This window comes from Amphiprion ocellaris, chromosome 1 (assembly GCF_022539595.1).
Source record: "Amphiprion ocellaris isolate individual 3 ecotype Okinawa chromosome 1, ASM2253959v1, whole genome shotgun sequence".
Classification (NCBI taxonomy): Eukaryota; Metazoa; Chordata; class Actinopteri; family Pomacentridae; genus Amphiprion; species Amphiprion ocellaris.
In genome coordinates, this window is record NC_072766.1 from 21,221,308 (window position 1) to 21,365,486 (window position 144,179).

The following is a 144,179-nucleotide window of genomic DNA, read 5'->3' on the forward strand; positions in this document are numbered from 1 at the left end:
ATAGGTCATGACTCCACGTGTCAAGACTATGGCCCTGTCGGGCCTAACAACTGTAGTACTAACTGTGGTACTTCTAACATCGATTATATGGCTGTCTATGATTAAAGAAATTCACAGAGGTAAAAGAAGTTATGAACTTGATGATGATCTCCATGATAATGTTTGGTTCCGGATGGCAAACCTGACAGCTAAAAGTTTTAATGTGTCTGACTGCTATGTGTGCTCATTCATACCTCGACATTCACGGACCAATCCATGCTTAACACCCGTACCAGTTTGATTATATGATGCCATGTGTGTTTTAGCCATGTACACAGCACTGACTACAACCCCAGACACTAACTTTACGAAATTCACTCAGTATTTGCCAAACTGCACCACTGTCACTGATTATAACTTAATCCACTGGAGAACACCTCATAATTTTGGTATAGAGACTAACGAGACTAATCTACAGGGAATCAAAATGGCACTCTATCCAAACACACCATCACTATGTTCCAGGAGAGACTGTGCTGGGGGAGATGTGGACCTAGGCGTGGCAAACTGCATGAGTTACTTTCCTGTGGAAGGTACTTCGAGCCATCCCCTGTGCAGCGGTTCCCAGTGTAAGAATAATTGGGTAAGACCGATTAACTTTACCGCAGTTGGAGTCCGTAGCAATGTGAAGGGATGGGTATCTGAACCTGTTATGAATACAATGGTTCCACACGTGGGGGGATTCTCCTGCCCGACTGACCACGTTTGGGTTTGCGGTCATAAGGTCTATCTGTACCTCCCCCAGGGATGGCATGGGGTGTGCTATTTAGTGAAATTACACACTGCAGCTCTTGTGATTCCCAAGTCAAATGTAAGAGGTATCTTTATGACACTTTTTCCCATGTACGGAACAGCATATTTAGGAAATGTGATGAATGACATCAGTGTCTGGTAGTTGGTCTAACATTCTACTCAAGATTTCCACACCGATTGTCATAATAATGCTATTATTTTTTCATGTTTATTTGTTGCATCATCCCATGCTTTAAAACACTCATGAATAAAGTGATAAGTGGGACTGTGTCCAAGGTAATGTTGAGTGATGAATTCAGAGCATTCATGGCAGAAAATCCTTTTGAAGAAGATGATAAAGTGTAAATAACTGTTGATTTGAAAACAGCCTCTGAGTGTAAGTTGATGAAGTTGTTATAAACATGAACATGTTACAGAAAAAAGTAAAAAGAAAAAGTGGTAATGATGTGATTATGAGAAGTTGACATTTGTCAATGATAAACAGGAGGGAAATGTGGGAAGAATTATACTCAGGTTCATTGTGGTTATCATTGAATGACTGTAAAGGTATCTCTATGCATATGTAAGCACTTCTTGTTGAGAAGTACATGTACATTTTAACTGTAATCTGTATGTACTCACAGTAGAGAACAGGGTTAACGTGTTCCATATAATAAGATAATGCATGTGACACTTTCTCTGACACTATTCTCTGTTAAACATATCTTATGCTGACGTATGATGCTGCCCCATGTTACATGACTGTTTGAAACTAAATAAAAGACGCAGAGGAGATACAGGCTCTTCGGAGAAGGAAGGCTGCAGCAGCGGTGCATGCAGTCTCTGTCTCCCCTTGCTGCAAGTAAAAGATCTGAGCTCGAGTACTGTCTTTCCTTCCTGTGCTGAGCGTGTGTATTTTCAGGTTTAAACCCAACAGTTTTGCATGTGTACATTATAATAATAATAAATTTTATTTATAAAGCGCTTTTCCATTATGTACGTGACTTAAATATTTAGCGTACGGCGGGAATTGATGGGACTCGGAAACATCCCCACAATTTTTATCAATTGTTCCTTGTATCATTTTTGATGGATAAGTCCTGATAAGTCCCCAGCGGTCAATTTGTAGTAGGATTGCATGTGATGGTCAGCAGGCAGCTGACGTAGTGTTCACTTGTTGCCATAGTTACAGTAACGCCGCGCCACCATCTCGCAGTGATACAGAAATCTTTAACAAATCCGTGGATCCAAACTATAAACCGTATCACTGCCGAAATCTAATCACTTGCTCCTTGTGTCATTTCTGACCTTCCCTGAAAATGTCATCGAAATCCATTTGTTCATTTTTGAGTAATGTTTTTAACAGACAAAAAGACAAACAGACGGACAAACGTACGCCGATCATCACATAACTCTGATATTCCTTGGCAGAGTAATGAGGACCAAGCTTATTTTCATACAAAGTCTTGTCGGTAAGTCAGTCAGTAAGAATGTAATGAATGAATGAATGTAATGTGGTGCTCTGTTGCTTTAAATGTAAAAACACAATGAAAATATTTAGTTCCAAAAATAAATAATCATGAGACATAACTGTAATTCTCAATGTTGACCTAAATATTGTGTTTATCACTTTAGTGAGAATTGTGCAACTATGGTAACACATAGCTAAACATCTTTCGCAGATGACAAACACCTTTTCATGTCAGCATTATTCCCTGATGGCAGATGTCTCTTCCCTGATGCTTCCTGCCACACAGCAGAAGTTGCTCAGCTCAGCAATGGTTAACGAAATATAACAGAGTTCAAAGTGTTGACCTGGGCTCCAAATTCCACAGATCTCAATCTGCTCAAACATCTGTGGGATATGCTGGAAAAACACGTCTGGATCCAAGGAGGCCACACTTCTCCACTCCCAGGATTTGCTGCTAATATCTTGAAGTCTGATCATACAGGAACCGCTCAGAGGTCTTGTGAATTCTCTGCCACAAAGGATCTAAGTGTTTGGACAGCATGAAGGAGGCATACACATTACTAGATCGGTTGTTTTAATTTTGTGGGTGATCAGTGTAGAAGCTGATTTTGAGGCAGGTTTTGCAGACAAAATGTGGTAGTGTTGGAAAAACAAATGTTGGAATTAACATCATATGCCAATAAAGATCTGTGGGAGACTACAGGTGATAAAAAATAAAAGGAATTCCTTGTTAAGGATGAACAAATTCTTGTTTTTGCTGATTCACGGTTGTTTCACTTGAATTTTATTCCTAGTCTGTCTACACCCAGTGCGTAAATTTCTTCTTGAATTTCCTTTGGTATTATTACAATGTTATCTTGTCTTATACAGCACATTTCTGGTTGCACCCAAGCTGAGGTGAGGTAAAACTGAAGACGATGATGCCTACTGTGCATTTTTTTGGTAAAATTATGTGTTTTTTTTGGTAATGACTTATGAAAAATTGCTCCTACAAATGGTCACTTTGAATGGATGAATGAATTCATGCACAGGCTATGATTTTTCAATCATTCAGTGTTCCTTCATTTCTCTTTTAATACAATCTGTAGTGAACTTGGTCCATTTGGACCATATATTCTCAGAATGTGAGAACGTGGTTCATGAGTTTATAATCCACTACCAACAGATAATAAGTGCCATAAACTGCTCAGCTCAGGCAGCGATTCACATCAGGAGGTGGGTTCACTTCAGTTCATGGCAATACCTACATGACAGAGCATTCTGAGTCAGCACAAAAGACACATATGATAACATCAACAAGTAATCAACAACTAAATCATTTGGCAACCAGTTTGGTCATCTTGTTTAATTATTCCTTACGTTCTTAATTTGAAATGGATTGTTAAGAGTGATAATAATGATTTGACCAAGATAAATGATCATAGCTTTTCTTGGTAGACTTCATTTTAGTAGATCCATCATTAATCACGGTGTTATTAATTTCCCATTAACTAAAATAGATTCTCACTAAAAATATCTATAATTTTATTCATCAATTCATCATACTGTATGTAGTGGTGGCAGGCTAAGCACGGTAGAGTTTTTGTCAGCTTATCCTCAAGGTCTGCTTGGTGGATCCCACGGTGTTTTGCAGACCAGATGTGAAGCGTAATCCATCCTCCTCATTACAACGCAAAAATTGGCAACCAGCACCTCATCGACTGATTCACATGCTCCCTCAACTCCGTCTGACAGTAAGGAGTCCAACAATATCAGAGCTCTGAGTGTCTCGCAGTGAGTCCTATTCACTCTTCATGCAATGTTACTGTGGAGTAGTGCTTTGGCACTACCCTTACAAGGTAAATGGGTAATGCTCCCAGAAGTCCTAACAAGACTTGTTTCACACAGGAAATATATGGTCATATTTAAGAGTTCCTTGAAGATGTCCTTTATCTGCCCTACAATATTCTCAGTGAACAAACATCTGTTGGCAAGAAGTTCTCCCCCTTACTGAGTCTCCAGGCATGTTTCATCAAGGTTTCTACAGCCAGTAGAAAGCCCCAATGAGCATAAAATCTTCAAAAGGCTTTGTTTTCAGCTTGATAACTCCCTTCACTCCTGGTTTCCACCAGCAGCAGCCAAAAACTATTGAGTTAATACCCAAGCTCTACTATCATCCATTCCTTTTCGATTCTTGCTCAAATCTGTCAAGATGTGGGAAAAACTAATCCCTGCAAGCCATACTTATTGTGATGTCTTTTCTTCTTATAGAGTGTTTTCAATGGAAATTTGAAAACAGTTTATTCAAAGATGTCAGTATGTGTAAGATTTTGCTCAGTTTTATAAGAATGCTGTTGTTGTCCTGCAATGCAAAGCACAACAACAATGGAGCAAGTACTCACTACTGCAAAATTTCAAAAATAAGCAGTGATTAGTTGTTACACGGCTCCAACAACCACAACTGACTGAATCTGTGTGAAAAATATTTTGTTGACTACTTGTTTTCTACATTTCATCGTTTTTCTTTATTTCAAAACATAGATAACAGTAGATTTTGATGTCGAACATTTGCAGCTCAATCAGTTAAGACACAAAGAATGGACACTGAAGACCCACATGTCAGTGGTACAGTGAGCTACCAAAAGGAGAGGCAGAGGAAAGGCCCAGTCAGTTTGGTGTGAGAATTTCTCAGTCAGCAGCTGAACAAAATGTAGTCAGTTTCTGTTGCTGCAGATAAAGACGAACCATTGCCTGAAAGTCCTTCTAGCTAAACTGAATTCGAACACAAAGTACATGGTCTTCAAGTGTGTGTAGAACAAATTCTTTATTATCATAGTGTGAATACTTCAGACTTCTTCATAGATAGTTGTCACTCACGTTCAACAGGACATCGGTATTGTACACAGTATTTCTGTAAACATAGTCCAGGAAAGCCAGGGTGCATTTGTTCACATTCATATGTGACAAAGTAGCCCAGGGTTACACTGAAGAACTTTTTTTTTTCCTAAATAGTTCATCTTAGCTATACATCAAACACTATGTTATGACTATGGACAGTTACGTTTAAAATACTTTACATTCACGTTTTGCTATAAACAATTTGATAAATACAAGATTAGATATAACAAAAGAATATATTTATATATTTTTTATATCTTCTTATATATTCCACATATATTTGTTTTTTTCTTTGTGGCTTTATTCCTTTCAGTAAGGGTGTTCTGTTATGATTCAAGGTTAAAAGTCAACTTCAACTTCATTCCAATAAATAAAAAAAGAGAAACAGAAAAAGATAATCATATCACTTCTAAAGGAACTTATTGGCACTTCTATGGTGATGAAAAAGAGGTACACCATAAGTTATATTTCAAAGGAAAATATAAGAGTTGTTGTCATGCAGTTTATGTAATAGTTAATATACAGTACAGTGAAAGAGGCATTTGGCAGTTGTCAGTTTTCCATGTACTGTACACTAACAGCATATTGTATGATTGGCAACACAATCTCAATATAAACATTCACACAGACACACTCTCCTTTCTCTCATTGTTTCTTTTGGAGGAAAAGCCACAGATATTCCTCAAAAGCACTGAACAGACAAACATTTTGAAAAAAAAGTCACACAACAGTAATACAAAACTATCTGTAACAGTTACGCCATTTGTTTTGGTGATTCTTCCCCCCCACCTGCACCTTAAGTGAGCAGCCAGGCACTAGCCAGGTTCTACATTTATCTTCCTTTGAGATTGAGGCTTGTTTGTGAGTCCCACTTTTCAAATCATAGTTCAATGAAGCCTGCCACAGTTCTTTAAAGCTCTGGAGAGATGCGTACATTATTCCCTTTTTATGTAGTGCAGTGAGACATAAAATTAACATTATATCTGGCCTGTTTTTTCTTTGCTAAGGAGCTTGACCTGGATGCGCAGTGGAACTCCAGCTCTTTGACTTTGATGTCAAAGGAACTGGGTCAAAACCATCGTCAAACTGGTTTGATTTTAGTGGGTTCCTGAGTCAACACAATTTATTTTAGTTCTTTGTGTGCGGACTGTAAGAAACATGAAGTGTCTAGCTTGATAAGGCACTGACACAGATAAGCCACTGTGCCAACAAAATGGCAAAAACAGAGACTTTCTTCAAACGATAACTCGATAATAAATAATCGCAAACCTTAAAAAAAGTTTAAAACTGTAAATATTTTAGTCTCCTGTATAGTACACACAGGGAAATGGGATTGTTTGGGTTTTAATTTCAGTTTCTATCACTTAGAAGAGGTAATAGTTACATCACAATCTATAAAAAATCACAACAGAAGTTATGAACAATTCAAATATTATGTAAGAACCATACTGATGTCCATGGGGAAAGACCTGTAAATTCTTCCCATGGGGTGTCCCTCCCTTATGAGCTGAAGCTGTAGAATGATTTGTGAATGGTAGCAGGCATAACTCAAGATAGTTGAAGCCACTGTTGACAACAAAGGCCTTGAGTGGTAAATGCACAGGGAGAAGAGGGAGGCTGCTGAAAGAGGTCGGAGCCTGTTGCTCTTGTTGTCAGTCCGACCACTGATAGCACACAGGAACTCCAAACACCGGATGCGAGGATGGATGATGAAATTCTGTGCATCTGGGACTAGATGGCCAACCAGTGCTTGAGCTGGAGGACAAAAGACAGTTGTATTGGTTTTGTGACCTAAGGTCATATATATATTTCCATTTGAACCGCCTCGGTTGTATTTTTTCCTGCTTACTTACGCTGAAAATGTCATTTATTTTAATTGGTTATATATTCATCTGTTCCTTGTATAAGCCGATCTTTAAAAATGTCACACATATTATTTATTTATTTTTATATATATATATATATATATATATATATATATATATATATATATATATATATATATATATATAAAAATAAAATCAGTAGTCATTGTACAAGTCAATTCATAGTCATCACAGTTTACTTTATCACTGTCAGAAAAGAACAAAATGTTGCTCTTACTGTGAACTGCCGTACATTTCCTTGAGCCACCAAATGATGTTCATGTTCTGGAGTGATGCAGTAGGCTATCCTCTGCAAAACAAGTCATTCCAACACATCATTTGCATAACTTCTCACACAAGCAGAAAAGCACACACTGCATTTCTGTACACCTTAAAATGTGTAATTTCATATTCCCTTATTGAACGATTTCCTTATAAATGCCTGCCTTCTATCGTGACTTTCACATCTGCGTATCCTTACTGAAGTTGAAGAAAGAACCTGAAAGAGACCCTGAGCATCAGGAGGTAATGCCAATGGAATGTGAGATTTGTTACAGTAGAGTGAAGCTGAAGCTGGTAGTCAACCAGTATCAGCTTCATCCCTCAGCAGTCAACTGAGGGATGAAAAATACAATCCCGTGTTTTGATGACTATGATCATAAACTCCTTCTGCATCAGATGATTGTTTTTAAGTTTTCTTTGATACCCATTATTCACAATTCACTATGATTGCAACTGCAATTACGCTACTGTTATGCAGCATGCATTTGCACTTTGTGTGACATGCAATTTTACTTATATCAAATACTGTTTTTCACCATGTTTCATATTTAATACAGATATATTTTATATAATTTATGTATTTGTATAATTCGTATCATTTAATATATGCCATATTTACCAATGACTTTGCATATTTAACTTCAATTTGCACCCTGAGATGTCTATCTTGTTTCATTCTAGATTTTTTTTCTTGAGTACAATACTTTTTTTTATTTTTTATACATCTATCCCCTCGTCTTCACTGATCATCCTGCCAAAAATAAATTCACAATTCAGATTTTGATCAAATAGATGTTTTTTTTTTCTTTTGAAAGATTTATGGTTAAAAAAAGATTTACAAAACAGCTTCAAATCCCGTTTCCACCCTGTGTGACAAACATGTTTTGATACAAACCTCTTTGAATGTTCCTGGTAGACTGAAGAATTTATACATGGCATAAAAGGGAACAAACAGCATGGAGGACATGGCCACACCCCAGCCGACTAGGTTGGACCAGTTGGGGAAGACATACTCATCGTACTTCAGGCCTGATGATGTCAGAGTACTGGCTATTACCACAAACTGTGAAAGAGAGAAGAAAAAGAGGGTAAAAAGAGAAACGTCAGAGAGGTTAGGTCTATTTGTAGTGTTAAAGCTTGCAATATTTACAGACTTTCAAATGAAAGGGGCTGACAGAGTATGTGAAAGACAGACAGCAAAAGAGGGATTATAAAGAAAAGAGTGAAACAAAGCAACAGAGCTCAATCAACAAAACATGTTCATAACAACATGTGGCATATGATAAAGTCCCTCTATTAGTGTCATGAAACAGACTTTAGTCTGTTTACACTGCAATTCAATTCAACATTTTTTATATAGCACAGATTCATAACATATGTCATCTCAAAGCGCTTAGCATAGTAAGGTACAGACCTTACGGATTAGAAGGGAAAACCTAACAATCCAAAGATGCCTTTGGATTCCCTATGAGCTATGGTGGGCAGAAACAAAAAAAAATCTGATAGAACCAAGCTCAGGCAAGGCAGCCAGCTGCCTCAACTGGTTGGGTGACAGTGGGGTTAAGGGCATAGCAGGATAATCAATAAAGCAATAAATAATCAATAAACTCGTCTTTCATTTACACTTACATTTCACGCACAGACCACTATAGCTTTCTTTTTTGTCTTACTACCATCTTGAGTTTTTATAGCTCTTTAGATGGTGCTATATCGGCTGTTGGTACAGGCTGTGCTGTGCAAAAGTTTACAATGCTTTAAGAAGACTACCATGCTTAAATTCTGTTATGCATTAACATAAGGGAGGAAGGTCTGGAGCTCAGATGTCCTGATGACCTCTGTGATGGAGTTTGATTTAGATGGCTATAATAAGCAGCAGGTCTTGTTGGGGCCACATCACTGAACAGTCATAATGTCTTATTTTTACCTGCAGTTGATTGCAACCTCCAAGATCTAGCACCACTTCATGTGCACATAGACACTTAGGGCATACGCACACTAGGTGTTTCATCAATGTGATGCTATGTGAAAATATTGGATGAGCTGAAAAATAATTGGAAGGGTGTGGTGTTGCCTGTTATGCTCTCAGTCACATTACTCATCTCCTGTGTGTTACTTGCATAATGGCGCCTGAGAAAAAAAAATACTCACGCAACAGAAAGGACACATGCTCCCCATTAAGTTTTCAATTTTTGACAAGGATATGTATTTTTTTGGAATACAAAAGCTTTTCCTTTCAATACCTAAAATACCAACATATACAGGTAAACAATGGCCATTTATTTTTGCATTTGTTCCATTTTTCTTACAATGTGCAAATTCTCATTATTACCGCAAACTTACACGGTTGTCCATGGGAGGGTGTAGACAGCCGTTTGTATTAAAGGAAGCACATTGGCTGCGTCTACTGTTATCCAGGGGAGGGTGTAGACAACCATGTGCTTCCTCTGATACATGTGGAGTTGCACACTACTAAGTTCACCTGCCAGAGAGGAACTTGTCCCTTATCCCATCGGGCCTCTGGGTACAAGCCAGTAGCATGACTGCTGATGATTGGATGTTGCGGTGGTGGTGGTGGTGGGTGAGTGCTTTACTCTGTGTACCAGTCAACTTATTTAATTTACTTATGCCATGCATGCCGATAGCACTGCAACTTAAAGTCTGATTCTGTGTTAATTTCTACAACTGTAGAAATTAACATGTGCCGCATGCTGGAATGAGCAATACCTCTATACAGCTTGCAAACATTTAGGATATCAGTTACTGGAATACGTCAACCATTAAAGCAGGTCAGATGTCAGTTCTCAAAATATTTGTGGTCTTATCTGCATAGTTTGTGTTTTGGTCCTGGGTGAGATATTATCTCTGTCCAGGAATGCAGGCCCTAAATGTAACAGCTTGATTTTATTTATTTTTCTCACCAGCAGAAACGCTGGGCTGACAAATTTCCAGCACAGCCTCCAGTAGAGTCCTGGCTTAAAGCCCATCATTCGCTCAATATCTTCACTGAAACGATCCACACCTGCAGGGAGCATGAAAAGTTAAACAGCAAAGGTTACCTTGGAGAGTAAAGTTGCATGCATTCGATGTCCGGTCAGAGTAGCTACAACAAATTCTGTGTGCCAAGTATGCAGTGTCACTGGGCAGCGGGAGGGGATGCAACACATGGTTTGACTTGAGCTGACCTCTGGTTGCACAATCTGCCTGGCATGAAAGCCGTCTCCCTACAAACCCCTATAGGTTTCTTCACTTCTTTTTCTTACTTTTAATCCTGTGATTTCACCTTTCTGAGGGTCTACAGATGGTCTGATATGTTAGCCAACCCTGATGTCATTCAGTATGCAACCTTGTGACTCGTGACTTGTTTCAGTTCCCTCTCTTTCGCTCTTTCTTTCTGCATCAGTTTATGTAGTTAATCTTCCTCAGCCCTGCTAATGTGGAATTACAGAGATAAAATCATCTGGCTATAATGCTGACCACATTTGTTGTTTGTTTGCCAAGTGACTCCAGTCACTAAACCTAATATTCTGCCTTTCCATGCTAAAAAACAGTCTTCTATTATTATTACCCACTGTCTCCTTTTTTTCCCCCGTTCTGCGAAATCACATCAAAACGGATTGAGAATAGATGTGTAGTTAAGAGGCTTTTTCTTGCAAAATGACCAGTGCTGACAATATCTAGTGAGATATAATGTCTATAATGTAAATATAAAATAAGCAATACAGAATTACTTACCATAAAACCATGACACTCCAATGGCCTCGATCAACACACCAAATAATATAGAAGTCCCTGCTGCATACTTATCTAACAGTGTCAGCACATAGATTCCACCCTGCAGAGGGGGAAAGAAACAGAAAATTTAGTGTGTGTGCAGCATGTAATATCAACTGTAAGTAGACTCCTGTGTACAGTCACTCAGCAAGGGTCTGTCAAACCTAACATGATACACTGTGTGTGCTCATTTTGCACTTTGAGGTGATCTAAAGTCCAGTGTGAGTCTCAACACAAACAATCTGTGTGCAGACAAAGAGGACAGTCTGGGTGCATTTGAGATTTTCTACAGTAAATATTTGATTTGCACCCTGAGTGGTAGATTTTGTGCCAGGGAGCTAGCATGCGAAAGGTATCATTCACTTTCACAGTAATTTTATTACTGATTTGATTAAATGATGAAACATGTGAATCATGAACATAATGACTTTCTGTCTCTGACGTCTATAATCAGTATATATCTATAATCAGTAAGCGATACCATGTGAATGAATAGGGCCTCCTGAAGCATTTAATCATTAGCTGCCTTGTTACAGCTTTAGTTAAATCTTAATTTGTTATCAGAATGTGATACAATAGCCCTTTTTTTCTGAGATGCCATAACATCATGAGACGAAGAGTCACGTGCAGTTTTCTTTGCCATTGCAGAACTTGAAGTTTATCACTAAAGTGACATATTAAAATGATGTTTCCTCCAACAAATAAATATAATAAAGTAAATGACAAAGGAAATGAAATAAACATGCACAAATTGTGAAACTTGATACTGACATTGGTGATGCAGAGCAGGGCAACCAGGAAAGTTCCAAAAGCCGTGGCAAAGGTGAAGAGCTTTCTGTTTCTCTTGAGAATCTTAAAGTCATCCGTCAAGCCTGTGATCACTGCCTCCATGCCACCCATCTAAAGGGCACAAACAGAGAGAGAGAGGTGAAATTCAGAAATTGTCTCATCAGGCTATTTTTGTCAGTTTGAAGATTTCAATAAGTACAGTGGTTTATCTGTAAAAGAGATCCCTTCAGATTCCTTCGGAGCTTCAGAGGAATATTAGACAATATGCTGTTGGTAACAGTTATAAGTTCAAATGTATCTTTGAAAGACAAATTTAAAACCTCATATCATAAAACATTGTGTATACACCAAGACATATAGGGTGAAGAATACTATTGTGTCTTTACCTCAGATTGGCAGTGGTAAATGTAGCTTTTTTAACATTGTATTTGTAGCAATATCCAACCAAATTTGAATTCTTTTAGATTTTTTTGCAATGAAAATCATATATGTCTGTTAATATGGGTTACTGGGTATTGTTGCCAATTTGATGAACCGAACACTGAAGAACTGAAAACCCAATTTGGCCTTACCTTAGTTTAGCAGTAAAGCAAAGACATAAACAAGGACACAATGAAATAAAATATTATGTTTACCAATTTGGTTCCAGTCTATACAGTAATACTTGTACAATACATCATAATCTAAACAACCCAATACATGACCGGAAGAATATGCTAATTACCCAGGAACATTTTCTGATATGTAGGGGATGTTTATACTAGAATTATTTCACATAGTCTCATAAATTGTGGGAATATCATACATCAAATTGTTACTTTGAGTGGAACTATGCATCATCACAGAGATGAACTGGCAAAGTTGGACATGCAATGAGGGTTCTTTTTAAAAAAAAAAAGTCAAGTTTGACAGAGAACCCAGCCAACAAAGTATTCTGATGTCACTCATGGATGACTCATCTCTATCTCCAAGTGGTCTCATGATATGCTGCCCATGCTTGCACCTGTATGTAAAGGTGGTACTACTTTTCTAAGCTTTAGGTCGAAATGAGGTAACCCATGTATGGAAAACCACGCCTCATGTAAGGTTAACTTTTTTCCACAGACATTTTACCAATGTCTCCTCCTCAAAATACATAATTGCTTTTATCTGTAATTATGGAAGTTTCTATTATTTTTGTATTATCATTATTAGCATCTAAGCTGTTAGGATAGGGTGAATAAACAGTTTGGCAGACTATTTCTTGCATCCAAATAATATACATAAATTCTGCGCTTCTAAGAGGCCTTTGGTTTGGTCTACTCCTGCAATAGGATAAACAAAATCTGCAAATGTGGCAGTTGCACTGATGATTATACTATGAACAAACTTTTAAGCAATCATGTAGCTCAAAATATAATACACTTAACTTAGGCTACATATAAAGGCACAAAACAAGACAAAGGTTCTTGTGAATGCAGCATGCAGTGTTTCAGACTGATTTAATATTTTATCTAACATGGCTAGCAGCATACTTCACTGAGAAACAGCCACATTATTTTTTTGTATTGGGCAATATAACACAGTTTTAATGTACTTGTCAGAGACAATTGTTATGAAATAATAACCTTCAAAATACAGTTACTCCTGTTCAACCACCAGGCCTTGGAAAATTATGAAAACAATGCCATAAAACCTCACCGAAATCACGGCATATTGAAAGAAATTGCTAACTACCAAGAGCTTACGTATGCTTAAAATATGCTGAGATTTCAGCTCTGACTTTCTTGAATGCATATAGCATAAATCATACTTTACTATTGATTCTCATGTTAGCCATAGATGTAGGGCTTTATTTTGTTGATTTAGTTTTTGTATACACATATCAATGGATATATCAAATGGGTAAGGAGCCCCAGATGAAACAGAGATGTCCATTGCACCACCAAAAGATTTCTACTTTTAGTCACAAGGATACTATTGTATTCTTGAGGGTGGTTGAAGTGATTGTTGGTACTCACCGAGCTGTCAATGCCCAGAGTCAGCAACATAATGAAGAACACAATTGCCCAAAACGTTGAGCCAGGCAGGGTGGAAATTGCCTCTGGGTAGATGATAAACACCAAACCTGCCCCTGTACATACAACAAGCATCTTGTCTTTCATAAACAATGTATGTTTACAAAGTGCACATTTGTGTGTATGAATAGATATCATATCACGACATACAATCATAGAAAGTGGAAACAAGATACTGAATGAATTACAGCAGCATACACCAATCAATCACAACCTTAAAACCGCTGACAGGTGACAGTGTACCCTGTCACACCACAAAAAACAGCTCAGGAACACCTTGAAGAACACGACTGAGAGCCCAAGGTGTTGACTTGGCTTTCCAGATTGACAGGGTGCTAGAACAAGCCCAATGCATGGAGGCCCCAACCTGCAATCCACAGGATCCAAAGGATCCCCTGTTAATGTCCCAGTGTCAGACACCACCAGACATCACCAAATGATCCGTGTCAATGCTTCAATGAATCAGTGCTGTTTTTGCAGCATGAGGTAAATTAGGCATATTGTTTTGATATTGTGGCTGATTGGTGTACAGTTTTAAGCAAGTCGGTGATGGTGTTGTGTAACAGTGTTACTAGTGTATTAGTGTTTGTATGTGGAATACCAGGACTTACCCTCTGTTGCCACATCCTCGATTCTCACCCCATGTTTGTAAGCCATGTATCCAAGTACAGAGAAGATGGCAAACCCTGAGAAGAAACTGGTAACGCAGTTCACAGTGCTGGTCAAGAGAGCATCCCTACATTAAGAAAACACACAACAACAGAAATTAGAGGTGAAAAAGAAGGCCGAATGTTAAACATACTTATGTTTTACATTTCCAAAGATGGATTGTCAGTGGACTGCTCCCTCCGGGTTGGGGGGGAGTTGCTTCCCCAAGAGAAGGAGTTCAAGTATCTCGAGATCTTGTTCACGAGTGATAGGAAAATGGAGTGAGAGATGGACAGGTGGCTTGGTGCGGAATCAGCAGTAATGCAGACATTGTACCGAACCGTCGTGGTAAAGAGGGAGCTGAGCTGCAAGGTGAAGCTCTCAATTTACCAGTCAATCTACATTCCAGCCCTCACCACGGTCATGAGCTCTGGGTGGTGACCGAACGAATGAGATCGTGGGTACAAGTGGCCAAAATGAGCTTCCTCCGCAGCCTGGCTGGGCTCAGCCTTAGAGATAGGCTGAGAAGCTGGAGGGAGCTCGAAGTAGACCCGCTGCTCCTTTGCGTCGAAAGGAGTCAGTTGAGGTGGTTTGGACATCTAAGTTCAGATGCCTATGGAGAGACTTCCTTTGGAGGTTTTCCAAGCGTGTCCGCCTGGAAGGAGACCCCGGGGTAGACCCAGAACCTTCTGGACTGACTATGTATCTCGTCTGGCCTGGGAACGCCTTGGGATCCCCCAGGAAGAGCTGGAAAGCGTTGCCGGGGGGAGGGATGTCTGGAATGACTTGCTTTGTCCGCTGCCTCCACAACCCAACCCCAGATAAGCAGAAGAAAATGGATGGCTTTCCAAAGATCACAACTGTCCAACCAACAGGCTGTAGTATGGCTTAGATTTCATTTAATAGGCCTAAAGGAACACTTGTTTTCAGTGACAATGACAAAGATGTCATCTTTTAACACCATGTGTGTACCCAGTATTGTTGAATCACTGCTAAAATTAGTGCTTTTATCCTCATCTGTCTGATAGTTGAAGCTGATTTTCCATCAGGTAAGTGAAATTAAAAAGAACCCATGTGTTACTTGACATCTTTCAGGTGTTTTATGGGTAAATCTTAAGGCAAACATTACAATTTAGAAGTTGAAATTCAGATTGAGAGTCTTTTGTTCTCTGCTCCAGCTTGATGATTGATCATTTGTGCACTGTTCTGTTGTCAATAACCTGCTTCTGTCTGATAAAACAAACAAGTTCAACTTGCCGCTGGCCACCTTCTGGGTTTTGAAAATCTGTCAAATAAGAACTTTCCTCTGTCTGACTATCCCTCTTACTATTCCTTTTGTACTGTGTGTAGGCGGGGAACATTTTTTGTTGTTGTTTTTATTCAGTCGTGCTTCTCTGCCTGGTTTTTCATATACTCACACATTTGCTGCTACTCATCAAAAGAGCCTGTGCCTCATCATTTATGACAAACTAGCACATTTACTACAGACAATGCTTCATTCTATTTTAGATAGTGTTTCCCAATTATTTTAGCTTGTAGTTTTGATTTATTTGCCGTTTCTAAGATTTTATCTCATTTTGGAGAAATATAAGAATGAGATGGAAACAAAAAAAATGATGATTGCTTTTTTCCACTGTAAATTTATGATTATTTCAGTTTGGCATTAATATATTTTAATGTCAGCATAACAAAAAAAAAAAGTTAACCTTTTTTTTGTTATTTTATCTTACATTTTTGTTAACCTTTTGATTTGTCTGGCACTTAGTTGGTGGGTTTTACGTTTTTCTTAGTTGTGTGAGTTGACACGTTGATTCATTGCTCTACATATTGTGCAGATTTCCTCCATCTGGGTCGGTATTCAAAAGTCTGGTTTTAGTACTTGTCTTTCCAATTTCACCGACTCTTCCAGGCTGCTGCCTTTCCCCCTGTTCAAGTTTACTCATTTGCTAAACAGGGCATAATGCAAATGTCACCTGCCACCAGTCCACACACTTTTTCTAAACGGGACATTAGAAAAGCGGATGGCACAAGAGGTCCAGTTTGGGGTTAAAAAAGGTGGAGGGAATCCAACAGAAGTGCTGGAGTTCATAATGTTTACAGCACATAGTATAACACCTATGTGATAACACTTTTCATTTTGTGATACCTATTGGTTGATCATTTAGGGAATAGAAACCCTTGTATCTTTCACTTGGAATAACTGTTGAATAACTGTGATTTTGTGTAGCTCCAGGAAGATCTGTTTTGGGTGGAACATGTTTACAATTATGATAAGGCAAACTGCTGCTTTGCCAACAGCATCTACCTCCAACAGCACCACTGCAAGATATTAACGTGCGCAAAGATTAGCCAAACTCACAACCTCATGTCTGCTTCTTTTCTGACGGAGAGCAGCACTATTACAAACCGGTCAACATTCAGCCTTTGGCTATTATCTGGCAAGCCTCCCTAGCCTGTACTTTATCTATCCTGCTAACACCTGGCCAATGGAGTAAGCTGGACAGATTAGTATCGCCTCCTCTGTGTGATCCAGTTACAGGATGGGAAAGGCAGACGGCTTAAAAACAGCAGGATGACATGTTGCTGTGGGCTTGTTCCAGACTATCTAAAATACAGTGTTAAAAAACCTTACCTGTAGCAGTTGTTGTCAAATTTGTTATAACTGGCAAATGCAATGAGCACACCAAATCCTGCACCCAGTGAGTAGAATATCTGGGTGGCAGCATCAATCCACACCTATGGCAAAAATAACAGAGAAACGAGAAAACTTTTGAGCTCCTGTACAGAGATTTCAGGTTAAAATATCACACAGGAAGAGGCTGACTTGAATGCAAATAAGAATTTACTTCATCTAATTCATTTTTTTTTTAAATAACTCCGTTATTTCACAGACGCTGCGCGACTTTCTAGGAAAACATAACCTCCTTCTTCTTTATTTTTTTTCGTGTACATGTTTTATGAGCTTGGAACGCCCGGCTCTGGTTTACAAAACATGTCAGTTAGATTCATACAGGAAAAAATCCCTAAAATGTTTTGCAAAACATGAACTTTTCTCAACTCTTGCACATATACATGAGCTCAGCTAATGAAAGATTGTATCTAAAGTATGTCTGTATGGAGTACATTGACATATATATATATATATATATACTGTACATATATTCAGTGTGGGAGGCACCATTGGAATCTAGCCTTTAACCTTCAGAGATAACCCACCCAGGGAATTAAAGTCACACAGAAAGGGGCTGTATAAACTACTTAGAACCTGTCATAGATGTTATTTGTAGCATGTAAGATACATTAATGCCTCCGGGAGTCCCATAGGTCAGCAAATACCATGAAACTGAAGGTGTGTTCAGTAACGAAACTTGAAATTTCCTACTCAAAATAACATAAAAAAAACATAAATTAAATCTCCAGTACTGATGGATGGATTGTGGCTCACAAGCACTGTCTCTAACCTCTAGATTGTTGAGTCGCTTGAAGTCAATGTGGAGGTAGGCTTTAATTCCTTCCATAGACCCTGGTAGAGTTATGCCTCGGATCAGCAGCACAAAAAGGACCACATAGGGCATAGTAGCTGTAATGTACACCACCTGAATACACACACAGAACAGTGCAACATCAATATGCCATGTAATATACATATGCAGCGCAATATGTAACAGCAATCAGAGTGATAACTTAAACACTGAGACAACAACCTTGAAATGATAGCATTTGTGACAGCAAATGGCCATGGGTCAGACTCAAACCCATAACCACTGCGTTGGGGAACATAGCCCCGTTTAAGGGTAGCCCACTCAACCAGTTGGGCTATAGGGGCAAACCTCCCTCTCCATCTTAACTAGACTTTTTTGACCAACAGGTTACACAGAGCTACTGTACAAGATGTCTATGAAGCATCTCTGTGGCAGAATCATCAGCTACAAATTCTTTCACAGATATGACAGTTGGCATAAAACGATTCAGGTTTGAGGAAAGCTGTTGCTGAGTGGTCCAAGACTGTACCTTTCCCGAAGACTTGACACCTTTCCACAGGCTGAAGTAGAGGATGAAGACCACCACAACCAGGCACAGGGTCAACTCCCAGCGAGGCAAGCCCAGGTCCTGGATACCTTTACTTTGATGGAGATGCAGCACTCCTCGTCTACATCAGGACAGACAGGTCAGCACACATAAAGTGACTTAAGGGCATGTCATTTTTTGTTACATCTAAACAGTTAGACATACAACAGTCAGGCCCACTCAGGTTCTAGAACTGCACACATATGCATGTCTGAGATGATAATAAGAGAAGAAATGCAGAAAAGAGGCTCTCTGACAACTGGACTGATAGCACTGAACCCAAAACCAACTTCCACATTGTTACTGTCATGTCATATCAGTTTTTCACTGAAACATATATTCAGGTAAACAGCGTGCAGCACAAACAGTTGAAGACTATTCACCACAATCTAAAGTAACGGTATGAGACTGGGTAAAAGCTGTGTGAATTTGGATGGAACAGCCATCTATGAATTACCTGCTTTTGTTTCCACCCAACTTCATAGAAATGCTTTGAAACTGACAGTAATCACCTCTGGTGTCTTTTCACTATTACCTGCAAATCTCTTCAAGCCCAAGCCAAACACTTAGATGAAGGTTCAAAGAATTGTTAAAGTGTTTTATTATGACATACTGAAAGAAGGGAATACAAATGGTGTCTCTCCCTTGCCCATCTAAATATTGTTTCCAGCTCAGAAAACTCATTCTTTGACTGTCTGCCCAACAGTAGTGGTAATAAAGTGCATAACTTCAGTTTACAATTGTGGATAGGAACAAAGTTCATGAGATATATTGAATAAACCTAATGTGGTCACTTTGGTCAGAAAATTCTGTAAATATTTTGTCCTGTCATCTGAGACAGCAGAAGGCCAAATGAGAGCTTTATCAGCCTTTAAACTGACAGGCTCCATCTTACTTTGAAAATAATGTGTCCATGTTATGTAAAGAAGACCATGACAGAGAATGGGAATCCGTGATATTGCAGCACTCAGCATTCTTGTTTCACAGCAGGAAAGCTCTGGGATTAAACCTGCTGGTTGGTTAGTGTCTTTATGTTAACTTCGTTCAAGCAGGTCTTGATTCCATCTTCATACACAATATAGAGGTGTGAGATTGAGCCTCTTTCTGTCTTGATCAAACAGATCCATTCACTATGAATGGAACTGAAGAACTAAACAGCACCATCAATGGGTCGAAGTTAAAAGTGCATTCATACAGGTAACTTTTTGGACATTCATGTTTCCACTTCACGTAAAGAACCATTAAAATTAGGCATATCACAGCAATAAAAGTCAAAAGCTTTGTTTGAGAGGTAATCTTTAGAGTAGGACATCCCAGGAACAAAAGCTGAAGCAGCACTCCTGCAGTGTGATGAAAAAAAATTCCCACAAAAGTTTGTTCCCAGAAAACTCTCTGTGGTTAAAGTGTCACATGATGCTTCTTCATTCACAAGTGTTTTCGTATAGTTGTTAAACTCATACAATGCCTATAAAAAGTATTCATTCCCCTCATAAGTTTTCCCCTTTAATTGCTTATTAACATTTAATCATGGTCACATTAACTTTGCTTTTTGAACAAGGATTTACAAGAAACTGTAGAACTACCCACTGAAGACAAAAGAACACTCCAAGCAACTCTGTGAATTGATTATTGAAAAGCATAAATCAGGGAATGGATACAAGAAGGCTGTTTCTAAAAAACTGAATGACCATGCAAGAAAGAGAGTAGTGAGAGAGGCCATCCAGACACGTATGAGTCCTATGAAGGACTTAAGAGCTAAAGAATGTGCATACAACAACTGTTGCCTGGTACTTCAGCAGACAAACCTTTATGGAAAAGTGACAAAGAGACACTCTGAAGTGAACTGGAAGAAGGTTTTTAAGCCTGATTAGATCAAAGCTGAGCGTATTGGCCATCAGACAAGACGCTATGTTTGGCAAACAGTAAACACTCTCATCACAAACACACCATCTCCACCATGAAGCACAGTGGTGGCATCATGACAATGTGGAGCTGCTTCTTACCAGCAGGCCCTGGAAGTCTTGTCAAGGCAGAGTGTAAAATAAATACAGCAAAGTATAGGGAAATCCTGTAGGATAACTTGATGTAGCCTGCAGAGAACTGTGACTTGGGAGAAGATTTGTTATCCAGCAAGACAATGGCCTGAAGCATACGGCCAAAGATAGACAGAAATGGTTTAAAGATAACAGGGGGAATGTTCTGGAGCAGCTTTGTCAAGGCCCAGACCTCAACCCAATTGAGAATTTGTGGCTGGACTTAAAAAGGGATGTTTATTCACGATCCCTGTGTATCCTGACAAAGATGGAGCAGCTTACAAAAAAAGAATGGGGTAAAATTGCAGATAATGTGTACGACTGTTCCAAAGAATAAAAAATTCTTTGTGAAGCTGCATTGTAAAACTCTATATTCATTAAACCGCAGTGATGGACAAACTTGAAAAAAAAAAAAACAACAAAGACAAACTAGCTGGCCTTTGAAACTGTAAGATGTTCATGAAGAGCTGAGAAATACTGGGAGCTTTTAGGATTTTATTTGGATATCCATAACCTTGCAGTAGATCATTTAATAGCACTTTTTGTTTACTTCGCATTCATCCAAAGACTTTCCTCAAGAAAGATTCAATTTGGTTGGCATGTGATTTTATGGGCTGAAAAACAGTGCAGCTAAATTTGGATCTGATACTAAAGTTGGTTACACAACAGGAACAAGCAAACTGAAGTATGTTCACTCTGAAGGGACCGAAGGATCTGTGAAGCTCCTCTTCTGCATTTACTTATCTTTGGCTGATAATAAATTCAAAGCTATATGGTCTTTAGGGAGGCAGATAGTGTTGTGACGTCAGTTTATTTGGGGAGAAAAATTTGAGTCTGGGCTCCGACCTGTAGGCCCGCTGTTAGTGTTGTGCTATGTTGAATGCCCTAAGGCCTCCTTGCTCTTCTGATGGCATTGATAATGCAATTCCAGTAAATGCTCAGTATAACATCTATCCAGGTCCCTTTGGCACAGTTACTCAAAACACATTTAGTCTTATCACTCAGCAAGCTGGTTGTACTGATGTCCTAACACCCACTGCTATTAGCTGGTCTCTGTATATCTGAGGTTGGTACACAATTGCATTCAACCTAGTCGCAATGTTGGTTACGAAATGAGAAACAGGGCATGGAAAAATAAATAAATAAAGCAGACTGAAGTGACACAGCTGGGGGGTTCTATCTAATTTCAGCCTGATTTATTTAGTTAATTCCATGATTTTGTACTTTTTTTTAAATCTTAAAAATACTCAAATGTGTGTGTGATTAAAGTGAGTGCAATCTTCCCATGTCTATGTCATTAGATTGTTTTGTTTAAATGAGGCCTATTTATCAAGTCTAGTTATCCTTGACATGAAATCAGATGTGGTTGCTTTAGGCCGAATCCAAAGAGAATGGATGTGATAAGTTAACAAACTCATCCACTACACAAATAAAGCACTTTTACATTGGCAAAAATCACGTCATCACTGTTACATTCACTGGAAAAGACTTGGTATTAAATTAGGATTTTCTCTTTTCGATTGGCATGCATTATTTTTTTCAAACATGGCCAAATTTTACAATCCAGTGTGAACTAAAGGCATTGCGAAACATTGTTCTTAGTGAATGAACATGGAGACCACTGAAGTAAGCATTTACAGTTTCATTTCTAGGCTGATACACAGTAGAAGACTGGGCTATTGTAGGGAGATGGTAACAAGCACAAGGACGAGGAAAAAGAAGGACAAATTTTGTTTCAATATGCTTTCAAAGCTAGACCAGTTACAATATAAACACATTAAGTTTGGATTGTTGATCCGTTTTATTGATTGCATATGTGGCCACAAATTGACAATATGTAACACCAGAGGACTCAATAATAATAATCAACCTGCAGACCATTATTCTTTGCAGCTTTGCCTTGATTTTGCAGTACTCTGAAGCAAGTTTGAACATAATTTTAAGCTGTTGGACCTACAGATTTAAGGTTTCGTCCACTTTCCACAGTTAGCATATAGCTGAGGAATATCATCAAAGATTTTGTAACAAAAGTGCCAAATATGTACCTCAGCATTGGTGGAGACCAGAACAGGATAAAAGAGAATCAGTCAACCTTGCATTTCATCACAGCCAAGAGGTCAAACAAGATCAAATTACTATGTTATTGCAAGATTAAGGATCAGACAACTGTACAGTATTTTATCAGATCACGTTCCATGACGTGTTTATAATCTAATCTTACAATAAAGTAATATAATAAGTTGGTGTAATTCTTGCAAATTTCCTCTCTCAAAGACGGTCAGAAGCAGGTTGAGAGGCACTTCTGTGAAAGCCCATAACTTGATGATTTGTAGGCTTTTGAGCAGTAAAAATACAGTTTTTTCTGCAAGGTTAATAGACACGATTGAGTGATTTGGGACTTGAACGCTGGGGAAGTTTTGCTGATCTCTTCACCATCAAATGAATCACAGAGAGATGCCCAGCAGACCCCTTGTTTCCAAGTCAAATGTGTTTTACAAAGATCGTGTTTTTAGCTGTTCTCACATGGCCCCTTCCAGTTGACGTATTCCAACGAAGCCTTGTCACATGATTTATAGTTCAATTCTAGCTTGTTCCTTTCAGCCACAGTGATTATAACTGTATTCATTTTTCAGTTGTAGATAGAGCAGCATGATGTAAACTTGAACTTATATGAGGCAACATTTTTCATCAGCTGGGTTGATAGTCCATTAAAATCCATATTAATTATGGTAAATTGTTGTACTCTGTTTGCTGGTCATCAAGATGATGAACATAGTGAATACCCCCACCATGCTTGGTGATATGGTGGTGATAAATTTAATGTTTGTACAGTCTTACATTACTGTTTAGCTAATTACTCATGTTCTAGGTGATTAATTACCAAATACTGCCTATGATGAAATATAATGACATAAGTTTAGGTATCTAGGGTTTACGAAAGAACAACAACAATGCTTTTACTAGACTTTTTCTAAGACTTAGAGACTTTGCATTGTCTTGTTTTATAGTATCCTCAGGCACTATATTCTCAAAACAATTATTTATATATATGTATATATCTATATATATCTATATATATATATATCTATATCTATATATATCTATATATATATATATATATATATATATATATATATATATATATATATATATATATATATAAAGCATGAGAATAGAACATGCAAAAACACTTTCGTGATCTTGATAATGTACTAGATACTTTAAGTTAAGTTGATCTTTCTGCACCAACTAACTGTACTGTAATACACTGCAATGATGTATACTGCATTAAATACCTCGGTTGGTCATCCTAACCTCCGCCAAGTAGTAAAGCACACCAGCACAAATATGAAGAAATGTACCATTTTACTTCTGAATCCGCTACACACTGCGCTCATGTTATAAGCTAAGTCCTAAAGGGTTTCTGGATGAAGAAGGCCATAAGAGGTGAAGTAAGAGAACTGTTGACTCATTTGGCCTCCCTCATGCTGGGCCTTGGCATTGCTCGTGTGCTCAAAGCTAGCTGTAAGCAGGAGGATTTATTGTCTCCTACCGTGTCTAACCTCCATGTAAGATCTGTCTTCAAGTATCCTATTGTTGTCAGTCTGTCTCTGCTCATCTACTGTGTTTTTCCCCTTGTGAATCAAGAATGATAATCCACCTGGAATATATATTTGAAGTTTTGGTTTAATGGGCCATGTCTCCTTTTTGAATGATGTTGCATCATGTATTTTGAAGGCTATAGCTTTCATGTGAATACTGATCTCTGAATGTTAAATAAAAGTGTTTACTTATAATATACCAAGTCTGAGAGTTCCTAGACGTTTGAAGATAGCGGGGGACAGTGTTGAAGACAGTTCTGCTCATCAAAATGCAACTTTAGCAAGATCAGTTACTAGCCATGACACACGCTTAATATATTCTGTGCGTCACGCTTAGCATGTGTCCCATGTATTGTCCAAGTCATTTCACAGACTTCCTCTGGGCTGCACAGCCAGTATTGACAGAAGCTGGGGAAGAACTGGCTGTCTTTGAAGAATAAACAGATGGAGCGTTTTCATGCACTTCAAAGAGAGCATTTGAACTTTTTATGTATACACCTTTTATAGTGCAAACATTTGTGGCCGGACAATTTTAGAGTCGTCTACTCATATTTCAGTGACTGTTCACCTTCCTCACATGGACAATGGTTCCCTTGTTTATTGGAGGTATATCATTCATGCAAAAAAAAAAGCATCACCTCCATGTGACACTGTTAATGGGTGGTTCAGACACTGACTCAGCCAAACTGTCAATGAACAAAGCATACAAACACTGTCTGATATACACAGTAGCTTCACTTGTAAGCAGGCCAAAGTTTTGCATTCATGATCATACTGTGATCAAAATATTGAAACAGTATCATCTATCCATGACACAGTGAGTTTTTTTTTTTTTTTTAATACTGTGATTTCAGCATAGAAGTAACAGGCCCATTACTTCTTGTGTTTTAGTTGGTTGATTCTGAGTCTGACAATTGGATTACTTGTTGGTTAAGTTGAATATTAGGACAAATTCATCTTCTTAAAACCTGAAAAAAATTACATCTTCTAAAAGTTTTCATCAAAGTTACAATCTCAATCAATTGGTCCAAATTTCATTGTGCCACAGATGGTGATATCACACATTTCCTGCCGCTCCCCTAAAAAGTCAATCATCTGCTTTATAACAGCCTAAATGGAAAAGATTGAGTCAGTCACGTTTTACTAACGCAAGCAAAGTGCTTTGAAACTGTGTGCATGTGTGGTGAATATAACCTGCACTAGGAAAGGCCTTGTTTTGGTGTGAAGTCACCAAACATTTGAGCAGTTTTTACCAGATTTGACTGGGTTTAATTGTCCCAGAAATGAACTTCTCAGAATTTCAAAAATTACTTACTCGTAGTACTCTGCTGCCGGGGTGATCTTGTACTTGGCATAAGACGTGCCATTGCCGAGGACGGATCCATTGATGGTTTTGGGGTCAGTGCAGTTCGGACTGTTCCAGCTGTTGCCACATCTGAGCCACGGCAGCTCACTGGTCATGGAGGAGAACAGGTAGTAGAGGGACCAGGCGATGATGACATTGTAGTAGAAGCCAACATACAGGGCTATGATAATCACAGTGTAGCCCACACCTGAGGGACACAAGGTTATTAGTGAGAAAGCAGAAATACATAGTTTACACTCAAACTGTGCTATTATATTCAGGTTTTTGCATTTCATATGGGTATGGTAAATCATTCAAACTAGTACAATGCTATTTTTTCATGTGGTAGAACAACACAGCGCAAGTTTATTTAATATACACTCTCTTTAGTGACGCACATTTGTTACTCTCAGTACATTTCTGTACCATACTGTGATTTTTTTCTGAGTAATATGTGCAGATTTCCTCAACAATAAGAAAGCAGGTGTATTTCAACCATTTTTCAAGAAACCGCAGCACAATCAATAAATCATTGACAGCATGTATAGGATCAACAAATATCACAAGCAGTAGTATATTTGTTCCTATTGTCCCTTCCTATCTGAGGCCATGTGTACCTTGTGACATGTTTCTTATTCCCTTCATTATCTTATCATAACCATGACATACACTTATTTTTCCATCAGCGTTGCCGTGAAGGGGACATGTGTAAAACTGCCATCTAACCAACTTTTCAAAAGTTGAAATAGTGTTCCTACGCAAACACCCACATGGCATTAATGGCTACTTTCCATCATTCCATCATTCATCATCACCTTTTTTTTGGTAAATTCTGGCATGTGTTCTTTTGTCTTTACTGGAATGTGATGTCCTCACATGAAACAGTGAATCCCTAAAACTCATCACCCACTCATTCTGTGCAGGAAAAAAAAACAGACCCACCTTAACACTGAAGCCAACAAAAGCAGTGGCTGCTGTTGTTTCAGTAGTGCAGGCAGAGGTACTTATTGGTGTTTGAAAGTGTGTGCTGTTAGAGCTCCTTTTCTTGTTAGCCAAGTGAGAGGAGTTAAACGGCATTTTGCTTGTTTAGGTTTGGAGTTAATGTGATATTACACCAGAAAATTACTGTGAATGCTCAGTTGCTTGAGTTAACTCAATAAAAATGTTAGTTTAGGATTTACTCAATGTAATTATGTGATGATTAGTTTGTTTTTGAATGGGCTCATGATGTTTCTCTGTAGTTTAGTCTATAATTAATTGTGTTTGATATGAGATTTTGCAGAGTGTTTGTGACTGATTTCATTGTTTGACTTGGAATTACAGCAAACATGAAATTGACCTTTGCACAAACACAGTGAGGGCCAGAAGGTTGTGAGTACAATCGGAGAGGGAGATTAAAAAGAAAACACTGAGAGATGAAAGAGCCACTGTGACAGATGTTAGTTACAAGATACACTTATGAACCTCTGAGGGGGAAAGGACAAGACCAAGGGGGTGAAATTAAAGGGCAAAACACTGGAGAGAACCCAAAAGTCCAGGTCTGAGCTGTAAGCAGCACAGTTTAAGAGGTTAGAGAAAGGCTGAAGTAAATGGACATGCACGGTCTTGTGCGTGCAGTTGTGTATTTAAATGTAGTGTGTGTGTGTGTGTGTGTGTGTGTGAGTGTGTGTGTGTGTGTGTGTGTGTGTGTGTGTGTGTGTGTGTGTGTGTGTGTGTGTGTGTGTGTGTGTGTGTGTGTGTGTGTGTGTGTGTGTGTGTGTGTGTTTGGGTGTGTTACAGTTCACCTTTAAAGACAGGGCAGATTTTCCAAACTGTAGCTGCCCCTTCCCTGTTGTACTGGCCCAAGGCAAGTTCCATGTAGAACAATGGCATCCCCGCAATGACCAAGAAAAGAATATAGGGGATCAAAAAGGCACCTAGAAAAAGAGAAATATTCACACTTATTTGTCTTTCCGCTAATTTCATTCTAGTTTAGCTTTTTGCCTTTCATGTGTAAATGTTAGGTGGGTGGTTGATATTGAAATAAGTGCCTGACAAAACAAAATACCAAAGAAAGAAAAGACATATAAGGAGCGGTAGAGGGGTTTGATATTCTTGGATTGACAACACACCATAACATACAAGTGTGAAGGCTCACAGCTATTTTCACACTTTGCCTCAATAACACATTCACCAACAAGGAAATGACCTCTCATAATTGTTCTTGACATTGTCCATCACAAATGACGCATTATCCACAGTAATGAATACATTTTGCTGAAGGCCAGTATGATTGACAGGCCAGTGTTGGAGGTGACCACCGAGAACACTGAGCAAAACATGTTGATTTTGGCAATGTGAATGGATTCGCAGACAAACAGAGGACAGGGCACACCTTCTAGTGAGCACTCTGTTGTCATGAGGGTCGAAGGTAACACAACACAGTGTTTAAAACAGTCCTTTGTTGGTTCAGCCACACACACTATATATATATATATATATATATATATATATATATATATATATATATATATATATATATATATATATATATATATATATATTATTGTCACAGTGCAGCTTTAGCGTTCAACAGTTTTAAAAAAAAAAACAAAACAAGTAATTCTGAGCTCAGACACTTGTTTTCAATTATCCTTAAAGCATATTTTTAAAGCACATATTAGAAACAGCTTTTAACATAACAATTTATGGTAATTTCCAAGTAGATGCCAAACTTTTCATGAGCCAATATGAAACATTTTGGGTAAGATTTAAAGCTACACTCACTTCATATATAACTGTGTGACTGTAAGGATTGTCTTCATCATGTCAACTAAACACTTTCTCATTAAATACAGCAACTTTATGTGGCACAGCATGGAACTCACTTCCAATAAATAAATAAATTGTTCATTTAGACTGTATTTAACATAATTTTGGCACACACTGAAGGTAAAACATTGGTTTCCTATAGTTTCAACAATATTTATCCTGAGTAAAAACAAGCCCGCACACTTGCATGTTTATATTTTCAAACACAGATTATTGGAGCTTTATGTTCAACTGCTTCTAATAAAGCTGCCCATCAGTCTTCTATGAGTTCTTGTCACTCTTCATGAATTATCTGACATCCTCCAATTATACAGCTCAGTTGTGCATACTTTGCTAAAATGAGATATTTCCTTCATCATGAAATCCACTTCCCATTGGTGCACCTGGGACTATCAAGGATATTAAAGCATCTGGGAGTAGAACAATAGCAGTGAATATAATCAAATCTAAAGAGAATCTACAATAGCAGTGCTGTAGTATTTACTTTCTTAAACAGTTTCATAGATTCTTGAATCATTTGAAAGGAAAAAATGAAACATTGACCACAAAATGAAAAATACTTACAACATAAAAACATTTACATTAATTTGCAGCGTGTCTGTGCAGCTCATTTATTCTTCGTGTTTCCATTACTATGTTATTGTGAGCATTTAATAGCAGAACGTGGCGCATCACTAAGTTTGGCAACGTTTATTAGATTTTTAAGCATCTGCATTAGTATATTAAGAAACACGTAGTTTACTCACCTCCTCCATTTTTGTAGCACAAGTAAGGAAATCTCCAAACATTGGCCAGGTCCACCGCGAAGCCAATGACCGACAGGAGAAAGTCTATTTTCTTTCCCCAAGTTTCTCGCTCGTCCTCGGATCCGGGCGGACCTGCGCGGTGACCAGGGGTGGGAATGATGGTGGAACTGGTGTACTGGACGCCATTCTGGTCCTTCACGAGTATCAGTTCTACCTCTTTTTTCTCCACATTGCACTGTTTCAGCGGGGCCACCGACGAGAGCTTGTGTTCTGGCAGAACCTGGATATTCATTTTCTCTGCGGTTAGTACGAAGCCCACGCCGGCGCGGTGCTCTCACGGCCCCCTGCGGGTTCTGACGGTGCTGGTGGTCTGAGTCGGTGCGCTTGGATAAGGACCGCTATCCCGCTGACAAAAACCGGATAAGTGAGTGTTTTCCGCCGGCACTACAGGTGACACCTCCGCGTACATCGGCTGGAGAGGAGGGAAGAGAAACTGAGAGTTTGGAGAGGTTTGGTGTTCGTGCGTAAAGTTTCAGTACAGTTACGCACAGCAGAAAACTGGCAAGGACTGCGAGGGGGGAATATGTGACTTTATTATTCCCATAAGAGACACATCTGAAGTCTGTGTGCTACTAGTACAAGTACAGCATTAAGATAAAACATCGTAAGTGTAGTCTGATGCACAGCAATAGCAGGTGGCAAGTGAAAGATAGTTCAGAGTAAATTCCTCCCTACGTCACCAAGTGAGCTGAGCGCATTGTGCGCTGAACAAACCGCTCATAAAACAATTAGCTTAAACATTACTCATAAGGATAATGAGAGAGATGAATGGTTATTCGAATATGTCACCGACGCTAAAGCAATTTAAAGCCGTGCAAAATGAAAAGGCTTTCCTCCATACGTGGTAAAGCTAGGGACACCTCTCCATGATCCGATGCTGCTGTTGTCCAGATGCATCTGAGGGAAGACTGCCCATTCTGAAGGAACTTAAGACTCGCCTTCTCCAGCAGGCACGATATCAAATGCGTGCTTTAAATCGGGGTTCTCTCTCTCCTCCACGTGATATTTTATAATTGAACACTTTCTCTCCAGTTTGATGTCGACTTGGCATGTCCGCTTTTTTTCTCAGCCCAAGTTCCCATAAACTTTATCTACTCCTGACTGCACAGTGGCGTTAAAATGAATCCACGTGGAGTGGAATCCAAAATGACAACTCATGTTTCCTAAAAATCAAATGTGTTGCTCAGAGATAACAATAATAATAACAAAACACGCAGTCTAAACTTGCCTAATCGTGTTTATTTATTTGACCAAGTAGTTTTCCGAGTCGAGAAGAGGATAAAAAGATTTAGCATTGCACAAGAGATATAAGATCACTTTCCGCTCAGGTTCCTACAGTACTTGAACCTCACATACAACAAAACTTTTTTTAATGTTTTAATTTGAACTTTATCTGTTTCTTCTCTGTACTAAACAGATTGAATTACAGTTTTCTAAGAAGCCGTAAAAGCATTGTGTTCCATGTGTAATTCAATTCTACAGCAGCTTTTGCCGGGGGCAATGATTTCTATTAGATATGGTTGATCAGTTCATCCCATTAAAGTCAATGAATGTCCTCTTTGCTCTCCAGTGCTTGTTTTATAAAACCCTAATAAGGTTGATTTTGGATGTTTTGTTTGTAAGGATTGAATAACTGCAGTGATGGTAAAGCAAAGGACCAGGTAACAAGGGAGGATACAGTGTTATTACTGTTGTTTTCTCCTGAATGAGTTTAATTTTTGCAATTCATTATGCATTGTCAGGTACATTTGAATATACTATTTCTAGCCCAGACTCACCACTGATTTGTGTTGTGTTAACATCTTGACTGTGTACATTGGGGAGAGCATGACTGTTGTTATGCTGTACATTCAACAAGTGGGTTTCCTCAAATTTTAGGGCATAAGTAAGGAACAGCAGCATATGCAGTTTAATGGAAGCTGTCCTCACAATCCAGGTGCTTATTGCAGAGAATGGACAGTAACAAGTGGGCACTGCACTCATAACCTTGAGCAAGCCGTGTCCACGGAGGAGTACAGGACTGCTCAAGGCAAAATGATATCACCTTTCACCTCGATCATCTCACATCCCTTTTTCTGGCTGTGAACAACTCTTGAGACCTCCCTTCTCTCTCTCTCTCTCTCAAGGTTCGGCCTCCCCCCTGTGGACCTTAGAATGAGAAGCTAATAAAAGAAGACGCAGCCTCTCAGCAGCCACAATATGACCCTCTGGATTTAACCTGAGCATGTGGTTGGGGTCAAAGCAAAGATTTTTTCCTACCTGTCCTTTTCCCTCTGAATATCCCTGTAACGGTGCACAAACACGCACTGCTGCTATTTTGTAAATGCGCTCCATCATGACAATGACCTGCAGTTTCTGTCTGAGTAATAGCTACATCATAAAAAGCTCCTTAACTTCACAGGGCGCATATAAGAATGATTTATGGCGCAGGTTAAAGGAGATTTTTCCAGTTTGTTCTATGTGTAAGCCAGGATTTTACATTTGCAATGTGCTCATTGATACTTCATTAAAAGAATGACAATCTGACATTAAAGACTGTTCTACTGACAGATGAAAAAAAAAAAAGTTATTTGTCATTCCTCAGACTTAAGATCATTACAACATGGTAGTTAGGTCATGGTATTAGCACTTAGTGGGGTTTGTTTTGTTCAGCACGCATTTGCAGCTCTCTGGTTTAAATCTTTAAGTGTCATTAAGCTTCTCCCTCTGGGATTTACTAGTATCTGCAAAGATTTAAGTACCTCAGCAATGTTAAGTCTTTTTCCTTACATGTTGTTATACATTCAGTGAGAAAAAAAGTAGTGTGAGTCAGATGTCCAGTGACGGAGAGCCACTTCTCGTAGCAGCACATGGCACATCTGGGATATGTGGCTCATGTTACCAGAAGTTGCAGGCTAGTAAAGTATATTTCTTTTTTGTTTGTTTTGTTGTTTTGTTGGTTTTTTTTTTGTTGTTGTTTCACTTCAGCCAACACCTACACTCTGTGAGAATGTGGTGCTGCTGTCCTGAAAATGTTTAAAATATTAACCAGGGTCTTTTAGCTGTCTCCTTCATCTATATATCAAAAAGCTTTATCCCATCCTTTCAACCCCCAAGCAACTGGTGAATGAAGAACACAATAGGGGGCACATACAAGCTGACTTTGAATGGTGGGTAGTAATTAGGGGGCACAAAAAGGGAGGCCTGACAGCATGAGGATTGACAGGATTGCTGTTTGAACTGTGAAAGCACCTGAAAAGAGAGAGAGAGAGAGAGAAAAAGGCTGTAGTTGATCAACATGTCTCACGGGAAAAAAATCTGATTAAAGATTGGAATCAGAATTAACTTATCTCCTTTAAGAGACAAATTTCCATATCCTCACTTCTACTTTTCTATTATGTAAGTGTTGCATAAGACATAGTGTTGAGCAGTCATAAACACTGTACTACATCATAGTTTCCTTGACTGGCTTCCTAGAAATGAAAAGAGAAACATTAGTTACAGTGATTGACTGCTTTTTCCTCCTCTTGTGGGGCCAATAGGGATGAATTTAAGTTTGTTTGGAAATCATAAACACTTCCACAAGTTATTTGGTGACTCTCACTCACAACTAAAATGCAAATATCCACAATAACGTTCTGACCCATCTTTGTATATTTAACAGGAAAAGTTGTTGCCCGTCATTCAAAAAGTATCTGGAAAAGAATCAAACGCAAAGATGTGAAACACCCAAAACGGTGTGCAAAAAAACAAACCCAGGCTGCAGATACTGGTGCTGGATGCCTGATGTTTCATACCGTTCCTCAAACTTTGCCCTGATCAGGACCTTCACTGTTCCTATAAACCACCACATGGGAAATAAGGAACAATCACTTTCCTGAGAGTATAATAGGAGAGAGAAAATCAACAAAGTGTCATCTGGTGCGATAAGGAAACGTAACAATGAGGTTTGGAGGAACTCCCTGCAGAGTTGAAGGCGACCGGCTGCCAGGCTCAAACCCCACAGGAGTCAAGAGTGGTGCAAGATGTGTGCGTTGCGTGGGTGTGTGCTTGTGGGAGCAGGACTCACAATGAAAATGTCTAAATATCCACACCATGCCAGTGTCTGTAAAAGTAAACATCCCTCTAGAGCAGCTGGACAAAAGCCATATCTGCTCCAAGAGCGGATGAAGCAGTGGGTTCATCTTTACAGCTACGTCATGCTACCGACCATTGTTGAAATTTTTATTTGTAAATTTTGCTGCACAATCCCCAAGTTTGTCAAAAACTTGTTATGACATGCTGAATCAGTGAGAACTGTGTACGATGCAGTTTACAAGACATTTCCAATGTTGCCTCTGCATTACTGATACAACCATAAAGAACAATATTTACATAGCAACAAATTATATTACTTTTTCAAAACATTATTCCAGGCATGAGTGAGGTGTAGAAGTGAATATCTTTCTCTACACTTGCTTGTCATATCTAACATTTGCAATACTTTTGCTTCTAGCCAGCAAATTCTGTTATTTCTCTAAGTTGTAAGCTAATGTTGTTGCACATGGTGCTGCCTTTTTAAAACCCTACGTCCATGTTCGTCACACAGGACAAAGGAGAGTTCACCAAAGTGTATATACACACCAAGGTATCCTGTTGTTATAGGCAGGAAAGTCTTTTCTATAGGAACATAAAAATACCTTTGATTTCTTCCTCTTATGTAACATCCCTAAAACATCCTTGTACTAACAAAGCTTAATTACTTTTCACTTTAATTATCTGTTGAACCATTGTTGTACTTTTGTAGTCACACGGGTACAACTGGGATGTGGGTACACTGCATTTACAAAGATGTAAAAGGATGTCGAAAATTATGTATCAAAATAGCATTTACCTAGATGCTGAAAGTTAAACTTTCCAGCACAATACTAAATTTTCCTCAGACTTTGTGAAATAAATGGCTGACTGAACCTTAGTGTACGGAGTGGAACTCAGCCAGGTCTCACTCTGATTTTGCTCGAGTGAACCGACCCACCTGCTTAAAGTGAGGCACATAGTTGAGTCACATCAATTTAAGGCTGAGGCCTGTCGGTTCTGACCTTTCCTTCCAGCCTGGCACAGTGAGTCCCTCGACCGTATGAGGCCTGTGTCCAGCTTGCATCCACAAACAGAGGCTGCTCACTCACTCAGGTCCTGAGGAGACCAAATCAGATTACCAACACATATCTCCCACAATCTACTGCGACAGGATCACCCCCCAGGCAGGGCTGAAATGGATACAGCAATATACAACAGCCATCCAGAGGAGAGCAGGGAGAATGGAGGGGTGTGGGGCCGAAGAGGAGAGCGGGATCCGTGGGTAGGGAAGGAGACGCACTGTTGTAAGAGCGGCAACATTGTGATTTAATTGATTCCATGCCATCTCATTAATTTTGATTAAAATGAAATGAGCCTCTGCACGTTTGAAAAGGTTAAAACAAATTGAAGGTGGAAATCACAGCTGGTAATCACAGTTTGTCTAACAGCGGGCTTTTAATGAACAGAGCCGCTCTCCATCATTCATTTCAGCCTCCTCTGTGCAGAGCGACACTGCATTTTTTGTGTTTCTGCGTGTGTGAGCACAGTCATCCCAACTGTATTAGAACTGTGTATAGTAGCATGAATATTAGGATCATGGCTTCTGAACAGGAATCAAGCAGTTGAATTAAAATCTACTCATGGTCTCAGCAAAAGTACATTTAAAACCAGTAAGCAGATACATAAACCATTCAGTACAAAAGGAAGTGGCTATGAGATGAAAATGTTTTTGTTTTTTGTTGAGATTTACTCAGACTCGCAGTTTGAAAAATTACACATACATTAGATTTAAAAAATTCTATCTACATGGTTTTGGGAACAGATACAATATGAAATTTCACAAAACTTTAATTGCCTATTTGGTCCTTCACTGATAAATTATTCCTTTAGCATGAAAGTGCAGCATTTGTTCATGATACAGTTTTATTCCCATCTCACAGTAAAACAGGTGGGGTCATGGAGAGGCCAAATGAAAAACCTAGACCAGTCCTAATGCAGACAAATGGGTTTAAACACAATACATAAATCACAAAAATGTGATTATTTTCTTAGACATTGCCAAGAGATTCTGTGCTTTAAAAAAAATGATGGATTTCTTGTTTATGTTCAAGATAAAAGTTTCTCTTGATTTTCTGCTGAGCATAAAGTCGATAACATAAATCCTTCATATCACCCTTTACCTCATTCATTTTTGTGAGTTTACTAATGGTTAAATGTAAAATTTACTGTAATATGTATGTTTTCTTTGCACAATTATTAGTTCAGTGCGAAATATGCTAATTGTACATAAGATGCTTAGTCAGAAAACGGCAACTTCACAGAATATTTAGCTAATATAGGCGCTGGTAGCTTTTTAAAACATTACTTATTGCTCAACATTTGGTTACTTACTACACACATGAATACATTATCTTGCTTTTACAAATACTGAGTCTCATCGAGGTAAAGCACAGGCTAAAATGACAAAAGGTATTAAAACTCACAGCCAGCAGACGCAGAACAAACGCACTCAGAACAGAAGTGTAACAGGTAACTGCTGGCACCTTGTGGTGGTTTCAGAGAACCAGCAGTAGAGCCGAAGCCCATTCATTGCACTTACGCCTCATTATAAACAAAGTCTGTAAAAGTCAGTACAAGTTTCGTCAGAGATGAATATAAAAACACAAACCAGATTACAGAATCATATTCTTGTTTTATTTTAAAAAGCAAACTTTGCAGTGTTAACAAAAAAAGGAGGGAAAAAAATCACATAATTGTAATACACCCTGCTAAATAAATAACAATGCCTCTAGTTAATCTGAAAGCATACCCCACTGGAATATGCTGTTGTGAAGAAGCACTGTTGCCTTTTTGCTCACAAATTGCCCTATTTTCAGTGGTTGATTTGCTTTAGTAAACTTAAAGCTGCACAGACACGCTGCTGTCTCAGCAACAACGATCTTCAGTAGAAATGCAAATGGATACACATGCAAAGCAAACCTCTGGCTAATTATACAGCCGTCTTACAAGGTCTGTGTCCCTGAGCGCTGGAAAAAAGTGTAATGCACAGCATCTATGCTTGCTGTAGACGTAGCTTTAATACAGAACATCTCTGGGTTGCCAGACTGGAACGATCTTAATAAAGCTTACTGTACACTAATTATATTGTAACACAGAAGCACAAGGACTCTTTGTTTATATTTAAAAATGTGTTGGTTTGGCAATTTCCTCACTCATTTACAGAAAACAATACAAAGACAAAGGATAAGGTACACCCGGCTGTGTTCATCTCAGTTCAAGAGAAGGTAAGGTCAGGCTACACAAAAACAGTCCAAAAAATAGCGATTAAGTATATCATAACACATCGTCTCTAAGATCAGAACTCTAAAGTTTGGTTCAGACAGTTAATCAAATCACAAACACTCGATGTTTTTTTGACATTTTTTCATCCTTTTGTTTTTTTTTTCTCTTGATGGACACATAACCAAAAGCACGCACACAACTTTACGGATGTAAAAAGTCACAAAACATGTTCCTTGTGCAACGACTTGGGGAAATAGTTTTTTAAAATATCTATAAGGCACTAAAATTGAAAACACAAGCACTCTAAAACCGTCTATAAAACTGCAAGCGTTTGACTGAATATGGCTGTGCTGTGGCGATAACTTGAATGTACTATTTATACTTCAACAAGATGACAGTCTTGCATTTTTTCTCTCAGTGCAGTCAAGTAAATTTCCCGGTCATTTTCAGTCTCAGTCGTCTTTTTTATCAGAGGTGCTGTCTTCTTGTTTTTCCTCTGAACTGGTCTGACCGGCCAACTCCAGTTCTCCCGGCCTTGCCTCCTGGATCGCTTGGTATCTCTGAAGCTCCAGGTAGGTGGTGAAGAGCTTTGCATACTCCGGGTGGGTTGTTGCAAAGGCTTGAAATTCACCTGAGGAATAACAGTTGCAGAGAAACACATGAATATATAGTGTGGTTTGATTTAGTGAAGTAAAAGTAATATATAATATATAACAGGAGATTAAAAGTCTAAAATGTAGCTTTTGTCTTAGTGCAGAATCTACTTACTGAAGGTGATGAAACCAGAACCATCAGCATCAATTTCCTTGAAGAGTTTGGCCATGTTCAGATCTGACACACCCAGAGCAGAGCGCAGCAGAGCAGTGAACTCTTCTCGGGTGATTTTCTCATCCTCATCTGTGTCAAACAGCTACATGGGAAAGCACATTAGCAAATGTCTATGTGCTTTTTAAATGTTTGCATGTTCAGGAAATGTTTGAAAAGTATGAAAATGAGTAGGCAGGTGAGAAAATCTCACACAAAAATTACCTTAGATAAATTAGCTGGACAAAAATAAGCTTTCAGCAGCATTACATAAATACCAGAACAGCTGGTCCAAAACTGCATCTGACCTTACGGCCGGCGAAATGACTCCGTGTTTTGCAGCAACAGATACACATTGTTAACTTGACATTATCCAAGTCTCTGAATGCCGCCTCTGTTCCTCCTACAGTACTGCTGCTGCTTTCCCGAGCGGTTGTACGTCAGTGTCATAATATTTCTGTCCTACCTGGAAAGCCATTCGTAGTACATCTTCCGTGTTAGCTGGCCGACACAGGATGGTCACACCGATGACATACTCTCTGAAGTCAATGGTGCCGTCTCCGTTCTAGTCAGGGTCAATGGGGCAGCAATGAAAAAAAAAATCTTTATTAAATGCACATCCTCTCGATTACAGGTACATGTTGAGAGTTATGAATTTAAAGGTAAGTAGAATAATGTAAGCTGCATTATACTACAACTATTATCAATGTTATGCTCCTCAATGCTTTTTTCCCCCCTAAACTGGTGTATCGTTGTGACACAGTCTTCTTTTATGCATCCAACTTTTAAAAATGAGAGGAGCTAACCAACCAATGTCTTGTTAGTGTTAATATGGCCATACATTTATAGGGAAAATTGCAATTTCATTAGCCATCAAACTGTCTTTGCACTTGTAGGTGTTTTGGTAGTGATGTTTTTGTATTCAATTTGTGGATATGTCATTTCATGATTTTATTGATTAGTTGTAATGTTGCAGAATGTCTTTTAACATTCTGGGGCGATGTATCCCCTGAAATCCAAAAATGATCAAATCTCCTCCTATAAATTGCTCACATTTCTCTGGTATTTAGTATAAACAGCTTTGACTGGCAATTATGGGCAATATGTTATAAAAGACTAAGGCATAAACGATTTCTGCCAAAGTCAACAGTCTATTGATGGAAGAATTATAAGGTGTATACTTTTTGAAGAAAAGGGATTCATTTTTGCTCACTGAACTGGATGTTGGAGGTTGTTTTTATTGTTTTAATCCTTTCTTTACACTCAAATCTCCAGTGGACATAGCAGGGAAGGATTCCAAACTGCTTTGATCATAATTTCCTGTTTCAGGTTGTATAAATCCTGGACTCACACTGTGATAGCCCGGTCAGTTGTATTTTCATTGGTGTGTCTGATATACAGTGATATAATGTGTGATATTCTGTAAACTGAATTACAGTTTTAAGCCTTTATACTGTACAGAGACTTATTAAAACAGCATGGGCTGTGTGCCAACAAAAGGAACTTCAGTAATCTATTGGTCATTAGCAAAAATATTCTTTAGTGTTCTAAGTCACTCTAATTATGTAGAATTAGGTGACCAAGTATTTGCTAAACAGGCATCTCACCCTGTCGAATAATGCAAACAGCTCCTCGAGGACTGGGTTGACAGGTAGCTTCAGGAATCTGGCAAACTCCTCGATGGTTATGCGTCCTCCCTTACAGGAGCTGGCCATGGATGCGAAACCCTCCAGTTCCTTCCTTACATTGTCCCATTTCAGACTAGGTTAGCAGGGCACAGAGAACATTGTTTAGGCCACAACTGACAAAAAAAAAAAAGACTTGAAGGCATACACATCAGTGTTAACTTCCCTGCCCGGTAATGTCTTAAGTGTACGTCTTACTTGAGTTTTCGGCTGATTTTGGTGAACTCAACCAGGCCAGCTTCCATGGGAAGTGTTAGCTCACCAGCTGAGATCATTAGGCGGCAATCTTCATATGTGTGGTCTGTCACTGGAACTCCCAAAGCCCTGAAATCAGAGGGTTTGCATATGTAGCGGTCAGCTGAAATGCTCTTGAAGGCCGTGATGATATGCAAAGATCACAGAGATCTCAGCTGTGCAAGAGATCTCTGCATTAATGTAGATCGTGGGACAGTAATAAATGCACAACTGGTTTGCATCATATTAAAATGCGAACTCTCCACACTTATTTTTCTAATCACATTATGCACCTCCTATGTGTTTTTCATTGCTTTTATTTCCTGCATAAACATACATATTTTTGCTTTTCTATTGCACTTTGCTCTTCTGTGTACTTGGACAACACACAGTGGAATGTGCACTTTATGGCAAGGACAGTGAAGTTGTACAGCACTTTTTAATATCAACACAACACAAAGTGCACGACATAAGAAATAACAGGGATAAGACAAATGCGTACTTACTGAGCCATGGTTTCTCGCACTCGGCTGGCAAACAGAGGGGGGCTTTTCTTCTCCTCATCTGTGGGGATATGCGGCGGCAGGAACTGGAAAACAGAGCAAACAGAAAAAAAAAGTGTCACAGGGAAGGTCAAACAGAAAGTAAACTCATAAACTTCTGTGTGAAAGCCCAATCCCGTCCTGCAGAAAACACTTCTCAGACATAGTTCCTCTGAGCACAGTACAAGTCAGCATTAGTGAATGGCATACTACCACTAAAACTGCACACATTACTTCACATCAAAGGTTTTCAAATCTGTGTAATCATTTGTAATATGTAAAATAACTAGAGCTTTTTACACTCATTTACTACATCATAATAGGACGCACACTCTAAGTGAAAGCAGGAAGCCTGTTACCTCTATCTCGACTGTGGTGTACAGCTGGCTCAGTGTTAGAAGCAGAAGCGTCCTCCTGCACATAACACAAGCAGGACGGTGTATTATTCATCCAATAGTGCCAAAAGGTGTTGCACTACAAGCCGATGATGTTATTGTCATTGTGTTATAGTTGAATTTACTGTCTGCAAAAAAGTAGCAGCAGACACTGCTTCCATAAAACACGCATGCTACAGGAATCAGGAATGTGATGCATACTCACGAGCTGAAACCCTGCCAAGTCCAAGTCACTGTATCCTAAAGAAAATAAAAGCAATGCATGATGATTACTAAAACACAGGGATGGGAATGGTATCCACGTTAAGTAACACTTCTAGCTTGTGGTGGTGCTGCCAGTCTGTCTTTGTGACAGCTTAAGTCAAGACCTGGAACATGATAGTTTTTTAGAAATATACATGGAAGATAACTTCTATCGAAAAAATGTTCCGCTGGAATGCACTGCTAACAGTCCACGTAGTTTTCTTGGATGGAAGTCAACTGTGGCAGGGTGTATCGTTCATCTTCAGCTCTGCCTCTGCATATTTATCTCCTGCGTGAACTAGTGAGTGCCGTACAAAGTGCGCTCTGTCTGCTACATGGCTCTCAAAGTGTGAAGTTAAACATAACAAAGCTGCATTACAATAACAGACACTCACCAGTGTGTTGGGGTACCTCATAAGCACAGGCTGCACTGGGACGCCTGGGATAAAGGCACCTATGGGTGGGGAATATAAACCACGAAAATCAAAAACATACAGTATTTACAAAGGGATGCAAACTGGATATCTGTAAGACTGCATTAATTTACCATCCTAACATCCCCTTTCTCACACCTGACCAGCTTTGTCAGGTTTTGTGGGTATCAGTCAATGCACAAACCACATCACCTAATGAACAATGGGAGCAGTGTACGATCAAGTGTTGCCTATGCTCAGTAGATTAAAGTGCGTTAAGTAAATAGCTGTTGTTTGGAATTTTTCTTTTATCTGTTGTCTTTTTTCTTTTTTAATTAGCAGACTATGTTAAAAAAAAAGACCCGCTTACATTCACATTACATGAAATTTCTATTTTATATCTTACCTTGTTTGAAAGTAATGAGACATGAGCGATTTGTACATGTCCCCTCTGGAAATATCAGAACCTGAGGAGCGAAGAGTCATTGCCAAATGTTAACATCACATATTTGTATAGTTTTATCAAGTCTGCAATTTTTTTGCTGATTGGTAAAACATGCAAAGAGGGCTTTTGAAATAATTTGAGTCAGCATTGTATGAACTTTTGCTTGTTCTCGGAACCCCTATATAAGAACCATAATTACACAGTGTGACCCTCCAAAAATTGACAAAAAAAAAACTGTGAAGCCAAACCAACATCCTGAGTTACGACTCTTGAGGTTTCTTAGCTTTTTTCTCTGTGGCTATATTTCATGCTGATACCAGATTAACACTCAATTCATTTTTGCTTGACAGTCTTTGTTTGTGCTGTGACAGACCTGTGGCCAGTGGCCTCCAGATTTGGCTCTCTTCTCTATCTCTTGGATAGTATTTTTCCTGGAGTCTGGGTCCTTTCTGGACACCAGCACTGGCTGGAGACAGCGCACAAACCCTGCAGAGAGGCACAACATCAACATCAACGCACACACATGGAAGAGGAAAAAATAATTTTTTTCTTTCTTTTGTCTGATGTTTCACCAGTTATTTCCTGTACAAGCTAACCGTGGTTAACTGCATTGTTTTGTTAGGGTTAAACAGGGCAGGGCCATTTCAACAGACAGATCTTACCGATTTCCATAATTATTTTGGTACATTTCTTGAAACCTTAGCATTTGCAAAGCAGTGAATGCAGATCTCAAAACAGTTCTTAGAAAAAAAACACACAATAGATCATCTGCAAAAGTCTGAAACTTGTTCGAAATCTTAAGTGTATCTTTCAAAAGTAAACATTTATTTCAATGAACATGTCAAGGCCATCAGAATGACAAGTCCTCATGTAACTGTTTTCTGACAGGATAGTCAAAGCGTTTCACCATGTTGTCTATATGCACTAATAGAGAACTCTGAAATATTTTGGAATGTGAACTATAGTTTAGGCTTTGATAGCAATAACTGGAAATACACAAAGCTCCACTTTTTTTGTCTGACATTTTCAACAGGACAAAGTCACAAATGACTGTATGTAGGAAACTGATTGGACAGGATTCAAACTTACGCCTTTACTTTCTGTGTTGTAATTTGTTGACAGACCATGTTGTTGCAATAGAGGAAAAAGACACTACTGTTTTACAGCACTGCATAGCACAAAGAGGGAAAAAAAACTTACAGCAGACGCCTGCAGAGGCTGGATAAAACATTACAAAAGATTCCGTCCACTCTGAATTAGATAGGGAAGATTGTGGATGAGAATCTGTGGCCCGACAGACAGAAACGTCAGGAGGAAGGCTACACTGTAATTCTCCTTACAGAGCTGCATGTACAGGTCTGCCTCGGCCATGTTGCCAATGATTACATTTTTTTTTCCTTTGTGCTGTGCAGAGCTGTAAACATTCTTGTCTTTTCAGGTCATGTCAGGACACATTTACAAAAAAGTCTAACAGAAAAATATAAAAAATATACCACACAAATTACGAAAGCTGTTTCAGTCATTATGCATGGAGTGACTTGTACAGACAATTAATGCCTAGATGTTTTGGGGTTAAGCTTTTTTTTTCAACCATAAATCAGCATTATACATTTTGGTTAACATAACATAAACGATGATGGTGGAAACAGCTGTAGGTAAGAATTTGCATGAATGTGAGAAAACATTCCAAACAATTTTTAAAAAGGTGTTTATGAAGTGCACTACTATTGAAAGACTAATGGAAAATATGTATTTATCACGTCCATAGCTCACGTTTACATCACAAAGGACATGTAAATGATAGTTAAGACAATAAAAGTCTGCCATTAACATTTCCAGAGCATTGAATTGCCTGATATCCTTAAGTAAAGGCAGCATAAGATAACTACTTTCTATTTATTACCTTACAAGACCCTCAGTTATTCAGCGCACTTTCATAGAAGGTGTGAAATTGTACAGTCATATGCAGACAGACGGAAATACACTATATGACAAATGTGTTTGATACTTGTGCGTATTTTCACAAGTTCTCACTAACACACACACACACACCCATGCACAGAGTGGAAGTTTTTAGAACAAGAAACGTTTCCTCAAGCACAAACGCCCCTAATTTCCTGTACTGACGCAATAAAGCAAAAGAAAAGTGTCTCACTGCCAAAGATGGGTGTAGCCAAGTTCTCGACCCGGGAGACGGTGGAGGGCAGGCCGGCTACAACGCACACAATCCCATCAAAAAAGGTGGAGTGGGGGGCCACAGCCAGGATGGGGGCCTCACTGCTGGTGACCTGCTTCCCCTTGACCACCACTCTGAAGCCCATGCAGAAGTAATAAGCCCTTCCCAAGGCAGCCATCACCCTTCGGCACAGAAATCTGCACATGACAAGAATGCTTTGGATTACTGAGGTGTTCTGAGGGGAAATTATGAGAAATGGGGAGAAAAATATGTGCATGTTTATCTTGTGTCCTCTTACAGCAGTTCCAAGATATAAATCAAGACAGAAATTTCAAAAATTGTTTCCAAATAAAGAAATTTGGCTGATAAACTATTTTAGATAAGCATGTTTTCTTGGGTCTTCTTTGGTAACCATATCATTTTTTTCTAAACTAATGGATGAAGTGAACGTGTTTTAGTAACAGGAAGAGTTGCACCATTTTGTGCTTTTCTGTAAACCCTACAGTTGCAAACAATGTTACCATCACCACTTACTTCCTCACAAACTAGAGAAAGGGTAGGATGTCATAATACGGACTGAAACCCTGTGACATGACGAATGACAACGTTTCAAATTTGAGAATACAAAGCTATGAATATTTATAGCTGCATCAATCCTTCTGTCAAGTTGGGCAGGAAGCTTAATGCGAAGAGTAAGAAGGTTTAATTATCCGTCAGGTTAATGTGGCTAAGATACAGTCTCCTGGCAACATGAGTTAAGACCATATACACGTCTTTAGGACTCAGTTTGACCTATCAAATAATATTTTATTTGCGTTTGTGCCAATTGCATCAGGTGTATGAGCTGAGAGTGGCTTCATTCACTTTTTAATTTTTTTTTTTTTTTTTTTTTACAGTTACTGCAAATAAAAAACAAACATGCATTGATCTGCATGGTTGGGTGTTGATTCTCAGTGGAATCTGCAACACAAGTCACATTATCTCATGGTAAAATCTCAGCTTTTAAAGAACTAAAGCCACCCTGAGAGTATCTGAGCCTATAAACTGCCAAGCAATAAACAGATTGACCCAACAAGAAAAGCCTTTCTCTTGCTTCTGTTACTCACCTACCATGTTTGGTCATAATGATAAAGCTGTGCTCTAAGTTCACAAGAACTGAGTACACGATAGCAGTGAAGCAATTACATGCAGAGCTGAACTGTTTTCAGATGTTGCAGACAGTTGAGGTAAAATACAACACTGCAAGCACAACACTTCTCACATTTAGTAATATATGAATTATTCTACATACCCTAAACTGCATGTACATACAGTATTTACACTGTACAGATATGCATACACTGTCTAATGCTCCAACTGGAGGATACAATCAAATATTTACATAGCATGTTATTAATAAACATACTGTCTAGTATTACTATTGGGATTAAATGTTGAAAAATTGGCTCTAAATATACACAGATCACTTTTTCAGTTCCTCTCAAACCCTAGGTAATACCATCATTTCCTTTCTGAGAACAGTGGGGAACTGAGATGAAGTAATGCTGTGTAGGCAGATATGATCTAGAGAAGCATGATTCGGCAGAGCAGCAAGCAGCTGCACATTCTTCAAGTCATATCAGGCATTATTATTTTGAAAATGTGCTGCCTTAAGCCTTGTTTTCTTGTCTAATTTAGAAGCCAGAAAGCACGCTTATTCTCCTACTTTATAGCTTTAGCAAAATTCACAATGTTAATAGTGAAACACAATGGATCTGTTTGGGAAATCTCTATATATTTCTTTCATCAGTAGCTATGTTGAGATGCACAAAATAGGTTGGCAGCCAACTCCCTTGTCAGTTAATAGATAAGATGATACAACGATGGCCACAGTATTCGCAAATGCTTTGCAAACAAAATGTTTGCATGGACCTGGCGTGACAGTACAGTCAGTGGGAAAGTGGGCTTGCGGTCATCTGGTTAATTAAACAGTAGGCCAAATTCACCAAGTTAAAACATTAACTTAATGTGGATGTAAACAAAACTGATGTCCAGCAAGGTGAGCAGGATACTCTGTTTACACTTGGTAATTATTCAGTTTTTCTCAGTGCCAAAGTGAGTGTGACATCCAGAAGGCCATGGCCTCTGCCGGCAGTCTGTGCTGATGCCCATGATGCTTGGGCACCTCTGTGGGACGCTGTGTTGCTGTGGGATGGTGTTAGTATCCATAGTTACCGTCTCCAGCCCGTCATTGGCTCCACGGCTCCTTTCAGAGGATACCTGAAGGTTATAATGACAGACACTGGCCATGTCACCATCAGAACCAGGGACGCGAGGATGGCGCGAATAGGGACCAGGAAGATTCCCAGCAGGACGCACTGCGTGGAGGGGAGGATACGCACACATCAGAGGTTACAGGCCACAGACCAACATCTGACGTTCCAAAGACCAGAAATATGCACAATTCTAAAAATCCACATCAGCTCTCTAGAAAACACACAACGGCTCTCATTGTTTGTGCTGCATATAACGAGGCTTTACAAGCCGATTGTCACAGCCTCAGCGAGCAGATTATAGGCCCTGCTTGGTTACACAGAAGCCTGTGTGTGTGTGTGTGTGTGTGTGTGTGTGTAATCTCACACTGTGCGCGCCGCGTTTGCCAAAAGCGATGACTATTCTTCAAAAGCCTGCCTTTTTACCACTCAACTGAAACACCATACTCACTTTAATTAAAGCAGCTTTGGGCAGTTTGGTGTCTTGAACAAACGGGTTGATGACCGCAGGCAGGAGCAGAGACTGCTGCCTCGGCAGGGCGAACACTCGCTGCGGCGGCATGGCAGTCCGGTCAGCGCAGGAAAGCAGGCGAATGTTGTGGTCGAGGCGCCTTTAGGTTATCATTTCACTTCCTGACAAAAAGGCCCAGCTGTCGTCTCTCCCCTCCGTAGAGGACGACGTTGACACGGCGAGCGCAGACGCACAGACCTGGGAGAGCTGATCCGGACCGGCGTCAGGCTCCACCTCCAGCGTGCCGCAGCGGTGGTCGTGTCCGATCAGTGGGGGCTTTAAACACTGTGCATCGATTTATACCATCTGTGAGCCCTTAATATTAACATATAAATGATCAACACCCCATATACTTGCCTCGAGAAAATGCTAAAAATAAATCACATAAATCAGGTGGGAGAAAAACATAAAATTGTATGTGATTTGCGTAAAATACCATTGGTTAGGAAACGTGGATTAAAACTGAGAGCAAAGTTTCAAGGATAATAGTAGTAAGGCGCAATTAGTGATAAAAATTGATTTACATAGAATAATATCAGGTATAAATTTATATATTAGAATTTCTCATAAATGTCCACTAGATGGCGCAGCTTCACAACAAATTTGATTCTCTCCTGTCCTAAAAACAAAATTCTCCAGAGATAATATTTCGCAGGCATGAGAAGTGCATATTCTTTTCAAGCAGGGTTTAAGTTTCAGGTGATAGTTCTTGAAGCGTTTTCCTTTTATACTGCCTCATACTGCTGCTTTATTCCATTTTAGGGAGAAATACATTTGAACTCAGCCACATTTATCATAAGCCAGGAGTTACTTTGCAGATTCAGATTTTCCAGAGGAAGCCGCCGTTGGAAAGTGGACTACTCATAAATATGTTGTGTAAATTTGCGCTTACACGGCAAGTTACATTTTTAAAAAATCAATTTTAAAGATGTGTCAGTCTACATATTGAAATATGTGTATTAATATAAGTAATACATTAAAAATGATCAGTTTCAAAGTTTTGGAAAACATTGTGAAGCACTGTTATTTAGTTGATTAATTTACAGGCTTGAAGGTGAATGCTCATAACTGTCAATCATTCACATCCGCTTTTGCAAAGTACATGGACTTCATTATATTGACCATCTTTATTGATGACAGTAACAAAGTGCACAAGCATTAAAAACAACACAAGACACAATGACTATATTGTTAAAAACCCAAGAAAGAAAAATTAATACATAAAAAAAAGATATTTAAACAATACTACTGCGGTACTCTTGTCATGATTCCATCATGCAGCAAACCTATACAGCCTCTGGAGGCAACCTGTGCCATTATTCTTTCTGTACCATTAGTGAAGGGAAATGCAACATGGAGTTGCCATGGAAATAATTTGGTCTCCATATTGTGCAGGTCCCTCTTATAGTCCTATACAAAGTGCTAATCAAATGAAGAATAATGTGTGCCTGCAAATACTACTTTCTGAAATCTCGAGGATACAAAGTAGTCCCATCAGACATAGTTACACAGAATATAAAAAATACATATATAGGACTATATGCAAAAAAGCAATCTCTAAAAGCACCATTTTCGGTCACATTGTGCAAATTCATTTTTTCAAATGTATTGCACAACAATGAGAAAATTCATTAAAATTGTTACATTTATAAAACTGCACTTAGTACAATGGATATAGAAGTAATTCTAAGCCAACATGAATTCCTCATATGGTATAAAACAGTCTTTAAGAATCAAATTTGCATAAAACGGCAATATCTCACAGCACAGTATAGCACTGAGTTCAATGCAGTGTGGACATACCTGATGTCTGACTTTTTTTTTTAAAAAAATTAACAAAAAAAAAACAAAAAACAATAAAACAGGGGCTACATATTGTAATAAATTTGCATCAGCATAACAAATAAAAAGTCAAAATCACACAGAAATATAGCAAATACCCAGATGCGTATGTTCAGCCTGCGTAGAAGGTCCTACAAAGCTGGAGACTGGTTATACAGGCTGGAGGGACGTGTGTCCCATAAAAGCGTGCAGAGTTGCCAGGATAAAAGCTTTCAACAGTGTGCACTGTGGCGACCTCAAGTTGTGTGCGATACTATGACGATGTCCTCACAGGGCGAGGCCATGGTTACAGGAATTAGCCAGTTGCGAGACATTCTGGAAATGCTCAACAACCGAGCCAGTCCTTTGTGATTTCACCCAACTTGACAATCTTCAAGCTGCTGTCTTCTAGTTTGAAATAGTGGTTGCCTTTGAAGAAGTAACTGTAATCTGTTGAAGACAAACACAATATACAGTGGGTTTAAAATAGTTACTGAGCTTATCGCTTTAAATTGCTTATATTAAACAGAGGAAACCACCAAGTAACAACAATAAAGTAATCAAACTTCTATAAAATCCTGTAAAGAGTATAATCAGTTTTAATCAAGACAACAAGGATTAAAATGTCCAATCAGGCTCTACTGGAGCCAAAGTCGAGCCTTTCTCTCTGAATTATGCTAATCTGGAATCATACAGAGGCCACTCTGTAGAGGGTCACAGACTTTCTTTGTATAAATATGTTTATTCACCATGTGGTGAAGGAGCTATGTGATGCTTACAGTGCAGTGTGTATGTTCAAGAGCAGTAATGGAAAACTCCCTGGTTGCTTGCCATAAGCAAAAACCTGCAAAACCACCTCCAACCTCAAGGATACACGGCGGACGTAACATTCTCAGGAGAAGCTTGCTAGTGGTATCATGCTGAAAATTCACATTCATTTATTTCTCGTACAGTGTTGCTGCAAAGCCCTTCCCCCAGCAGGAAAAACGAACATCAACTATTATGTGCTATTCACTCACAGCAAATGAAATCGATTAAGCAACACAAAACATATGCCCTCCCACCGACGACTGTGTTCTATCATCACCAGACCGCAGATCACTCCCTGACTTCAGAACTACTCCTTTCACTGTGTTTTACTTGCTTGCATTCTTTGTGCAGTCAGTTCCCCCTAAACAGTTCAGTTTTTGGCTTGATAGTGTTAGTGTTTGCTGGGTTCTGGTATATGAGGAGTTTTACTGACAGAGGCACAGTGCCAGATTCACTGATAGAGCTTTTCCTGCAATCTTACTGAAAGGAATGTTCATCTGCAGACAGTAAAGGAGCACACATAAAACAGCAGTGTTATAATGGAAGCACAACAACCACCACAAAAACTCTTTCTAACAGCTCATGTTTAAGACTCAAGCACAGGGTTAGGCCCAGGATGCCTTTTGTTCTTTTGTCTCCATTTTCAGAGATCACTGTTGGTTTACTTCTGCAAAATGTTTCCAGCCATCTCAGAATGACTTCAATGAATGTTGTAGCATTTATTTTATGTTCTTAAGGGCTAGTTTATATTGATATTATCCATAAGCTCACATGTGGTCAGTGGTAAATGTTTAGCCACACTGGAGATATAACATTAGAGATGGTGGTGTCAATCAGTTCACAATTTGATCCAATTCTTGGATGGATTTCTGTGACATCTGATACAGATGATAATGGTACCTAATAACTTTTGCGATCACATGGCTTCTCCTCTCCTGCCTGCATCAGGTTGATATTTGTGATTTTTAGAGCAATATCCTTGCATTTCTAAGAAATTAGGTAGATGTGGACATTGATGCCCTTCTCAGCCCTAGGTGTATTTCATGTTTAATACTAATGAGCAACTCATAGCTTTCTTTGAGCATGCAGATGTATTGTATTAGGCTCAAACACTGCTGTGCCGAACTGAGTCACTGGTGTGGCTGCAGACTCTTAGCCTTGTTATGTTGTCACGACCTGGCTTGAAGCCAATGCTGCTTGGAGGATATTGAGGAAAATACAGTTGAACCATGTGACACTGTTTGGAAAATGGTCCCCAAGAATGACAAGTAAATATAATTTGCTGCAAAAGACCATGCTATAGAAACTTCAATTTGGTACTTTAATCTTGTAATGTGTTTAATTCATGAATTCATAACTATTCCCAGCCTCTGACCAAATTTCCTTCTTTAAATCCCACAGAGCCTGTTAATACACAATTTATGAAAGAAGAACTTTTTTTTTTTACCAATGCCATTAAGACTAAAGGCAGAGTTGATGTCATCTGGGATACCGTTCCAGGAGTCTGCAATAAGTTTAGGGAAGCCAGGGTCCATCTTCTTCTTATCTTCATCATATCTGTTCAGGAATAATGAAAGTGCATTTTTTAAGGAGTGCTTCTGAGTTCTCTCACATACACAAAAGCACACACTCATTATTTTTCCTGGAGATGAAACAGTGAGTCACCAGGACTATGAATTCCCATGGTTTGCAAGGATTAACAGGGTTGTTGTGCTTTACAGTTTAGGTCACACCAAACCTCTAACTCAGTCCAGATGTAGCACAATACTGCAGTAAGCAGCGATGACATCAACAGCATAAGCTGGGGTGGGTTTTAATGGGTTTTTTTTGGTTAACAAATAGTTACATAAGCTTTGGACTTCCTCACCTCCAGAATTTGTCTCCAGCAAACAAGTAAGTCTTCCTGTTCTTCCTAAAGTTGAAGGCAGCATCGATTTGCTGCAGGTCAGTGGGGAGGTCAAGGCTGGAGAGCCTCTTGGGATAGCCTTTCTCCAACTCATCAGCTTTGTACATCCACACCTCATTGCCTGAGAGAGAAAAGTAGGTTAAAAAAAGTAGAACCGTGGCCTACAATAACATTGGAGACATGTTATACTAATGGAAGCTAACTAATCTAGCACAGGACTTTCAATTCAAGGGTTTTCCTTTATTCACATGAATCTATAAACCAAATACAGTGAGATCATCCCCAAACCACCTTAATGTCTTTTAAGCAGACAAACATATTATGTAAATCTCATCAGTATTCAGGAAAGTTCTCATATTAGTAAAATTCTGAGAATGTATCATAAACCACTAATAACTATGTGGAATATCTCAAGTGTCTCAAGAGTGTACACCACACACAAGAGTGTTCAGCCAACATTCCTGCTTCTCCTAATGTTTCAGGTCAGAGAAACAGCTGACCATTAGGGGAAAGGCATCCAAGTGGTAAAATAGTGAGGACACTTCTTTATTACTAATGGAAGTGGATCTTTGTGTTTGTCTGATCACCACAGAAGCACTGCGAGGATATTCAGAGAGATCTTAATGGGCCGTTTATTCACAGTTTCTCATTTTCTTTAGAATACCTGCAAAGAAGACTGTTTTTTCCTCCACCGGGTTTTCATAGGCAGCATCTATCTTGGCAGGAAGGTCGGGCCAGTAGGTGGCCACGAGCATGGGGCCGTTGGGCTTGCTCCTGAAGTTGACTGACCTGAACAGGAATCTGGCAGAGAAAGAATAAGGGGTGAGCGATCGCGAGGTAGATGAGCTGGGGATGAAATGAGTGAGAGCAAAAGAGGATCAGAGGGGGTTGATGAGGAGGTGGGAGTAGAGAGAGAGAGAGAGAGAGAGAGAGAGAGAGTGTGTGTTTGTGTGTGTGTGTGTGTGTGTGTGTGTGTGTGTGTGTGTGTGTGTGTGTGTGTGTGTGTGTGTGTGTGTGTGTGTGTGAGATGGGGGTTTAGTGCAAGTGCTTCACTGGCCGAGGCAGCCACAATGGCCTGATTCATGAGCATCTGGTTCTCGTTACGACTAAGGCTGCAGACGCCAGCGGAACAAGACCCATCTTGCCCGGATTTCCAATACACAGCTGCACAACAACAGCAGCTTCCCAAACTCTTTTCCACTGACCTATTTTTTAAAACGAAAAAGATCTGCCAATAGCAAAGATGCGGTGTCATAGTGATAAAGTGAAGATGAGAATAAAACCTGACAAACAGAAACGTAGATTGCACATACATAACACATGGGCAAAGTTACAGTTGTCAGGATGAAAGATGAGACATATTCCAGTTTGAACTAATGATATAGGATTTTTGTTATTTAAGAAGTGTTCTTATGATGCACTAACAATATCCAGAGGGTTTTCAGTATCTGTCAGAGCTTTAATTTGATTGTTTCCTGTCTGTCTTCTCTTCCTGTATATATTCAATAAAATGGCACAAACATTATCTGCCTCAGGGCTGGTAAATTGAACAGACTTACAGGACATAGCAAGAGAGTTTTCCAAGGCCTGATAATGTTGATTTGTAGATGCTTTTTCATTTTATTTGTCTTTCCTTTCTTTTTTATAAAGTATGAATTTATGATTATTGAGATTCCAAACTTTTAACTAGGTAATCCATGTATATTCATTTGTTTCTATAAAAAAAGTGATATAACTGCGTCGTTATGCAGGTTGATGGTTATGCATTATGATGCAATTACAATGCAGCTCTGAAAGAAATAAAGGCTTCCATTACGTCTGCTTGAATGGATTTTATATTTCACACAAATTTTATGTTTGGAAAAGGTCTGAGTAATGTTAGGTATGTCATTTCCCAGAAATGGACTAAATTATGCAAACATGCTGTGTTGATTCAAAGCTCCCATGATAAAAATCCTATATGTACAAATCAGTCCCTTGCTACTGAGTGGAAACCTGTTTGGGTGGCAGGTTTAGTGGAGTAGCTAGCAGGCCTGTTCTCCGTACTTCACTGTATGTCTAGCCTGCTTTAAAGTAATAATCCCTTTATAAACCCAGACCTCAATTTTCCAGACTTTGATCAACATTCCTTCTGTAATAGCCATTCAAGCATCTTCACATTCAGTAATTACCACTTTATCTCGTCATATTCATTGGTAGTGGGGGGTTCTGCTAGTTCTTAGCTGGATTCAGATTACCGTCCTCATAACTGAAAACTGATTCATACCTGTGATCCAGCACATTTTAAAGTCACTGATAACAGCCCCAATGTTTGTCACTGTGTTGACACTATCAGAGCCATCAGTGTTTAGCTGTGTTTAGCTTCAAATCAGATTGTAGATGCAGTTATTTTTCACTTCTTCATGACACTATTTTGAATTGTGCTAAAAACAGACACACTTTCTGCTCCTCTGTTGTTTGTCTTGGAAAATAGACTGAAATCTTAAGGATTACAACCTAAAGAAAATGCTGTATTTTATATAAAATCTGTTGCTATGTGCTTTGATGCAAGCACGTGAGCATATGTTACTTGCAACTGACCTAATCAGCAGGTTGGCCAAACTGTTCCTATAAGACAGACTTTATAATTGCCTTCTCTTTAAGCCTCCAGACAGACAGACACACTTTTATGCTGAGCTCAGGGAGTGCTACGAGCATTACTCACTGCATCATGTCAAGATTTGTCCGACCCCATAAATATGCTGAGCCAGGAGAAAGAGAGATTCCTCTTTTACAATGAGTAGAGTCAAGTGAGCTTTAGCCCCAGAGCCCAGAGGGCACTGCTCTTTGTGTGAAGCTATGTACCAGAGCTCTGCGGCATACTAACCTGACATGGCCTTCAGGCAACTCATGAAGTCAGATCAACAGGCCCATACTGAAACTTTACTAATCTCAGACTTTGGTGGGAGACACTGAACTGTACATTCACTTCAGTGTCTTGAGAGAACTTTGTCCTCATTTTTCTGCACTCATCTTTGGATCAGTTCTCAGTCTTTTGATGCCTGGTCAGACTTTCACATATCAACTTAAAATTCATGGCATGTTATGGCCTTGTGTGAAAAGACCACACAAAGGACCCAACAAAGCTGATGAACGTGGCTGAACATATTTACCATATATAGATGACTTTGACTGGGATTTTTACATATTCTAACCACTGTACACGGATGACCAATGTGCCTTTCCCCACTGCCTGAATAGCATTGCTCTGGATCCTAATAGCTTTAACATCTGTACAAATAGACCCAGCTGCAAATAATCAAAAAAGGGCACAGTCCCGTCATTCCAATAAGTAATATAATGATTATTGAGACTCCACAAGAATTCAAATGGCGTATTTTCTTCTGTATGTCACAGTTAATGATCACAGGACAGCAAAAGTGATGATGATGCATATGTTCATCTTTCTGTTTCCATTTGAATCTTTAGCCCACTAAAGCTTCGAGGAGAATTAAGTTTCAGCTCAGCTTGATTTTCAACAACAGGTCCAAAGTGTCATGGTTCGCAGAGCACTCTAGGAGCTTCTGTGCTGCACTGTCAATTGCTGCAAATGTGTGGATGAGAGCCACAGCAAGGTGAAAAGTAGTTCTGCATTAAAGCAGGATCTGGGAGCAAGACTGTGGCTTGTTTCTCCCCGGTTTCTAATTCAAGGTTCTGAGTGAGGAAAACCTAGCAAATTGAAAGACTAGACTCTTTTCTTCTGGTCTGCTGGCTTGTTACTTTTGGACCCGTTTGCCGAAATGGCCGATGACAGATATACAGCTCTGTTAACCTTGAAATGAGAAAGACTCAATGCATGAGCACAGCACGAACATTTCCTTTTCTACCATATTATTGTGTGAGTTTGTCTCTAACAAATCTCAGCTGCTGATGAAGCCTTCGTCCGGGAACATACAGTGACTCACAAAGACTGTTGACCGAACCACAGTATGAAACTCCTCTCCTACACAGGGTCAGCCAGTAGACACACACTAAGCTTACAAGACATTGGATTGACTGGCGCCGGTGGAGAAGTGGCCTGTACACTGTGTTTATAAGTGATGACTGTTTTGGTTGTCACTGCATGAGTGGAGAAATAGTTTGTTTTCCCGTCTTACTAATTGTCACATCATGACAACAAGCATTTAAACCTCCATTTTTAGTGGCACAAGACTGACATATGAGAAACAATAATTAGCAAGAAACCTCATGTCATATTGCTCATTGTTTGTGGTGAAATGATTATGAAACCCAACTGGTGCTGGCTGCTTTATTTCAGTTACACAAGATGATGGAGCCAGAAGCAGGCGATTGGGTTTTGTTTGTTGTTCTTCCCATAGATCACAGACAGGAAGTTCAACCAGACTTTAGCAGTGCTTGCAAGATTTTTGAGAGTCAAACACAGCCTTCACATCAAATCTATGATAACAGAATGGCTTGCATATTCAAACAGTCTTGTCAAGACCTGAGATTTCGCTTGGATTTCCTCTTGCTCCCTCCTCATTTGGTTATAATCCGGTGTATGTACACTCACTGAAGTCTTATTAAAACAAATGTAGGCCCTCTTGTTTGAAATGATTACCTGTCTTTGAAGAAGAAGGTCTCTCCTCTGATTTGTGCTACAGCATCAAAGATAACTGGCTCTTTACAGATGTCCATTGGAGTGACAGGACCCTGGGTTGGAGGCAAAGGCTTGTCTGTTGGCACGCCTGTTAAAAGATTTACCACAGTGTTTAATCTTTGAGGGAGTAATTGCACAGTTGAAAAGTCTTTCCTGCCTTTTCATTAGAAAAAGACATTTTTGTAGGTATTAGGCCTCACATTGCATTTCTTCTTACCATAGAGCTCCTGGATGCCTTTGATGTCATCTTGAGAAAGTCTGAAATCTTTAGTAAAAGTATAAATAGGGGCCATCAGGGCTCCGGGGTCCTGAGAGTGCTCCAAACCAAGAGCATGACCAAACTCATGTGCTGCCACCAGGAACAAACTGTACCCTAAAAACAAATCAGATTAAATAAGTATGAGTTCTCTTTAAATGACTCAACAGTAAATAGAGCAATTGTCTTTGGGCAGGCTAAGGTCTAAACTTATGCGACCTGCTTTATTTTCTTACTTGTTGTAAGAGAATTTGAAGTGAGAGTAAAACAAATGAGTCATTGCATTGTTCTGTGTGACCAATCTCCTTGGATGCTGTTCCCAGAACTACAGCAAGAGCTGTCCACAGATATTATTGGCCAATGTCTTCATACCTTGGTCAGGACAGAAACCCCACTTGCGGTCATCATCGTAACTCTTGGTGGTACCGCACCACATCTTGCCGTCGCTGCGTCCAGAGGAGGTGCAGCTGTCATAGGTGTCTCCCAGAAAGGTGAAAGGGAAGACACAGGGGCTTCCCTCTGCGTTTCCTCCCACCGTTGACATAGCTGGAGATAGTAACGAAACACAAAACTGTAACAATGAAATGTATAGAGAACGTATTCACTTCATGTTCTTGTAAACTTGTTCATATGCCAAAATGTTTCCCCAGAAAGGTTTGGTTTGTACTGTATCATGAAATGAGTGCAGATGATGATGAAAACAACACCATGAAAGCATCTGGCACAACACACACAACATCAATAACTAATCCACTAGGCACTAAACCAAAAAGCACCCGCCCAGATTGATTTTCTTTCAAAGAGAGATCATTTTCAATCTGGCAAGATTGGTTTTGTGCTTCATTTTTTTTTTCTTAAAATCATTTCTTATTCAGCACAAGCTCTCGCACAAGGCTTTGCAGAAAAACTACATTCCTAATCAAATAAAACCAGATGAAAGCTCCAATGGTTGTACCTCTGTCTGTCTATCTCCCTCCATACTACACAACTTCAACCCTCAAGCCAGTCCCTCTGACAGAATGGAAAATAAGCCCCGCCATTGCACATTAAAATACTTTCACAGCCATTCAGCCGACCACGAGCAAGGCCAAAAAACCCAAGCTAGAGGATTCCTGTAGACCAACAAATGGCAGGGCACCATTCACTGCACATCAAAATAAACAGAGCCAGTAAAGCGTAGTATAACTATTAATGCACACAAAAACACAAACTGAAGACAGTGCACCAGTATGCACACGTGTGAACATCTGTATGACAGAAAAAGACACCGAGACTTTATGTGGCAGGATCCAAGATTATTTTGTACCACAAAGTAATCTAGGATCCTGCCACAAAGTTTATGGACATATAATGGGCATAACAGACTGTAAATAGTCTGACTCACTAGATGCAGACTGTGGGTATAAGCTTGATACTGACCACATATCATATTTCACATGACATTCGCCTCCCCTTCCACTATCTGCATGTTTTCACTATAGTAGACAACAACAACAACCTCCAAGCAGCAACTACACTCTGAAAATGTCAAGTTTTTAAAACGATTTGAAATGCACAATAAGTGAATGGTTGTAAAGATCTCAGAATAATATATTTACAACAATGTCTATCTAAACAGGAAAAAGCTCCATTTTCCTAACATTTTCCACCAAAACAGTCCCCTGTTTTGATGGGCTACCATTGCTACAACGTGGCTTTCGCGCTTCCCAGAATTATTGTGATTGGTTTAAAGAGAGATACAAACAAGCCACAGCATATTTTGCTTGTTTTTGTTGTTCCCTTTTTCAGTATTATAATGTAGGCAGCCAGACCATTCTCCCCAGTGCTGACACATGCAAGACTAGACAATAGATGACACCACCTACCAGTTTCAGGGCAGAAGCCATAGGTCTTGTCGCGGTCATAGTCCTCAGTAGTGGCACACCACCTGTAACCATCATCCCTGCCCTGAGTGGTGCATCCATCATACTTCTCCCCCTGAAAGGTGAAGGGGAATTTACATGGAGCGCCCTCTGCATTTCCTCCCAGGGTGAACAGCACTGTGAAACAACAAAAATAGTACTTTAGAGGATAAATCTGGCAAATCTGTGCACAATATATTTCTATAACGTCTAAGCTTACACGTGACTACACAAGATCCTTTGACCTCTGAGTGATGGGCTAAGGCTCCCTAAGAAGAAGAGAGGTTGGAATTAAAGAAAAGAGGCACAATGGAACATTTCTGCATCATAACAAAAGCCTAACAGAAGTACAGCTCCAGTGCAAACAGGCCTCACTCTTGTTCCCATCATATAAAACAACTTAGTACATGTGTACTTTGGCAGTAAGTTGAAATGGGCATGCGATCATGTTAGTACCATGGACAGCAACACAACAGAGATAAACAAAACGCTTGACAAAGCCCCATGTTCTAAAGTGGGGCAGTAACTTGGAAAAGAAATGTACCATAATCCACTCCAAACAAAAAACAACAGTTTCCTGGCTTACTGTCCAACCTACTTTCTTCATGTCCAAAATCAGCAGAGCAGCTTTCAATATAGCAATAATCTGATATGAAATATTGTTTTGCCAGTATTTGAACACTGGCTCAATTCACAAAACTCCAAAATGTTTCGTCTGGTTCAATTAGATGCAAGTAGGGCATGAAACCAATGGTGCTCAGGTAAAGTGGAGCCACATAATAATTGATCTTTTCTGATACTAAGGCAAAATGTATAAGGAGACATCGCATTGTTAATTGATATACAGTAAGCGTATGTGTGTACATATATAATATACAATGGTATATGTGAAAAAGGAGAACCTCTGGACAAACTTACATTCATGAGGGCAGAATCCGTATTTGCCATCTTCGTCAAAGTTGTAAGTGGTGGAGCACCACAGGAAGCCGTCGTCACGGCCCTGAGACGTACAGCTGTTGTACTCAGTGCCCATGAACGAGAAGGGGAATTTACAGAACTCTCCATCAGCATTACCAAACTTCACCTTCACCACTGTCAAAAAAAAAAATGATAAAGATATATTGTAGTCATCCATTTTCTGAAATCATTGTTTTATGGTGTTTAATATGATAGACAGCCTACATTAAGCAAGTTTAAAGACCCTGTAACAAGTAGCAAGTAAAAGCCTAGAATAAGGAAAGCAGGCTTTGAAAATAGGTCTGCCAAACAGTGTAATGTAAAAAACATATGTAGCAGAATGAAAAAAGTATAGTTTTAATAGAAGAAAAAGTTCATCAAAGATATCTTCATCTGCTCATCTGCTTTGAGACATTTTTGCACCAGGAGGGAAAAAAAATAGGTTTAAAAATGATTCCTGCACAAATTATAAATCCAAACAAGAGCATCTGAATAATGGGAAATACTTGGAGAAAAACTATCTGGGTCAATGTGTGCAAATACTAATGTGTGCACATTTGTTTTTCTATTCAGATTCCAGATGGCGGCAGTTTGTCACATCAAGTGCCAGAAAGTTCAGAGAAAGTTAAGACAGCCAAACAGAGTATTTGAGAGTCCTATTAGTATTATCAATGTCAATACCTCACCTGATATGTAGTAAAGCTTTCATATTCACATCCCTGTTACTATAGTGGTTACTTCTGTTTATTTTACCTTGGCCTTCTCCCAGTGTCCACTGCTCATCATCATCAAAATGGGAGTCTCCCCCAATTCCTGGCCCTGGGGCAAAAGCATGAGCCAAGAGGCCATCCTTTCCATCAAATGGGTAACCATCTCCATGCTCTGTGGATGACATAATTTAATATTAACCAAAAAGAAAAAAATCAGAGAAGATTTTCTTTGTTAAACAGTCCTAACTAGTACAAGTGTAAAGTTCCTGGACATTTCTGACATGATGAGATATTTGTGTGTGTATTACCGTTCCTAGGACAACAATTTCACATCTTCTGAAGTGGCTGACGTTTTATTTGTGTTCTACTATAATAACTGGATTCTTTCTCGACAGGGTCAGCTTTGGCCAGATGGAATGATATCATAACATGGTGAGTAAACATGGAATGGTTATTTTCGCTGGAATGACTGGAATGACCTGTGTCAAGACCACATTTCCCTCTGTTTTATTAAGTGTTCCTAAAATACAGGATGGCAAAGCGTAGAGTCACTGCAACAACACATGTATTATTGCTCCTTGACCACTAGTTTACAAGACAGTGAACTTCTGATGAACCTTTTTAAGATTGTTAGAGTGTGTAAATTTATAATCTTTGAAATTTAATCCGAGATGTCATTTGTGTGCCCAAAGACGTGGTTGAAAAATATGCAAGTAACAATAAGCAGGGTGTTTTGAGGGCATATAGGCGACATTTTCCTACTAAATAAACCTAATTTGATAATGACATTTGAGTTTCAGACATCCACCTGTTTGCAGATGTTTTTGTTAATGTGCAGTGTATTGCAAATATCAAATATGTCATCTATATACTATATAGTGTGTACCGTCGTATCTATATGGCATACCATTGCGGCCAAAATTAATCATGATGTCAGCCTCTCCGTCCATGATGCGGGTGAAAGAGAGCGGCGTGACATCACTCCATACTTTGAAGGCTCTGAAGAAAGCATCATTTATAACTTCCTCATCCAGATCAGGAGTCCAACCCAGGATTCTACAAAGTGACGAGACAAACAAAGAAAAGCCAGACAAACTCCATCAAATAACAGCAAGTATGTGCAATCAGGACAGCCAGGTTGGCTCTTTGCATGTCACATTTTGCAAGGCATGTACACCTATCACTGGAAGATCATGGAAAAGAAGCTTGGCCAACAACACTGTATGAGTCATCTGCGAATGTGCTTCCTGAAATAATTCTCAGCCACAACCCCACTTGTATGCCTGTCTGCACAGCCCCTTTCCTGCAAACAGTCTTAAGATCTCTTAGTTGTTATTGTCTTTGGCTTGCAGTCTTCTTTACAAACACACAGGCTGACGGGCTGGAATGATCAGGGCGCGCAAAACCACTGATATAAATAAACTAAATCCACATTGTTGTAAACCTCAAACAGAATGAAAACAAAGGACTTGACACATACTGTGTAGGAATGCTGATGTTAGCAAGACATGAGATGCAAGCACTTCGGATTGTGTGGATGGGGGTGGGGAGGACTGGAGGGTGAGGAGAGGGTTGGGAGGGTTTAGGGGGTCAGGCGGGGCCATTTCTCAATATCTCCAATGCTTTGATTTACGGGCAGCTGTTGGGAGGAATCAAACTTGGCAAACATCAGTGAAAGACGTCCTGATGTGATGCATGCTGTGCATCTAGAGAACTACTACTGTACCATTTGTACTGTATCTAGTTTAATGGGCCACTGTTTAAAACCTTCCATGATATCACCATCAAGAGCGCAAATTCAGAGCTGCTGACCTGTAGGTGATGTCGTTCTTCTGCCACATGGGCTTCCTGTGGAAGAAGTTGTAATTGGCCACATCTGGAACGCCACAGCGGGGCTTTTTCATGATCTCCACAGTTTTGGCATCAATCTCTCCAGTTTCTTGCAAGGAGAAGAACTTCTGCATTTTCTTCAGGGTGTCCTTGAGCACCATGAGGTTACATCTGTCTTGTGGGCATCCATAAAACTTATTCAGATAGTGCTAAAGAGAGGGAAAGAAAGGAGAGATATGGACATGAAAAATGGTTTTCATAAACATGCGTAAACTTTTCTCCAACAGTACAGTAAAGTTCTTGGACCACAAGAGTAAAAACGTCATTCACAGCTGGTTGACCCACTTAGATTTTCAAGGTAAAAAAAAACAAAACAAAACAATAAACTTACCAGAGCAACTTCTTTGTCTGTTTTGGGGGTTGTATCGTCTCCAGGAAACCTAATAATAGGAGAAGGACGAGCATTTGTTGCTTGAAAGGCGATGAAGCAAAGCAAAAACACTTTGAGAACAATCCGACGACAACTAAATATCGTCGGAGAGCCCATTTTTGCGCAGGTTAACGGGGTCTTAGTGCTGAACACCGTCCGCTCTGAGTTGCAGTCCTTTCAGCCCGTCAGCTTGTGTTGCTCTGCTCCTCTAGAAGACTTTTTTTTCTCTTTAACGGGACATCCTGCACCTCGGCTCTGCAAACTTTCTCAGTTCTGCTTGCACATGCACTTTTTTTTCCCTTCCCCCTGTTTGTGCGCAGTCTCCAGGTTGGGAAAGAGGAGCGGGGGAGTCCGCAAATCAAACACAGGACGATGCACTTCTGGTTACGTTTCTGACTCAGTCTGGCTTATACAGACTGGAAACCTCGAATGAGGGCAGGGAAAGTTTTCAAAAGAGTAAATATGGGTTTGAAGTGACTCACGTCCAGAAACTATATGTGGGCCAGCTGGTGCACTTGGAAAGTTCAACCAACAAACCAAAAACTCACTCAGAATGTGTAATTGATCAAATCATTTAAAAGAATCTGAACAGCCTGGAGGTCTTCTGATTCTTTGACCTGATTCTGCTCTATATGTGTGTTGCATGAGAAGCAGAATTTAGATTCTTCTCCTAACTTCAGTTCCTATAATATAACATACACACTGAGAGGAGAGAGCACAGCTTTATCACTAACATTTGTGCATTGAAATGATACACACTTCTGTCTTAGTTTTGTGTTTGTCATATGCATATCACAGTTTGCACAGGGCTTTATTACTGCTGGAAGTAGATCTTCTTGCATCTTGCACATCTGTTTATTTCGGTCTCCCTGCTCCTCCTTTTTTGTACTTTTCCCCAACACCTGGTAAAGCCTTTACACCTTGCAGGTACTGTTTTGTCTTAAAATCACAGATGAAAGCTGATCAGCATCCCCGTTCTTTTACTAAGTATATATTTCAACTTAATTAAAGGGATAAGTAGGAAATTCTATGCAAAGCTGCCACTTCTTTAATATATATATATATAGCATCCCAATGAACAAAATACCACCTTATCAGTAAGGAAACACAGCGACACCCAGCTGCAAAAAGGCCACAAGTTATTTAAAGTGATATATTGACATCTGCTGGTGGGATGTGAAAACTGGCCTCAGTATCAGGTCAAAAGAAAACAGAAAAGGGAAACAGTGAAACACATACAAATAAGTCTACCAGTAAGATCACAAATTTGATTGGACTGACATATCCTGATCTTGATTTATTTGTTGCACTGCAATGCATATGTGACATTATCTAATAGTTTAGACTATAATAAATGAGCTAATACTTTTTTTTCAAGTAATTTCCAGCCGTACGAACAATTTAGCAGTTTCTATCATTTAGTTTCGACATATGAACTTGAAAAGAGTAAAGATGTAAACTTGAAAAGGTGAAAGATGAAAAAGGAGAAAAAAGGCCATTAGTGTCCAGCACAATTGCGGATAGAATATTTACAGATTGCCAAAATTACTCTTCCTCACTGGAGATTATATTTTTAGGAAGATTTTCAGAATGTATTTTGTAATGTAATTTTAAAGTTTAAAGTATGGAGTGGTTAAAGACTGTGATATGCAGGTAAATATACTAACCTGACTCAGGTATTTACATATGCAGTCTATGGGTATTCGTCAGGATTGCTGCCCTCTGGTGGCTGACAGACACATAGCCCCCTGTCTGTTCTGTGACACTTGGAGCCAGTCTTCTTTACTGACTTGTAATCTACTGCATAGATTTAGGATTTGCTCTAACTCTCTTTGACATCTCTTTGTTTCCGCTCTCATACTGGATTACCCCAAACAGCATATGAGAGCGGACTCTTTAATAGAGAGAGCTGAAGGACTTTTTTTGCAAAGAGATCTGACAGATGGATAGCTCGCAAACAGGATTTTGCGGTATATCTAGCAAAGCAATTTCCCTTCCCTTTAGCCAGAGTACAGTTAATTTTTCATAGCTGGGGCTGCTGTTGGTGGTTGCAGAGCGAATTTAACATCCATTTGCCAACAATATCCAGGGCCTGTCACTTTGGAGCAGGAGCTTTATTTCATGCACTGATACATGCTGCCATCTCCTTTAACTGACACACTCACAGTGATCTCTCGCAGAGCTGGGGAACAGAATGCCTACCTATTAAATGTACATGGGCCTGCCTCTCCAAATAGAAAATGCTGAGATGTGAGAAGTTGAGGCACAGCTACAGTAATTGAATGCCTTTGTGCATATGAATGCAATTTCACAGGCGAAAGTGGCATAAAGAGATTGAGATGATAAAGTCTGATTTGCATGTAAATTGTTTTCTTTTTTGCCTCTTGAATGCTGAAGCTTTCTCTAGATTTAAGCACCTCACAATGTGTGTGTGTGTGTGTGTGTGTGTGTGTGTGTGTGTGTGTGTGTGTGTGTGTGTGTGTGTGTGTGTGTGTGTGTTTTGATGAAATACTGTTGCTTTTTTTTAAGTGAATGTCTTGTTGCTGCTCATTGCGAGTGCATCTCTTCCATTTGTATTTGCTTGTGGCTGAGATGGCTGATTTAAATACAACCATGGTGTTATGGAATCCTTTACAGCTGATTTGTATTTCAGTGTTTACACCACAGTGTACAAATCACATGTGTTGTCCTCATTACAAGCGATTTCTGTTTAATTCAAATGATTTTCAGTAGTTTCTATTTGTGTTACAAAAGCAACTTGATGCAATGCTGCAATATGCTTGCTCTGGTCCTACACCGTACAAACTCATGTCATTAATTATACGGACTAGCGGCTTTCTTAAGCATGCCAGTGTGGCCTCCTCTTGCGACTGGGAATGGGACATTCTGGACATGAAGGCCAGCCGTATCATGGCTCTCCAGCTGGCTCGGGATCTTCAGGCCAACTGACTGACCCCCGTCCAGCTGAACAGACCGCAGACCTGGATGTCACCGTCTCTCCTCACCCTGGTCCTCTGGCTCTTGCAAGGACCTCCACAGATTCTCTGATGGGTCATCAAACCAAACTGCCTGTATGGCTGGCTAGCACCAAGGTCATGAATGACAAATATCACAGTCCTGCTGCTCTCCTCTCACCCCAACTTGTTCAAAGTGTTTGAGAGGATCATATGCAATGTTCTGCACTGTTTGGTTCAGTGAATGCATAGTTAGCCTGGGTGTGGAGTTAATACTGACACTGAGTGGTTTAGAATCAGTCTATTGGCATTGTTTGTTTTATGTGCTTTGCAGGAGTAATTAAGCAATGGTTGCTGAGTAAATGAATGCAGCAACAGCCCTGTCAATAAATCTGTTTCAAGATAACTTAATTTGGCTAAGCACTGTGTTACAGAATACTGTGACACATATTATATCACTCGGTTTGAAAGATTCTGATGATGAATTATTGAACATAAATCCATTATCTTGAACATATTTTATTTATGAATGCACCAAGACACTGGAGGACTTTAACACTGCAGGGTAATTATTGTTCCACATTGTGTCACCACTCTTCTCTCAGATGCAACTTCCAGAGCAAACTGCAATGAATCAAAGAATGGCGGGTTTTGATTGACATTTTGTGTGTGCACAAGGCCCAAAGCGACATTAGCCGAATTGCTTTACTTAATACTTTCTCCCTCATTCTGTTTCTCTTTTAGCACGCCTTGTAAACACTGATGCAATAATGCATTCCATTATACAGGGGAGAGGAGACGAGTGTCTCGCGTGGCTCCTCTCCATCTCAATAATAGGTCAACAGCTGTATTTAAAAAATTAATCACATTCTTGGCAGTTGCAAAGGTTAGCTGCAACGCTCTGAGATGCAATATTGGAAGCTCAGATCAGCAGCAAGCCTCGGCGGAGATGAGGAAGAGTTGCCTTTGATGAGTACAGCATGTAAATGATTTGTGTGTGTTTATGGGACACGGGGCTGGCCCTGCCTCACTCCAAGACAGCATCGGCACCACTCTGTGGCAGAGGCTGGCAACAGCAGATGGAAATAAGTAAGAGAAGGGAGGGTTGACTCTGGTGCATCATTTCACAGTTAGGGGCCTCTTTCAGCAGAATGTTTTTCTTTTTCTCATCTCCCAAAATATCTCTGCATCAATTTAATCCATTTTTAAATCAGTGTTTGAGTCTGTTTGTCAAGTGCACATATTATATTATCTATAACTTTCTTTTTGTTTATTATATATAGAATTGTTTTGAGATACTAGTTTCGTAGAAGGTCCGTTTGATGCTATATTATTAAAGATCGTTGATTCAGAAACCATATTCGACTTCCGAGTTTAATCTGAGCTTGGAGTTTTAGTCATCACAACTTAGGCCTACTAAACAGCATGTTTGTTGATCAAATATTGATACCTTTCTTACATCAAAGACAAATTACTCTCAAAGATACCTTGAGGTGGTAGGACATGCGTATGAAATATAAATGTCTACCTTGGATTGCTTTTAGTAATTCTGAAATATTCACAGCAGTATTTTGGAGTGCTATGGCTCTTGCTTGTTGTGTGCAAGTTGACACTTGGGGATGAATTTTTCAGCAGTGATCTGATTTGGCCGTCACCGTAAATGGATAGCCTTGATAAGTCAGGAACATTGCTACCTGGATTGTTGGATGAAATTGAAATACTGCATGATGCAAGTGAGTGAAAGGAGTGTTGAACTGCTGCAGTCTGTCTGGGGCTCCTGACAGTTCGGAGAGCTGTGCTGCACATTAGCTATTACGTTGTTAGCAAATGTCAGCTTTGGTAGCTTCTGGCTCTGTACTGCTAGCTTTTAACATATTAATTGGTAAGCTCTGGGACAATTATTACCTCAATATTTCATCCTTCACTGGAACAATTCCTCTGTAAATATTTTTGGCTCATAATCTGAGGGTCCCACAGCAGCCATAGTTCATACATTAACACCGTTTTTTTTTGTTTTAATGCAAATGGTGTTTTTTTTCCCCCTTGGAGTGTAATTAGAAATGAAAAAAAAGAAATAAGAAGGTAAGTAATTGTCCATTAAAAGAGAATGTGAATAGTGTTTCCAAAACAGCAGAGACCCTTTGGGAAATCAGATTCATCATTTCCATTTACTCATTAAAGGAAGACGACGACCAGGCCTGGAAACATCTTTCCTGGCTCCTTTAAAACTCCATGTCCTCCTTTTAATATATTGCATTTGTCATGCAGTATCATCATTTGGAACTTCAGATTCACATTTTTGACTTTAATATATACTGTGTTTGGAAAGCTGACAGGTCTTTATTCTGAGAAATTGTAATACACTCAGGTAAGCAGCTTTGATCAGATTAGAACACACACAGAGACTAAAAGACTGAATTTGATTTGATGTGAATCTTGCAGCATACTTCAACACCTGGACCTAATTTAACTTTTTCTTTTTCTTCTTTTTTTTTTTTTGGCCCCAAAGTCAGACATCAGTCACATTTGAAGTGGCTCAAACAAATCCCAACAGTCACCTTAACAAACCTCCTTCCTGGAAGATAACAGTTTAAGTCTCAACAGGTCATTCATTATTTTGGTTTGGACCCACCATCACAAATTCCACACAAAAGTGAATTTCCTATTCCCTGTCAATAACAAACTCGATGTCACCTCTGAAGGTGAGGGAGTGTGATTCAATAAAGTTTTTGTATTTTTTCCAGTTTGACCCCATGTCACCTTGTTAGTAAGAGAGAGTTGAATTACATTTTCTTCCCCTCTGGTGAGTCCCCTACAGGCGTCCTAGAAACTCACAGCGCAACACGACAGACTGACGACCCTGTGTGAACCTCTGATTATACTACCCAAACGCTATGCATCTTTTTTTCCAATGCTAAAACATGTGTTTTAGTTTCATAAATGTCATTTTATTACACTGTTTGTCCCCTCTTAAAGGGACAAACAGCAAACAATAATCAGAACAGGATCATTTTACAACACATACAGATGTTGAGCCTTTAAAGTTCAGTTTCTGGCCTTTGCCATAAGAGGAGTCAGTGACACAGACTGACACATTCTTGCTGTTATTCTTGTAGTGGTTGGGAGTAGTTTACAAAAGTTATACTTTTACAAAAAACACATAAATACTACATTGACAAAAAAGCGATTCACTGATTTCACAGTCAAAGCCGCGAAATATTGACTATCAACAGCAAAGTCTTGTTCTACCATAAGGCCCGTTTTTGGAGTGTGTTGCATGAAAACAGCCTTGTTGTGTGATGTGACAGCAGAGGTGTGTCGATGTATGAGCCACTGTTCTGCATGGAAGCTGTGCCTCCTCTTATTGCTGCTACTTGTGATCTGAGTGCTGTTGTAGGACTGTGCCTGCAACCTATAGGCCCCCTGTGTTTTAAGTACCAGATAGCACGCATGCCACCGCTGTCTATGTTTGCAGGATATTGAAAAAGACCTTTGCCAGGAAGCTGAGGACCACTGCCCATTGGGGAGTTGTGATCGTGCTGCTCCAGATTACCATATCACATTTCTGTCTACATCCTAATAAACAACAAAGCCAAATGTGTAATATGTAACATTCAGTGTGTTCTTTTGCTTAAAAAATCGGACCTTAAGACAAGGAGTAGACGAGATCTTTTGCTTGGTTTTGCACCAGAGTTTATTTATTGCTATAAAAAATAATAACCCATGGCAGGCGTTAACTTATCTTCCTGAGTGCTCTGTGTTTGCAGCATTGAAATGTAACTAGAAATGAATCAATGCACAAGGTAGCCCTGTTGCCATTACTATGCAAACCAGATAGATGGCTTACGTTTAATTTATATAATACTCCCACAAGAATCATTTTTATTACAGGAGGATCTTGGTAGGAATATTTGGCCTATAAAGAAATTAACTTTGTCTCTTTGCTAAGTACAGCAATGCATCAAGCCATTATCTCCGTGATAGATGAATCAGATTTCATATTACACAAGACAAATGTATTCATATTGCATATTTTTCTAATTTTTCCTGTCTGACCATCTGTGTGTGTTACGTCTTACCAAGATTAATCCGCTGATCCTACTGAAATAGAGGGCAGGTGTTATTCCCCTAACACACAATAGTAAGTAAGAGCTGATATCAAAGCCTAATCCTCAACATTATATTTTAGTTCTTTGTAATGTATCAGGGATAGTAATTTCCACAACTGGGCCATATTGAGACCTGATTTTATTCTGTAATTCATTTGTTCATGTGAGTGTTTGTGCTGAGACTAAGCTAAAGGGGGCAGACGGTGGCCAGAAAAGTCATGTGTAGAGCGTTGTGAGTACTGCTGGCATACGAGAAAGCGCTTTGTGTCCTTGGATCAGTGCACAGGATCCGTTAAGCAGAATGACCCTTGACAGGATTGGAGGGAGCAGGGTGAATAAGCAGGAGTCAGTGGGATGCTGAGACCTGTTTGACCGGTGACACAAAAGTCAAAGGTTAAAATTCTATTTATCCTCAGTCGCAATGATCCGATGATGATTTTTTCCTGGAAACTTGATCTCACCTACACCCTTGTCTTTGTTTAGGTGACTCTGGGTTAGGCGAGATTGCAGTCAGATGATGATTTACACAGACAGACTCACCTCGCTCTCTGTTTGGCCTGTTATAGCCACTGTCTAACACATGCCCTCTTAAATTCACTTATGTAGAACACTTGTCTTTCCCAGGGCGTTGGACAGCACGAGTGGACGCACAGACAGATTGCAAACTAGTGTTAATGACCGGCCTGTCCAGCAGAATTTGTATTACTTTATCTCCTGGTCCTGTGTACACGATCAAAGCAATGCAAATGTAATGCTGTATTGATTTCCACAGCATCCCTGCTCTCACACTCATATCACTCTTTTAGCTTCCTTTCACATCTCTAATCCCAGAACCGATGTCATTAAAACAACCTGGAACAACAAAGATGGACAACTTTTCCATGTTTTACGTTTCTTGTTAATGTAGAAAGTGGTTTCTTGCTCAATGTTTTACAAAAAGCAGGTAACAGTATTGCATGGTACGTAATTTAAATTGCATGTAAGTCCAATCAGCTAACAATCTCTATTATACTTCATAATCTTGCACAATCAGATTTTTTTTTCAAATCTGTATATCTCATTACTGATTTGAAATGTGTCAATTGAAGATCAGGGGATTTAAGAGGATACAGAGCTGGAACAGATGGTTTTTCTGTGATGTGTCCTATATGCTAATCCTCTCTCAATATCATCCACCTATCTGGTCTTTGATGACATATTGTAAAAGTTACTCTGTGAGATGTTGATTTTCACCTTTGCACCTTATAAAACCCTGTCTTTACAAACTGGCCACACCTTAACCACAGGATAATATAGGGAGTCATGGGAACGGATATAGTTTTGATGACAATGTCTTTTGGAATTTAGTAAAAATCTGTTTTATTCATACAGAAATGCTACTGGACATCAGAGAAAGCAATTTAAAATCAGATTCTTAAAATATTACCAACTAAAGAAAACTCTTGGTCACATTGAGACATGGTGATTAAAACAGTCAGTGGGGAAATGAAAATGAATTCTTTCAGCTCTGCAAAGGTGTTGTGTGGAATTGTCACAGGTCACCCTCCAGGCGCCTGGTGTTTGCAAAGTAATTCATCTCATGTGTTCTCCCAATAATGATGTATTTCAAGAATTATGCATTGGGATGTTTTCTCACACAAGGCCTGAAATGATATTTAGGTAAAAGGTCTAAGGATCATTTGCTTTTTTCAAATTATGCACATGCCGTTTTTGCAAATTTGAGATTCTGTTTATTATCATAAAGCTATTAGTGACATATAGCAGCAGGCCTTTGTCTTTTAATTTACGGCACTAAAACAGTTGTGATCTTTATTTTCTTTTGATGTTGGATGTTTGTTTGATGTTTCTATTAATTTTTATCTGGTTTAAATTTTACTAATAAATTCAATCTTAAACCTGCACTTAGGGGCTGCACAAAAAGGTGGTATATAGTTTTACCACCTTTCAATTCGATATGGCATATCAAATAATTGCTTATTTACAGCAAGTGATTTGTTTCGCTGGTGAAAGTTTGGGCTTTTAAGCGGCTAAATACTTTATTATGTTTACTGACATAGTTTGTCGAAGAGGCTTTGCACTGAAAACACATTCTGGCTAATATTGGTAAGACAAAAAACAGATTAAAATATTTAAACCGTATGGCAGCACCTGCAGACAGCTACAACAACCTAAAATGCTCAATAGATCTGAGGACACTTGTCAGTTTGGGTGATAATTTTCTGTTTTCATCATCAACAGGGACTCCTCCAGAGTTTTCCATCTGAGGCTTTAAAAATACATTTCACACCGACACATTAAAATTATGTGTAAATCAATAAAAACTTACTAGAAACATATTTTATTTGCATGTTCAGTAACTACATATATAACAAAATGTATGTAATGTTACCAAAACGTCAACGATTCTTGCCTCCAGGACACTGATTCATACAGGAGCAGGCTATCACTGGCTAGAAAACCTCATATTATTAAATGCGGCAATGTCTTCATGTGAATAAATAAATGGCGAAAAACTGATCCAGTAATCGTGTGCATGATGTACTACGTCAAAAATATTCACTTTCTGTTTACATTCGGGAATCTAACATGGCCCTATCCTGCCTGGTGAAATATAACAGCTATTGTACTGATCTTCCTTCATATTAAACTCTGCAGCAGAGAATAGGATTTTGTGAAATACATGGACATGTTGTGAGTAAACAATAAATAGGTTCAAAAAGAGATATTTTTTATAAATTTTTCCTTTCTTTTGGAGTATTAGTGCACTTCATCATATCTGTTGCTGCAAGGAAAATATGATTGAATAATTAACTTATGTTTACAGAATGTTATTGACTGGTTCATTGTACATAAAATACACTTTGTTCACTTTACAGCACACTGGTTGTTTTGCTGAGTAAGCTGCAACCTGATAAAAGCCCCTGTCATGTAATATTGTTGGTTCTGTGCGATTGAAGGCCCGAAATATTTCCACCACTGCTGTCTGCTCAACTTATGTCCACATAGTGGCTGTGCTGGTGTGTGGATGGCACCCTTCAGTTTTCTAATTGATGACTACTGGGTGCAGTCTGACGGAAGCAGTGTGCTGGCAAACACACGGGAGGAAACCACTGCCAAGACAGATTTTCTATCAGATTGCTCTTTGAACTTCAAGCTTATGGGCTGCTGACAAACTCAGACTCTGCATGGCAGCGTGCTGCAGTGCCCCTCGCCTTCCTTCCTCTACTCAATCCCTGAGACCTTGTGGAATATACAAAGTCAACACTGGAGTCTAAAGAAAGGAAATAGCCTGCTGTTTTCCCTCACAAATGTGTGCAATCTGGCGCTCTGTGATTCCGTCTTAACTCTAAATGGAAACAGTGTTGTTTCTTTTCTTTCATGCCAACACCTAGCAGCAAAACAGCGTGTCAGACCACTTTCCTCTGGATAATTTCAGACATGAGAGGCCCGTTTCAGCTTTCTCTTTTGCTCCCCTTTGCTTGCAAGGTCTGGCCTTTATTAGGCCAACCTATTGGTTACACATGGCCAAAGTGGACTGTGTCTTATCCTCATGCAAAAGGTGCTGAGGAAATTGCTGAGTCTTCTGTCATAAGACAAGTCCTGAGGCGATTTCCTTGGCTTGCTTTGCACGCGTGGCCTGGCGTCAGCCCGGTGGCGAGGGGAATAATGAGGCTTAGAGTGAGAACGGCTTTAAGCCTGGCAGGTCTTCGTGCTCCACTGAAAACTGATATCTACAGTGGGCCAGACATGGAACCCTGAGGGATCTCTGATGCCATTCTATGGGAGATTAGCTTAGCGACCCTTCGCCTTGTCGGCTTCCTTTCTTAATTCACTAAACTAATAATGTTCTTACACATCAGGGGTGAAAAAAAGATTACATTAAACAGTCTTAGAAAATGGCTTCTGTGAAGCTTAGATGTAGTGTTGTACAGTTCTGACTTTAATGTTGAAAAAAGGAAGAAAAGCAAACATGGAACAACAGCAGTGTTCACTTTGGCACCTCATTTCAGTTTTGTTTGAGTTTTTTTTTATGAAAATGTTTCTAAATATTGAGAAAATTTTAATCCTCATAGTCAGCAAAAACTAATAACATTTCTGTCAAGTTGTTCACAAGTAGTTTTTGTGATGCTTTAAGTTCTATGTCTGCATTTTTACTGTACTGCTGTCACCATCTTCTTTATGTAAAAAGTGGAGTCTGCAATTCTGGAGAGAGGTCGTTGGTACACTATATTGCCAAAAGTATTCGCTCACCCATCCAAATAATCAGAGTCAGGTGTTCCAATCACTTCCATGGCCACAGGTGTATAAAATCAAGCACCTAGGCATGCAGACTGGTTTTACAAACATTTGTGAAAGAATGGGTCGCTCTCAGGAGCTCAGTGAATTCCAGCATGGAACTGTGATAGGATGCCACCTGTGCAACAAATACAGTTGTGACATTTCCTTGCTCCTAAATATTCCACAGTCAACTGTCAGCTGTACTATAAGAAAGTGGAAGTGTGTGGGAATGACAGCAACTCAGCCACCAAGTGGTAGGCCACGTAAACTGACGGAGCGGGGTCAGTGGATGCTGAGGCTCATAGTGCCAAGAGGTTGCCAACTTTCTGCAGAGTCAATCACTACAGACCTTCAAACTTCATGTGGCCTTCAGATTAGCTCAAGAACAGTGCTTCAGCAGAGAGCTTGATGGAATGGGTTTCCATGGCCGAGCAGCTGCGTCCAAGCCATACATCACCAAGTGCAATGCAAAGCGTGGGATGCAGTGGTGTAAAGCACGCCACCACTGGACTCTAGAGCAGTGGAGACGCCTTCTCTGGAGTGACGAATCGCGCTTCTCCATCTGGCAATCTGATGGACGAGTCTGGGTTTGGTGGTTGCCAGGAGAATAATACTTGTCGAACTGCATTGTGCCAAGTGTAAAGTTTGGTGGAGGGGGGATTATGGTGTGGGCTTGTTTTTCGGGAGCTGGGCTTGGCCCCTTAGTTCCAGTGAAAGGAACTCTGAATGCTTCAGCATACCAAGACATTTTGGACAATTCCATGCTCCCAACTTTGTGGGAACAGTTTGGAGCTGGCCCCTTCCTCTTCCAACATGACTGTGTACCAGTGCACAAAGCAAGGTCCATAAAGACATGGATGACAGAGTCTGGTGTGGATGAACTTGACTGGCCTGCACAGAATCCTGACCTCAACCTGATAGAACACCTTTGGGATGAATTAGAGTGGAGACTGAGAGCCAGGCCTTCTGGTCCAACATCAGTGTGTGACCTCACAAATGCGCTTCTGGAAGAATGGTGAAAAATTCCCATAAACACACTCCTAAACCTTGTGGACAGCCTTCCCAGAAGAGTTGAAGCTGTTATAGCTGCAAAGGGTGGACAGACGTCATATTGAACCCTATGGATTAGGAATGGGATGTCACTTACATTCATATGTGAGTCAAGGCAGGTGAGTGAATACTTTTGGCAATATAGTGTATGTAGGTAGTTAGCATATTTGGCTAGATGATATGTGCCAAATTTACCAACCTTCTTGCTCTTAGTGCCCTACTACCCTTATTCTCTTGTTCGACTAGTCAGTGTGCACAAGCATGAATGTGCATGAGGCTGACTGAAATACCTGAATGTTTTTTTTCCGTACCCACACAGAGTGGACAGCTAGTAGGCCGCTAGGAGATACTGGCTGTGTCTACTGGATTAGACTCATACACTCCAACTTTAACTTAACATGGTTACAGATGTGCAGTCTCGTGCATTGTGAGGTTAGTGGAGAAGGCTTTTGGATTAGTTCACAGGCAGCGTTCGTGTCACTCTGCTCTGTAGTAATTCACAGAGGGAAAGGTGTCACTGTAATTACCTGTGCTGTCCATTGCAGAGGAATGAATCATTTAGAGGCTGATTTTACTCACCTGTTCATGAAAATAGTGTTCAGTGTCTGTATCCATGCTGAGAGGAGATACCTAAATGTCAGTTAGTGATATTTTTTTGGCAAACATCTGGAGAAATATTTCGATGTTCCTTCTACGAACATAACAAGGCACAGATTTAAGCAGACATGTGCACAAGCCCTATTAATACACATCTATATGCCTTTCTATGTGTGTGCTCTTGCGCCCTGGGTGAAGATGAAAAGTTTTTTGGACTTGTAACCCCACTTCCCCTGCCGGTAATCACCCCAGAGCCCTGTAATCCCAGGCGCATGCAGATGCCGCCGGGGGAATATTACTGTTCATAATATTAATCTGCTCTCAAATTCCTTTCTGTTACCAAGATGAGGGGCCTCGTGCACCATGTTCTTATGGGTATTAAGTGTGCTACAAGAGATTCATCGAGAGGTAGATTCTGACTCGTCAGGGATCAAGCCCAGCCTGAGGTCGTATCGCTGCTTTAAGGAACACCCACGAGCACGCAAAACCCATCTCCATATTCTCATAAACAGCCTGACATGAAAGACGCTGTGCCACAGCAGGGACTCAAATCCACACCCAGCCCACATGAATCATGTCAGCCTGATCCAGAGGAGGGTTAAAGCCTCTTTAAGGTGCTTGGTCCCTGGCTGTGATACCTGACTTAGCAGCAGGTAAACCCCCGTGCCACAGGGCTGAGGAGAGCTGCATTGTCTCCATCAGCTGATCAAAGGCATGGCAGTGCACCACCACCCACACTCCTAAAACCACAGGAACAGAAATGAATAGGAATCCGCCAGATGGATTTGAACCCTTTTCCCATTCAGCTGCTGTTCATCATCCTGTACCTGGAATTTGGCATTGTAACATTTGTTGTACAAAGCTTAGCGCCGGGGTGGATTTGTGGCTTTTCAAATTGCCTCAGCACAACAATGTAATCATACTAAGCCGCCGGGAATTTATTATTAAAAAAATGCAAGGCTAATGACGACAATTACTTTAATCACAGAGTAGCTGTCTTTGAGGTGTGGAGACATAGAATATTTAGCTAATATGAGCTGTTAGGCGCTCTGGTGACCCTTTTCCCAAGTGGCTAATTTCCCAGCTTTTCTCATTTTTATGCTGATAACGTACATCATCACTTGAGTATAGTGTATTTTTAACAACCTCACAGGAGTCGAGAAGCCAGTCTTGCATACGAAAGCCTCACCCTGTCCTTAACTGGCACTCTGTGTTTATTAGTTAATGTTTCTTCTTCCCCCTCTCCCTGAGATGTCTGAGCAGGTGTGGAATTGGATGCAGTCCACTGTGTCACTGGGAGCATTTATGCAATCAGGAAGCGAGCAGGCAGAGGTGCAGTGGTGCCAGTGGCGTGTGAAATCTGCCGGCAGGATTGACACTTGGATGACGGATACCTGTAAAATGCATTCACGCCTCCGAGAGGGAAGGATTATTTGTCTAGTGTTACACAAAACACTCCGTGACACTACTGAGGGATTCCATCCTCCCCCTCTGGGGTATAAGAAGAGAAAACCTGTCTGAAGTTAGGATGAGGTAAAATGAAGAGAGAGGCCTCCACCACACCATTGAGATCATTTTGATGTCTGCGAAATGCACATTCAATTATAAAGGCAGCACTGCATGTAAAGCTGTTTGTTCAGTTCCCAGAGCAGAACAGCCAAACTGAGAACTTGTAATGGAAAGTCATTCTCTTGAAACATTGAGTCTTTACATACCAGATGTTTATGCACTGCCTTCACAAGAGATTGGATGGAAATCTACATTATTTCTACATTAGGTGTCTCTATGTCGGATCTTGTAGAGAGGAACAAAGAAAGATGGAGGAATTTGTAATGCAGCATATTGATCAGTGTTAGCTGGTGCTTCTGTATCGTTCTCCTGTAAGTGGTGTGGCATGTTACGACCCTTAGCTTCTCTCTACAGAGGTATTAGTCACCATTAGCTGTTCTAAGGTCACCTTGCAATGAGCCGGCTGTCCCTGTGGAGGTGACACTGTCAGGGTGTTACTTGCCATGTGCAGACTTGTATCTCAACCTTGACCAAAGAAAACGTATTTTCAAGTAGTTAAAGATTTCCAATGGGGCTGGAGGCTGTAAGGCCTCAGGGATGTTACTGTCCAACCCCCTCTGCTTATCCTGCTGCCTGCCCTGTTAGCTATCAGTATAAATGCAGACCACCAGTCATGCATTAAGTGCATAATTATTCCATTTCCAAGATAAATCTGGTGTATAGTGTCATATCCATCATGGCTGTCACCTCCTACATGGAGAGTAGGGCACTAAATGAAAGCCTTTTTGCTCATATGCACTTCTATATAGTCATCAATTTTGAGCAGTCTATTCATTGTTTGGTTTGACAGACGTGAGCTAATAATGGATGATCAAGCAATGCCCCTCAAACAAGAACAGCCAGCATAAGCATCCACTGGCACTGAGGAAGAGGAGGGGGTTGAGAGGTGTCATTCCACAACACAGACACAGACAGAGCTAGATAGGCAACCCTGCATTAGCCCTTATTTTTTCAAGGTTGCTGTTCCGGCAATGAGGACAATGTCAAAAATTTGTAGCGATCAATATTTGTGAGTATGTCTGATCAAGGGAAGGGCCAATATACAAGTGTTAACAAAGAGCCTAGGCCTCACCAATGCTGGTTTACAGCTTGTATACACTCGGATATGATGTGAAAACAGTGGTTCTGTCTTCAGATGGTGCTCTAAGAGGAGCTCTGATCCTTGTCCCCGCCTTGTTCCGCAATAAATAACATTGCTTGTCCACTCAGGCTGGACATGGAAAAGCGATTTAGGCCTTGACCATGGGATGATGTTTATTTTTTTCTTTTTATTATGTGTTATTCGTTTTAACATGGGATTAAGCATGTTACTGCTGATAAAAAGCTGAAGTAAGGCTTCTGGGCTGATTGGAAGCAAAGAAGGTTATGTGATGTACATAATAAGAATATTTAGGCAATATTGGGGTTATTTTGAAAGGCTTAGTTGAGGACAGCAATCCGAAAGCCATCGGTCCCGCATTACTTTTGGCTGGGGACTTGCAAAAATGGTGAATAAAAATAAGAAAAGGACTGAAAATAAAATTGTTAACTTAGGTAAATATTTTATTATTGTATCCTAAATTGTAGTGGTGTTGTTAGGCTTTTTTCCCCACTAAACTGACAGTTTTGGCGGCTTTGATTGAATGACAGCTGAAAATATCACCAGGATATAACAAATCTGACAGTCTTTGTTGACAGATATTAGTCCTTCACAAAAGATGCATTAGAAATGTTTCATTGCGGGGGTGTATGGGCCATGTATTTCGGATATTAGGTTGGAATAATGCTGGCTACCCTATAGAATTTTACAATGGATACTTCAAATGCTACTTCTGACTCCCCAAAGATATGTTATGCGTTACATGCTTGACTGCCCCTGTTGCATTTACAGTAATTGATTCTATTCAATGATTTTAAAATTCTGAGGTGCCTGCTGGCATTGCATGTTTAAAAGGAGTGCAGGCATGTCACGCATGGCTTACCTCCACAGATATGCTGCTTTCTTGTAATTCAATCCAGCCTTTCTGCACCTAACCAAGGTGATTAACTTCCTCGGACGCAAGTGCTGCTGGGCTTCCTCTGCAGGATTACGCCCAACGACTATCATTTTCTCCATGTAATCTCATGCATAATGACACGCATTCTGTACATACATTCTGCACAGACTGGGCTTTGGAAATGTGGATGTTATTGGTTTTAAGCTTGTTTTTTTTTTTTTTTTGTGGTTTTCTGTAGGCGATTTTGTTCCATAAATTTAAAATCCCTTTTTGGCATATATGCTACTTTTAAAATGCCTGACCAAAATATACGCATTCTGTAAAAGCAGCTTTTTTGAATTGTGGTAAAAATGAAAAGGAGAAAGAAGCTGCTGTATGTAGCTTCCTAGTTTGATTTCATGTTATATTGTGTGATTCTGGTATCCTTTATGTAGCAAATGGACAGACACGCACTGAAAAAACAAAGGAAGGTTTAATTATAAGAACTATAGATTGTGAGCAATAAAGATGTATCTGTTAAAATGGAATAGAAAGCTGAAAGAATGGATTTTGTCAGTACAGATATTTAATGTAGCATTTTGCAGAATACAATATGCAGTTTAAGGATTGTAGGTTCTATGGCAATAGTTTTTGGAATTGAAATAATTAGTCTAAATAGACAAAAGCTTAATATGTTGCACGCTCGTTTATAATTTTTAAAAGATCAAAATGCGTTTCTGTGCATTTTTATTTTATTTTTTGTTTGTTTGTTTACAGCATTGCTGTCAAAAACAAAAACCCTCTACAATATGACATTTTTAAAAAAATGCCTTATGAATTTTTTATTAACACATTGTGGACGAAATAGCAAAATAATGCACATATAATGAAAAAAAACTGAAAAAGACGGCATCCAATGTGCTACAGCTCCGCTATACACATCCTTTATCTGTATTGTGCTGGTAAACAACAGAGAAGTTATTTTAGAAATGAAGCAATTAAGCAGATCCAAAATGAACACAACCCCCTTGTAAACCAGCACATGGCAATGTCATTTGCATGCCTTTGAATAACTAATCTCTGAGGGGAGTTCCTTCAGATGGAATTCTCAATGCCATGCGCTCTTTGTTTTAAACACAGCAAACAAACAAACAAAAGCGTCCTGGGTCCAGAGTTGCTTCAGCTGCCCCCCATTTCCCCATACTACCTCTGCGTCTCTCTCTCTCCTCTCTCTCTCTGCTGTCAGATGACCTACAGCTGACTGACAGTGAGTGCACAGGCCATCAGTCACCACCAGAAAAGAAGAAAAAAAAAGACGGGAGTACCCTCTTATTAGATAAACAGAAAGGATGAAAAAAGGAAAAAAGCATCTGAAGTTGAGTGTAGATCTTTTTTTTCGAGGGGGGAGGGGGGTGTCTTAATTAGAATCACCATCCATCATGGTCACAGCATTTCTATTCATCCAGCTGATTGGGGACATGACAAATGAATGTGGGAATAAACGGAGTGTCAGGCTGAGGAGGGAGATGGATGTTCTCTCAGCGGGGAGGAGCGGGACAAGTATAGTTAGCGCTGGCAAGTGGCCAGAGCTTCTGGGCTCCGTGTCTCTCCACTCATCACCCGAGGGGCAATAAGCAGGAACACTTTCCCTCTTCTGGTCCTTCTGTCACCCTCCCTCTCCCTATTTATTAGTAAATGAACGCCATGTCGCATTGATACACCTTCACCCCCTCCAGCACATCCCAGCCCACCTCCATGACCTGATGTATCTGGATGTCAATCAAAGAAAAATACTGAATTTATGCAAGCATGCCCTCTTTTACGAGACTTCTTCTTCACAGCTTCCATGGTGTGACGGTGCGATGTAGCAAGAATGTACAATGAATGTTAAGATTTGTACTAGTTGTTGCCTGGATGTCATTATAAAACAGACACACCGAACATTAGCAGAGCCCTAACAGTGAATAGATTAAAGACAGTTTAGCACAATGCTGTGTTTTATTCTGCCCCACTGTGTTCTCGGCAGGAGCTGGAGGGCCACTGTGCCCATTGATGTGTAAAGCAGAATGAGCAGTGCAATGGGTTGTTGAGTTCAGACTGAATTAGACACCATTAGAAAGTGTTTGACTGACATACAGTAAGCCCCTTCTTCTTCAGACATTATTAGCAAACTCACTTTGATCCTATTATACAGCAGACAATTGTTATTCTAGAAATGAAGAAAAAATAATAACGTTATAAAGATTAATGCACCCCTACACCTCATTCTTCTATCCGCCCATTTTTGCATAGACCCAGCTCTCATATAAATTTGAATTGGTTTTTCAATGATTAGACTGCCTCAGCTCTCACTGGCTAAACAAAGAATTTCCATCGGATCCATTGAGATGAAGTTAGATTATGCATTACTGCAATATCCAATTTAATAACTCTGATTTTCCTTTATTGTTTTTTCTGTTTGCATTGTATTCCGTTAAATGACTTAACCAGGCTGGAGTTCTGCAGCCTCGCCTGACAAAGACGTACACAGGGCTCACATCGCTGACTGAGAGCATGAATAAATACAGGCCCTCTTCAGTGAGGATGACAAAAAGTTGAATTCATGGTTCAACTGACTTAGTGGAGCAGAATAAATGTGATTAAATTAATTACAGAGGAAATCACTATCTGTCTCAGCTCAAATAGCTTCAACAATTACAAAGATTATTGTCAGTTTAACTTCTATTAATTATATTTTAATCACATTCCCTCTTAGAGCTGTCACTCCGCATTGCCTTTATTGTGCGGTGCGAGAAATAAATAATTTAGATATATATACAAAAGTTTTTTCTGTAATACACACTGTATATGTGTATATACTTGTTTTTTAAGTGACAAGTCGGTAATCTCTGCACATGAAGATCTCACGGCTCCACTTTCCTAAAAGCAAGCATGTCAGTGGTGTCATTTCAAATTTGAAGAATTATAGTGATTGAGCTGCATAAACAACCTGCAAAGGAAGCTAGATTCACTGTCACATCCAGACGCTTTAGTTTGGGAAACAAAGAGAGTGGAAAAAGGGATTGTGATCGCAGCTCCGTGGCATATTGGAACAAAAGCCCAACCTGAATGATTTATCTTTTTCCCCTCTTTGAAGCGGAGAAACACTGTCTCCCCACTGCCTCTGTTTGAGCTGCGCTGGTGGAGTATCTTGGGAGGGCAGCACCATGCAAGACAGTAGGCTGTGAAGCTCTTGTCCCCATATTTAGTCTATGCAGAGAGACAGCGCACACAAAAGGGAAAGGGAGTACAGCAGTTTTGGCCTGAGGCTATCTTGTGTAGGACTCCCTGAGCTTGAGCAAAGTGCGTGAGACATTTTCGAAACACAGATGCATTTTGTTACAGAAGAAAAGAATAGATGAGAAGTAATGGCAACTCATGAAAATTAAAAAAAGGAAAGCTCTGATGCATACCATGTTTGAGCAAGCTCCCCGGGTGATTACATCCTATTGAAATATCCAACACGATGCTTGTTTTGGCTTGCTGGTATTAAAGCCGAAAGGCAGTGTTAAATAAGCCCACTTGATACAAATCTGCCACTTGACACCCCCTCTGGTACCTTACTATGCATGATATAAGGGAAGAGCTCTTGAACTATTAGGTGCCACCCTTGTAAGCCCACTTCTGAAGTTTTGATTTATTTATTTTCAAGAAAATCTGATTTCCCTTAATCATAACAGAGATCCGATATTCTGAAGACATCTGTTATGTTATTAATTTCACACAAATCTTAAGCTTCCCTATGCTTGAAATGAGGCCTCATTCAAGCTGAATTAATGAAACATGATTGTAAGTCCCTCACGTGGAAAAGGCTGTCATACAATATTGAGTTGCTTATTATCACTGTGTAATCTCACTGTCTGCCAGGGGAGGGCGGCGCGAAAGAAAGAGACAATGTCTTGAGGAGATCAGAAGCCTTTGCTAGTGGGGCAGGGTAAAAAGAATGGGAGTTTGCAGCAAAGGAGGAAAAATCACTCGTCCTTAGCAGAGAAACGCTGCAGATGTATGCTGGGTACCTAACTACTGTGATGTGCACTAATTGTTTAGATCATGCTTGAACCCGGGTAATCGTGCAGGCGATTGCTTGCCTGGCAGTGCACAGACACTCTCGTCACATGTGCAACAGAGGTGAGGACTGCCATGACTGACAGCATCACTAACTCTCACGCTAGCTCGCTGAAGACCCTTGAGTGCAGGCCTCAGAGCTGTGTTAGGTTCTCACTCACATGGCTAATAAAATGTACAAGCAAAAACAGAAAGGCCTGTATGTGTGTATGTGTGCGTCCACATCTTCATCAGCCCTTTTCTCAGCTTTAACAGTGTTATTTGGCCAGTGCCATGTTTTATCTGGCGAGCACAGACTGTTGGGCCTCACTGCCTTCTGCTGAAGGTCTCAGGTGTTTTGATGTTTTTAATGTCAGCTGCGAGGACGGTAACAGCCATACAGGCAAACAGCCCCCGTTGCCAGGGGTCACCAGTCATGGCACACTGGATGACTGGGCTTACATCTTGTCACATCGTGTAGCGTTTGTCACACCTCCACTGCAGAGTGCCATTGCATTACTTGGCAAGGCTTGTTACACACCTGCCCTGCAACTGACAAGTCTCCAAAATAGAGTCATTTTGTAAATCGTTTTGCAGTGCCAAAGCCACACATGGCATTCGCTCTCAGTTTACACCCAGTGATGTATAATGTACTTCATCACCTACATCAGTCATGGGAATGCTGGGCTTTATCTGCGAGCTCCATCCAACACCAGTGCACCAACCCAGCCTAATTATTTTTTATGCAAAGCAACACAAGAGGAGTGAGTGACACAAAAACACAGTTGAAATTGGGATAGACCTCATCATTGTTTGGCTGCGCCCACGACTTAATTAAAATTCGCAAGGAGCCTGGCTCCTTTGTTCCATCTGTATTGCAGCATTGTTCATCAGAAGTGAGCAGGAGTACAAATAATCGAGTGCAAACACTTCCTCCGGTGAAGCTAGCCCTTTCTCTAGAGGTTTACCCTACTTTACTTTTCAAACTGACAGAAATGGGTTGTCTCAAATCTGCCACGGCATCACTTCATTAAAGAAGTAGCCTGCTTTAAAACAAACAAACAATACACCCACCCACCCCGATCCCACCCTCACCCCCTAGAATCAGGCACATCCACACTTGCCACCCCACCCATCCAAAATGTGTCACATCCCAAGCAATCTGTAATTTTGGACTCCAGGGGTTAATTGCCTGCCATGGCATCAAAGGAGAGTTTTGATGTGCTTTTTGAGGGCTGTCTTTAGCCAAGCTGGGGAGTAGAAGAGAGAGAGGAGTGAAAGGAGGAAGGGATGTGGTGAGAGCAGAAGGAGAGGAGGGCACATGAGATTTCACTCGCGGCATAGCAGCGCAGGCGTCTCCTCAGGTAATCCTGCCTCTCAAAGGCATTATTGAATTTTCTTGTTTTTCTTCTTCTCTTTGTCAAGGCAGGGAGGAGAGAATGTGTGCAGAGGGAGAATTGGGGAGGGGGGGTTAAACAGAGTGAGCCTGACTTCTGAAGGGTCTGCAGCGGGTGCTTGATTCTCATTCACCTCTGCAGATCCACGTCAAAACACAGGCCAGACCTTTTAAGGCGCCTGGCTTTGAAGTGAGAGGAGAGCCTCAAATCCACGCTCTCCGCCACATATGCCCAGTCTGAAAAATTAGCAGCCATGTGCGTCTCCCTGCCCCTTTGAAGTTCCATGGACTGCTCTTCTATCCATGTTCTAACAGAGAAATCAGAAGGTATGCAGCCAGACTCCCAGATTAAGCATAGTGATCGTGCTGGATGGTATCGCAGGCAAAGTGCCTCGTCTCTGGTTTTTGTTCAGTCAGACCATGAAAACCTCCACCTTGTTAACACTGTTTACCTAACTCTTCAGAAAATCTCTGCGAAGTTGAAACAACTAGTAAAACAGTCAGCTGTGACAAAACCCCTCTGTGATCTGCCTCGCATGGATCTAAAGAGGTGCATGTGAATCAAACCAGCAGCAGCGCGCATCTAAGACGTCAACCAATTGTCTATTCTTCACTAATCAAACCTGCAGAGAACTGAACCTACCTGACAGCCAGGTGTTGTTTACGACCAGCAAATGAGAATTAGCCATGACTAACCTGCTGAACATAAAGTTTCTACAAATTTAATCAAAGGTGCAGTACAAGGGTAGCATTAAAGGGTAGAGTATTTGCCCTGAGGGACACTGGTGTAAAAAAAAAGGGCAAGGGTGTAAAGGGACTGGATAAAGCTCCTGCAAGCCCTTTGAAAAAAGGGTGTAACACAAAAAAGGATTAAACAAAGTGCTACACATAAATCATAGAAAAGTTGCCATAACAGTACTGTATTTCTAGATGTTGCTTCATCTTGTAATTATGAAAACAATGCGCATTCTCCTCACATAATGTAGACCTCCTCTTGTTGCAGGGAGGAGGAGATTTAAGGAGGCCCTTCAAGAGAGAAGTATTAACCACACAGTGTGCTGAACCTGCTTATCCTATTGTAATCTGACCTGATTGGGAGGGTTTGATTAAAAGTGAAGGGGGCCACACGCCTCCTAATCCCTGCTGAGCAACGCTCCATGACCCCGTCTAACCCCTTCAATTGCCATACGGCTCCCTCCTGTCAAGACGGCTCATTGCACGGTACCAGACGGTGGAGTGTGCTGTGCAGGAGTTTAGGGCCACTAATCCCCAAGCTTGTCTTGTCCCTTTCTCCTCTTATCCTCATCAATGAGACTTTCTCTCCTCACAAGAAGATTTGGGAGATGACTGCTATTTTGGTGCTGGAAAGTGAAATAGCCCGGAGGGGCTGTGTAAACATTGTGGCTTAGCGCTAACCGTCATAAGAGAGGCTTCGAAACTAGTCTCCATACTTCTAAGGCAAGCAAATCCGCATCTTGTTATGAGGGAATCGGCTGTGCTAAAGCCTTGCTCAGTGACACATCTTGTTGTCAGAGGGTTTGTCTAAACAGGTATCACAGCTGTAAGCTGTCGTATCACTGCACATCATCAGCATCCTCTGAACTTACTGTCATCACATCATCCACCCAGTTCACAAGGAAGCATCAGTATCAGGGTTTTTAGTGAGAAACATCATTTTACTGTCAGTAACACAGGAATAACATCTGGGTTTCAGTGCACCTGTGTGTTCAAACAAACGTGCATTTAGGTAAACCCCCATCCTCAAGAGCATCTTTAAGGTGCCTCGTTTGCAGTGAGTGTCGGAAGTCATCTCTAAAACCTCCCCAGCTTCCCTCCGTTTGGCATCTGACTACAATGATCGAAATTTTGAGACAGAGATGTGTGTGTGTGTGTGTGTGTGTGTGTGTGTGTGTGTGTGAGTGGGAGGGGTGTGGGAGGGGATCGGCTTGCTGTCAGTGTAAGTCTTAGATGGTTTCCTGTTAGAGAGCTGAGAAAAAGTGTATGTTTGTGTCAGTATATACAGTATTTTTTACATGGTATGTGTGTGTTTGTGCATGAGTTTGGAGGTAGCATAGTGGTGCTGGTTCTCTGCGGACAGCCTGCCACGTGGCTCTGATCAGATCTTATTGAGACCAGAGAAGGGGGTGTTGTGAAGTGGTTGACTGCTGGGTGGGTATGGTTTAGGTGTCAGAAAGAGCAGGGAAGAAAGATTAATGGTCTCTCCAAAATGAAGGCCTTTCTCCAGTCGCCCCAGCCCTGCCCATCAGGAAGGGGTCTGCTAACTGAGTGGGGATTGCCTGGGACAGGTAGGGTGATTTTTTTTTAAGGCTTCTCTGCAGATTGGTTTGGCGTGTCCTGTGGAGGGGTCACCGAGTGATGGAGTGGCAAGGACAGCGGCCTGCCTTTGGTTGGCCTCCTTGAACAGCCCCCTCATTCATAGCTGTGATTTCAGCAAGTCTCAAGAGGCCACCAGTAGATAAAAAAAAAGATCCTAATACATTGCCACTATGGGTCTCAACCCTCAGCAGCTCTCCTTATCTAATGAGGATATGAAAAGGACTTCCATTTGAGGCAAGCTCTCAGTTGCTGTTTCAATACCTTCTTGAAAAATGCCACACTTAATGACAACTTGTAGAAAGTGGAAACATGTTGACACACAAGGCACAACAGTCCTTCACAAAATTCAGTGAAGACTTGTATTCTTTAATGCAGCACACTTTTTTTTCCCAATTGCCTTTCAACAAGAGAGGAAGAGAAAGGAAATGTCTGTTTTTGTTATGACAATTCAGGTTATGCGGATTATGACACCAAAGAAGATTTGGTGTCATAATCTTATTGCAAAGATTGTACAATAAGAGGCTAAACTCTAAACGCAAAATGTTTCACAGTAATTTAATAATTTTTTGAGCTGTTTGTTTGACTTTTTAGTGTTTTATGTGTCCAGTAACCCAGATTTTGACTCGGTCCACCGCAGTCTTTTTAAATGTATTTATGTGCATAGTGTATGTGTATGTCTCAACAGAGAGCTAATTTGCAGGTAGATAAAACGTACACGTTTCCCAGTGCTTCTTAAGCAAATAAATGAAGTAATAAATAATGCAATTTAAAACTAAATTAATATGTTATTATGTGCCTGCCCATACCTCTGGGGTCTATAAGGAGGCAGAAACTGTGAGCGTTGCCAGATTTGTGAAACACTTGTGAATTGCATATTCAGTGTGTTTTAGCTAGATTTAATTAGGGAAAGCAACTTAGGGAGATTTTCATTTTTATCAGTAGTGACGGTGGGCAGAGACGGAGGCCTTTGGTGGGAATATGTAAGAGTCTGATGTATTGTTGTGCTCAGGAGCTCTCGTCATCTCACCTTACACGTTTGCACTGGATCAAGTATTCAAGCAGTCTTTTGTGCTGCTCAGTCTGAGTACTATTATCCAGCCCTCACCAAGGTTGTTTTGTGTTATGTCAGAACGGCTAGTTGCCTTTCCCTGATGGGCTCAGACACTTTTTTTTTGGCTGTCGTCACCATAGTTATAGACCCTTATTGCATAAACATGTTGACAAATGGTCCTTTGTGAACTTTGTTGCTAGTGACATTTATTCAGTAACAAAGCAGTTACTTGAGCTGACTCCCTGGGCTTGCTTTCCATTCAGACTAGTGATCAGTTGTCTGCACGCCAGTGGCCCCTGGGCTGCTAGCCCACCCATGACGGGGGGCTCCATGAAGGAACTTATTTATAATTGCAACTGAGAAAAGGTTTCCTAAAAGCATTTTTCGCTTTAATGAACTTTACTGGCACCAGTAGGTTGGTGTGTTGCCAAAAGGTTTTAGGATTCTTTAGTAATGTGTTAATATGATTTGTCTTGGCAACAAGCAAAAAAGTGAAATTGGCACAGAGAGTAGCCATGAGCTGGAATCCCAATGCCAAATTTGTCATCCATGTTTTTACTTTGAGGTGGGGTTGGAGGAAAAAATGTAATTAAGGCCATTGTTGCAGTTCTCTGTGGGGGAGCATTTTCTTTGGCTAAGCCTTGTAATTATGAATGATATCCTCTTTGGCCTGCTTTACTTTCTGTCCCTGCTGCAAAAATTGGATTTGTTCCACACACCCCTGCAAGACGTGAGATAATCTTTGACCTGAATTGTCATCACCTGCATTTGCTGCTCAGAGCAATGGCTTTCCCATTCATTTAGCCTATTCACTTAAAAGCTTGCCATCTCATAAGTGACCGTGCTAACACGATGATCACAAAAAATGACCGCCCGGCCTGCAGAGAGTCTGAGTGATCCCATCAGCGTTGGGTTACCTGGCTGCCCCCCTGCTCACTGTACCTGTTGAGAAAGACATTAGTGCAGCGGTATGCTCAGGCTAAGGAGGGTGGGATGACCCCTGAGGGTTTGGTTGACGGTGTGAAGGCTCCTCCAGGCCTGAGTGCTCTCTCTCACTGGGTGTCTTACCTGACCTGCCCAGTTAGGCCCAGCACAGACCGGGCTTTCATTCCACCTAGCCCTGCAGCTTCAGCTCCTAATAAAGCTACCATTCGATCCCCTTGAATTTCTAAATCGTTCTCCTTTTGATTCCCTCTTAACTCGGCCTGCATTTTTCCACTTTGTTCTGAATGGAGAGTCGGGTTTCCACTCTCAGTGATGGCCTGTGTTGTGAACTGTGTATAGCCAAATGCATGTTTAGTAGCCTGTCGACAAGAATTATGGCTCAGTGATTAGATCATGTCAAGTTATCACTGTAAAGCATTGTTTTATTGATATTTCTTGTTTGCTCAATTATGAATATTACAAACAATATTATTATTTCAGGTTGACTATTTTCTCTATCGATAAATGTCCCAACAACAGATTAGAGTATTGTTACCACTGTTTATGTGTTAGTGTTTGAGACACAAAAAAGAACAGATGGGTATGATCCAAAAAATAAATATTTTAAAGACTGTATTTGTAATGATGTCTACCAAATATGCACGTGTGAACATTTGTCTGCATTAGTTTTGCATACAAGAATGTGAATAACTGTATTAGATAATAAGTAAAGCCTTAGAGAATAGTTTTGTTCATTATTTCTAGGTGTACACAGAGGTGTAATAAATAAAAAGTAGCTCACATACTTAGACACAAAGAGGTATGCTTGCTTGAACTTTACTGTAAGATGAGCTACTAAATAATACAAAAAAAACCTATGGACTTCAGCAGTCAAGAAAATTATAAGCTTCCTTTAAAAAAAGATTATATTCTGTTGGAATAGGCAAAGTATACTCATAAATTTCCATGTCTGCCTCAAGGCCCAGTCCAGTGTGATAGAACTGCAGTGTTTTCTCCCTACCACCCCTCTTTAAGTGCTGAGGATGGTGTTTAAGGAAATTACACCCTAGACAGCAGGCGTTCCCAGGCTTTCTTAATTGAATGCTTTTTTAAAAATTTTTTTTTATCACTGCTGCTCGGTGGGTTGCTACTGTGAACTTTATTTGTGTAATCATAGCTATAAATACACAAATTAAAGCACAATTATTGCTATGAGTTGTCTGTAATCAGACAGACTGAAAAAAAAGTATCAACCTTATCCACTATTCTGAATTATGGATTTTACCCTCCAATAGAAGACTCTGGGTTCTTCAGTGCAAGTTTAAAGATGCAGTGTAGGATTTTAAGGTGGGTACAGGAACCTATGGTGTCTGCCGATCAGTATATAATATAATGTTTTGTAATGTGACACTGTGCTGTATCCAGTTGCAAGGTATTACTTCATATCGTAGCATGCTGTCATGTCATATTGTCAGGTATTACTCTGTATTGTATCACATAGTATAATATCCCTGTAGATTACATCATTATATATTGCGTCATGTTGCATTGTGGCATATCATATCCCTTCATATTATATCTTCTCACATTGCATTGTACATTGCTGTGTTGTATGACATCATAATATATTGTATTGTATTGTGTCATATGACCGTGAAAAAGCTATTGTGATAATAAGGGAGAAGGAAGAAGTGAAAGTGGAGAAGAGGTTGGGGTGATGAACGGGTCAACCAAACACCATACATTTACATAAGAGACAGCTGTTCATTCCTTGTTTCTGTTCTGACCAAAAGTCAATCTGCATGTTTGTGCATGTTTGTTTGGGGGGGGGGTTGTTGTTGTTGTTTTTTTGTTTTCTAATTCTGAATATGAATCTTAATCCTTGGATGTCAAGTGCCCAGACTTAGAGAAACAGCAATGTTGGTCTTACCTCTAGCCACAGTGTTTTCCACCTAAAATGCTACTTACTGTACTGTGTTGTATGGCGTCCCTTTGTGTTGTTTAGAATTGCATTGTATCATATTGCATAGTTTGTGTCACCTCATACTAAAACATATGGTAAACATCAAAGCCAGGGGAGTTATACTATACAGAAAGAAGGGGGACACAATAAAAAAAAAATAACTTTGTCATTAATATCCTTTTTCGATAAGTTAACACCATGTAATTTAGATAAAGTACAAACAGGCCTGTGCAAATGACCAACAATCATTCTACATATAGAAGTGCTGTTTTTACAATGTATGTCAGTTTTCTGAGGTTTTAAATGTTTAGGAGTAAAATTAGTGGCCTCTCTGTGGAATTTATGTATGATCCTTTTCTCTTTCACATTCTCTGCAGCTTTCACTCTGGCCGTCCAAATGTCAGGGGAGCATTAGCTTGGGCCCCGCTCACTCAGATCACAGAGAAAGTATTTCCTGACATGTGTTGGTGCACTGGCCTGTACCAGTGCCTGGCTCTGTGTGTGTGCCCATGGCACTCAGCAGAACAGGGGGAAATGAAAGAGCTCTTATGCTGGTGCCAGTCACAGATGCCCTGCACCACCACCCGCCCACGTCACCGCCTGCTCTGTCTGCATTCCCCTCTGACACCGTCCGGACGGCACCCTGTGCAGACCTGCAGGTGGCCCCATTAGCAGGGAAAGTATGTCAGTGGAGCTGCCCAGGGAGTGTGAATGGAGCAGGCTGTTCCTGAATTCTGGCTCCTCGGAGACAAAATTGATAGGAAGTAGGGCCGTAGGGTTGATTGCAAAAACATGGAAATACAGCCTGCTGCAGTGGCTTTATTATTACAGCAGCATACTGGTGTAGAATGTCAAAGATCAAGCTGGCATATTTAACTAATTTTATTCAATTCAAGCTGAGCATTTTGGTATTTTTAACATGAAAATGAAGTACACAAGGAAAGATTTCTTCACACATATTGAACACAATTGATAACTTAATTGCAGCACTGAAAAAACACTGTATATATGTAAGTGAGTTTCTGGTCAGTTTTTGGTCACATACCAGGGTTATGGGAGTAAGTAAGGGGAGAGTCGGGCCTTATGGGAGCAAGCTCCTGTGAGTGCACCAGTACAGCATCCAGGTCCAAGCTAGCCAGATCCAGGCCCAGCCTCACAGCTATCTGTTCCACAAGCTGAGATCAAAGTGTCGGTGCTGGCAAATAGACTCGGGCTCCAGCATGGCCCTGCTCCAGCAGCTGCTGAGCAGGAACAGCCCCAGCATGCCCTGTTGAAGTTGGGGAAAGGAGCTGAAAGATTCATGGGCTGGATGTGTCATTAACTCACTGCATGATTGATGTACCACATGAGTAATAATGTCACAGCTCAAAAGAAGACAAGAAAAAGGCAAATATTTTCAAACACATAATTTCTTGTTCACTTTCACTCTGCCAGACAGACTGCAAGAGAGCTCTCTGCCCGGCTATTTTTGTAACTCCTGAAACTCTTGTCTCACAAGCTCTCCGGGGCTTATTTGGCACTTGGGAAGGGGGACGGTGATGAAATCACTGATATGATTTTTGGATCGTGATGTGGAAGTCTGAGTGGCCTTGCAGTTTGCATTTCTGCTTCAGCATTAAGGACTTTATTACATTATCAATCTCTCTTTTGTAGAAACTCGTTCTCCTTGGGATCTAGTTGAGCCTCCCAGCATGCAGAAAGAGAAACAAAAAAAAGCTCACGGAGAAATCTGCTGTCCATCACTGGGCAAATATACAAAGACAGATAATGAGTCAGTCAGTTGCACATATCAAAGTGTAAATTTGTCTTTGGCAGGAGCTGCTGCTATATAATAATAGTTTCTAAATATATCTTGGACCTTTATCATCCCATATTTGTTTAAAAAAATGCAATCCACTGACTTTTGAAGAATTCTGGAATAAACACAGGAACATTGTACCACTTCAAATGAAAATGATCAAAGGTTTTGACTATTATCACAAAATATTAGCAATCAGCAACTGCAGTCTAAAAGCATCTAATCACCTTTCAAAAACCTATTTCAGTCAAAAACTGTGTGTGACATTTCATGCTGTTGGCTGGTACATTCTGTTCAGTTGATCAAATTTATTTCCCTTTTCAATAAAGGGCCTCCTGAGGCAAGGTGGTGAACAGAGACAGACATGTGAGCCTTTGGCCGTCTGTGATTGTCTGCTCATTAATTAGGCCAGGGAATTCCACCAGCCCACGTTCTGAGGGGGAGCAAAAGGTACCAGATGGACTCTGGGAGGGGTGTTAAGATAGGAAAAACAAAATGGACAGAAAAGGGGAGAGGTAGGCAAGCCTGAAGAAGAGACACAAAATACATTCCACACCCACACACAAACAGTCACAACACTGTCAAAATTGTCATTAAAGATCATCCATCCCCGACCCACACTCCCCCTGCTTTGCACCAATCCTGTACAGTTTTTCCTATATGACCTAATAAAATGCAGAATTAAATGCTGTAACATGTTATCAAAGCACTATCGAGCTGAATTTGTGTTCTCCTCTGGAAAAAAAGGGCATAATCTGCCATAAAGCCAGCTAGGCTGTGTTTGACCCATAAATACCCTGTTTGCATTTTGCCACAGTAAATCCTCCACCCTCTCCTAGTAAATGCCAAGTCAAAGAAGCTTAAGAAAAGATAGAGCAATGAATTTGTCGCTCATGAATACAGTTAATGTTGTTTTTTCACGTCTCATATGTTACTTGATTTGATTTTCTGTTATTGTTATTTCAGTTCCTAATCTTTTCGGATTGGTACTCTCCTGGGAGAGTGTATCTCAGCCAGGCTGACAGACAATGAAATTACCACCAGACTTGGCACTTCAAGCAAATACAAAGATGTTTACTGTTTGGCTATATGAGATTTTGCCCCTAAGAGTTGTTTTCAATCTATCGGTCTGCCACAAACAACACAATTCAGAACGTACGGATAATATTTTGAAGTAGCAGCCCCGTGTCAGTTTTTGGCTAAATCCTTATATGTGCTTCTGGCTTGTACAGAATTTAGGAAGTTTTTGTGCTCTTGTGCTCTTGTTTTGGTCACCCTAATTTTCTTCCTTATTCCCAGTTGTATTTTCACTCTGTACAATTGTGCTGAAGAGTGTGTAGGGTGTATATACTGTCAGCCTCCTCAGTTCAATAATTTTGATTGTATAAAAAATCTGTATTTCCATCTCTGTTTGTAAAAGGAAAGTGATAAAGAAGGATAGGCTGGAGATGAATTATGAACAGGAGAGGAAATGTGAAAGACTGAAAGATTCCGATTAAAAAAGATTGAGAGTCTGAGGAGGATGACAGTATGAGAGTGAACAGGAGAGATTGAGGGAACGGTGAAAAACAGCTGCAGATAGATAAGAGCCAGAGTGAGCACATGGAGGAGAGTTGTGATAGATAGATAAAGAGGCAGAGTGAGAGAGGGAAAGAGCTTCTTGATTGCCGGTCTCCGGCAGTTTGACTGGTCTCTGACAGCATGCTCCTGCTCCGACCATACGGCCTGTCTCCTTAGCTAACAGCCCAGCTGCACGGGGGAATGTCCCCAGGCCTGACATTTTGACACGGGCGCCACGTTGACAAATAGCTGGAGTTTTCACCTCCTGCTACACTGTCTGCTTACTGGCTGTATGAAGTGAGGAGGCGGGGGGGCTAACAGATCTGCTGTCAGGCCGGGGGCCGCTGATCGAGGTCTCTTTGGGTGGCAGACTCCTGCAAAGAGGGAGGGGTGTGGTGGTGCTGGCCGCTGACAGAACGGCTGAGCCAGTTTTTGGGGCTCGTTGCACACTGGTGACTGCAGTGATCTCGCACCGTGCCCCTCTCCAACTCCCACAACCCCGCCTCCACTAACCCTCTACCTTGCATACTCCCAGCTGAGAGGGCTTGTCAGCTTGGTGTTGGCAAGGCAGCGGTGTAATCACAGCACAGAGTGGCATTGTAGGATATATATCCAGGTGACGTGAGGTTATGAGATGGAGGTCTGTATGCATGTGAAAGGCGCTCTGTGCAGAGTGCAAATTTTGATTTCCTTTGCTAGAAAAATGACCTGCCCTTTGAAAAAAGGAGTGTCATCCTCACTAAAACAAACTACTATCTTTATTGTTCAGAATCTTTCAGTTCCATTTAAAATAACTGCACAGAAATATGATTAAAGCTATATGTAATTATTACCACTCAGTAAAATTTACTTTACTTTTCACCTCTTATACTGAACCTTTCCTGACAAAAGGCAGGAAATGAATACATTTGTATTGATTCTGTGGCTCCTTTTTGCCTGAGGTGTCTACATGTTCCTGAGTGTGCGCTGAGCTCTATAGATCTCTGACTACAAAATGTCTTTCACACAGTCTTGAATGGGAAACGTACAGGTGTGCGTGCGTTCTTCTGCCCCCGTGTATCTGAGAGCGAGTGTCTGAACGGGTTGGCCGGGGTGACAGCGTTGTAGCTCGGTACCGGTGGGGCTTTAAGTGCTGGTGGTTGGCTGTTATTATGGGGCTGTATTGATTAATCCTCTCGCCTGTATAACCTCCAGCTCACTTTGAGGTGTCCCCAGTGTGCCTGTGCTCTCAGCAGAGCACACGGTGTGATTAATGCCCATCTCCTGAGTCTACCCGCTACAGAGCACCGTGTCAAGCCAGATTTGTCAGCTCACAACTATAGATTAGTCTACGTCTCTTCCTCAACTTTGGAGCCACCAATGCCCTGTAGTGTAAATCTGTCCCCTTTCTCCTCTCTCGCTCGGTGCTCATCCCTAGGGTGAGAAGATGGCAGATGCATTAAACAATTCACTTAATAGATAAGCTACAATATGCTCGACTTTCTCTCCTCATACCTCCCCTCTTTTTTCCCCCACGTCCTTCTTCCCTCTCTTCCCCTCGTATCTCCCGCTGCTGAAATGGAATTGGATCAAAGAGGGAAAGAAGGGGGTTGGGGAGGAGGGAGGGGTCCTCATTGGGTTTTGTTGAAATATTTATAGGTCAGGGTTGACTGGTTAAATTGAATATCTATGCTGATCTCACTTGCCTGTTTAACTTGCGCCTAGGCAAATATGTTTCCTAGGTGATAACCTTTTATGTACCAGTCTGACTTCATTGAAATGCATAGAGATAAAAATGTGTCACACTTCACAGTCAAGCCAGGCAGCCACTGATGCTCGATTATTCAAATGATAATTGACCCCCACCTGTAGCTTGCTTATATTCAGTAGTCAATCACTCCATCCGCTGTTAAGATATGGAGAAAATACGTTCTGTCATTTACATTACAAACCACTGTTGAATGTCAAGTACCCCAGGCGAGCCATTTGTGTTGAGAAGAATGGGAAAAATATATGGCCAATTATGATTTCCAATCTTTTTAATAATTTAAATGCTGTTGATGTGTGAATTACTGGCAGCATAGCTCTCAGTTCTGTGGCCTGTTTATTTCCAGCAGTATTATTTTCTCCCTAACAAATGACTTGATGTTAATCTTCATATATAATTTTCATTTGTCTGATATAATGGCTTCTAGTGGCTTGCTGTCAAAGGCTGATAAATTGACAAGCAGTATCATTGCACTAGAATCAACAATGCATAACTGTTTGTTGGCCAAGACAGGGGCTTTTTTTTCTAGCATAGGGCACTCATAGTAATGAGTGAATGCATATTCATGTATGCACAAACCCACATACACACATGTATGTGAACATTTTGAATCATCTGATATTTTTGCCGTGCACGCTTTGATCCTCATTGTGCAGAACATCATACTTGTGCAGGGTATTTCCTTCAAACCACCACTGGCTTGTCAGTTTCTCCTCAGCATTACTCTCTGTGTTGGTGTCTGATCTTTGAGAGCATGAGCAGTGTGTCCAAATGTTGTCAGTTTCATCTTAGAAAACACACGATATGGGTACAATTTGCATAAATTTCCAAATGGAAGGCGTGAAAGCATGCTCGGCAACTGTGCCTGTTTGTTTAAAGTCAGCCAAAGCTCTATAATTAGCAGTGTTTAATTATGGAAATGGCTGCCGAGGAGAATTTCAAACACACTTCTTCCCTGGATCATTAGTCACAGGGGCAAAAAATGAAATGCTTTCAGCAATGAAGGGTTCATATTTCAAGCTTATAGCTGCTAAAAGGGTGTACTCAGAAAATCAATTTTATGAAAGTCCGTTCAGCACTAAAGGGAGTTCCATGCAACTAAGCAATTTTGAAATAATGTCGGTGGGAGCCTGATTCATGGACGGTAACAGGACTTTGCTCTCCTTGCCTGGGACATTATCCTCTAAGCTAAGGTCAGAGGTCAACCTCTGGTTTAAATCAACCTCTGTTTAGCATAACTCGATTCTTAAAGGGCTGCTGGCAACTCCACACCGAATAGATAAGTAGTCCTCTGCAGGCAGAGAGCATGCAGTGTAGCAGATCAAAGCTTCTGAAAGCTGTCTCAAGACTAAAGTGGAAAGGGGGAAAGTTCAGGTAAACTATGGCATGAAAACTAACCTTGACCCAGTGAAAGGCTAGTTACTTTGTACCACAACAATGATGTCTTAATCATAACCGCAACCTCACACATTGGCTGTAAACATACAATTTGTGCATGCCTCTTAGAACACAGGCGCCCTCCATGCTATAAATCCAGTCCCTGTTGCTTCTTTGATTGGCCCCCACATCAAGCTGGGTGTCATTCCCTGGTAGGAAGGATATGGACGACACATGTGCAGAAGACTATCAGAGATGAATGGGAACGTCACGTCTCCCAGGCTCTGCTTTTGTAACCACATCACCACCACTCAGCGCCCACATACTCAGTGGGAGGCCTCAGCGCTTAATAGCTTGTTGTGAGGCTTAGTGTCTTTTGGTGTGTGCGTCCTGTGCTCTCCGGTGGCGGTGGCTACGGCTGCAGTGGGGACATTTTGGTGGGTCGTTTAAGCTGGGAGGTCACATATAAAAACGGCTACAGCTGCACTGGGACGGCTGGCCCACGCTCCTCACAGGGGATTCCCATTAGGCAGATTGATTGTTTCCTCTCCTCTCGTCCTTTGATTCATGTCTTCCATCTGAGCTTTAATGAGCCATCGGCCGTATGGCACCACTCAGGGCATCTGTGCATCGGCCCCGTACTGTACTGTACATAGCTAATGGGATACTGCACTGTAAATACACACACAGACACACATGTACAGTACTGAACGCAGTCACACCTGGGATATGCATTGTCTGCTCATGCTGTTATCTGCTAGGTTCAGATGAATTCATTTTTCATATACAAAAAGGCTTAGCCATCATACAAAAAAAACAAAAACAAAATTACTTTAATCACTTGGAGCTATAAATCTAAGCAAAAGACCAATAAATATTATAGTTAGCATCACAGTACCTACTGACCTCACAGAGAGAAACAGATTTCAGGATGTAAATGTGCACTGAGCACGTGCACTCATTATTTATTTTACCACAGAAAAGAGGGGACAGCTTTACAGTCCTCCACCACAACTGTTATTTACAGCCTCAGCCATCCATATATCCTCCATCATCCACTTTTATGGTACACGCAGAATGATAATTATGATAACAATAATAACTACCCATATAAAATACCTTCATGCTGCACTTGGACTTGGGACTATGAATGAGCTCTATTCTTCACTAGATATTCTATGTTCCTCAGCGGAGAGTTAAAGCAAGCACCAGTTTCCCTCAAATGAAACTCAGCCTGCATCTGATATTGATTCACGGCTACGTTTTGGAACGTTTTATTCAGGATAATTTTCTACCTTGGGAATTTTGGGGTGTAAAGGCTCCATAACGAATCATTCAGCCTGTTTGAAGATGCCGTAAAATCATTTTTTTAAGCTTGAGTCCCTCTACTTTCATAGTGCAACTGAAGGTTACCCTCTCTCTCTGGTGTGGTGGTTTTGCACATCAAAATGAGTTGGAAATGTGTATATCTCCATCTGCTTCCTTATCAAAACATTTTCTATTTGCTAAGAGGAACCGTAAAATACTATTTGGCTTCTCTCCTACTGCAGTAGTTGTGTCAAAGATTTTAACTCAAAGCTCTGGACAGACAGAGTTGTTCTGAAAATATGACACAAAATAACACCCCCCCCTCCTCAAATTTGCAAGGGAAAGATAAGTGATAAACTGGTCATTGGTTGGAGGAGGCTAGAGGAGAGAACTGTGTTGCAGCTTCAGTGAACTGCAGATGAACTGAGTGAGTTAAGGCAGAGTCATAAACACATGCTGCTCTGTGTTATTGATTGGGGAGAATAAATGAACGTTTGCTAAACACATTAGATCAGAGGCGACGTGGCTCTCACACTGATCGCAGTGATCTGCAGGGTGGCCCAGGGTCTTGTCTTTTTGTGTTTGTTTAACTGTGTGAGTGCATGTGAGCAGTGGTATACACTTCTAATGATGTGCATGCAAGTCAGTGCGTGCGTGTGCGCGATGTTTTGCACGTGCAATTTCTGTTATAATGTTTGTCTCAATCTGTGCACATACATTTAACTGTGCATCCGGGATTGGCCCTGCAGCCCGTCTGCAATCTCAACTGTCCTGTGATCTCTCTCTGTCTGTAACACATTTGCACACACAAACAAACACACAATCACACCTCACCTAATTTGTGCCTGAACACCTCAGGTTGCCTCCACACTGTATGTGGAGAGAACTGTCTCTAGAGGTCACTGCAGTTCCATGGGTGACACACACAGCTGGGGCCAGCAACAACATCCCGCTTAACAGAGCCACCGAGACAATAGTCATGAGCTGAGAAGCAGAGAATATCAGAGTGGGTTTCAAGCTGTCAAATAGCCACACACAGACCTACACAGATCCATGAAACAAACCATGCAACCCTGTCACCAATAACTCCAAGATCCAAGTCCAGGTGAGGCTGTGCTGGGAGCAAAAAGCAGTGATTTCACACTGACACCAAAAACCCCATGTCTGCAGCTCACACGTCTGCTGTCGGATCTAGTAGGAAATGATGTCTATGCAAATCCCATCGCTTCTAGTGTATTTTCACAGCTGTTTTTAATGTCCTAGCCATTATCTAAAACAAGATGAAAATAGTAAAGTTAAGTTATTGAGTTTAGATTTTCAAGATTTAGCTGTCAAAGTTTGTCTCTTGGGAACATTAGAAATGAGTAAAATAGATACCCGAGAAAGAAAAAAAAATACAATGGCAGCCTAATCCTTTCCTTTGTTTTGGTTATTCCTCTCAAACTATTATTTTAATCTGGTACAAGAGTCAGAAAAGGGGAAAACATGCTGCCAGGCGCCTCTCTCCCACTAATTCTGTTACACTGGGTTATTTTTAAAAGTTCCTTTTCTAAACATTTACTGTCAGTAGTACACTGGGAGCTGCTGTTCCATATGCTTTGTTTGTATTGTGGTTGTGGTCGCAGTGGGGCTGAACCCGCCTGCTTCCAGTGAGCTAGTGGCAGCTTCGTGGTCCATCATGCCAAGTTTAAAATTAGTAACAAATTTAATATGTACTCTGCTGGCATCCGGTGCTTTTTGCAGAGTGCAAAATGCTGTGATAGTTTGTCGCGGGGTCTCTCTGGAAGACCACAACCAGGCCCAATATAGAAACTCCAATTGGAAGACGGGTAAAAAAAAGAAAAGGCGAAATCCAGAGCAGATGCTGACAACGTCTACAGCGATCAGGCTAAGAAAGCTGAAGCACTAACACAGGACCACCAAGACAAACTCAGCTCTCGCAATGCCTCCCCTCTCCCTGGCAAATAGGAACATGAGTTGCTCCATGGCCACAACCTCAAGCCCAAACTATTAGCATGACCTAAACGACAAAACCATGCTCCTGTTAATGGTATAATCTGGGAGGGAAATGATTTATGGCTTTCATTTTTAAGGATCGCTCTCCCCATAACTCCTAATATGGAGGAAAATATCTGTTTTCACTATGGGAGCCCTCCTGTAATGCCTTATAGGCTGTTAAAGCATGGAAAAGAACATATTGGTGTCATAAATCTAGGTTTCAAACTAGACAGCTTAAAACATACTGCAGGCTTTCAGACGGTGACAATAGTGAAAAAAAGTTCAACCAGAGCAAAGGATTACAGCCTTGACTGGCTTGGATACGAAATCTGGAAGTTTGAGGTAATTTCTATCAATAGTTCTTCATCAACATATCTCTTGTTGGCTTCCTTTGTTATCTGTCACATCCTCAGCTGCCCACAGTGATGTACTGGGAATTTAAAACACATTTTAAAAATGACTAGAACTTGTTCTAAGTTTTCACTGATGCAACGTAATTCAAGTTATCTGAGAGTTTTAAAGGTATTTAGGCTCACAGCATGTGGATAATTTGTCCTTCAACTATAATCAGGTTTCATCCTCCACTGTGGATATGTGATTTTGTTATAATTTATTTACAATGACTCATAAAACAAATGCAATATTTAATATGTGCAGTTATCCGAGACACAAAGGGGGAAGTATGGTTTATGTTAACAGAATGTTTCCTTGACCAGATCTGGATCAGTTTACCTGTATTTTTCTCCTCTGCTCATGAAAGCAGACAGTCAGAGTTCTGCTAATTCACTCTATTGTAGTTTGGCCTCTGACCAGTAGAGGGAGGTCATTGATTTATTTCTGCCATGTTACAGCAGGAATCTGCATTGCCTCCTCTGGGTTCTTGATTATGAGTGATTCTAAAGAAATGTGTCAGTTATTATTTTTAGACAACCGCATAATGCAAGCACAGCGGGCCCTTTGAAGGCTCATTTATTACGGAGGAGATAAGCATGTTGCAGCAGCCAGATTCCTAAGGAACAGGTCACCCACCCTGATTAAAAGTGACTTCGCGTCAGGCCATAAATATTTGTCAAGCCTACCTTTGAAAGGCAGGCGAGCCATGGCTTCTCTGCTCGTTTGCCACATGAAAGTGCAAATGGAAACACTTTATGGTTGGGAGCTGCATCAGTCATAGCTGGAATAAGATGGCCAATAAAAAGGGCGTAATTATGATGCTCCATCATTTGACACAGCTCGAGGGTTTGGGCTGTTTGCCTGCATGCTATAAGAGAAAGAGGGAGAGAAATCCCACCCGTGAATAATGGGACCTGTACTTTTATGAGCGTACTGTGTTTAAGAGTGAACTTTGAGAATGTGTGGTCCGTGTGTCACCTCCCTCCACTGCTCTCTCTCGCCTCCCCTTCTTTCTCCACCTCCTTCCCTTCCCCTGGTTCTTTCCCTTCAGCTGTTTACCTTGCTACGTGTTGCAATAGCCCCTCTTTGATGCCTCTTATTGCTCCGCTGAATCAAAGCCACGTCACTACAGGCATTCCACCACAACAACAACGCCTTGTTTTGAGCCGCCCCACTCGCTTGTTGTGGGGTGCTTAAGGTCAGCGCATTGATGCCGCTTGATGAGGGCCCATTCAGTTTGTTTGTGATAAACAAAGCCATTTTTCACATTTCACGGCTTCCATACAACGTATTTAAAGGATGTAATTTGATTTACAGGCCATAAGGCTCTCTCCAGTGTCATAAATTACTTTTGTTTTTGATCAGGAGCCTTCTGTAGGTATGCAACATGGCTTTCCGTCATTTTTATCCGCTCTGCATGCATAGGGTTTTGAGGTCAGCATTGTCACAGTAATGATACAGCCTGCAATCATGGAGATACTGTTCTTGGAAATGCCCCCACATTCCTTGGTGTGTCTGCTTGATACATGAGGGCCATGAGTAGCAGTAAGCAGAGCTGATGTAGACATCAGGCAGGTGTGGAGACTCCATTAGCTAGGAACCATTTGACTTGCACACCAGTGTCTAATCCTACACAGGAGCTTCACACAGAGAGGCAGGCCCCCAAGCAGAGCCCAGTGGAGAAGTGTGCTGTCGACGCCATACTGTTACACAGCCCTGCTGTGAGTTTTCCTCCTGCCCGCATGATGCCAATGAAACTAATGTCGTGGAAATACTCCTTGTTCAGGTGAGGGAGGCTGTTCATTATAGGTGCTACTGCTGTTCATTGTACTGCATATCTGTGAAGATATGGGGGGAAAAAAATGTCAGGTGCAGAGTCTCCAGGAGAGACAATCTACTGGCTTCACATGCTGGACTTCATCTGTCAAATCTACAGTGGTGTTGGCACAAGCTGAACTCAGGAAATTGGAGACATAAATTGAAGAGAATTGATAGTGCTGCTGCTGCTTTGCAGAATTCTGTTGCTGAACATCGTTTCTGTCTGCAGTCCAAATGAACCTCTCTGCAGCCTGTCACCTACACCGCTCCACAAAAATAAACCTATTGTGGCTTGATTTTTCTGGAAATCATCCCAAATTATCCGAAAACAAAAGTTTGACACTGAGCGAGATTTGCATCCATATAATGTAAAGTTTCAAAATTGCATCATAGGACATCATAGGGACTATTTTCTAATCAACAATGAAAAAGAATGTTGTGTAGCCAAACCTTATCTAAAAAAACTAAAAAACTGTGAGAGAAGTGAGAAAACTAAACCATAACACAAACAGATATTTTTGGAGTATTCCTCTAAACAGTAACAATTACCAGTGAAACATTTGCTATGCTATCACTATTAGCTCAAGACATAGGTTAAGCTATTAAAATAATTTACTTTAAGCTGGGTTAAAGCTGCGCTCAGTAATTTTTGGCCACCAGAGGGTCGTCAAACATCACAACAAACTGAAAAATATACAACCACCATATATCCTGACTAATAAATTGCTTTGACTTTATTTGTTATGTTGAGGTATCAAGCTGCAGTAATTTCCAATTTGAACACATGCTTAAAAATGAAGCATTAGTAAGATTCACTCAAATTCAACCAAAAAGTAAATAATGACCAAAAATGATATTTTTAAAAATTGAATAAAAAATGTAAAAAGCAAATAAAAATAACAACAACAACACAAATGTGTAGTGTAGCTTAAGGGTGTGGCTATGTTGCCATCTTTTCCCATTCATTTCAAGATGAAAATCAAAGCTCCCACAGCAGAAAGTACGCATGAGGTGTAAAATGAACAGTGAGCGATGATGGTGAATTAATACAGTGTGGCATCCACCAGTCCAGCCAAAACCAAAACCGGCTTCCAACTTGTTATTTCAGCATCAGTATTCTGTGTCTGTCATGTCAAGGATGTCCGCCTCCTCTTTCATGTGATTTATACACTGGCATACAAGCTTGTTTCATAGCTAGAATTAGTGTTGAATTTAAAACTATTACATGGCTTGCATAAACTGTATATCCATTATTTGGTCAAGCTATAACACGATATATCCAGTTTGAAAGTCAAATGGAGACTCAACAGCTGGCATTAAAGGCCAACAGATGCCTGGCATAAAGGGGAAGAAAAACAGAAGGAGAGCATGAGATTAAAAAATGAGATGCGGGGGATTATCAAAGGGCATTAAAATGGCACAGAAGATTATTCTGATGTTGGTGACGCTGACCTAAGGTTAGCAAGAGAAAACTGCCAGTCCAGCAGACAAACACAAAACAACAATCAAAATAACGGCAACAAGAGCACGAAGAGTTCCATGTGGGCAATGCAGAGCGTCAAGCGGCTTGTGGGTTTGACTTTTGTTTTGTGATTGGGGGTTTTTAACCTGCTTAAGTCTGTATGTGTTCAAAGTAAACATGGTGATCCTCAGTGGTATTATTCTCTGAGCACCTCTTGCACTCCTTCCACTTGTTACAGTTGGACAAACAGGGTTACGTTGCCCACTGGTTTAGCAATGAAACTAACACAAGGAGAGAATCACTGGCGAAACCATGAAAGTACTTTGTTACAGTAGATTTGTTACAAGGCGACTCTTACCTTCATACTGTAGAATTACTTGAGCTAGAGGGAAGACACACTATTCCACACTATTCAATTAGGCTGTAACAGATTATCAGTGAATTGATCAGACTGAAGCAGACCGAAACTGAAACTTTCGCCTCTCGTCAGCATTTGGGTCACAAATGTTTAGGCCAGAGTAGACTTGAAGACCCCAGTTTCTCTAAAGAGAATGAGTTCTACAAAAGAATTAGGGTCCTGGGAAATGCCATCGCTAACGTCATTCTATGCCATGCTCCAAATCCCAGCCGGGTACACTGGGATCCTGTTGGGGACATGTATTTTAAAAAAAAGGGAACAAGAGCAAGAACAGATCACTCCACCACACTGATGATGAAACTGAGGCCTGGTTTTTTTTTCGGACATGTGTTTGAAGCACAGGTCAAACACAGGGTACAGAAAGAATCAAGGGTCGCAATGCAACATCTATCCACAAAGCCAGCTTTTCATCCCCTCTCTGGCCATTCCACCAAGTCTGTAATTGTCTTTGACAAAACTCATTAGCAGAGACCTTGTAGCAACATCAGCAATCAGAAATTCCATGGAGGGAGACATGCACAGAAACAATGTCCCACACACATTTCATTGCGCCTTTTGACAAAATGTAATGAAGTGTGTATATTGTCCCCCTCATCTGAACTCTGAGCCATTGGTACAAAGACTTTGTTTTATGAGCCTTAGCTGCCCAGCGTGGGACACATCAAATGGCACCTCCATGCGGACTCTTTTGTCAGACTAGAGGGCAAATTACTGTTTGCTATGTTGTTGTTGTTATTATGGCTCCTATTTATACAAAGAGGCCATTGATATCGTGTCAGAATAATTCATATTCTTTTGCATTGCAGGCACATGCTCATTAAGTGGGGGCCTAAATGTAAAGCGCACATGTGATGGATGTCCCTGACAGTGCTGTGTCAGGAGTTAACCCCTCATTGACCTATTGCATTACATCGTACAACACACACAGTCACTGTTAAACTGGTGTCAGGTCCTTCATGAGCCTGGTAAGAGGAACAAGCGATAAAAATAATAAATACATAAAACAAGTCCATGGTATGTTTGCATGCTTTACGCTTTACTCTGACTCACATTATGGATGGGAATTCAACATGTCACCATTATTTTTAAGTATGCATTGTTTATTTTATAACCTTTAGGTGTTATAGTGAAAGCTGTTGTGAATGATCTATAGCAGTAGAATAAAAGCTGACACAATTTAAAAAGTTGACCTTTAAATAACTGCACTCACTGCATTTGTTGCTCCCACAAATTTCAGCTGCTTGAACTTATATTCATGCAAAGAAGTTGAAAGAGTTTTTGTTGAAGTTAGTGTCAAAATTCATATTTAAAAGTAAATATTTTACCCTGGTATTTAGAAGACTATAGATTACAGATTAAATTCCTACACTTTAATTTAAAAATACCCAAGGGTTGTCTATGTAGTGACAGTTTTACAGTTTTTACACGGCAATACTGATGACTTATTTCCAATAATCTCTGAGAAACTGAAAAATACCAAAGCTCACAGAGACAAAACTGATCAGAGACATTAATGTAATGGTCTGTTTTGACTTGCTGTGAAAACTTTTATAGCATTTACTCTTTGTTTAAAAGTGAAGATGCAGGTTGACTGGATGGGTAGGACTCCACCTTAAATAAACATGTTCACAATCATAAATCTGCTCCTTTTTGTACACATTATGAGTTCCAAACATTGACTTAACAGAACACCTGTCATTTCTGACAGTCAGTTGGCCTGTTGACTTGAAAAGAGCATAAGGTTCAAGCAGCAACTTGGCCCAGAAAAGACTAGCGATGCATGACAGCACGGGAACAGTAGGGGTGGGAGAGGGGAGGGGGTCCGACTGAATGTAAGTGTTTGATAATAAACTCCATATGAGTGTAAAGACACCCTCTGATTTCATACAAGGGATGGTCACAGATTAATATTGTCAAACCTATTTAAGTATTCATGTTTACCATAGCTTGTTTTTCTTTTGTTGCATATTTGTGCCTCATTCACAGATTATCTAAAATCTGTTTTGGATTATGCAAACATGCTCTCATAGGCAACTGCCATTTCTCCCCTCCTCCCTAATGAAAAATGTAATTTACCAAGAGGAAGACGTGTATTAGGGAGATTTAGTTGTGCACATAGGCTACCTAAAGAATTTATTATTCTGTAACACTGTACTTTGTCACAGATTTCATGTCTCGCCTCAGATTAAAAGATGTCAGACAAACAAAAATTCATGTTTGTCCCTTCCCCCTGCATCCAACAATGACAAAAATTATGCTAAATGCCTGGTTGTTCACACTTGTACTTCCTCTATTTGATCTTTTCTTTAAATGATTCCCTTTTTCCCCACACTGTAGATGTTAAAAAAAAAAAAAAAAAAGTGTCTGATTCATGGCATCCAGATCAGCTTCCATTTGCAGCTGGCTGATGTATGTCTCGAGTGTCTCTCCTGTGTGCAGCTGCTTTAGCCATATGTAAAACGCTGTGTATAGGACAGACTAATTGACCTGTTAGCTGCTTCAGGCATACGATGCTATATGAGCCCATTATGGCCATTATCTATGCTTTCCCCCAGGTACGTCGCCATGGTGGTAATCCCATTGTGCATGCATCATTACCTTCGATAGCGTAAGGCGGCTTTTCTTTACAACCTGCGATTTAATTAAATTTGGTTGTAAATATTTGATACACAGCTACCCTACATTTTTATGTAAAGAGCAGCCCATCAGGCGTCATGACTGATTACTGTTGAGAAGGACAGAGAGCTGCCTGTTAGCAGCTTATCATTAGCAGGCCTGCTGTTACACTTATCAGCCTATTGAGTGATTTAAACATGGAAAGTTCAAATCAAGAACTGTAAATTCTGCCTTATCATAGATGGAGAAAATTTGGCACTTTTTATCTTCCGTACATTTGCATGTGTTCTTGATTTTTCCCACATTGTTATCTCCCATAGGTAACCCATCAGTAGAAAATATGTCAGTTTCAATTTTTTGAGATATCAGTGATTAATTTTCCTCTGTTGTCTCTGGCAGGTACATGTTAATCAGGTGACAAATCTAAGATTCAGATCTATGAACAGCCATGTCTGTATTTAAAATAGACTCCTATAAATGTATTTGTTTTGGCTTCCACTTCACGCAGATCTTTTATTGGCTTTCAGATTAGCACAGAGGGAAAAAATGAACTGGAAAAAAAAATCTAAACAGGCCTAAGTTATTATTCTTGACCTTATTCATCCTCATCATGTAGATTTTCCTGGATTTGCCAGGCTCCAGGCATTACTGACAGCTCCGCCATTGGCCAAGGACACACAGGATGACCACAGCGCCTCAGACCTGAGCCTGAATTGCTCTAATACGGAAAAGAGTTTTATCAAAAAACATAACCAGACTTCAGATGACGTTTTGTGGTGTTGCAGAATATCTGCAGGTATTTTTTCAGCAGTGGTCTGGAATCAAATCACGAAAATCCAAATCTTTGTCTGCTGATGTCAAAATGACTTAGTGGTTTCAGAATAACCACTTTTTTTTCTTCAAAATAAACCCTCTGATGAAATCATTAATTTCATAATATTTAGTTATTATCACACTTTAGATTGTATCACAAATCTGGTAGAAGCCAGACATTATGTTGAAAAGTGACCTTTTATCCTTAGAAGAAAGTTTTAAAATTACCAAGTTTGATATTTTTGGATCATTACGCAGCAGAACAGTGCGTAAAAATCAGTGTCCCAACAGCAATTAGTTCACACAGCACCTCTTTGTCGTTTGCTTCAGAAGTATTTGACTTTAAAAGTTTGAAATGTGAAGATGAATAAAGTTTTTCAGACCGTCAGCACGGATCATCCACTACAGTGATCATCTTATTACAGCTGCCTGTAGGAGAGGCGGAAGAGTTAGTCCATAACGAGATGCTCGATGGGCAAAACAGCCGAATCAAAGGAACTCGGAGGGACCATGTGAATTTCTCCGCAGGGTTTGATCCTACAAATGACCTTTTAATTAACACATTGTTAAGTTAGTGCAGCGGCTCGCTACACAGGGGACAAAGCAGCATTCATCCGATGTTCCTGCCTCGCTGCTTGGCCTGAACAGTAACAAAGTGTTTGATGCCACTTCTGATTAGATGCTGACAGTGGAGAGATGATGTCCCCTTTCTTCCGCAACTTGTGGATTTCACTCACGTCGTCCTCTGAATTATGACCTTCCATCGGCGCCGCGGCTCTGTGCGTCGAGTCAAGATGAAATACTTTGATCAAATGCGCATCCGCAAATGTTTCTTAATTGGCTGATTAGACGTTCGTGCTCTATAAATAAACCAGGACACAAGACAAACCAAAGCTCTTGGAAAAAAGAAAACTGTATTGTTAGAAAAAATTTCATGAATGGCAAACACAGGAGAAGCTCACATTTGAACACAACGACAAACAATCTTTAAAGTCCACGCGTAACACAGCGAATCCAGCCCATAAAGTCCGACAGGCTTTTTCTCTTTTACATCAGGCAAAATGACACGAAGCCACAGTAAAACATGTAACAAAATACTTAAAGGAGATACAAATCCAACTAATAAACACGTTAAATAATAAGAATAATCATAAGCAAACAGACGACATAACAAAAATAATAAATACACAGAGAAATAAATAAGTTTGCTACACACTACACGATTGCCATACACAAATTTGGCCGCTTGTATTTGGCCATTCTCATACCTTTGCATCTAGAATTTTTGCATAAAGTCTTTAACACCATACAAACAATGTTGTGCAAAATGATAGCCACGTCCACAGTTTGACAGCTCTCACTGCAGCAGCGCCAGGTAGCTCCCATGTGTCCTATTGAGGCCGCTACTCAGCCAGTGTGTCCTTTAGTGCATAATAAATGTCGAATTATTTATTGTGGTACATTTTCCAGAGGTCTAGGAGAAGAAGAGAAAAGCAGCAGGAATTAAAATAAGTCCCAGGAGTTAAAATAAATGAATTATCTTTATGATAAAGAATATTTTTAAAAGATTAAAGCTAAAAAAGCTTCCTTAGGTAAGCTGGTAACAGAAATGTGAATATTTTTGCCTAATATTTAGATTTTTTAAAATAACATTATCCATAGTTGTTGCCTCCCATGGGTAGATTTGCAATTCATATATTTTGATAAGATTTAAAAAATAAAATTTAGCATCGCATGCTTGTCAGAAAAATAAGAAATGTGTGTATACTTGTTCACTTTTGAGTATTTAATGATGTTTTTTTTCTTCTTGCCTCCTGTGTTTATGTGTGAAAGTCTGTACGTGTGACTTCACTGGTTTCTTCCAGTTCAGTGCAGACTCTCACCTGCTTCACCTCTTCATCACTGGTCTGAACGCAGTGACCTTGTCATCCTGCACGGTCCCACAGGCTTCACTGAGGTCAGATGACTGTGTCTCTGCTTTGCTGCCAGAGAATCCTGCACACCCAAATAAAAACACATCTTAAGAAAGTTGCCTCAAGTGTAAGATTGCAGAAACTGTCTCATCACTTCACAGTGTTACAGACTATTGATGCTACAAATTTCTTAATGGCCAATAAATGTGCAAAAATAGAAAAAAAAACAACCTATTTATCAGTGCTAGGGTTCAGCAAATTGAATGAATATTTGCTTGTGTCCCTGTATGATAAGAAAAACTTCTTCTAAAAAGATCCATGCTATTATTATTGCTAAACCAAAGACGGACATACCTTCAATAGTGGAATATTGACATGTGTCTGGCAGAGCAGCATAGGATGAACAGTGAAGCTGGAGGCCCTTGTGAGTGTAGCTGCTAGAGCCATAGACTTTGGAGTGCAAGGACGAGCCCTCAGGGAAGGGGCTCTCAGCGTTGGTGACACTGCTAGATTCATGGAGGCCTCTCATTCCCCCACACTGTCCAGTAGGAGCCCCAGTAAGTCTGGTGCTCTGTAGCTGGCAGTCCCCGGTGGTGTTGCCTGTCCTCAGCTCAGAGCCATGCTGCTGAGGGCTCAGTATGACCCCCGAAGCTGCCGTACGAGCCAGAGACCAAATCCGTGGCTTATCTGATGCTTCAAAGTGAGACAGTGACACTGTCCCTGCTGCTGGGCCGGTCAAGGAGGGAGTCTTGGACACCACAGGATCCAAGAAGTCAGACGGGAGAGGAGGGAGCGTGGCGACACTTTTGATGGCACAGGGGAACGAGTGGAAGCTGTTAGTTAAACTCAGGTGCAGCTCAGAGCTGCAGTCTCTTTTTTGAGGAGCTACTGCCATGGCCCTGTGGAGGTCCTGCTCATCTGCTGCCACCTTTTCACAGTCACTGTCCAGCTTGTCACAGTCATCGTCGTCCATGTCCTCCAGGTCACTCAGATGCAGATCTTTCTCCTCTTTGCAATCACTAGAATCTGAACAAAGTAAAGAATTTTAGGTTGTATTGTTTGTCCTAGCTTGTTTGGAAAAGTTTAAAATATACTTTTTACCCTTGAAGGTACTTTCTTACTTTTTAGTAAAACTATATTTGTCTGAATAACAATATTTTTAGTTCAGCATATATTCTGCATTTTTTTTTCTTTTAGAACTGAAAAGTAGACAGATATTCACCTTTGGTGACACATTCTTGGTCGCTTTTGGTCAGGTCATCCTTCCTGTCATCACTGGCCTTATTCTTTGGCGACCAGGTCATCTTGTTCTCCTTCTTTAGCCTCCTCCTCGCGTTGGCGAACCAGGTGGATACTTGGGTGAGTGTCATTTTGGTGATGATGGCCAGCATGATCTTCTCTCCCTTGGTGGGGTAGGGGTTCTTACGGTGTTCATATAACCATGTTTTCAGGGTGCTGGTGGTTTCGCGTGTAGCGTTCTTCCTTCTGGCTGTGCCATTAAAGTCTACTGTGCCGTATCTGGAAACACACACATTCAGACATGCAGACAGTTGCCATTAGTGCAGTTAGTGAAGTATATACCCCTGTTCCCTGCTGTTTCAAATATATACCGCTTCCCTCCATGCAGGTATCAGTATGGAGTTACAGTCTGACCTTTGATCTGAATGTGGCAAATTCCCCCAGCGAATGGCTGCTTTTATTGATCAGCGGAGGAGTATTTTTTGGACAGGTTCATTTAAGATTGCATTGCATAAAATGGGGAAAAAAGAAGAATGTAGAACTTACCTATCATATTGATATTGTCCCAGTGAGTGGTCATAAGGGTAGTAGGCAGCTGTTTGAGTGATGCCAGAGTGTAAAGTGCCTGTGCTGTCCTTAATGTCGTACTGTGGATTCTGTAGAAGAGAGAGAGTTTTTTCAGAAGTTAAAAATATTCTGAGATTTGACTTCAAGGTAATTTGTCAGCATTTTGAACTATTTTTTGAGTAACTTCATGTAGAAATTAAATCTATTTCTTACTTTTATGCTCTTAGATAAAAGAAAATCACAAGAAAATCATTTAAACAGAGTGATATGAGCTAGAAAAGAGTCCCTATATATGACATACATTACTGTATTCAGCTTTTTTCAGTATACAGGGTATGTAGGTATACAATTTATGATCCAGAATTATATTTTTTATAATTTTATATTTTGACTGATATTTTCTTCAGCTAGAAATTACAGCATTTCTATGGACAGTAAATTTGACCTATTATGAACAGTTTAAAATAAGAGGAAAGAAAGGCAGGAAAGTTTCAGCAACACTGCAGAAAAAAAGTCCATTTAACAAATCTTTTAGTCCTTTATCCACTTCACATTCTTACTTTTTTTCAAGCAGTCTTGGCAATATTGACAGAGGATTACTGTAATTTTACTTTTTTTTCTCAGAAGCTGGTCCAGTAACAGAGACAAGTGCCAATATTTTTGAAACAAAGCAGGACGAGGAGGTTAGCTTTAAAATAACAAAATGAAATTTGATTCAAACGAGTCTGCTTTTAGACTTTCTCCTCTCATCTGTGTGACAAGATTTATTTTTTCTTCCGACCGGCTGCTTGATTAAACGGCTTGTCTGGGTGGATATGGCTCCATTGTGAGATAAATTGATAAACCCAGCTGATCGATCAGCCTGAGCCCCCCTCCCCCCACTTTTTGCGCTTCAGATGAGCCCACCAGAGTGGAGTAGATCGCGGATGGATCGGTGCTGTAGGGGAAGTAGTTGGCGTAGTTCTGGCTGGCTGCGGCCGCTGCGGCGTAGGGAGAGCTGTACATCCCCAGCGCTGCGTTCAGCTCCGTCCGGCTGCTCGCCAGGAGCCGGTTCTCGTAGGACGGGCAGCAGAAGGAGGCGGCGGCGGCGGCAGCGGCGGTCTGGGAGCTGCCTGTCCCGTCAGAGACCGACCTGGAAATCGAATCGCAGCAAGTCGTACTGGGGTTTGCCGACACGAAAAACTGCATGAAGAGAACCGTGGATAGACATGGTCATTACTGTTTTCAGCTATTATCTGGATGTGTATGACAACTCTGAAGTGACTGTGGGTGACGCACTGCACAAGATATCCATCTTAACAAGTTGCTCTGTGTTGTTTGCTGAAGTCTGAAAACGAGTGAAAAAAATCGTGAGCTGATTCCATTTGTTTCTGGCGCACATCAGTTGAAATATGACGAATCAGGTGTCATTTTCCGAAATAGTGACCTGCCTTAATTCAAGGTAAGTCACTTTTCAGAGAATTACCGAGACGGCAAAAAGTAGCTTACATCGGAAACAGGTGCGGCAAACCATATCTCCTCGTTGTCTTTATTCACTACTTAATAAAAAAAAAAAATGAATGTAACATTCTACTGCATGAATGTGTCACTGTTAATTGTTTTCACAACATGTTAAGATAGGAAGAGTTGTGCGCAATACGTGCGTAAAAGTGCCCTGCTCCATCCTATCACCGACTTCAAAATTATGATTTCCCAATAGAAAAAGAAAAATCAGCGTGTCAAGTTAACAGTGACCTTCTTTTAAATTTAAATATCCTAAATCTTTATATATGTAAAGTCATGCATTAAAATATCATCAGACTCAAAGTTGGATAATAACTTTGCCAGGAGAGTAACTTCTGTCCCCTCACCGACCTCAACTTCTTCGAACTTGTCACTGGAAGCAATCAAAGCTTCCTGAAATGCAAATAAACCGCTTTAATAAAGCTTTAAAGACGTTTTCAAAATAACCACATCCTACACGTTTCAGTGTTTTCCACAGAAAGTTTGCGAATGTGCACAGCATGCGTAACAGCCCAATTACACCTCGTAGCCCAGTGCGCAATAGGTGACATTCATCTCTATTGTCATCAGAAAAACACGTGAGTTCATTCATAATTCAGTGTAATTGGACACGGGTGCGTGTATATCGATATTTGGTTCAACAACAAAAGCACCACGCGAAAATAGCTGTCAATACTGTCAAAGCAGTCACTCATTCAGAGATGTTTCATAAAAGAGAAAAGTCATCTGATTGATGAAATGAAGGAAAACATGCAAAAAAAAAGTCACTGGTTTGCGTTTACATTCAACTTAGGAGAAAAAAGAAGCATAATGACTTACCTGTGAAGTTGCATTGTAAGGGTATCCAAATTGCGAGAAAGACATAGCTGCTTCTTTTGTTACCATCAGGAATATTCTTCACCCTTGATCGATTGCAACCAATTCTACTTCAAATCCACCGTCTTACACACATTTCCACGCACGGCCTTTCGCTCAATAATAGATGACTTCACTCATAGGAGGGAGACTTTAGGCTGGCACCAGCTGCAGATTGTTTTATATGAATGAATAATCCCCCCCAAGGACCCGATAAGAAATGAAATTAAGCGTCATTAAATGAAAAAAAAAATTAAAAAATGTTGTTGTGTTAGCTGAAGGAGGCTTAAAGGATAACGTAAGTCTTCCAAGATATGGACTCTGCTTGTGCTATTATTTGTGGCTCTATAGTTCTTTAGCATTCATCCATGCAATGGTATCAGCGTGACGTCACTGTAATCCCGGAACGGCAGGGTACCAAGGATAGAATAATGTCTTTGCCAATCACGTCCAACACAGGGTTTTCTTAAGGTGCACTGTACACAGCCTTGTTTCGCCTTTGTAATAGATTTCTGCACCGATTTTCTCAGATAAAGCCTTTGAAAATTGCGCTCCTGTTCATCATTATCAAATTGCAACATATGAAAAGCCTTTGTGAAGTTGAATAAATTAGAAAAAAAACAAACACTGAATCTATTTTGGTTGTTTGTGAGTTATATTTTACTCAAATTAATATAAATCACACAAGTCTCCTGCAGTGTTCTGTTAAATAACACTTTTATTGGAAAAGGTTCATTTTATTTACAGTCTACTAGAACTAAATCTGGTTAAATGTACACCTCTCATACTTTTTTCTCGACCTCTGTTCGCTTCTGGCTCTCTGGCCAGAGGTCCATCCCGGAGTTAATGACGATGATGTTTCTATCTTTCTCTATTAGAGAAAGGGGCAATCCCAGCAGGAACGGTTAGAGGGGTTTTTGGCAGGTCAATAGACCAGTGATTGATGCGCGCCTGGAGACCTACGTGACCATTACGCGTAATGCGTAATTGTATCAATTAACAAATGGATACATGCCCTTGTTTAACCAACGAGTAACAGAGTGAAAATATGCCTTAGAGGTGAAATCCGAAGAGCTGTGCTGGAGAAGGAAAAAAAAGACATTGGAAGCCGTGCTCCCCAGTCTAATTAAATATCCGTGCATGGGGGCGACGAGAATTGCATTTTAATTGAATGATGCTCACTTGAAAGATGGGTAAGGAATGATGCTGCCTCACACTGAATGAAAGTAGAAATAATTTTAAGGATTATTAGATCAGCAGCTCAACCATCCCGAGTTCTCTCACTCTCTCCGATAAACATAAACAAGCGGCGCCCTCTCCTCGTGTGTGGAGCTGGGACGGGCTGGGAGGGGGCTGTTTATTCCCCTATGCGCACTACATTTCCATTGACAGTGACAGCGATGATCAGTCCTACTGAGTCATATGATGTGCCCGTTTCTGGCTGTCTCGAGTGGTGTTGGTTTTCCGTTGTTACGACTGATAGGCTACCGTGTGCCAAATTTCCCAGTTTGCCCCGACTTTCCCTGACTGATGAATGGGGTTGACTCCCCAGGAGACGCATCTGCGATTACGGGCTTTCTCTCCGAGGGGCGCTAAAGAGCCACGTGTAGGAGATGAAGATCTCCCGTCAGAGATTCTCCATAGAGATAAAGTGGACAGAGTGGTCATGGTCCAGACTCTGGGAAGTGCCATTTTTAAACGCCCACAGGCAATAGCAGCTCTCACACACACCACGCCTTTGGTCCAGACAAGTGCTCATTGCTTCTGTAGGCAACTCGGCTACAGCAGGGAAACTTGTTGGATAACAAACTCTGGTCTCATTCTTCCTGTTACCAAACTATTAGAAATTTCATAAAGTAGGATCATTATACTTTTCCCTCAACTTGTTTGTGTTCAACATCATCCTTTAGTGTCAATTAATGATATTTGAACCTGAGGCTAAACTTATTCTGCACCTAATGTTATTTGGTTGCCAAAACTGAACACACTACATATACCTTAAAATCACCTCTATGTAAAAATAAAAAGGAACTTGATTTTAAGAAAGCTGCATTCTGAAATACAGTCATATAAAAACATGTGTGACTAAGGAAAAAGGTGAAATGGCAAAAAAAAAAGGCAACTCACTATATGTTTTAATCATTTACAGTGTACAGAACCATATATGTGAATGAGCAAAACAACATATCTCATTGTTTGGTGGCAACAGAATTTTTAAACAATCAAATATTTTTTGTTTTATTTCTTAAAGGACAATTCCCAACCTTTAAGGGAACAATTCTGCCCTCTGTTAATCTGAAAAAAATCTATTTGTATTGCAGATTTCATTCGTTACTTTATAGGCTGATGAGAATTTCAATTAAAAAAAATGTTATCAGTAAGCAAAACGCGGCATTTTTAGATGTCCAATAACCATTAAGGATGATCAGTATAACAACCTATATAAGAAGAATGCCCATTTTCAGCCTAAACCATCATTGCTGTAGAATGTACATATAGAGAAGGTTGAAACAAGTTAAATGTAATTGCATGCCGGTGGTCGATGCATTTCTACAAGGGCATGCATGATGGCCCAAGTGCATATGGACACATTCATGCATAATGCATGCCCAGCAGTCAGTGTAGATCTCACTGAATATGGCCGAAATGAACGCTAATTGTAATGGCAGACTGACCACAGTGCCCTTCCCTCTAAAATGTGCGACAACCCAACCCTAAGCCATTTCTTTACAGTGTTCTGTCTGGATTGCTTAGTAATTACATTGAAACAAGATTTTGTTTTGTTTTTGTTTATTTGCAGCAAGTATGTCTTTGCTAACAGTATTAATGCAATAAGTGGGATACACTGCTACAAATAGCAACTTCCTACAGCAAAAATTATGATGTAGAATTCCTTTTTTCACTGTGAAATGAAACCAAGAAAAAAGGTCCAAAAATTCACATCATCTTCTTTGTGGCACCATATTTGTAGGGACAATCAGAATGGACAACAAAAACAGAATTTAAGGTCCCAATAAAGTGCAGCAAAGAAATGAAGTAATTTACTGTGTTTTGTATTTGACATACCTGCATTCAACTGTTGCAATAAATGAAATAAATAAAGAGTCACGCTTCTACTTGAAACAGGCTGCAACAAACTCTGGCAGTTGCAATTTGTAGACACACCATTTGACCCGCAACTGGTCATGTAATAGAACATTTAACTACTAGCAGACAAAGGCATTCACCCTTACAGCACATTCACTCACGATATTTAAGAGTAAGCAAGCCCAAACCACCACCATAATGTCTTGTTCTGACTGATCCAAGTGGTTACTAATGAGACTGAGTAATGCACGCATTCTCCATTAGAAGCATCACTGGTTGGAAAAAAAGAAAAAACCTGGAAAGGTTAAGTCAACACTCAATAGCTCCCAGCCCTATTCTCCTACTTAATACATTTCCTATGCTGACTTAATGAACCACACAAAGCCTTTCTGGTTTTTCATCAGATGGGGGTAGCAGCAGTGGTGGTGGAGGTAGAGGGGGAGTGTATGAAATGGTAATAAGGGCAGACAGACGGAGAGACGGAGGGAGAACCCCGAGCCGAGCAGGGGATGAAGCAGCACCTACCTGGAGGTGTGTGATCTCATTAAAGCCAAATTGGTATATGCCAATAAATCCAAGGCACTTGTGATTTGGAATTATTACATACGCACTCACACATACACGCAGAGTTGAAGAGCATTATTAGTGCTGCTAAATTATCCAAAATGGAAGGAAAAGTAATAAATATTGTAATGAGAAATAATAGAAGCATGGAGGATATGGTCACAGCAGTGGCCGGTTAACACCAAAACAAACATCAGGGCTGACGAGTAATTACAGCTCACAGAGGGAGTCATTAAAGCTTCATCAAACAGAGGGAGAAAAAGGGATAGAGTGAATATGACATCATGACGATTGTCTCAATAAATCAATCTGGCTTAGAGAATAAAAGGATAATTGTATATGATGACAGTACAAGTTGGATTGCAGCACAAGTTGTGCCACTGTGGTGTGGTATGCTTTGATTGGTAACTGGATTTATAAAGACAATGTGTATTTTGAAAGAACATAATTACACATATATCTATTCGGTTTTTGTTTTTCCACCATTTAAACATGGATCTGCACATGAATGGACAGGCGTAATTGCTATTTCATTTGTATCATTGTCACTTTGATTGCATGTAGTCAGATGTTTAACTCAAACAAACCCTAGGCATTTTTAGTTGGGAGCCACACGTCCCAGAGGCCCCCAGGGCTCTTGGGAGAGGGTGAGAGGTAGAAAGAGAGAGTGAGAGAGAAGAGGAAGACGACAGAAAAGACATGAGTGTGTTGTTTGTGTGCGCTGGCTGGCAGAGTCCCCTTGAGGCTCTACTGTAAAGCTATCATCAGTGGTGGTGTCAGGGATTTGTAGCTTGTCACTGTGAGAGAGAGGGAGTGCTGGCAGTAACTCTGGGAAATAACTGCTTATAGAGAGAGAGTCTGGCTCGCACTGCTTGTGTGAGTGTAGGTGTGTGTAAGAGAGACAGAGAGATGGAGAATGAGTGGGAGGAATGTGTGTCTATTTTCTCCCCAGGGTGTCTGGACGTGTGTGTGTGTGTGTGTGTGTGTGTGTTTGTGTGTGTGTGTGTACAGGTAGGCTGTGGGTCGATCATAAGATGTAGGCTATGCATCCTTGTGTCTTCTTTTATGTGGAGGCCTTAGGCTCTTTGTCTATGTGTGTTCTTGTCGGCAAGTGGTGTGTGTACATGTCTATTCTGGGTGTGTCAAGGCTTCTGTGGTGGCGTAGCGTAGATCTGTTCTCTTGTGAATTAACTTCCACATTTGGATGCAGAATGATCAAATATGTATTTTCAGTCATCAGTTATAAGGAGTCTTGTGTACCTCCCTGCTACTATGCCCCTGTTTGTGTATGTGTGGTCTTCGCCGAGATGGATGCTGACTTCAAACCGAACTTTCCCTCAAGGCGGAGGGCCAGCAGCAGCAAAACGCTGCTGTCGGGTAAATACATGTATCTGCAAAAAAACAAGTTCCTCTGGAATGACGAATGGAGGGCTCATTTTCTCATTGACAACCATGTATTTCTGAAATCGCATATTGGCGGCTGACCAGGTTTCAAGGGCCCGAGGGTCATGAAATTCACTCAACTCATAAATGATCATGTCAGCGTTCAAACGGAGGAAGAAAAAGGAAGACGAGGAAAATTCAGTTACATGGTTTCCATCTGACTGCAGCTGCTAAATCCACAGCAGCATTGTGGGCCATCTCTAGGGCCCGCAGAGGCAGAAAGACAGTTCCTATTACTGTCAGTCCAATTACCGGCCACAGCACAGCCACTGCTGTCAACACCAGACCAGTCATGGTATGTATCGGCATCTTTTCTCTCATGTATAGCCATAAGTTCAAGGCAGGGGATCTTGTATGTTATGCGGCACAGCTTTAAACTATAAGCACATGGTTATCAACATTGAATGTAATCTTTTCTTATAAATTAGTCATTGTGTGAGGTTAAGAGTTGTGAAGAGTATGAAGTGATCAAAGAGTATTAGGACACCTCCAGCCCGATATATATCGTCTGCTTAAGGACGCATACAGTGGAAACGGGTAAAAATTAGCAAAACAAACAATATGAGAGAGAAATAGCTGCAATAGTTCCCTTGAGGTTTTCTATATCCTTGTGGCAATTTCTCATACATGCACACCCAGAAGTGGGAAAGTGATGAGAAGTGATCTAAATATTGAAACACTCTCCATTACAGAAGACAGTGCTCAGCGTTGAGCGTGTCTGCTGAGCTGCCTCTAGTGTTGCACCACATGGAGACAGAAAAGGCCCAGTCCCATCTGGTCTTGGTTCAGTCTGGTTTACTGCAAAATGGTGCCAATACAAATAGCTGAGCTTGATGTTTGTTTGCATAAATTGTTTTGAAAGGCTTCACCAAGACTTTTTTGGGTGGATTACGGTGGGGAAGTTGGGGAGCCAGCCGTGGTGGAATAATCCTCACTGAGCTGACAGTTAGATTTGCTCTTCTTTAAAAATAAAAAAGAAAAGATTGTTTTGGATTTTTCGTCTCTGTTCCTGGCAGTGAGTTTGGACTGTGAACTTTTCAGTGGGTGTATATGCGAGCTTGTGGAGCGTCGGGGTGCGAGGATGGAGAATGCTGAGCTGCTCTCTTTTCTCTCATAGCATAGCAGTGTCAATTTCGATAACATCAGCGTTGTGTTTAACACATGCTAAAAGTTCAGTTGAAAGTTCAGAGGCCCAGTGCAATGTAAATAAAATGCCTGCCTTCCTAAACCTCTTGCATATCCACTTTGATTTTACTCCCAGAGGTCAAGGCAACACCAATGGAAGGAAAAAGCAAAGTTGTGTAGTGAGGTGAATTAGTCTTGTATTACACAGACGAAAAAATGTTACTGCAGGCTCAATTTTTTTGTTTTGATTGCACATGAAATAGCGATCAACTGGTAGTCATCATCACTTAGCTCTGGATTTGCTACAGGTATTTAAAAAAAAATGTACCTGATTTACTTCATGTACAGAACAACACTAACTAATACCAGACCAATTTTTCTGTAAGCTGCACAGATACTGAAGTCTCAGCCAGAGCCCTTGATAGGATGGAAATCGCAGTTCAACCAATAACAGTTCAATCGTTTGGACCCTCTGTTCCTCATTTACTGCTTAGCCAGTGGAGGTTCCTCCATGGTCGACTCCCAACTAGATCCAGATGCGCCCAAAAATTATTATTTTTTTTTTTTTTGCTGCAACATTTGTCTTTGTCTTCAGCTCCTCTACAGCCACATCATGTCACCCTCCAGAGCTAATGATGGTATATTTCTGTGGCCATGGACAAAAACCTGACATCCATTGATGGGCTTGGTGTTAACAAACACTGGGGTTTGACAATCTCAGCACCCAGTATGACACAATGTAACAAGACCTAGCTCTCTTATCTGAAGACTGTCCAGACTACCTTGGCGGTTTTATGATTTTTATTGCATCTGAAAGTAACACAAAATATTCTGTGCTTCAGTCTCTCAAGGTTATAACTGAGCAGATAAAAGAAAGAAAAAGTCCTGTGTATTTTGAGCAAAAAATGCAGCCACACACTAATAAAATCCAGGGTCAACCAACATGATGTTATGCTTTGTGCTTCCTAAAATTTCTGCCTCATCAGTAGGATTTCCATTCGGACATGGTTATTCCATTTTCCTTTCATTTTTCTTTTTCCTCAATTCAAGCTCTACAAGCCGACCTGGGAAAAGATTTTTCCTTCTTTTTCCGTCATCCACGACAGTGGATCTACCTTAAAATAAAAATTAAAAAAAGATGAAAAAAAGAATGGGGCTCCCTCAATCCATTCCAACTTAGAAGCAGATGTTATATGGTTGCCAACATCAAAAGATCTACTAACTGTAGAGACGGTGAAATCATATACCTTTGATTAGCCTTTTCACTGGTTAATGTAAACGAGCTTTGTACATGGTTGCTGAGTGAACCCTGACCTTGGCCTCTTAGCCAATACATCATCAGATTACAGGGGAAAAAAACACACGCTTTTGTTTCAACTTTGGCTTGTTAAGGCTAATTTCTGATTTGCAGATTGTCAAGCTTACTTTGGAAAAAGAAAGAGGACTGGATCAGATCTCCACAAGGCCCCCTTCTTTGGAATAACATGGATGCCTCTAAATAAGGGGGCACCATCCTTGAAATATACCATGGCTCTCCTTTGAATCCTCTTCCCTTGCTTAGTTCAAGATGTTTTCCATTTTTAACTTTAGGTATCTACAATGTCAACCCGCCTTCGATTTATCTCAAGGATATTTATTCTGAGAAGGATAAGGGGTAGAATATGGAAAGAAGTGCAGAAGGGGAGGGTGGGGCGTCACAACATTCCTTTTAAATATATGGTGAATGAGGGTCCTTCAACAAGTGTTGTGTTTACATTGCTTGTGGGAAAACAAATCGACACAGGCTGCGTCTAAGGGGGCTGTAAAACAGCTCTTTGGTAGGGAGCACAGCTTAAATTCCAAGCGGCAAGCACAGCAGTGTCACCCCAAGGTGTTGAGAGTAAATATACAGTGTTACCTTTAGGCTAAATAGGGGAAAGAACACACAGAGATTGAAGTGCACATCAGTGACAAAGTGGAGCAACAGCTCTACCTAGGAGCAGTGAAAATGAGAACAAATAATAACACTTTACGATACCCATTTATTATAAGAGCTTTTTATAGCAAAGTGCACATATTAAAGGAAGTGATTGCACCTGAGGATACGTGTACTTCAGCAGAGGGGAGAGAGATAGCAGAGTGTGAGTCAGGACTTTGTAGAAGGGGGTCAGCTGGGCCCTTTAATGCTTTTCTATTAGAACACATTTACATTGAAAGGAAATTCAACACTTTTTAAGCTGTGCACATATTGGGAGATACAATAGTAAAAAAAAATGCAAGACCTGATATGAGTCATATTTTTCATTTTCAAAAATCATTCTAAATAAAGTATATTCACAAACATAATACTAAATGATATGATGAAAACTAGGAGGAGAAAGTAGAGTGTTTTCCTTAGATCAGGAGAAACAGATTTTATCTGTAGCAGAACAAAACAGATTTTGTGATGATAATTTTATAATATGAAACACTCAAAGATGTTATTACATTTATTGATGTTTGCTGCTATGTAAAATACTTGGAAAACAGTTTTAAAGCTGTAGATATTTATAAATGATCTTAAATGACTTTATGTAAGCTAATTTTAGCAAGCAGCATATATTCAGAGGCTGACCGAACAAACTGCAGCTTAGCTCAAAATGTCTGGAGATCTGGATTTATATTTATATTTACACAAATAAATGCAATGTGCTCGTGATTCCAACTATTATCTAGTATCAGGTAGCAGTCAGTGAATTTCTTGAGTGCTAGCTCATGAATACAAGGGGCTGGAAATTATATGCACAGATAATACAACATTGTTGATGTACCTTCGCATTGTGCTGCTCTTTGTTACACAGTAAAGACGTGCAATCTTTGCTGAAGCTTAAAAGAACTTCCTGCTGTCTAGCCACATAGCAGCCAATAGTTTTGTTCAGTAGTTCAGCTAAAAAAAAATTTAAAAATAAAAAAATCGGCTTGAGCCATGACTTTTTAAATGATTTTATAGAGGCAACTGTTTGAAAGGAGGTTCTAGGGGTTATTTCTGCACTCTGGAACAGAAAAACTGAAAGACATACCCTGACTGTATTTCTGCTTGAACAATAACTAATATTATGTGCAAAAGAAATGTTTTTTGCAGCTGTCAGAAAGCAACTTTTGATACATCCTGCAACATGCCACATGCTACGCTGCTCCAACAGATCAAACCACAAGCTTTTTTAATAGGTTCAAATTGTTGCTGTTATCTTCATTAACTTTGTCTTGTAAGTCTGTGTGTGGTGACTGTGCTCTGTATCCAAGTGTGTGTACACACAGCAGACTATGAGGATGTAGTATGTGTTTGACCTTTGCCAGCAGGAGAGCAAACGCAGTGGAAGAGCGATACCACTGGGCGGTCCTCTAATCTGCGCACTTAGCCCTGGCTTTGGTGCTCGCTTCGCTCCGCTTCATCTGAAGCTCCCACATCACAAACTGCTGGCAGCATTCTCACAGATTGGAGCCCGACTGCATTCACATACACTCGTCTGTCTTTCTGTACATCTGTCGCTCCCTTTTTCATTCCCCCTCTGTCACTCTTCATAAACTTTCCACTTCCTTCTTTTCTGTTCTTTAGGTCCTCAGCTTCAACTGATCTATCTTCTCAAGGTTAATCTCGGTAAGCGGTGTAGCATCCCACTATTATACTGTAGTGCATATCTGTGGGATGAGCCTGACTGCATTTACACCCAGCTCCCTCCATTCCTCCTCTCCCTCTATCAGCTCTCTGTACTTAGCCTGGCTTGACCTTTGCATACGTACAATCTGTAGGAACACTGCAGCAGTGCAGGTGAAGTGTATATCCTGAGATAGGAACCTTTGCTGCCTCACATACAGGAGACTTGTAGAGTACATTATATTCACCTTCTGTGTGTGTGTGTGTGTGTGTGTGTGTGTGTGTGTGTGTGTGTGTGTGTGTGTGTGTGTGTGTGTGTGTGTGTGTGTGTGTGTGAGAGAGAGAGAGAGAGAGAGAGAGAGAGAGAGAGAGAGATGACCTGTGCCCCTGCCTGTGTCAGCACCATTGTAATCTTCAAAAGACTAAAACTCTGAATTTCAGATGAGAGATTGCTGAAATGTAAACATACTGTGATGTGAGTGTTCATAATCTCATTAGTAGATGCAAATAATAACTGAATAAAGAGATAAATATGTGAGATAGGACAGCAGTGATGTGCAATGCTCAGTTTCTTATGTTTAATCGGACTGGTTCTGATGTACTGGGATATAATGGATATCTAAAGGGTAAGGGTGGTGAAGGAAATGAATTTGCCTGTATTTTTATTTTTTTAATGACAGCATCATTAAACAGCACAACATGACTTTATTAACTGCTCCTCGTGTGCATAAACTCAGTGTCTGAGAATGTAACATTTACTCATTTTATGATGGAAATGAGATTATGTGTACTTTTCCTTATTATTTTTCACTATTGTTAGTTCTCTCACATGTTTTCTCCTTTTTAATCGGATATAATTAAATCAGATTTATATATAAATATATTTGGAATATTTTATTACAAGAGGTGCTCCTCTAAGAACCCATGTCATAAAAATGTAGAATAATTAATACATCTCCTGGCAAATAATATCACATATTGTTCATATATTATATAGTAACACATGTTATTTCCAACATGTTAAATATGCTTCAGCACCTAAAGTTTCAAATAATTGCAAAATAACTGTGTACCTGTTCTATTTTTAGATAAATAATATGCTTGTACGTAAAAAAAAAAAAAAAAGTTCTGTAAAATTGATGTACAACATGCAATGCAATTAATCTGATACTGATTCAGTTGAATTTGATATTGTAGGTACATATTGTCTACTCACTCAGCAGTGAAATAGCTGGGCTGGTTATCTGGGACAGAAACAGGACCGAACACAAAGTTTGAAGTCCGGTAGCCCTCAGACCTCTAACAACAGGATGTTGGGGTTCTTGCCAAGGGTGTATCTCTTCACATACATTGTCATTTCCTATGGTTTTTGCGCTACCCATCTTTGTCTCCATCCTCTTCCTTCCCACTCCCTCCAGTCCTTCCTCTCTTTTCTCTTCAATAGCAGCTCCTCAAGCTGTCGACAAGCTGGTTCGGAGAGTTTCCTCCAGGAAGGAGAAGTCCATGTTCCGACCACAACCTGATAGAAGCGGCTTGATAACCCCTGAGACAAGTGTTACACTGCCAGATGACATGAAGCAGAAGTCTCCCTGACCCCTATCTCTTTGGGAACAGGAGACCCAAACAAAAACATAGAATGGCCTGAATGTCAGCAGTTCCTACCTCCTAAGAAGGTGTGAATGTATTGCTGCAGAAATATTTGTAATATAATATGTTTGGAACAGCACAATTAATCATAGTCTGGATATTTTTGATGGGAAAAGAAAGCATTTTGAGAAATATATTTGATGGAGACAACATTAAAAATGAAATATTGTAGTTTGTGAACAACTATTTTCATTTTGCTGAGTCTTACTTATTTCCTTTGAGAAGTTAACTTTAAGAAATATATTTTAGTCTACTTTAAATATGATTTCCTAATATATGGCTACTGACACAGCTGAAAATTAACTTTTTAGACTAATTCTTGCACAGTTACAGACCCTTCTTTCTTGTTGATCAATGTTTCACTGACACCCAGTAACATGAATAAAGTAAATACAAACTGGAAGCATATAAACCAATCAGCCCAAATGAAGCACTATTTCTTTCTTACATGTTCTGTTAATAGCTTTAACAGCTGAAAAAATGAAACTCAGCTGGAAACAGATCTGATTCTATACTCATTGGTAATTACACTGATGAGAACATTGTCTGGAATAGTTCCTTATCAGTAGTGATAACCTCAGACATGTCCAGCAGCCCTGACATTTAATGTCACATGCAGTTTTTGTATTATACAGAGACCTGAGGAAATTATGTAATATATGTCCCCAACCTTCAGTTATCTCACACACACTCACAGATACACAAACACACACACACACACACACACACACACACACACACAGGTCAACCTCTTGGGGAGTAAGTTGGAGTTGAGCGTGCACAGAGACCTTACAGCACTGTGACCTCATTACTATTCAGAACCAGCGGTGAGAAGAGGAGTAGTGCTGCGTTCCCAGTACAGCTCACCCCCAGTGCTGGTAAATGATGAGCACGAATGGGGGTGTGTGTGAGGGGGGTGGGCAGCAGCTTCCACTGAACTCCAACCCACCCCGCCTCATCTCGCCACTGTAGCATACACACACACACACACACACACTTACTTCCTCTGGAGAGATAGGGGGCCTCTGCTTTCTGTCAGGGTGTCCTCAGCCACAGACCCCTGGGGCCCCTCACTTGGTGGGAATCTGGTCCTCTCACTCCACAGACAGCCCTCCGCCCTACAGATGAGAAGGAAAACAAGACGTGAGGAAAGCACTGCAGCTCATCCTCTTGCTATCATGTCCCATATTTTCTTTGCTATCTCACGCCTTTGCCACCGTTCCCTTCTCCTCTTCTCTTTCTTCTGCCCGGGCGATCGATAGCGTTAATTGGCTCACTCAGTCACTGGTACATTGATTGCGTCACTAATAAAAGGGCTATTGATTGGCACTTTGTTTAACACTGGCCCATGCAGTGAGAGCTGCCCTCTAATGCAAACCTGACAGCAACCTTCTCCTGTTTGCCAGTCTCTTAATGTCATAAATTATGTCAGTCAATTAAGGACATTTTTCTTCTCTCACATTTCCCCCCCATCAGTGTAAGAGGCTCCTGAGACATGGAAAATGAAGAAGTATTGAAGATTCTACACTATTTCTAAGTCTGTAATCAAGTTTAAATACATCTACCATGTTAGCTTATTTGACCAAAGGATTTGATTCTTGAGAGGTATTCTTCCATTGAAGCAACATTCGCACGGGACTCAACTGGATTTGTTCGACTTACCACAGGCTTTGTCATAGCAAATCAACTTGCAGTCATTGTGCACTTGTTAGAAATATGGCTGTACGTCAAGTTTCCAGCAGACCATTACTTATTAAAAAGCATTGTGATAGTGGGAAACATGGCATCAGAACTAAGTGAAAGTGTCAGAAGTCAGATTGTTATTCTGAACGAAGAGGGGCTTTCTCAGTGTCAAATCATGGCTAGACAGAAGGTTTCTAAGGGGGCAGCGCATGGCACTCTGAAGCACTTTGTGAAAACTGGATCAGTTGTTGCATGGTCAGGCACACCAAAAGACCAGAAGGGCAATACATGAAGTTTGTTCATTGCAAATAGAAAAACAGCTTTAACACAGATTGAGAATTTTCAAAATAAAGAATGCAAGACTCTAATCAGTAAAGTCTTATCAAAAGAAAGCTGTCTAGCAGGGTCTCAGAGGACAAGCAGTGTTTTTAAACCACTTCTTAGGAGGGGAAACAAGGTCAAATGATTTGAGTGGGCTCAGACATACCAGCATTTCACAGTGGATGATAGAATAGTTCTACTTACTGATGAATTCAAGCTTGAGATTTCTGAGATTATCATTTTTGATTAACAGGAGAGAATGCATCAAACCCACAGTGAAACATGGAAGTTGGAATAATCATGTTTGAGGCTGTTTTTCCTACTCTGGAGATGAACACTTGCACAGAATCGACTCCACCTTGACTAAGAAGAAGTCCTCCATTTTTCAGAGACAAGCTCCAACCTCTGGTTTGCATCTTTGTGGAGAAGTATTTATGTAGTAGCAGGATGACGTGCCAAAGCACACTTCAAAGAACTACTTGAAAACCAAAGTAGACCAATATGTGCTGGCTGTTATGGACTTTCCTCCATAGTCACCTGACCTCAATTCCACTAAACATTCAGCAGAGCATCTGAAGATTTAAAAAAGCCAGACATTCCAGACAGCACTAGAAGCTCTTGGGAACATTGGCAGATCATGCTGGGATAACATTATAACATTAGTTGTCAGGTTTGAACAAATTTGTGGAGTTCATACAGCTAAAGTGCATCTGTCAATAAAGCAAAAGTAAATAATATCAAAATACTTAAAAAGTGAAATGCCAAACACTTGAATCCTGAAATTCATGTAAAATTTTCAGAGGTTCAGTTTTTCATTCAAAATATAAAACCAATTCGGTCATTTGTAATTTATGATGCTGTATTAATTTCAAATAAAATGCAAAGTAGTCAACACTTGCCGTCTCAGATGCGTGTTGCAACTTGTGAGGGACTGAACTGCAAAGCTGGAGCTCTCCAAGGTGAATTCAAAAGAGGGTTTTTATTTCACTCCCCCCAAAAAGAAAGACAAATGAAGTTATAAAAACAATACTAAATTCAGGCCCATAAAAGGAGTCTAAAGAACAGAACTTAAACGAGGTTACAAGCAACAAAATAACCCAGCAAAACACCTGCACTAATCAAAAAAACAGACTTGAACAACACTGACCAAAAGGGAATATATATACTGGATGATCAGAGCAGTTACAGACAACAGGGGAAACATAAAACACCTCCACCTAAACTAACAAAAAAAAACCTTAAAAAGGTACAAATACAATACTTAATCAAAAACGATAACTATAACCAAACCCCAAATATATCTTGTTAGCTATACAAATCAAAAGAATGAAGTAACATTTAAATCAAATAAATTTGCTTCACCCCTCAAGGTGAAAGGAACTTGGTACTGTCCGATTGCGGACTCTGTCATTAAAACCTGGCGCTGCCTTGGCGCTAGTTTTTGTCGGAAGCCAGCTGGACAGTGAGGGAAAGCCAGATGTCACAGCACCGGTAAAACAAACACAATTAGTGCAGCTTAACAAAAACAATGCTGAACATAAAAAAACTAAATGTGCGAGCTACAAATAGATGTTATGTGTTTTTGCATATGCAATATGAGTGTAAAATGTTTTGTTTGGGTGGCTGCAAGTGCAGCCACAACTCGGCACACGTGATTTTGCATTGTTGTAGGATGGCTTTTAATGTAACAGCAGGAGTCGTTTCTCACCAAGTTACTTTATTATTTCCTTTTAACAGCACACAGTTCAGATCCAAAGTGTGTATAATTCTCAGCACATTAATTCTCTGAAATGTTGCATAAGGCAGGAACATTGTTCTACATTTGCTGACACCTCATTTAGAGCAGTACAAGGTGATTTTCACCTTACATTTTTAGAAGACATGTCTGTTCCCCTGTGAGGACACGCAGGTTGACAGGAAACAACCTGTGCAATATTCTCAACATGAACTCAGTATTGAGTTTTATTGCAATTAGCTGCATTCTATTCTTCACAGAGCAGTCCCCGGATCTTTAGTTATTCAAAGGAAGGTCTCCTGAGTGAGACGATGAAAACTGGAAATGGGGTGTAAGTACCTCCATGAGAGATTTAATTATCTCCATTAAATATTCAATGATCAATAGAATTTGTTTTAGCCGATCAATAGGTGGCCAGGCCTGAGAAGGACAATGTGCATAAGTTACTATTTGCATTTCAAAGCAGCTTGTGTCACGTGGCCCCATTGGAAATCCATACCATTTTGTTAGGCTGTATTTCATATTTAGCTGCTTTATCCCCTTATCACTGACTGCTATTGATTCCCTTCCCTTTATTTACTGCCTGCAAACTGCCTGAGGTTTAAAATGTCAAAATGTTTTTAGGGAATCCGATATACCTCCATCTGCCTTTCTCATCTCATATCTAGCTCTTTATTTCTCTCCCCCTCTGTCTCTCTCTCTGTTTAATTCCCCTGTATCTCTTTCCCTCTCTTCCTCCTTCGCTCTCACTGCTCCTCAGTAGAGTTGGAAATTAAACCCTGTCATCTTCCCACCCACTGTACAGATCTCTGCTCACTCGGGTGTGAATCTGCACATTATTCAAATAAATATCTCAGAAGTGTCAGGGGAATACTCTGAGCCACTTCAAAGACACCCACCCACCCCCCAACTCCTCAGTGTTGCTTGTTCCTGCTGGAGTCCTATTTTGTTTACCTGAACCGGCTCTAATGGCTTGTTTTTTCCCGGCACCCATCGCATGTTCAAGAGCAACATTTAGCCAAGTTCACGTGCATGCGTGTTCAGGTCTCACCTAGGCTTTGATTGTTGTGCAGCGCTGAATGTGATACCATTTAGTTTCGGCCGGAAACATAGTTTGCCTTTGATTTCTTCGCAGTCTTTCATCCTCGTCTTAACTCTATGCTTCGTTCTTCTTTCTTGCTTTATTCCCCCTTCTTAACCCCCACTGTTTTCCTCTGCTTTCCTGCTCCTCCACCTTTACTAATTCACCTTGTTGGTTTCCCTAGATGGGATATTGCGTAAAGACATGCCTAGCAGGCAGTGTGTACAGGGAAGATGGGCTTTAAACAGAAGGAAAAACTGCTGATTATAAACCATGCACATGCAACAAAAACTACATTGTATACTTGGGTGACAGGTACAGTAAAATTATGTACCTGTTACATTTATCTACTATTATTTCTTATGTAATGGTATCGTGACTATATGCAGCATGATGCAAACCGCATATTCAAAAGAATCTTTAGGGACAGCTAAGTCAGCAACACTGAGCTAAAAACTGTTTCTGTAGATGTACTGCATCCATTATTAGATGTGAAGTAATGGTTAGAATATAGTGTTGTGTGCTGTCTCCATTCAGCTAAACGGGATAGCCTCTCCACTGTCTGCTAGCAGGCCTATCTATCACAACAGCGCTCAGCGAGGAGCCAGCAGAGGTCAGGGCGTTAACCTTCAGAGACCTGAGGGCTGCATGAAGCACCATCAGTGCCATCAGGATACATGGCCTCAGCACTGCTGCACAGCTGGAGGAAGGAAAATCTAGTTGAAATGAATAGATGCATGTGTGTGCATGTATTTGCTTGCACATCTGCAGGGGCCTGCGTGCATCTGTCTTCATAGTGTAACTATGAGAGTCATGAATGATGGTTAAATAGAATGTGCATAATGAAACATTTTATTTTAAAATATAATAAAATAGATTATTATTATTAAGAAGAAAAAGAATAATAATTATTGGAGATTGTGCTGGACACTTGTTGTGCAGGTTTTAATCCATTTATTTTTCCCCCATCCTTATCATATCAAACCTGAAACTTTGTTTTATACTCTACAGCAAACAGAATAAAAAATATCCAGCTGCAACTTCTCATCAGCTGTGACATGAAAGCCTAACTGGAACTCAAGGGTTTATGGGAAAATGGCACACAATGAGAAACTACAGTCAGCTTAGAGAAACTTTGCTCTTTGAGAGGTTTTTGTCCTTCTGGGGACAGTTGGCAGGTGTCAGTATGCACCTTCAGGTTGATGCTACCTGCCATTAATTGGAAAAAGCGAATCGCGTTGAGGATGAATGCATCTCCTAGCTAGCTGAGTCGTGGTGAATGCGTGCATGGAAGTAGTGGAACCGACCGGAAAGAACAAGTAATTAGAAACCGATTAAGGACTGGTCACAGCAACTTGAATAGTACACTTTTTTTTATCCAAGGTAATCATCCAACTGGCCATTGTAATCAGTGTCAAGAAAAAGAGACAGTGGAGCATGTCCTAATTTCACGCAGGAAATATGAAGAGGAAGGAAGGGAAATGGCTGCAGGGTAACAGAACCTACATGGAGTGGAGGCCAGGGTTAAATATCTGATTGAGAGGGAAGACACAGTGGAGAGGGAAAAGTGGATATTGATTATTAGATGGTAAGAGTATAAGGCAATAGTGGACCGTTAAGGCCAGAGGGAGGCAGTAATACAGTTTTAAGGATGTCAACTGCCGTAAAACCCCAAAGAAGAAGAAGCGTAGAAGTGTAGTTTGATTGAACTTAAAACTGCATGTTGTCATTTGTTTTGTTTTTGATTCCATGTATCCATTTATCCACCCTTAAGATAGTCATAGATTCCCTTTCTGATCTCTCTGAGGTCGTTCTGTCACTTTAAATTTCCATGATCCAGACTTTTTCTCCTCCAAAAATTCAAGGCGACGACGTGATTATACACGCTGAAAGACATCACTCACGGCTGGGCCAGGACACTTCAGCTTGTATGTTTAAATTGCTCCCAACAGTATCCTTAATCTGGGTGGAAATCAATACGGCTTTTACTGTCACATTGGTGGGGCGGGGACCATGTATTGATGTTCAGATGTCATTTCGGTTGGGGAGGATTTGATGTTTCTGTCCTCTCTTCAGAGAGGAGATGGCACGATAGATCAACTGATGGTGTCTCCTTCCTTTCTCTGGGGTTTTACTGGAGCTTGGCGCTGTTTGGATGGAAATCGTGGATGTAAAGTGGAATCAAAACGTGCTGAGATTACAAAAGGTTTAGGGAAAGATGCTATTGATTATTGCTTTTTGGCAGGAAAGCTGTTTGAATTAAAGCCGGATATCTTGATGGGGTTATCACTGTAAGCTCCAAAACGCCAGATGAGGGTTTTGAACAGACAATATCACACACAGATGACAACAACAACCACATACAAACACACACACACGTCAGTGTATCTACTTTATCACTATAGAGGCTGCTGTGATGGCATAGGCAGCTGTTTCAGGTATAGAACTCCACATTTAATATGACTGGTAGCAAAATGTGAATTTTAATAAACACTTTGTTCTGTTGAATTGAGTTGATAAAGTTTCTGAAATTCTGTTTGTTTTGTCTAGGACTGAACAGTTAAAGGAGCTGTAGATGTACTGGCAACAGGTGCTTACTTCGGCTTGGGTGAACTCACAAACTGCAACTTAACATTCAGGTAAGCAACATCTCTTACTGTGATTCATTTGCTGCACACTTACTGCAAATGTCTGGAAATATGCCGACTGCTTAAGACACTTACAAGTAGGGAACAAATGTACAAGTGATGTCACTTGAACTTTGCGGTTTTTTTTAAATGTCTTATCTTACCTTGCAACATGTGACAGTGAGGTCATGAAATAGCCTTACTTTATTTTGACGTGGTGATGAAACACTTTCACAATTAGAAGTCTCGTTTCCAATGAGGTTATTTACTTTGTGCATTAGTTTAGAATGTTCCGTTAGTCGTCTATACCTGTTTCACTCCATGATAAGGAGTTTGTTCTCTGTTCGTGTGTTTACCTCTGTAAGCATCCACGCCACCTCAACTCTCCTTCCATCTTTGTCTTGCACTTGTATTTATAGACTTATCTTTTTTTGCCAACTCTCACTCCTCATCCTTCTCTGTGCCTGTCCCACTGTCTCCCTCTAAGGAGTCGTGCCTCCTCCCTAGCAGCCCTTGGGCCCTATAGAGTCACATTTCAGGCCTGGCTGCTACTTAAAGGCCCATAATCTGCTTGGCGAATGGTTACAGTGTGGCGGCCTGAACGGAAGCAAATTATTCGCTTTAAGGACTCCTGCTGCTGTGGGACCTGAGGCTAGTGGCTGGTGCCGTTAATGTTAACACACACACACAGACACACACACACAGTGCGCAAGCCATCATTATTTATTTAGCCCGTTAAGTGTTTAAAGTGGAAAGGGTCCATCGGGACAGAGCATGGTTGATGAAATTATTCCACATATATATGGTTAAATCCTTTAGGGAGAGGAGCAAAGCAACACAGAAAGATGAAGACTTCCCTACATTTTAAATGCAAGGTCTGATCACATGATAACACACTGAGGGTGTTAGTGTGCATGGTGGTATTACAGACCTCACAACACTGGGAGGGGAGGAATTTACAAGGAAGGACAGTGTAGGTGTAGTTTTCCTGGGCTGACAGACATAAAACACATCCAAGTGCTGTGGTTTCTGACACACTGTTCCCAACTGGCAGTTCCACACAGTGCCACTACAGCTAACTTCCGTTGTTTAGCAAGCTCTGCCGGAAGATGATGAATGTCGATATCTTCCAGCATTCACAATGTCAGAGACAACCCAGACTCACCTTGAAGCGTGTGTGTGTGTGTGTGTATGTATGTGTGTTTACAGTTGTGTTCCGGTGTCCAGGTGCATTTGTTTGATCACAGAAACCGACAGATATGATAGTATAGTTGTTTTCACTATGTGTGTGTGGAATAAGGAGTCCAAGCATTAATAAGTAATCACTGGATGTTGGCCCACCCATAACATGTTGGGCCAGCAGCACTTGCCCTCAGTAATGACACTATTACAGGGCTGAAGTAACCAGTGGAGAGCTTACCTCTGGGAATCTATTCTGTCTCCATTCTGCATTAGCTCGTTGTGATAACGGCTGTAGGTTTGTCTTTTCCACCGTTACCCGCAGTGTTGGACCCATATTTTCCTGTGCTCACTGTAGTAGCAGAAGACAAACAGCACTATATTGCATATATGCATTAGTACATATACACATGTGGTTTATCGAGGCACACCTGACCAATATTTTAAAATGCCACAATTTGAATTCAGTAAAGGCAGTCCAAACCTTAGAGGATGTTCTGAGAATGTGTATTCCGATACAAGGATAAAAGAGGAAGTAAAAAAACAGAAAAAAAACTGCGCTACTATTTATTAGATAATATAAACTATGGTGATGGACAGAAGGAAGGATGAAAGTGGGGCTGAACAGATTGAATGGCTAATGAAATGGGTATCTCCAGGCCTGAATAAATTCTCTGGTCTGGCGATCCCCCAGGATGCTGGCCTCCCAGGGAGATTAATGACCACTGGGCCATAGTATAATGAAGTAGTTTGCCTTGGCAATGTGCTTGTGAATTCATCACAGTGTCCACAAGTGGGCTGGCCGAGCACAACATCTTTATAAATCCCCCTTGCTCCTCTCTCCCGCTGCTGCTGATTTATGGTTCCGCCACCCCCAAATGGTTTGGCCCCACTCACCAGACCCCGCCCTGGCTGACCATCACTATCCTACCGAAATTCAGGTCACTGCGCTGATGGGGAAGAAATGGGAGGCTAATCAGATAATGGGAGGTGAAAATGGGTGAGAGTGAGTTAGAATCTTCAATCTCTCAAGTCGTGCTCTGCTTGTCTTAGTATCTCAGTCCCTCACTTGTCCTGGAAAAGGTGATTCATCCTTTTTTTCCATATGTCCCTATTGGAACTTGTGCGCATTTTACTCTAATTGATATTTATCTAATTGTCAACTCGTGTAGCCTAAGGATTGTACATTGCCTGTGAAGCAATGTAAAAAAAATAGATCATTACGGAAATATTAATTTGGACCATTAGCGATACACATGAATGAAAGCATATAAATATTTCAACTAAACATCAAACATTTTTTGTTCCTTTGCGTCCAGACTTTGACTTTTTGTTAGAGGCACTTGGGTAACAAAGAATGCAGACGAAAAACATCACAGCAGAGGTTTCAGGTTAAGGTTTTGGCTGTTCTTCATGTCTTGAGTGTTCATACAGTTGACAGTATTTGCAGGTGGAGAGGTGGTGAGGGATCATGTCCAAGTTGTTGCATCAGTGACTCCACCTGGTTGGATGGGTTTTCTGTGTGGAAAAGGTTGGATCTGGCAGGAGGATGCACTTTGAACCTCCACATGCATTCTGCCCTCCTGGTAAGGTTCGGACAGTCTTGCCAAAATACACTCTTCTTTCTTTCAAGCTTGGCAATGACTGACAATAAAAAATGCCTAATGCAACAATACTAAATAATACCTGAAACATAAAATCCTTTAGGTTTACACGTACAAAGCAGTGTGAATAGGAAAAGACCCAGTAACATTGTGTCCTTTCAGTTCGAGTGGGGTCCTGTCTGCACAATCATTTTTTTTTTTAGATTATAGAATGTATAAATTATGTCAGCATAGGAACTGTGAAAAGGTTTAAGTCGGTTAAGATGTTAAACTTGCTATTAATTGCACAACACCATCAAGGAGTCTGGTCTCCTCCAAATTTCATTGCGTGATGACGAGCCCAAATATACAGCCAGATTTATAAAGCACACTACTGTATAATTAGACATAAGTTCATGTTTAGTCACAAATAACTTGTATCTGAAATGGGAATTTAGCTAATAAATGATTAAACAGCTGACCACTACTAGGTAGATTCCATCCTTGAAGACATTGTACTTGCATGCAAAGAATTCTACCATGCTGCTTTGCTGAGGCAGCAGCTAAATGTCAATGTTCTTTTGCAAAAGCTGCACAAAGACCTGAATAGGCACAGTCAATTTGCAGTGACAAAATGAATACAGAGGGAATGAAAAGCCAATTTGCTGAAAAGGGAGGCTGTGCAGCAGTGCAAGTTAGCATAAAATGTGTGACTTAAACATCTTTAACCCACAATGATAAAGGTAAATGGCAACAACTGGAAAGTTCTGTCTGGGTTTGGGTTCAATAAGGCAAACCACACAATGATATACACGTTAAAAGTTGATACAGCCAAAGTCTCATTGCAGCATGTGATGGATGCTGTATACACCTAATTGTTAATAAATGTTGGATATCTCCAGTGAAAAGCTGAGCCTTTAATGCATTCCTACCAAAAGCCAGGCATTTGTTATAGGCCTATGCCCCCTATTGCTGAGACATTGCCAGCCTGTTAATGGCTGACGACTGATGAGCCCCAGTGTTGCACAACTCTGTCGGGCTCATAACGCCTGTCTACTTGATAACTGGAGCTCCATATGGAATTGTGGCAAGAAAATTAAAGGAGAACAATAAAGCATATTGAGGGATATTTAGATTAAAATACATTTAATTTGGTTGCGGCATAACGCAGTTGAGATGTGTTCTCACATATCTGTTTGTTGTGCGAGAGCCCTTTACTAAAGCTAAATGTTGCTGCTGTCAGTGTTTGAAGCATAACCTGGTAAAGATTATTAATGAGTGCAATAAATCCAAATTGCATAATAGGAAGTTATGAAAAAAAGGAATGTCAGAGTTAAGTCTAATGAGTATTTAGTTTGTTTACCAAGAGCAATCGTCACCCAGTGCCATGTGTGCTTAGTAATTGTCAAAGGCTTTACATCTCCTTTCTTTCTCAAAACGGCTTATCTTAATCTACAGTGTCTTATTTTTCTTGGAAAGGGATGGATGAGTCGAGTAATTGTACAGTTGACATCGGCTTAGACAACATCATCCCCTTAGTCCCCAGCTAATCCTACAGTGATAACAATAATGGGAAAAAAGAATGGAGATATTTTTTTTCTTTTTTTTTTTTTTTTTTAACAAAAGAAGATATGGCGTTTAATTTGTAATTAGCTACAGAGGTCAAAGACTTGATCCGCCATCTGAAGGTTATCCTCCCTTATTTTTTTTGCTCCCTTCTTTTTCCCTCTCCCTCTGAGTAGACAACCTCTTAATCAGATTATGACCTTGCTGTGAAGAAGTCAAGTGTTAATTGTGTGCATGTGTGTGTTTGTGTGTATGTGCTTTATAGAAGATCAGTGAATAAAAAAAACTGCGATATTTCCCTCATGATTGTTTGACAGTTTGAAGCAAAGAAAAAGAGCGTTGTGTATTTGTTGTGGTTGTGTGTGCATGCTTGCTGCAGATTGCAAGTGTAATTTATTTTGGAGGGGTTACGACCCTGGACCCCCATCCTCCACACGCCCCATCTGCCCTGCATCAGACAGCTCTGGAGCCCCTCGGGAGCTCTGAAGTAGCAGAGCTGCCCTCTTTGCCCGTACATGTTTGTGTTGGTCTATGTGTGGAAAAATCAGACCTTTTTCTTCTGCGTATATGTGTGTGTTAACGTGGGCGTGTGTGTGTCTGCACTAGTATTGATCGCCCCTCCTTCCTTATAATGAAGTGGAACTACAGCTCCATTACGAGCTCCTCTGCCATTGGCTGGAGGTAATATGAAATTAGCTAGCATGCCGTGAGCCTGTCAGTATTGATTTCACTACCCAGATTACTTGTTACAAAAGAATAGAGCTGTCTGTGGCATAATTGAACAAGTTAACTCCTTGTCTCATAAAATGTAGGCCTGTATTGATTGTTACAGGGGAGGGCTCTGTGATATGCAGACACAAAGTAAGTTGTATGGGTGTTAACTGTGAAGAGGTGCTGATGCTTTCTTTTTCTTCCTCCCCGCCAGTGTCACCGTGACATGCGGATCAAGGCGTTTCTTGCTGAGTTGCAGGATGGCAAATAGCAAATGAGTTGTGTTCCGTCAGTTTCACGTTACAACACGCAATTCTGGTTCTTCCTGCCGCCGTCATTTTTCATTTCATTTGGCTCAAGATTTGCCTGAGTCCAGTTTTCAATTTATTACCATGTGTAAAGGTGTCAGAGCTTGACACTGTCAGAGCAGCTTTGCTTTGGTTTATCTTGAGTGACCTGTTTGTAAGTAGAGCAGTCAGTGCTGGAGTTGTGATGAGGAAAGATGATGATGGCTGTAGAAGCCTTTCTGTCTCACTTCTTTGGCGCTGCTGATGAATTGGAGCATGCTGGCCCTGTCTAATCACACTTGGCAGATTTGTGCCATGGAAAGTAAGGTGTTTAACAAGTGTCCCGCTCCATTAATTAAAGGCCTCCTCAAGAAAAAAAAAAGGGGGAGAAAGTGTGTTTAATAATTAATATGAGCTAAAGGCAGCTGAAACAGTCTTCACTCACTTGAGAAGGGAAGGACACTGTGCATTTTTTAGCAGGTCGAAGGCAAAAGCATGGATACACAAACACGTATATGCACACACAGATACACACTCCTCTCATACTACAGTGTAATGAGCTTTTAGTCTGTTAACCCCAACCCGCTAATTCTGAAGCAAGGTGTTTTATGAAGCCTGTGTTAAGGGCAGAGTCTACATGCTTATCGTGGGTAATTACAAAATAGAGCTCAGTCAACAGTAAAAACGGATGGTTTATTCAGACAAATTCCCCATGATTGTTCAGTGAAGAGCTCATGAAAGTGAAGGGTTCTTTGATCAGGTGCGGGCCAAAGGAGGGGGTGATAAATTACTTGATGTGCGAATGATGCTGTTGTCCCTAAAACAGACATGGGAGGTACAGCGTTTTTCCCTTCCAACAGGGTGAGGGGTTAATGAAATGCTCTTCCACGCGCTGATTTCCTGCACTCCACTGCTGAGTGATAAGTAGCTAACCAACGAAGCCTGTAATTACAATCTTACAGAAACCGGCCTGATCTGTATATAAATCTCACCATCCAATTACAAGATGTAATAATTCTGCACTCAGGCTGGTAATGAGGTCTAATACTAGTGCATGTGATAATCCCCTCTGGATGCGGGCTTGATCAGATGTTGGCTTTGTAATTAGACTGGCAGAAAATCATTATTTCGTGTTCAGAAAAAAATGAGGTTGGTGGGAAGTTAATTTTCTCCCCATTCTCTGAAGCGTAGACAAGAATTTAATGATTTAATCATGATTGTTAGCTATTTTGCAATCAATTTGTAATGATTGTGTCGCAACAGAGGCTTTCGGGGAGAGGGGCCTGTAAAGATTGAAGGTGTCATTGATATGGCATGGCTATGTCAATAGATCTATACAGTGAAGCACTGATACTGTGGAGGAGTGGATGTATATTTAAATGTGTGCATGTGAGTCGATGTGAGCGTCCGTGTATTTTTCAGTTTGTACGTGAAAGTCAACCGTAGACAATCTGATAAGAGCTAACCATAATTGTTTAACAAGCTTAAGGTTAAGATTATTGCTCTTATTTCTTTGTGTCCTGAAAAAACAAACAATTTCCTCTTCATCTCTGTACTTTTCAGTCGTAGAAAATGGAGCGTTTTTTTATGTAAAGTGAGGATTTCTTTGTAAAAATACTGGTGGACTGGCCCACAAAGATAAGCTCTTGTTAGTCTGAAAATAGTTACTTTTTGGTTCAAAACAGCAGTTAAACAAGAAGTCATTGCAAAAAGACAATCAAATTAAGAGATCAGTGGCTTAAATAAATTGTCATATAATTCTGGATTTTTGCATTATTTCACTTGTAGTTTCTTTGCATAGCAAATATGTTTTGTGAAAGAGAGAGAGAAAAAAGTTGTCCAGTGATGTGGTTGTGACCATACATGGGGTTGATTAACACGTTGAAGGACACTTCTGAGGTTGATGTGATCATATATTAGGGAGACTTTTGAGTTTTGCAGCTCAGAAACACTTAAAATATTCAATTGCAGTTAAGCCCAAAATTATTCATTCCAAATTGTAAATGTTTAGTTCTAAACATTATTTTTTTATTTTGATTGATTGGTTTCTTTTGGCTGGAAATGACAAGTGACTAAACATGGTAAGACATTGTATTAGAGGTGCATATGATACAATGTTGTTGTTTTTAAATTTTTACTGAAAATGTTTTGCCCAAAATTATTTTCATTTTTTTTTGTCAGTAATCACTGGCACACCCTTTATTTGGTCACAGCATAACTGATCACCAGTTTGTTTTTTGTTATTTTTTTTTTAAATCACCCTGCTGCAATTTTGTTCTACAACTATATTGTCTAATGATTTCCAGGTGTTTGAGTTTGGAAGGCTTCCTTTCTTTCACTCTGGTCTTTAGCTCCCTACACAGACTCCCTGTGAAATTCAGCTTTGGACTCTGTACAGGTCACTGCAAAATGTTCACATTGTTTTCTCTTTGATCATTTCTTGAACACTCTGGCTGTGTGTTTTCATTATCTTGCTGGAAAGTCGAATGCTGGCCAAGGACAGGCTTTTCTGCTGACAGTCAGATGCTTTATGCTAAGATCTTAATCTGGTCTCGTCCTCTTTTCTCATGATGCTCTACTTTGAGAAGGTTGTCTGGCACATTGGCTGAAGAACAAACCCAAAGCATTACATTCCCACCACTATGTTTGATTGTGGGGATGATGTTCTTGGGGTTGAATGCCTTTTGTTTCCTTTTTTTTTCTTTGTCTCATCCAATTACAGAATTCTTCTTTTTCCAGGTGAGCTTTTGCTAAAGGCAGGTGGCCTTTTATATGCCTGCCTGAGAGGAAGAGTTCTCCTTTGTTGACCAGCCTTGTTCAGCCTTCACTGTAGTGCCTGTCTTGAGATGTTGATGCTAGAACTCATCAAATTCATCAGAATTTGGTGGTGATCCTGGGATTCTTCTTGGTCTCTCACACTGCCAAATTTGCCAGCACAAAGGTCCCTTTTAGCCTTTTATAATACACTGCAAGTGGCTCAGGTGATGGAGCAGGTTGTCCACTGATTGCAAGGTTGGCAGTTTGATCCCCGGCCCCTCTGCATGCCAAAGTGTCAGTGAACCTTAAGTTGCTCCTGATGGCAGGCACTTTGCATGAAAGCTCTGTCACCATTGGTGTGTGTGAGTGGGTGAATGTCAAACATTGTAAAGTGCTTTGAGTATCAATAAGGTAGAAAAATGTTACATAAATGTTGACCATTCACTTTTGTTGATGCTTTGCAGCGTGGCCCCTGGCACTTCCAAACCCTTGGATAAGGCTTCATAGCCGTTCCCTGTATTGTAAGCAGCCACTATCCACAACTTTCTCTCAGTGATGGACCATAACGGCAAGCTCACTGAGCTCTTTGGTTTAAGATATGATTTGCAATTGACTAGTAACTGACTTTAGAACCATTGCATCAACATTCCTCAATTTATAGTGTATTAGAATGCATGGTAGAACATGGTAGGGCCATTTTGAAATGATATAGAAGATTGTTTTGATGACAATTTAAAAGGTGTGTCAATAATTCTGGACATTGCGTTTTAAGTAGAAATGTAAAAGTATACATAATATACAGTTTGTCATTAAAATCTGAAACACAATGCTGTGCTGTTACGTGTCACTTGGTTATGTCATTTCCAGACAGAAAAACCTATTTGTCTAACAAAAACAAACAAACAAACAAACAAAAAATCATTATAAACCTAAATGTAGCACAAGTATGAATCATTTCTATGTATTTTTCCACTGGCCATTTAGGGTCCTCTTTGGGTCTAGAAAGCTCATATAATACAACTAAAGGTAAATGCTACAAATAGGCACCAGGGAAGTGATTGTTTATTTTTTGTGTTTGCCTTACGTACATCTGAAAAACATTTGCCTCGAGAAAAATAAGAAAAGTCAGTGTCTCACTTGTCAGCTGCACCAGTTAATACTTTGATATGGACTTTCTTTTTTTTTTTTTTAAACTGACTGAGCATCTCCTCTTTACTGATGGGCACTGACATTGCTTTGTCAACATATTGTATATACTTCACTGTATGTCCATATTTTTTCTGTTTTCTTAGGATATTTAGACTATTAAGGGTGGGTTGTAGCCTCAAAATAGATACAGTGTGAGCAGACAGCTTCTTAAACTACTGTATTATGCCACATCTCAGTTCACGTTTCAGTCAGAGCTTGAAAGCAGCTCCCCAAAGGTTAACACTGTATTAGCAGCTTCTGCTACTGTAGCTCTATGCAGTGTTTGATTGGAATACCTCCTGTTTGATCATCTGAAGCTACTTAGTTTACTGGAGCATTCTCTATGCAGTAGATTTAGGCAGTCCTGTGGGTTTGCACTTGGCTCATCTCTCCCCTAATCTCCTGGTGATTGCCGCTGAATACTTTATTGATAGGGAATTGACTCCGCTCCTACGAGCCGATTTCTATTATTGATACTGTTTGAAGTTACTCCCAGAGGACCAAGCATTCAAAGGCGAGTTGCTGTTTTGATCAATTACATTAAAGTACAAACTTTAAAAAAAATCTTGATTGTATCAATTCTGCCTTCTGCAGTAGCCTACTTGAATTAAGCACAATTATCCATGTCTTTAGAGGAATAAATGTCATATTGACTCAAATGTAAGGAATACATTAACATTGCATGGCTTAGTATGTTGTATAGTATATTTAAAGATAAACATATTTGCAAATACCATCGTATTTGGTAGCGGTATGGTTTAAATACACTGTTCTGTTGTCTCTCCTGACTGTTTTACTGTATAAGATACTTCCTGTATAATTAGAGTTATTTGAAACTTTCCAGATTGAACACTTGGAGAAAGTGCAGGTTCTTAATAGGTTATGAAGTTATGAAGTTGAAAGTTTCAAATGTTTTGCAGTTTTGGTCAAAACAGAAATTTAAGTGTCAAGGTACTATCTCTTAAAATATGTATCACCGTTGCTCTCCCTTTGTCCAAGAGTGGATACTTTTTAGGTAGCTTTTGTGGATAGCCTTCATTCTAGGTGCCCAGCCTCACACCTCCAATTTCTCCCTTAGCCCGGCTGAAGGCTCCTCAGAGATGCTTGGCTGGAGCTCTGGGCCACTGGGCCTTTGGACCTCTGAGTCCTCCACTTCTGTGCATTGGATAAAGAAAGAGGGAGCCGCTTTACGCAGCCCTGCCCACTCTCGGCCCCAGTCTGCCTCGGCATACACTCCCACCTGCTCGATACCACAGAAGAGCTTTCAAGTGCTCTTTGAAAGGAAAAAAAGCAGAAAGGGAAGAAATCAGAGACTGTGTTCTTCCAGGCGCTCAATAGCATGGCACTAGTCTCTCTTAGCTCCCATGGCACCACTCTCCTGGCCTCTTCTCTGTTCTTGGGTTTTTCACTCAATTTATTTTTCAGTTTTTTTCTTCTCCTTAAGTCTTCTTTCTCTTATGGCCTTGTCTTCCCCCTGACTGGCATCTTGTCCCAGGCTTTTGACATTTTCTTAGCCATAAACCAGGTAGAGAAAAAAAAAAAGACTGACAAATATGTGTTTGGAATTAGTGCTGTTGCCTCTTGTACTTGATCCATGACACTAGAATGAATGAATACATCACGTGTATGTAACTGTTGTCATTTTAGCCTCATAGTTATGACAAATACCTGCTCAGCTGCACACCAAGCGGCAGTCTCCTCATGTCCACTGCCCACTGGCCAACATGGCAAAGGACCCAGTGTGGAAGTTAAAATATTGCTGTCAGGCTATAAAGATAATTAGTCTTGTCTCATCTTCTCTCTCCCCTGCAATTTAATGTGACCCCTTTATGTTTTATGGATGCCAGCATAAACCCCTTCACTCTGAAACACTGCACAGAGATGAGGGAGGAAGTGTATTGTAAACTAATTGCACCATATTGGACAGATGCCACTGGAGAGGACATTGTAAGTTGGTGCTGATATTACGTTATTATATTGGCTATATATAAAGAGCAGCCACACACACATGCTCCAAGAGCATCTATGGATGTACATTGTCAAAACTAATTCCTGTCCCTCTAGCATCTTCATAGTTATAAAGCAGAGACTGTGCTTGGGAAAGCTGTGATTTGAAGACGTAAGCCCGAGGCTCGTCATTCCACTATGCCTCTGAACTCCCCACATACTCCCTGATACTGAGACACATTATAAAGTTCCTCCCTGTAGCTCTTCTCTTATCTTCGCCTGCTATAAAACTATCTTGGAGAAATAGGACAGGGTTAAGGTTTGAACTAATCTGTTTCTTTTCATTCTTCCATGAAACATATGCCCACTTTGTAACAAGGGGAAAACTAATTATAGACTTGTACAGGAAAGATAATACAGTTGTAGTGATTGCTTTGTACCCAGCGCTGGGGTTGAGTGTCGACAGTGTATGTGTACAGTAATGATGGCTTTATCTAGCCCCAGTACTCCTATACAAACCTACAAAGCCCTGTAATTATGTTAGATGTCCACAGAATGGCATACACACTGGGGCACTTGCCATTGTGAGTAAAAGAAGTACAAAGCGTCTATTAAAACTATTTTGCTCTATGATTGTGTTTGGATACATAAGTTACTGCGTGGGTAGTGGCATGCTTGACTGACAACAGACATGCAGACTTAACAAAGTCAACATGCATAAATACATCAAAAGGCTTGTATGCCAAGACTCATAGGATCGTCTGTGCAGCGGTCTGTCCAGACTGTTTATGCATAGGTGGATGGCTTAGAAGCCTTTCATTATGTGAAAATATTGAGTTTTTTTTATGTTGAACAATGAAAACACAGCAACAGTGATTATAGCACATGATCATAACACCTGGGGCAACGTA

The 144,179-nt window shown here is 40.4% G+C and overlaps 4 protein-coding genes and 1 long non-coding RNA gene across 6 annotated transcripts; 1 reads left to right on the forward strand and 4 right to left on the reverse strand.

The window, feature by feature from the left end:
- Positions 1 to 5,026: 5,026 nt before the first annotated feature.
- Positions 5,027 to 29,428, reverse strand: slc6a2 (solute carrier family 6 member 2). Its single transcript, XM_023284137.3, has 14 exons — positions 29,137 to 29,428; positions 27,364 to 27,495; positions 25,550 to 25,787; positions 18,543 to 18,681; positions 17,993 to 18,127; positions 17,164 to 17,267; positions 14,495 to 14,619; positions 13,827 to 13,939; positions 11,809 to 11,937; positions 10,999 to 11,098; positions 10,185 to 10,285; positions 8,162 to 8,329; positions 7,223 to 7,294; positions 5,027 to 6,874 (listed from the first exon to the last, which is right to left on the reverse strand). The coding sequence occupies exons 1-14, from the start codon at positions 29,426 to 29,428 to the stop codon at positions 6,851 to 6,853; spliced, it is 1,872 nt and encodes a 623-aa protein (XP_023139905.1). The 3' UTR covers positions 5,027 to 6,850.
- On the forward strand, positions 29,421 to 31,774 carry LOC129349382 (uncharacterized). The gene is made up of 2 exons (XR_008602365.1): positions 29,421 to 29,560; positions 31,323 to 31,774. It is a non-coding gene; the product is annotated as an uncharacterized LOC129349382 (long non-coding RNA).
- A 4,129-nt stretch (positions 31,775 to 35,903) lies between these two features.
- Positions 35,904 to 46,443, reverse strand: lpcat2 (lysophosphatidylcholine acyltransferase 2). Its single transcript, XM_023284139.3, has 14 exons — positions 46,154 to 46,443; positions 45,665 to 45,807; positions 43,430 to 43,647; positions 41,648 to 41,760; positions 41,236 to 41,296; positions 40,812 to 40,870; positions 40,379 to 40,413; positions 40,138 to 40,192; positions 39,743 to 39,825; positions 39,201 to 39,326; positions 38,925 to 39,078; positions 37,784 to 37,882; positions 37,282 to 37,423; positions 35,904 to 37,144 (listed from the first exon to the last, which is right to left on the reverse strand). Exons 1-14 carry the CDS (start codon positions 46,262 to 46,264, stop codon positions 36,966 to 36,968), a joined length of 1,578 nt encoding a protein of 525 aa, XP_023139907.1. The 5' UTR covers positions 46,265 to 46,443; the 3' UTR covers positions 35,904 to 36,965.
- Positions 46,444 to 47,316: 873 nt separating this feature from the next.
- mmp2 (matrix metallopeptidase 2) lies at positions 47,317 to 61,861 on the reverse strand. Its single transcript, XM_023284138.3, has 13 exons — positions 61,435 to 61,861; positions 61,026 to 61,252; positions 60,121 to 60,269; positions 59,257 to 59,385; positions 58,465 to 58,638; positions 57,511 to 57,684; positions 56,018 to 56,191; positions 55,607 to 55,762; positions 55,351 to 55,477; positions 51,415 to 51,551; positions 50,712 to 50,871; positions 50,292 to 50,401; positions 47,317 to 48,484 (listed from the first exon to the last, which is right to left on the reverse strand). Exons 1-13 carry the CDS (start codon positions 61,588 to 61,590, stop codon positions 48,381 to 48,383), a joined length of 1,977 nt encoding a protein of 658 aa, XP_023139906.1. The 5' UTR covers positions 61,591 to 61,861; the 3' UTR covers positions 47,317 to 48,380.
- A 46,081-nt stretch (positions 61,862 to 107,942) lies between these two features.
- Positions 107,943 to 113,473, reverse strand: irx6a (iroquois homeobox 6a). 2 transcript variants are annotated; one of them, XM_023284143.3, is made up of 7 exons: positions 113,089 to 113,473; positions 111,673 to 111,898; positions 110,746 to 110,855; positions 110,183 to 110,478; positions 109,315 to 109,986; positions 108,931 to 109,042; positions 107,943 to 108,521 (listed from the first exon to the last, which is right to left on the reverse strand). In XM_023284143.3, the coding sequence occupies exons 1-6, from the start codon at positions 113,100 to 113,102 to the stop codon at positions 108,936 to 108,938; spliced, it is 1,425 nt and encodes a 474-aa protein (XP_023139911.1). In that variant the 5' UTR covers positions 113,103 to 113,473; the 3' UTR covers positions 107,943 to 108,521; positions 108,931 to 108,935. The 2 variants fall into 2 exon arrangements, with proteins under 2 accessions (XP_023139911.1, XP_023139910.1); XM_023284142.3 differs by having other exon boundaries at positions 111,673 to 111,948; positions 113,089 to 113,472.
- Positions 113,474 to 144,179: the final 30,706 nt, after the last annotated feature.

What these genes read in the sequence shown, in the direction of transcription:
- mmp2 (XM_023284138.3), bottom strand. Translation starts at nt 61,590, where the DNA reads ATGGGCTCTCCGACGATATTTAGTTGTCGTCGGATTGTTCTCAAAGTG. An exon ending in TGGCTTCTGCCCTGAAACTG is followed by an intron (nt 56,192 to 57,510) that starts GTAGGTGGTGTC and finishes TACTATCTCCAG; the next exon opens with CTATGTCAACGGTGGGAGGA. An exon ending in CTTTAGTCTTAATGGCATTG is followed by an intron (nt 48,485 to 50,291) that starts GTAAAAAAAAAA and finishes TGTCTTCAACAG; the next exon opens with ATTACAGTTACTTCTTCAAA.
- slc6a2 (XM_023284137.3), bottom strand. Translation starts at nt 29,428, where the DNA reads ATGAATATCCAGGTTCTGCCAGAACACAAGCTCTCGTCGGTGGCCCCG. An exon ending in CCGGCAGCAGAGTACTACGA is followed by an intron (nt 18,682 to 25,549) that starts GTAAGTAATTTT and finishes GTCCTGATGTAG; the next exon opens with ACGAGGAGTGCTGCATCTCC. An exon ending in CCCTGCTCTGCATCACCAAT is followed by an intron (nt 11,099 to 11,808) that starts GTCAGTATCAAG and finishes CCCCCTCTGCAG; the next exon opens with GGTGGAATCTATGTGCTGAC.
- irx6a (XM_023284142.3), bottom strand. Translation starts at nt 113,154, where the DNA reads ATGGTAACAAAAGAAGCAGCTATGTCTTTCTCGCAATTTGGATACCCT. An exon ending in CTTACAATGCAACTTCACAG is followed by an intron (nt 111,949 to 113,088) that starts GTAAGTCATTAT and finishes CTCTTCATGCAG; the next exon opens with TTTTTCGTGTCGGCAAACCC. An exon ending in CCAAGAATGTGTCACCAAAG is followed by an intron (nt 109,987 to 110,182) that starts GTGAATATCTGT and finishes TACTTTGTTCAG; the next exon opens with ATTCTAGTGATTGCAAAGAG.
- lpcat2 (XM_023284139.3), bottom strand. Translation starts at nt 46,264, where the DNA reads ATGCCGCCGCAGCGAGTGTTCGCCCTGCCGAGGCAGCAGTCTCTGCTC. An exon ending in GGCTACACCCATCTTTGGCA is followed by an intron (nt 41,761 to 43,429) that starts GTGAGACACTTT and finishes GCCTCTCTGCAG; the next exon opens with GGTTTGTGCGCTGTCTCCAG. An exon ending in AAAATCAGCCGAAAACTCAA is followed by an intron (nt 39,079 to 39,200) that starts GTAAGACGTACA and finishes CTGCTAACCTAG; the next exon opens with TCTGAAATGGGACAATGTAA.